Source organism: Mytilus edulis, chromosome 5, assembly GCF_963676685.1.
Source record: "Mytilus edulis chromosome 5, xbMytEdul2.2, whole genome shotgun sequence".
NCBI lineage: Eukaryota > Metazoa > Mollusca > Bivalvia > Mytilida > Mytilidae > Mytilus > Mytilus edulis.
The window spans coordinates 3,362,202-3,506,380 of NC_092348.1; the positions used below are offsets into that span (position 1 = coordinate 3,362,202).

The 144,179-nt window shown below is 32.6% G+C and overlaps 7 protein-coding genes and 1 pseudogene across 11 annotated transcripts in view; 3 read left to right on the forward strand and 5 right to left on the reverse strand.

Moving 5' to 3' along the window:
- LOC139522655 (protein eyes shut homolog) overlaps positions 1–3,275 on the forward strand; it is a 7,889-nt gene extending 4,614 nt beyond the window's left edge. The window contains exons 4-6 of the mRNA XM_071316123.1: positions 162–275; positions 1,099–1,232; positions 2,781–3,275. Of these exons, the coding sequence (XP_071172224.1) occupies positions 162–275; positions 1,099–1,232; positions 2,781–3,209 (677 nt within the window). The 3' untranslated portion in view covers positions 3,210–3,275. The remainder of the gene's footprint in view (positions 1–161; positions 276–1,098; positions 1,233–2,780) is intronic.
- A 2,459-nt stretch (positions 3,276–5,734) lies between these two features.
- Positions 5,735–40,447, forward strand: LOC139522775 (adenine DNA glycosylase-like). 3 transcript variants are annotated; one of them, XM_071316289.1, is made up of 16 exons: positions 5,735–5,826; positions 10,742–10,848; positions 11,751–11,827; positions 12,810–12,883; positions 18,422–18,463; positions 18,913–18,984; positions 21,531–21,644; positions 27,517–27,614; positions 28,363–28,507; positions 35,527–35,605; positions 35,860–35,911; positions 36,600–36,730; positions 37,265–37,404; positions 37,833–38,000; positions 39,307–39,333; positions 40,281–40,447. In XM_071316289.1, exons 3-16 carry the CDS (start codon positions 11,764–11,766, stop codon positions 40,365–40,367), a joined length of 1,293 nt encoding a protein of 430 aa, XP_071172390.1. In that variant the 5' UTR covers positions 5,735–5,826; positions 10,742–10,848; positions 11,751–11,763; the 3' UTR covers positions 40,368–40,447. The 3 variants fall into 3 exon arrangements, with proteins under 3 accessions (XP_071172390.1, XP_071172387.1, XP_071172388.1); XM_071316286.1 differs by having other exon boundaries at positions 11,791–11,827; XM_071316287.1 differs by having other exon boundaries at positions 5,749–5,817; positions 11,791–11,827.
- Positions 40,448–41,727: 1,280 nt separating this feature from the next.
- LOC139522776 (E3 ubiquitin-protein ligase TRIM33-like) lies at positions 41,728–43,573 on the reverse strand (annotated as a pseudogene).
- A 9,431-nt stretch (positions 43,574–53,004) lies between these two features.
- LOC139522778 (ciliary microtubule inner protein 1-like) lies at positions 53,005–63,769 on the reverse strand. Its single transcript, XM_071316292.1, has 3 exons — positions 63,340–63,769; positions 61,649–61,730; positions 53,005–53,850 (listed from the first exon to the last, which is right to left on the reverse strand). The coding sequence occupies exons 1-3, from the start codon at positions 63,420–63,422 to the stop codon at positions 53,599–53,601; spliced, it is 417 nt and encodes a 138-aa protein (XP_071172393.1). The 5' UTR covers positions 63,423–63,769; the 3' UTR covers positions 53,005–53,598.
- Positions 63,770–73,248: 9,479 nt separating this feature from the next.
- Positions 73,249–102,259, reverse strand: LOC139522779 (magnesium-dependent phosphatase 1-like). Of its 2 annotated transcripts, none has more exons than XM_071316294.1 (6): positions 101,845–102,259; positions 80,110–80,176; positions 78,297–78,407; positions 76,031–76,138; positions 75,192–75,283; positions 73,249–74,578 (listed from the first exon to the last, which is right to left on the reverse strand). In XM_071316294.1, the coding sequence occupies exons 1-6, from the start codon at positions 101,885–101,887 to the stop codon at positions 74,253–74,255; spliced, it is 747 nt and encodes a 248-aa protein (XP_071172395.1). In that variant the 5' UTR covers positions 101,888–102,259; the 3' UTR covers positions 73,249–74,252. The 2 variants fall into 2 exon arrangements, with proteins under 2 accessions (XP_071172395.1, XP_071172394.1); XM_071316293.1 differs by lacking the exon at positions 101,845–102,259 and adding an exon at positions 89,548–89,608.
- Positions 102,260–107,615: 5,356 nt separating this feature from the next.
- Positions 107,616–109,002, reverse strand: LOC139522782 (integrase/recombinase xerD homolog; the record flags this gene model as incomplete). Its single annotated transcript, XM_071316296.1, has 1 exon — positions 107,616–109,002. A coding segment is annotated over one exon (912 nt), but the record flags the coding sequence as incomplete, so codon positions are not given.
- Positions 109,003–130,233: 21,231 nt separating this feature from the next.
- On the forward strand, positions 130,234–133,165 carry LOC139522783 (uncharacterized). 2 transcript variants are annotated; one of them, XR_011664490.1, is made up of 3 exons: positions 130,234–130,871; positions 132,190–132,449; positions 133,011–133,165. XR_011664490.1 is itself a non-coding variant. In XM_071316297.1 (2 exons), the coding sequence occupies exons 1-2, from the start codon at positions 132,147–132,149 to the stop codon at positions 133,146–133,148; spliced, it is 441 nt and encodes a 146-aa protein (XP_071172398.1). In that variant the 5' UTR covers positions 132,086–132,146; the 3' UTR covers positions 133,149–133,165. The 2 variants fall into 2 exon arrangements, 1 of the variants encoding a protein (XP_071172398.1); XM_071316297.1 differs by lacking the exon at positions 130,234–130,871 and having other exon boundaries at positions 132,086–132,449.
- Positions 133,166–133,977: 812 nt separating this feature from the next.
- Positions 133,978–136,908, reverse strand: LOC139522780 (uncharacterized). The gene has a single exon (XM_071316295.1). It carries the CDS (start codon positions 136,860–136,862, stop codon positions 134,805–134,807), a length of 2,058 nt encoding a protein of 685 aa, XP_071172396.1. The 5' UTR covers positions 136,863–136,908; the 3' UTR covers positions 133,978–134,804.
- Between the last annotated feature and the right edge of the window lie 7,271 nt (positions 136,909–144,179).

The window sequence follows — 144,179 nt, forward strand, 5'->3', positions numbered from 1 at the left end:
CTCAACAGTGTTATAAAGCCAAAAAAATATTCATTTTATAATTTTTATATATTGGTACAATTCATTTATGTTGTATCCACATAAAGATTTTTTTTATTCACGTAGGAATAGTTAAAAGGTTGATACAATTTATTTTTAATGCTGAATGTGTATACTTTTAGCTATAAACGAATGCACCAGTAATCCATGTAGGAATAATGGAACATGTGTAGATCTTATCAATGGGTATCGTTGTCACTGTTCAAATGATTCTACAGGACAACATTGTGAACATCGTAAGTCAGAATACATTATGTATAAAGTTACTATATAAATCCATTTATCATGTGGTATCTCATAAAAAAAACTTGAAATAAATATAAGGGCATCCCTTCATTTCTAAAAATGTAAAACAAAAAAATTGTAAGTCGATGCGGATCACACAATTCCATGGCCAAAATAATTAAAATACAAAACGTACTCTACTATCATCAAAACATGTTAAGAAAGAGCTGAAAAAAGACCGGAGGTCTCAGCAGTTTCTGATTCAAGATTGACATCTGGCGTCCTTCACTTGTGTAAATTAACGAATCAGAAAATAAAACGGAAATATTAAATTGAAACCTTTTCTTAGTATCGGTATAAGATTGTTAAATATATAAAACAAAACGTTTCCATTATGAACCCTTGGTGTTATCCATGATAAAAAGAAAAAAAACTGCTATTTCTGTGGTGTCAAGTAAATGCAATAATAATTGCCTCAAATATTAACCTAAGTAGACATGGAATTCATCATAAAAAAGACATCCTTTAACAGCATAACGTGCTGTTCAATATAATGAAATGTTACTTCTTCCATATGTAATGAGAATTCCGTAAATGGAATATGCATCATACGAATAAATAGATGATAGATGGATCCAGGGATCTACATGGCCTGTTTAACGATGGCGCCCCGCCATCGTTCAAATGTCTTGCGCCATCGTCAAATGACTCGCGCCATCGTTAAATTGTCTTGCGCCATCGTTAAATTGTCTTCCGATCGATTTTGTTGTGTTCTATTTGTTTGTCTTAGTGCAATTTGTTTCTTTAAATATAAACCAGTATGACTGTTTGTAGGAATGAATCATTGCTCCTCACATCCATGCTTACATGATGGTACCTGCATGAACAATTATGATGGGTTTAAATGTGAATGTATAGATTCCTGGTTCGGTGATATATGCGAGGAAAGACATACTAATGAATCTGAGGTAAAGTTAATTTACGACAAACAGGAGACTCAGGGTATATATAAAAATTTGAAGATGCTTTATGATTGCCAATGAGACGGCTATAAACCTATAGAAATTTTGGATCCGCAGTGCTCCTCAACTTTGTACATTTGTCCCCCTTTTTCCCTTTTTGGTTCCAGCTACAGTGATGCGTCTTTTGTAGATTTTTCGCTCGTCTGGCGTACACAATTCTAATCCTGGTATATATCTATGATGAGTTTATCCATAAGATATTAAATGATATATTTAGTAGCGTGAATAACAAAAATCTCTACCACATGAAAATAGCAAACTATTCAAGACCCCAACACGACAAAATTTGAAACAATTCCAACAGGAAAACCAATGTATGTACAAAGAAATAAACGATAAACAAATATAATAACAGCAGCAAAGGACAACAACTAAATTACAGGCTCATGACTAATAGGGACAGGTGCAAACGTAATGTGGTTCGGTTTAAAATGGTTAAAGGGTGCCAAACCCTCTACTAACGAACAAAATGTAAAAATAAGTTGAAAAATTCTTGAATCATCAGTCAAAACAAACATATAAAAAAACTCTCAAAACACAATGTATTGATCTGAGAGTACTCACAGTTACTGCAAGCAAGTTCAGAGCCAATAACTACTAATAAAAAATTAACGACCATATACAAAATATCAACCAGTGCACATCCAATTGTTAAAGACATAAACAGTCTGTAAAAAACACGAATTTGTGCCATGCTTAAATATAAGTGTCAAAAGAATGTATGAATGTAATAATTGTAAAGCAATGCGTATTAGTCGTAAAGATGTATTGTATACCACAAGCAAACAAAACAAGGAGTTGGTTGTATACACATTTGTACCCTTGTATCATTGTTATTGTGTAATATAAAGCGGGTATCACGAACTCTGACCAGACATACACATACTGTCGTGATACTTTTGTGTCCTTAGTTTGCATTAACCGTCAGAGAAGGTTATAACTCACACAAAAAAACATTGCTCTAATGGGTTAATTGAAATGTATTATAAGTACTAAAATTCAGACAGAGAGACAAGAGGTAAACAGGTGTGTTTTCTGGATCAATTACAGTATACTAAATAGTAATGTCTTTACAAGTGGTTCCAGTGATAACTATGGAATGACATTACAGAGTACTAAATTGTATGAAAGATTGGCGAAAGATACCAGAGGGACATTCAACTAATAAATTTGAAATAAACTGACAACGCCATGGCTTAAAAAAAGAGGGAAAAAAACCAGACACAAAACAACATAGAAAAATAAGGACTAAACAATACGAACACAGGCACTGGTCTCATATTTTTTTCCCTATATACAAAGAACCTTTATGTACCAGGATTTTTTTCTAAGACACATGCCTGTGAATATGAACCCCTCCAAAAACTGGGTTGATATCATGTGCTCCGGAAGGGTAAGACCTGTCAAATCTAAGAACTTGCATATCGTTCTAAGTGTGTGGGTGTTGTTTTGCGTACTACTTTTGATTCTGTTTACCTCTTTTTCTTTTTTCAGGGTTGTTCGGTTTTAGAATATTCTGAGTGTTCTTGTTTTACTCAACAGTCGAAACAGAGCAGAAAATCGAATAAAATGTTGCTAGGATCTATTGGGTATGCAATCGGATTATTACTAACGATCTTATCTTACTGTGCTTGGATGATGCTTAATAAATCAAAAAGTGACAGTAAAATTCACCCACATGAAGCAACAATTTTACAACATGAAGTCTTCCAAGAGAGTGAAATCGCCAAGAAGCCAGCGCAATCCTCTCACAGAGTCAATAAACTTCATGAAGCAAGGCTAAGAAAACAAAAACAACAGAAAGAACACCACAACTGTTTCTTAGATCATAGTGGATTTGATTTTTCTAAACTATATGTTAACGAAGATGGGAGTCGGAAAATTCTAAAATGTCGGCATCAAAGAGTACAAAATGACAGTTAAGAATATCGAAATGTACTTAATAAAATTTTAGACATTTCATAAATGTTCATGTAAACATGGTAAATATAATTGAGGATATTTTTTATCTAAAAATGTATCTAGATATTTGTATAATGGTGTAATAAAATGCTGTTCGTGTTTATAAAGTCTTATGCTTGAGTTTTGCTATTAAAAAAGTACCGATACACAAGTACGAACTCGAATTCGTCATGACATATAACAGGGAAAAAAATAATCTATCCAAATCTTATCCTGTCGAAGCACGAGATCTCTCTCCTTTAAAATTTCATGTGATTACCATTTTTTTTTTTTTTTTACATTTATTAAATTGTAACACATGGAAACTGTTGTTGCATGAATTTAGCTTTAATGCCGGTTTAATAAATTTATTTAAGAAATAATTAAAATTATGTAAGAAATATTTAGCGTTTTTTGTCTTGAATTAATCAATGGTTTGGTTGAGAAAACCACACTTTTTATATTGGAGACCAATTCAATAGACCCTTAGTCTTATAGTTCATCCAATTTCGTTATATATGAAATTTGTTGTACATTGCCTACCATCTAATAATTAGTTGACTAGCATATTAAATTAAAGCTGTATTTCACTCGAAAGAGAACAAAATTCCCGTAGATTTAACATTTGACAGGTATACACCTGTTCCGCAAACTGTATTTGAGCTTGTTTGCACAAGTTGACATGAATGCCACGCTCCATTGTACATTTGCCTTAATTTAATATACCATTGAAGAAACATTGTATGCTTTTGATAAAAAAAATAATTACGTCAGTCAAGAACTTCTTTCCGAACCGAGCTTGAAACTTTGAAGAATTATGGTATAAAAGTAAAATATAAAAAAATGCTGAACTCAAAGGGAAATTCAAAACGGAAAATCAACTATCAAATGGCAAAACCAAAAGGTCAGACACATCAAACGAATGGCAAACAGCTGTTTTCCTGATTTGCCAAAACCTACAAGGTCGTTGCAACAGTAACATCCTTCCGAAGCGTATGGGTTCAACCGCAATGTTTTGTGAAGTTTGTGTTTAATATAATTTCAAATTGGGTTTTGAGCAGCTTTCTTAGTTAATTATTTTTGTACTCTTGGTCAATGTCGGTAGTTTTTTTTTTGGTCGTTTTTTTCTATCTCATTTTGTTATACTTACTTATTTAATGTTATTTTTCATTAAAACCTACATATCATTTAGCTAGGTTGAATGAAAGATAATTAGTTCTAATTCGAGTTACTAAAATTTTGGATCTCAAATGACTGATATATACATTTTTACTAAGATTAGCAAAAATGGATATAGAAATGCGATGATTTTCCATTAATTTTCACTTAAAAGGGCACTAGCTGTCAAATTCATGCTCACTGGTTTTAATCAAATTCTCATATTCGATTTATAACAATGTAAAACATTTATCCAAACTATCAAAAGTCTAAAATAAACAAGTAACAGGAGACAGGCATAAAAATATGTTGCTTCGTTTCGTGTGTATTTTAGTCCATACGCCTTCTAATTAACTATCGAGTTGACCTCTTAAGTCATCCGATGACCATATTTAAGCGATGTAAACATAAATATACTTGTAGATATAAATAGATTAAGCAAACTCGTGCTGTTGGATTTTTCTAGGTCTATTAATTTCATATTATAAATGAAAAATAAATGTTTATCAACGTTTTTATCTGTATAAGAATGATTTTTTTGTGGATCGGATCAGTCAATCAAACTATTTACCTTTGTTTCACTTTCAATGTTGACATTCTTTTCCTTAAAAATCTTTGCACATACAACTCACTTGTTATCCATCTCAAGCTTAGGGGTTAAATTGAAGTTTACATGAAAACGGATTCAATGAGGCCGAGTTATTCACTTGCAAGTGAATAATTCATAATCAATGTGTTTTAGCTTAATATTTTGACAAAATTTAACCATACTGGCTGCTAACCAGCGAATTATTATTTCACTATTTGCATTTCATTAATGATTGAGCAAAAAATATTAGATTTTTATTATATATCTCGTAGCTAGTGCCCCTTTAATAGTACATATATTTGGTCATTTATAATGGTAAAAAAATATTATACACTTTTTTATTAGACATTTATACTGATATCATGTAAAATGGGAATTAACTCTTGAATCTTTACTAAATTTGCAGTGAATTGTACATCTTTCTTAAAAATGTAATTGATACAATGTTTTGGTAACTAAACAATCATTCTCATTTTGTTTCTAAATTGTTCATAGCCCTGAAATAATTTGGCTTATCTGAGTAAACAGAACGTCAGAACTTTGATTTGTAACGATGTGCTAAATCCGTTCATATTATCCTAAATGTCATTGTGAATAATTCGTCTAGAGAAAAGACAAATTAAAAAGGAAAATGAACCTTGTACAAAACTGAATCCGGACACCTTCCAATCGTAATATCATTTTATAGTGCTCCAACAAAGGAGAAAGTAAATAACAAATTACGTTCACCGTTTCTGCAACGAATATTAACGTTTCCTTCCCTTATGTAAATGATACCCCTCCTTTCCCGCCGACTTCAAAATTTGTTTGTGATCATGGTTAAAAGGAAAATACATCAAAATGGTACATCAGGTTAGAACATATGCCTCAAGAAACTGCATAAGACAAATATTGTAATAAATTGGTTAATAATAACCGATTCAGTTGTCCTCGTTTTTATTTTCGGGGATGTTTATGTGAATTTTTGAGCTTGCTTACATAACATGATTATCTTTAAACAATTCCACTGAAAAAGCATGCATAGAGCGAATTCTTATGAAATAAAATCTGACTAAAATACATCACATAATTTCACATTGTCTTATCTCTAGGTAGACAAGTACCGACGAATTATTCACAGTCACTTTTGGATTTAGCCCATGGTTACTAATCAAAGTTCTGACGTTCTGTTTACTCAGATAAGGCCAAAAAAAAAATAGGTGTGTTTCCTGTTGCATGCCCCAAAAAATTAGGGTCGGTAGGTAGGTATTTTTTTTTTTTTTTTTTTTTTTTTTTTTCACTGGCCTGCTTCGGTTGTTTTTTGTGTATTTTTATAATCAGTTTGTTATTCTTTCAGGTTATTTTCATCAGTTCATTGTATAAAGTATACAAGATATGAATAGTCCATGTTCAAAAGTTGCAGAAGACTTGGCCAGGACTTCCAGCTTATAAAATTTTCAAACTTTTCAGAACTGATATGCCATCTGTACGGGTCAGGCTATAGTCTTACACAGAAAGCCCATCAAAGTCTGTCTCAGCAAAGACCTGTTTTATAATCAGTTTCTTTCAGACAATTTAGTTCACAGAACTGATGCCAGCTTTTTCCAGTCACAGTAAATTCATTGTTCTTTAATCCAAAGTCATGATACTGATTGAATATATCAATAAAGGTGGTAGAATTAATAGAAAATGGGGCTATTATACTTTTTTTCTCGTTCCTGTGTGGACACTCATCGATTGTTATTGATAACACACTTTGACTGATGGCCATAGCAGAAGCCATGCCGTTGTTTGACTTCAATCTGTATCACACAAATGCTTACTGTATTAAAATTTTATTTGAAATCAAACGTTTAAAAGATGCCATTCAAAGGCTATACTAAACAAAAACCGTTTCCGGAAAAAAACGAAAAAAATCCGGATTTTTTGTTTGTTTTTTTTTTCCGGGAAAAAAAAGTTAGGGTCGGCGCCAAAAAATTAGGGTCGGTCGGGCGACCGGAAACACACCTATTTTTTTTTTTGGCCTAAGCCAAATTATTTCTGGGGTATGAACGAATTAGAAAAAAGGTAGTAGTTGACAGACAGCTGACCTGCACTGTCGGACTTTCATCAAGGCTCTGTTCTTGGCCCATGTCTTTTCCTAATTTACATAAATGACATGCCAGACAACCTCAAAAGTAATGTGCGCCTCTTTGCAGATGATACCATTATGTATTTAACAATAACATCACTTATTGATTGTCACACCATTTAATCTAGTCTGAGTTAACTCTTAGATGTCCCATATCCATCAGGTCTTTTGAAAAAAGAATTTATAGGTGTGTAAAGGAGGTGCAAATTATTTTTTGAGTTTGTCACTGCAAATGCAGCACGAGGTGTCAGAATGGACTTCATGTCATCAATGAGTACCATTCAAAGGTTCAGATGGTATGTGCAAAAAAACGCGCGAATTTCATTTTAAAATTTTATTTGAAAAAAAGAACATTATACGTCAATTGATCTATCTCTATATCCACCATTTGGTGGATTATACGTCAATTGAGGTATTATACGTCAATTGGTGGTTATTCCTGACCTGTCCATGATATCAAAAAGTGGATATTTGCCTATTCAAAATGGATGAGCTGCTTTCTTGCTTCTGGGGCTGACTGACGGTCTTGGATCATATAAATCGCCTCAATTTGTTCATTTTACATTTATCTCTTTATTTTTAAGCAGTTAAGCTGCTTTTTTCGAGCACCCTAGATTTATGTTCTACCCAATAAATGATGAAATATGTGCCACTTTTATTATCTGGCTGGCTATCATGTTATTTATAATTAATTGGGCACTTTTTTCATACTTTTTATTTTGGAATATAAAAAATATTACCATAAAAATGTTAAATGGTCGTCGATTTTCCCAAAAGTTTTGAAGTTGCACATAGGAAGTAGTGCTCGATAGAAATCCTTCTATAGTTTATTACCCCCTGTGCTGTGGGCTAAGATGTCAAAGAACAATTGTATGAAATATTTGATCGCTAAAAATCTATAAAGATGAGTCGTTTACATTTCCCAGATAGCAAAAGTCGTAGGAATATTGTTTGTCATCGATACGTATTACATACGTCAGTAGTCTATTAATAAGCTGATATAAGTTGGCGGTAATTTCAAATTACATAGAAGACGAAATTTAGGTACCTTTTAAATTGGGAGAATTCTGATGATATATCGGTACTTTATTATTAATCATTTTATTCGTTTTTTTGTCTGATTGAGATTATTTCAATCATCTTTATTCAGTAATCTTTAATGTATGCTCATTTGTTTTCTTGTTAATATTATTCCGATTTCTAGCAAATCACCTTCATGCTTGTCAAATTAAGTTTCTGATTGGTCGATGTCAAGGTCATTTTAAGCTTGTTTCCCTTTGGTGTTACACAATGTAACATAATGCTACACGTGCTTTGATTAAGCTCGATGTGGTTCAATAAATATTGTGATATAAACTTTAACAACTGTTTTCTAAAGGACGGCATTATTTAACTTCAAAGTCGCATATTTTGTAAAATATTAAGTCCGAATCTGTGACACGTATCACATCGTAATTGTTTTTGATTTACAAGGACTTTTCGATTTCCGGTACAGAAAAATACGACTTTTTTATATGTTTCTTTTTATAATTTTTCACATTCAAACACTCGTTAAGTGTTATTGAATCAATTCTATGCGGTTCCTTCAGCAACTTTATGCTGGTAAACGATTTCCCCATTAAAATAATAAGAAAAGAAATCGCATGATACGATAAAAAGGTAACGAGTCGACTAGTCCGAGATTACTCTGACGTCTAACGGCTATTTTGCCAGACAAGCAGGGGCCCTGGGCCCACGGCCCCAGCTTGTCTGGCAAAACAGCCGTTTAGACGTCAGAGTAATCACGGACTAGTTACCAATGGATCTTTAAAGCAGGGAGAAACTCCTACACCCAAAGGATTGCTTTTGCTGGCCCCTTAACACAATAACCATGATAACAAAAATGTAAACTATTTCAACTAGTCACTTGTTCAGGTGGAACTTTTAAACCAGAGGAAGAACAAAGTAACTACAATGTAGTTGATAAGTTCTGGAGAACTTTACGGCTAGTTAGTTCTTTCTGCCTGGAACTTTCCAACGTCGGAACAAAAGAGCATTTACAATAACTTGGACATCATACTAAAATCAGAAGTATACACAAGAAATTAATAAAATTTTAAAAAATGTACAAAACAATTATGAAAAATAAATATGATATACAGCAACAATCACCGCATTAGTGGGTCCTCACTATGGACAGGTACATACAGAATGTGGCAGCTTAAAAATCTTAACTGGCACAAAACTCTCCCCTAACATAGGACAGTGTATGTGTATAATCTCAGACATTGAATCTTTATAAATATAAATTGGAAATAACTTTTGAAAGTGGTAGGATTGCATAACATAAACATTACTGTACAAGCATTATTTGATACTTTAGAAATAGCTGAGAACAATGCCTGAGATAAATATTTTGACTAATTCTTTACACTATTCATGAATCTGAACGTGGCCAAGTTTGCCTTTGGGTTTTTGATTAACTGCCTATAGCACCCTTTGATGCTTTGATTGTAAGTTTAATCTCACATCTGAGAAAAAAATTACACATGACCTTTTCAAAAACTGCAGGAAACAATATGATATGGGACTGGCTCTGACATCCCTCAGCACCAGCTTGTCTGGCAAAACAGCTGTTGGACGTTCAAGTAATCTCGTTGGACGTCAGAGTAATCTCAGACTACCTTCAATCAGACTTACATAAATTGGAACAATGGGAGCAATAATGGCTTATGTCTTGTAACAGTCAGAGGTCAGACATAAATAAGTCTGAATCTGCTTTTGACTCATAGAGGTATAAATTTGTAAGTTTTAGGATTTGTCTCCCTTTAATGCAAGACAAAATATGACTTTAATAAGTCAAGTATTGTTAAGCAAGAAATAATTGACCAGAATCAAAAAGTTGCAAATATTGACTCCTACATGTACAAGTCGATAAATTGGTTAACTTCAAGACCCACGCATATTTATAAAAAGGTCATGCATCTTAATCAACTAATGACAACATTGAAAGACAATACTTTGTCTTCTAAAGAAATATATGAATGAGAGTCTAAAAAATCAGAGATAATGTTAATTAACCTTACAATGCAACCACCTGGAACCACGCTTAATGAGGTAAAACATCTGTGTTTAGTAAGGATGTTCAATTAGATAATTAAATATAGATAGCTGAAGTCCTTGTGAACTCTCAGACAGGTTTTTGCTGTCATACATTTTTAGGTGGTGTACTTTGGCCACCAAGTAAAATTAAGTTTTTTCATCAACATAAATAGACCTAAACAAGTCTGTCATTTTCTGACATAGATAAGTCTAAAATTGAAAACACATTTTTATAATAAATAGATGTTTTGACTTCTTTAAGTCAAAAACAAAAATCAACTTATTTATGTCTGTTTAACCCAGACAGATGTGAAATCATCCACACAACAAGTAACCGTAAACCCATCATCTTTGAATACACACTACATGATCATATATAAAAATCAACAAAGCAAAATATATTGGGGTAACTATCACAAACAATCTGACATGGAATTCACATATAAATAACATCACAAATAACATTGAATAAAGCAAATGCATCGCTCAGATTTATAAAAAGAAATGTAAAAACCAAAAGCCTAAAAACATCCGAACTTAATTTGATAATATATTTCTTTCTTTATTATTCCACAGGAACAGAATCTATACATGATTTCTCTTCTCAAGAAGTTAAAGAATTCAGAGAATTATTGTTGAAATGGTACAGTGAAAATAAAAGAGATTTACCATGGAGAAGACAGGTAATTAGAGTAATTTTAAAATTGAGAATGGAGCTGGGGAATGTGTCAAAGAGACAACAAACAGACCAAAAAGCACACAACAGCCGAAGGCCACCAATAGAATGACTTGACTAAATCACTGTACAGCTCTCAACAAGGAGCAAAACCCAGAACACATAGCAAGCTACAAAAGGCCCTTTGGGATATATGCACATATAGAATCTGACAGGGTTAAACCTGATAGAGGCCTCAGGGTATCTAGTCCCAACCCAACACAAAAACAAACTACAAAACAATAAACAAAACACAGATCTATATAAAAAAAACAGTTTTAAATACAAACACCAAAACATATGCTCCTGACTCTTAAGCCACACACACATAGCATGTGGCATGGTTCAACATATTTGTAGGTGTCTAACCCTCCCCTAACTGGTACAGTAGTGTAACAGCACACTATAAAAAACAACTATAAAAAATAGTTGATATGGGCTTGACTCATCAGATAGATACAAAGCAAAATAAACAGCTTACAACAACACTATAGACATAAAGTACTGATCTTAGAGAACTCACAGGTACTGAAAGATTCAAGCCAATATATGGCATGTATGGAGTTACAAGGAATTTCACTGTCTAAAGGATAGTTGTATACTTTGAATGTGTATAATGGAAATAAAAATTATTGCGTCACACACAAAGTTAATCATGTTAATATCATTTAAAAGAAACTATTTCTTTGACAAAATTGCAGAATTATTGAAACAGCATCTTTTCTGAGCTTCTGAGTGAACTTTAACTTGAGTTGCATTCAAGTTTTTAAAAAGGGAAACTAGCATGGTAGATAATGCTGAATGCTGAAAAAATGTTCATGTAATATTAAGCCATGTTGATATGAAATATTTAGATGATTTATTTTTCAGATTTCCAATCCTGATGTTAACCAGATTATTTATTTTTCAGATTTCCAATCCTGATGTTAACCAGAGAGCATATGCAGGTAATATTTAGATGATGGACACAAATGATGGATAATCACACTGTTTAAGTGAAAGTAACCAAAGATGTTTTGGGGAATAAAGCAACATTGTGTAGCTATCTGAAGTTTTTAATGCAATTGTGTTATTTGGTAATCACTATTGCTCTAGATCTTGGACTACCAATGAATATACAAATGATCTGTATTATTATTATTATTATTATACAATATTTATATAGCGCATTATATAATTTGAAAAATTACCCTAAGCGCTTAACATGAATAAACAAAAAATAAGATACATAAGGTAAAAGCAAAATATACAATCACATAAATACAATTTCTGAGCAGTGTCGTGTAAAATGAAAACATTTATTGTCGGTTAAATAGAATAATATAAAAGAATGTACAACCCACACAAAAAATATCAAAAATTTAAAATTAATCAAAATGAAAGAAAAGTAAAAAGTTTCAAAAAATAAAAATGAGTTAAGAAAAATTTAAAATTTCCTCTGTATAAATTTAAAATAATGATTATCATTAAACCACAGTGACTCAAGTATTAAAAATTATTAAGTAAAAGTTCACAATACAATACAATCAACTGGTAAAACAAATTGATCATAAATTTCAAAATTTACAAAAAATCAATGAAAGCACTTCGGAAAAAATATGTCTTAAGATCCTTTTTAAAAACGTCAAGAGATTGTTCATTTCGTAAGGATGTAGGTAAGCTGTTCCAAAGAGTTGGTGCGGCAATATCGAACCGTCGTTCACCATAGCGTTTTGTCCTAACATCGTTTGGTAGTCGTAACAGCATGCTTTTCTCCGATCGCAAGGCTCTACCAGGTTTGTAATGTTCAACTAATTCCTGTATAGAATTGAAAAGCCCTTTTTGCACTTTAGTTTACTTTTTTTTTTGTACAGAATCATACCACATCTTTAATATTTGTATATTTTACAATTAATGTGATTTTGTAAGACTATTCATTATGTATTTCAGTTTGGGTATCTGAAGTGATGTTACAGCAGACACAAGTTGCCACGGTGATAAGTTATTACAACAAATGGATGCAGGTTTGTTAATGTTATTCTCATATATTTGTTTAAACAATTTTATGTCTTGGATATAATAACTTAGTCTTTGCTCCTTGATTCTATGTTAAGTTGAACTTTTATTTTAACTTTATTATACTTATATGAAAATTGCATAATTGTTGAAATGAATCTAATGACATAGCCATACATTGAAGACATATAGATTTAAAAATATAGTACTGCCTAGTGGTATGATTGCAGATGAGATAACTATATATATAATTTTGATTTGGGCAATAACAGATCTCAGTATGGCTGTCCACAAGAGGAAAAGCTATACTTTATAATATTATTAATTCGTATATTTTAATTATTTTGATTCGTTCAGGGATAGTAACATGTTAAACTATATTTTCAAAGGTAGATAGAAAACATCGGATAGCAAAAAGTATATTGCACAGCAAAAAACATATTTCACGGTTATTTTTAGAATATCTAAAACCGACATACTTAGTGACGTCATGTAATGAATTTCATGATATTGTTAAAAGTTTTATAAGAAAATATCTATGATTGATTATTTGAAGAAAAAAAATCTTCAAATACATAACACGTAGGCCTAAAAAAAAGTAAATGAAATAACAATTAATATGTTGTTAATATCTAGGACACAATATGATATTTTTAAAATTCCAACTAAATAAAAAGACAATTTTGATGCAAATATGTTTGGAAATTATTAATGTAACAATTATAGCCTATTCATGAGTTCATTATAGTACAGGAACTAATATTGCCACTATAAATGTTTTTTTTTTGGCTCAATCTTGAAGGCCTAGGATTATCAATAATTTTACAATATCTTTACAAAAGTTGCCTCATTTTTATAGTCTCACCTTGACAGAGTCAAAAAGCAAGACATCGGTATGCTGTTTCCAGCGTCAGCAGTGTCAACAATGTATTAGTTTGTGATTAGGTCTAGTTTATGGTGAACCACAAGTTATTGGTCAATGATATTATGTATGCAGTTGTATAAACATTGGCATATCTCATTCCCATGCAGATTATTTGGCTTCGCCCCTTAGTCATGGTAGTAGTGATCTATTGACTTTCAAAATTTGGCATAGTTTATATGTATTATTTTATGATTACTATAATACTCCAAATTGACAACAACACTTCAATTGGTCTGCAATTTTATTTGCTATGGTCTACATGTTTCGCCTGCAAGGCAGGCTTCATCAGGACAATTTTTATACAGAAATTGAGCCCCTGAAGTACTCAAAGTGGTGCATTGAATTTGACGTCGTCATGGTGAGAGAAACAATGAAAAGTGAAAGTCGCAATACAGAGTTATAAATAGATAAGATAAATATAGAAAATTAAAGTTTGTATACAATGTAACTTGAGTTCGTTTTACTATTATATGATACATTAAATTGTTCTAAAGGCTTGGCATCTAATAGGACGAACTTCCCATGGTTCCTACCACTTCGCAAGGCTTCTCTTCCAACCTGGCCATAGTTGGAGGTTACTACTTCCCGGCGCGTCGGCAACAATAGGAAGATTATGATCGCCGCTGTGGATAATAAAATAGTCAAAAACTGTTCCTTTGTTAATTATTTGGTGACTCTATATAATTTTTGGATTGTCTGCAGTAGTTGGTCTGTATAATGGCATAGTTGTGAATTCCTAGTTCATTTAAGACCGGCGCCCGTGGTACGTTTCTTCTGCAATCATTTATATCTGCTATCATTTATAGATGTATAGGTGGTATCGGACATCTTGGTCATCTTGATTCAGTTGTTATTTCATCGTAAGTATGGAATATTCCTTGGTCCATGTATATGCTGGTGGCCTGTAGATCGGCGCGTGTAACAAGGCGGTTCCTTTCGGATGCAGGGGTTCACGCTTAAATAATATTAAATTAAACACCTCGAGGTGAACCAACGCCTGTGTGAATCATTTCGATAGAGTCCCTGAAGTGGATACCTTGGTATGCAGGGTTGTCAAATTATGCAAATGAATGCAACATTAAAATAATACTCCAAATTGACAACAACACTTCAATTGGTCTGCAATTTTATTTGCTATGGTCTACATGTTTCGCCTGCAAGGCAGGCTTCATCAGGACAATTTTTATACAGAAATTGAGCCCCTGAAGTACTCAAAGTGGTGCATGTTTGTTTTATTTTATGATTAGGTCAGTTCAAGGGGAACCATTAGTGATAGGCCAATGACAATTGGTATTCAGTTGTATAAGCATTAGCACATCTTATTTCCATGGAGAATATCTAGCCCCTCTCCCTCAGTCATGGTCTATTTACTTTGCAAATTTTGCTTAGTTTACATGTATTAGTTAGTTATTAGATCGTTTAAAGACCAAACAGCCTATTTATTTCTACCAGTGATTTTTCCTTAAAATTTTGTGTGAAGGTATTTCATGATTTGAGGAACAAAAAATGATGAAAAAAATTGGGGGTCATCGACTTAGTTTTGTCGCTATAGCAACCTCAGTTTCGTGTTTTCCCGAATATTAACATATATTTGCTTCTTAATTAAACTCTCCAAAAAATCCTTTATATCAAACCTACCAGCATGATTCTTGTTTCACGTTAAACAGTAGATTTGTAGCTATCAAATACAGGTTCAAGAATTTAAGACTCATATTGTTTTGATCTTTAAAAATATGTTTTATTTCATTCCCGCCAAAAATGAAACGTAGAAATGAAAAACGTTTCCAGTATTAAAAAATATCTACCAGTGATTTCTACATAATAATTTCAAGAAGGAAAGTGCCATGTGCACTCTACAAAATAAAGCCAAAAAAAGTGTATGTCACCGACTTTTCAAAAAAGTTATGAGTAATTTTCATGTTTTTTCTCGTTCGTTTTGAAGAAAAGAGTTGTCTTTCTTCAGAACATTGCATCTGACGTCATAGTACAAACTTTCCTTGCTGGCGCACTATTTGAAAACAATCGCAAATTGGACGTTTGAAACCCACATTTAAATTTCCAAGACTAACAACTATATTCACCTACTTTATTATCCGGTAATACAAGAGATTAAATGCACGTGTCAGTATCAGATCTTATGATGTTGTTGCCTCACAATAATAACCTTCAGAAACCCCATCCGTCGGAATGGAAAATTGTTTGAAATAACCTTTCTCGCCGCTTTTGTTAGGAAAATCTGTTTTTGTCCTCTGCCCCTCATAAGCAAAATTATTGAAAAAAAAGAAATGAAAGATGGCACTGGCTAACTACAGAGTATTTGACTATATCAGACTATATAAGTGTGTTTTTTTTATCACGTCAATTTCAGAAGTTTGCCGTAACGAACTCATTTACTACTGTTGACAGACCGGATATACAAAAGCATGGACGGACTTCTTTATACCATTTTATTTCCCGACTAAGACGAGCGTATAGAAATTATTCCATCTAGTTTGTGAACTCATTATTTCTGAATATTTAAGATATAAGGAAATCAAAATTTATAGGTATAATATATGAGTTAAAGTTTTTGATTCTAAAACGTTATACATCTATCATGAAATACAATCCCTGTTATTGCTACCTCACGTGTTTTGAATAAACCAGAGAGTAATATAAATTACAAAAAGTTTTAATTCAAAAATTAATTTAGAAATAATTTTCTGTTGAAAACTACAAAGTAAGATTTCTCAAATGGGATAAAATATTATAAATCTAAACTGCTAATTTTGGAAATAAAAAAAAGTCAAAATTGTTGCCGGCATTGAAAATCGAAATTTGTTTTCAATCTTTCCGGTCATAGTTTTAGCTAAATGAAACGGGGGATTTTATGTTGGAAGCAATTGTTTTTGTCATATTAAGTTAAATTTACAACTGTTTTATATGTTTTGCCTTACAGCTAATTTTCTAATGCATGTAGGGTGAAACTTTGGTTGGCTTCCTTGCTTTGTATGTATCAATGTTTATTCAAGCTTTGTAATTAATATTATCTTCATATATAGGTATGTAAACCTTATATGATATTTAAATTCAGTTGGACATTATCACAAAATATACAAACAAAGCTAGCAACTAACTAAAGTGTTGATCTACTTACATTAGGAAATTAGCTGTACGATCAGTGGGATCAGGCGAAATGTTTACCATTACTTCTTAAGACAATTTAAAATGAAACAAATGACAAACGACAATGACCCTTTGTCATAATTATAAGATTTTGTCAAATAAGCAGTATAAATAAATTTTAAATTCATTGCAAGATCTGACATTATTTAACGATAATCATCCAGACATCAGTTACATGCATACGTTGCCAGTATGTCAAAACTTCTAGGAATAATTTTTTATCGGCCTGACCTTCTGAATACTCAATTTTTAAAAACTTTGAAAAATTGACATTAAAATTAAAAGGATCAAATCACAGGGAACATGTGTACTAAGTTTTAAGTTGATATGACTTCAACTTCATCTAAAACTACCTTGACCAAAAACTTTAACCTGAAGCGGGACAGACGGACGAATGGACGGGCCAGAAGAAAACATAAATTGAACATAAAAACTATCACCTATCTAATAACCGGTACCCTGTACACAATTGAAAGAATAAAAAAAAAAATGAAATGCAGATCGGCGGAAATATAAGACAAAATCTACGCATGTGAAAGAATAAAAAAAAAAAAAATGCAGATCGGTGCAAAAAAGTCGAGATCAAAATTTATATGTTATTGTTTTTATTAGAACGAATGTTAAATATAGTGTCTGTATCCATTTGTGTTAAATTTCCACAAGCTATCAGCTCGACGTTTAATTCCTCTTTTCTTGGGAGACGTACTTTTTTAAAAGCGTGCACCATGTTGGAATCCGTGAAAAACGCGAAATAGGACGTTATACTTTGACGTTTTCTCATTGCTAGAAACAACGTCATAGAGCTTTTATGTCACTACCAAGTTGCGTTAGTTGATGCGCATAAACAATAGGCTGTTTGGTCTTTAACATGAACTGCTAATGTCATGAATGTTAAGTCAATGATATTTAGTATGCAAATTATTGGCATTTACAAGTCTAATTTCCCTGAATATTATAAAGCCCCACCCCTCATTCATTGACTTAGACACTTTTACATAATTTACAAGTTTAGGTTTGTTTAGGTTTGTTTAAATGGAAGGACTTATGATAAGTCAATGATATTTGGTATGCATTTGTATTAACATTGGCACATCTTATTTCCATGGAGATTGTTCAGCCATGTTCATTTAGTCATGGTTCATCGACTTTGAATATATGCATAACTTACATTGTTAAAGTATTGCTATTTTAAATCTTTAATTTCAACATATGCATTATCAAAATTTCAAAAAGGCGAGACATATCTCCATGATCTCAGTGATAGCAGTTAATTGTACCGATGGCATACTTCATTAAAGCTTAATCATTAAAAGTCAAATGAAAATAACCTACATATGTTCATCTTTCATTGTGTACCTTCTTTTATAAAGGTCTTTCATGTTTCAAAAGTTATACTATTTGTCACCATATTCGATCTATATTACAACCGAAGATTTTATATTTGTTTTCTTTCTAGAAATGGCCAACACTTCAAGATTTATCAAAAGCAACATTAGAGGTATGTTTTATTATGAAGGTACAACTGTCATACATTTGTTATGTGAGGTATTTAACTTATAAAATACTAGTATGGTAAGTTAGATAGAGACAGAAGATATCAAAATGCCATTCAAACTCATAAGTCAATAACAAACTGACAATGTCATAGCTATAAAAAAGCTATACAAAATACAACATAGATAAATAAGAAACACAAACCCCACCAAAAGCCAGGAGGTGATCATCAATGCATTAGAAGTGTTTCATTTATTATGAAAGAGGTTAACAGTTTTAAATTGAAAAATATTTTGTTTTGTTAGAATTAAATTTTTATCTTTAAACAGCAGTGTGATACTAATAACTTTAACGGAAATGAAATCTTTGCAAGGATAGTTGGAGATTTCCTTCATACCATTTGTCATTTAATGTTTTACTTTTTTTGCATTGTTTCTTTGTTCTTTTTTTTAGGAAGTCAATGAAGCATGGTCAGGTTTGGGGTACTACTCACGAGGAAGGAGATTGCATGAAGGTGCTCAAAAGGTACATCATCAACTTAAAAACTTACTACATATATAGATATAAGAAAATGTGATTTGAGTGCCAAAGAGACAACTCTGTTCCAAGTAACAATTTGTAAAAGTATATCATGTAATAGACAAATACGTTTTTCAATTTTGTATTTGTTTGGCTTTATAAAATTTTTTGATATGAGCGTCACTGATGAGTCTTATGTAGACAAAACGTGTGTCTGGCGTACTAAATTATAATCCTGATACCTTTGATAACTACTTTGCTGACACCGAACATCAAGCTATAAAGGGCACCAAATATGTTCATTATGATGTGAATTTATGAAATGTGTGTCATAACACAGTTTGACCCTAAGGTTTCAGTTCAGAGAATCTGGAACTGTAATTATGTGAAAACCCAAACATTCTCATGTTAAAAGGGTATTAATTAGCTATGAGGTATTAAAAACGTTATCATTATTGAAAGTGAAATAATTATTCACTTTTATCAAGAGTTTTGATCAGTTTTGTCAAAATAAGCTATGAAACATCGCTGATGAATTATTAACTTGAAAAAAAAGAATAATTTGCCCTCATTGAGTCTGTATTCATTTAAAAGCCATAGCTGGAGAAGGGTCATGCATGATTTAGGCTTATTAAGTTATTAGTCCCCTACCGACGAACTACCGTAGAAGTCGAAGGGTACTTTAGGTTTGCACTCGGTCTGTCTGTCTATCCTTCATTCCGACAAATCAGTTTTCAACACTTTTTTTCTTCATGTTTGAAGATATTGATTTGATATTTGGTATATAGTTTTATCATGACAAGTTACAGTTCAAGTTAAAATTTGGTTCTGGTCTGATGATTTTTTGAAGAGTTATGGTCCTTGGACTGAGAAAATCCACATACGGTGGATCTGGACTATTTGACTGCGCATAATTTCACACATTAATTACCATGCACACGAAAAGTTTGTGTTGTAAATTCACTATTATTTTTTTAATTATTTTGATTGATTAAAAATGTTAAATTATTGTACTTATGTCACTACCATTACCAATTATTATCATTATTATGTGTATCTGTGAAAGACTCAAAATGACATTTTACCCAATTTCACCATTTTCTCATCAAAATTTTGGGTTTAATGCAAAATAATTTTTTTTTCTTATCAGTGACCTATGTTTTTTATTTGCTCAATTTTTGAAGCTATATTACAGTTTTGAACCAAGTGTCACCTCTATTTTCCTTATCATTTCATTGAAAAACATTCCCTTTTATATACCTCTTTAAAAGTAATATTTTGAGCTTAAAGGGTCCGTGACCCCCAATTTTTTTCGACCAAGTTGATTCACTCTCTATAAAGATTTAAATAACAAAATATACAGAACTTCTGACAGAAATATCAAATATGCCTGAGCCCCATTTAAATAATCAGTTTTCAACACTTTTTTTCGTCATGCTTGAAGATATTGACTTGATGTTCAATATATAGTTTGCACCATGACAACTAATAGATCAAGTAAGAATTTTATTCCAATACAATGAATTTTTAACCAGTAGGGGACTATGTATTGCCATGCAATACTCACAGAATGCTTGTTAAAAAGGAAAAAAAAATGTCAACTATGAAAGTGAACTAACGGTAAATAATAATGCAATTCTCACAGAATGCTTGTTAAAAAGGAAAAAAATGTCAACTATGAAAGTGAACCAATGGTAAATGATAATGCAATTTTCACAGAATGCTTGTTAAAAAGGAAAAAAATGTCAACTATGAAAGTGAACCAACGGTAAATGATTTGATCCACAAAACCTCATTGAAACACATTTAAAAACAATGAATAACATATATTTTTGTTCTACAATATAAAATCAAACAGACCTAGAAAAATTAAATTGCACTAGTTCACTATCTATATTTTATATATATATTTATTGTTATACATGGTTTCCTGATTGATAGCAGTCTTCAGTGGTCACCTTGATAGCAAATTAAAATGTAGTTTAGACTAAAAAAAACATGAAATACTGATACAAATTATTGCTCCTAATGCCTAATGCCTAATGCTAATGTCTCTTTAAAGATTTTGGTTAAGGTAGTTTATCATGAAGTTAATTATGATGTTACTTTTAAATGACCAAGTAAAGATGATTTTAAAGAAATTTTGCAGTGTTTGGTTATTATCTTGAATATTATTATAGATACAAATAAACTGTTAATAGCAATTGTATTATGAATCATCAGATTGACCTAGACTGTATCTTAAGTGTAGGGCGAACTCATGCCCGTTTCTTTCCAGAGGTTCCAAGAGGCTTTAAAAGGTATTTCCAGGATAGTACATGGCCTGTGTTACTCTGTTTAATTTACAACAAACATTAATTTATTAATTTAGTTAATAAGGCATTGTTTACCAGGTGAGCGATTCAGGCTCTTGAGAGCCTCTTGTTTAAAAGATGCATTGCACATTTGAAAAAATATAATGATTGAAAACAGTAATTTTAGAGGAATTATGAGTGTGTACTGTGAAGATATATTTATAAAAATTGTTAACAAATTAAAACATCCATTTGTAGGTTGTAAGTGAAATGAAAGGAGAAATGCCCAAAACAGCTGATGAATTGTTAAAACTCCTTCCAGGTGTGGGGAAGTATACAGCTGGTGCTATTGCTTCTATAGCTTATGGACAGGTCAGTTATCATCATCATCAACTGTATAAGAGCTAGTCAATGGTGTCACCATCAAAGCTAACAGCAAACAATGAAAATATCAGCAAGTAAAATCAAAAGTTAACTCTTGATGTAAATGTAGTAAAGAAAATTTTAGAGAAAAATGTTTATATTAAATTATTTGAAATTTTTCAAAAGAAAGGTAAAAGTTAGTTTTTTTACGCTGTTGAATATGTTGGTTTTTTTTCAGGCCACAGGGATAGTAGATGGTAATGTTATCAGAGTCACTATTGTATATGTTTTTATCTTAAGGCCATCGGGATAGTAGATGGTAATGTTATCAGAGTCACTATTGTATATGTTTTTATCTTCAGGCCACAGGGATAGTAGATGGTAATGTTATCAGAGTCACTATTGAATATGTTTTTATCTTAAGGCCATCGGGATAGTAGATGGTAATGTTATCACTATTGTATATGTTTTTATCTTCAGGCCACAGGGATAGTAGATGGTAATGTTATCAGAGTCACTATTGAATATGTTTTTATCTTCAGGCCACAGGGATAGTAGATGGTAATGTTATCAGAGTCACTATTGAATATGTTTTTATCTTAAGGCCATCGGGATAGTAGATGGTAATGTTATCACTATTGTATATGTTTTTATCTTCAGGCCACAGGGATAGTAGATGGTAATGTTATCAGAGTCACTATTGAATATGTTTTTATCTTCAGGCCACAGGGATAGTAGATGGTTATGTTATCAGAGTCACTATTGAATATGTTTTTATCTTCAGGCCACAGGGATAGTAGATGGTTATGTTATCAGAGTCACTATTGAATATGTTTTTATCTTAAGGCCATCGGGATAGTAGATGGTAATGTTATCACTATTGTATATGTTTTTATCTTAAGGCCATCGGGATAGTAGATGGTAATGTTATCACTATTGTATATGTTTTTATCTTAAGGCCATCGGGATAGTAGATGGTAATGTTATCAGAGTCACTATTGAATATGTTTTTATCTTAAGGCCATCGGGATAGTAGATGGTAATGTTATCACTATTGTATATGTTTTTATCTTAAGGCCATCGGGATAGTAGATGGTAATGTTATCAGAGTCACTATTGAATATGTTTTTATCTTAAGGCCATCGGGATAGTAGATGGTTATGTTATCAGAGTCACTATTGAATATGTTTTTATCTTCAGGCCATCGGATAGTAGATGGTAATGTATCAGAGTCACTATTGAATATGTTTTTATCTTCAGGCCACAGGGATAGTAGATGGTTATGTTATCAGAGTCACTATTGAATATGTTTTTATCTTCAGGCCACAGGGATAGTAGATGGTTATGTTATCAGAGTCACTATTGAATATGTTTTTATCTTAAGGCCATCGGGATAGTAGATGGTAATGTTATCACTATTGTATATGTTTTTATCTTCAGGCCACAAGGATAGTAGATGGTAATGTTATCAGAGTCACTATTGAATATGTTTTTATCTTCAGGCCACAGGGATAGTAGATGGTAATGTTATCAGAGTCACTATTGAATATGTTTTTATCTTAAGGCCATCGGGATAGTAGATGGTAATGTTATCAGAGTCACTATTGAATATGTTTTTATCTTAAGGCCATCGGGATAGTAGATGGTAATGTTATCAGAGTCACTATTGAATATGTTTTTATCTTAAGGCCATCGGGATAGTAGATGGTAATGTTATCACTATTGTATATGTTTTTATCTTAAGGCCACAGGGATAGTAGATGGTAATGTTATCACTATTGTATATGTTTTTATCTTCAGGCCACAGGGATAGTAGATGGTAATGTTATCACTATTGTATATGTTTTTATCTTCAGGCCACAGGGATAGTAGATGGTAATGTTATCACTATTGTATATGTTTTTATCTTCAGGCCACAGGGATAGTAGATGGTAATGTTATCACTATTGAATATGTTTTTATCTTCAGGCCACAAGGATAGTAGATGGTAATGTTATCAGAGTCACTATTGAATATGTTTTTATCTTCAGGCCACAGGGATAGTAGATGGTAATGTTATCAGAGTCACTATTGAATATGTTTTTATCTTAAGGCCATCGGGATAGTAGATGGTAATGTTATCACTATTGTATATGTTTTTATCTTCAGGCCACAGGGATAGTAGATGGTAATGTTATCAGAGTCACTATTGAATATGTTTTTATCTTCAGGCCACAGGTATAGTAGATGGTTATGTTATCAGAGTCACTATTGAATATGTTTTTATCTTAAGGCCATCGGGATAGTAGATGGTAATGTTATCAGAGTCACTATTGAATATGTTTTTATCTTAAGGCCATCGGGATAGTAGATGGTTATGTTATCAGAGTCACTATTGAATATGTTTTTATCTTCAGGCCATCGGATAGTAGATGGTAATGTATCAGAGTCACTATTGAATATGTTTTTATCTTCAGGCCACAGGGATAGTAGATGGTAATGTTATCAGAGTCACTATTGAATATGTTTTTATCTTCAGGCCACAGGGATAGTAGATGGTTATGTTATCAGAGTCACTATTGAATATGTTTTTATCTTCAGGCCACAGGGATAGTAGATGGTTATGTTATCAGAGTCACTATTGAATATGTTTTTATCTTAAGGCCATCGGGATAGTAGATGGTAATGTTATCACTATTGTATATGTTTTTATCTTCAGGCCACAAGGATAGTAGATGGTAATGTTATCAGAGTCACTATTGAATATGTTTTTATCTTCAGGCCACAGGGATAGTAGATGGTAATGTTATCAGAGTCACTATTGAATATGTTTTTATCTTAAGGCCATCGGGATAGTAGATGGTAATGTTATCAGAGTCACTATTGAATATGTTTTTATCTTAAGGCCATCGGGATAGTAGATGGTAATGTTATCAGAGTCACTATTGAATATGTTTTTATCTTAAGGCCATCGGGATAGTAGATGGTAATGTTATCACTATTGAATATGTTTTTATCTTCAGGCCACAAGGATAGTAGATGGTAATGTTATCAGAGTCACTATTGAATATGTTTTTATCTTAAGGCCATCGGGATAGTAGATGGTAATGTTATCAGAGTCACTATTGAATATGTTTTTATCTTAAGGCCATCGGGATAGTAGATGGTAATGTTATCACTATTGTATATGTTTTTATCTTCAGGCCACAGGGATAGTAGATGGTATAATGTTATCACTATTGTATATGTTTTTATCTTCAGGCCACAGGGATAGTAGATGGTAATGTTATCACTATTGTATATGTTTTTATCTTCAGGCCACAGGGATAGTAGATGGTAATGTTATCAGAGTCACTATTGAATATGTTTTTATCTTAAGGCCATCGGGATAGTAGATGGTAATGTTATCAGAGTCACTATTGAATATGTTTTTATCTTAAGGCCATCGGGATAGTAGATGGTAATGTTATCACTATTGTATATGTTTTTATCTTCAGGCCACAGGGATAGTAGATGGTAATGTTATCAGAGTCACTATTGAATATGTTTTTATCTTCAGGCCACAGGGATAGTAGATGGTTATGTTATCAGAGTCACTATTGAATATGTTTTTATCTTAAGGCCATCGGGATAGTAGATGGTAATGTTATCAGAGTCACTATTGAATATGTTTTTATCTTAAGGCCATCGGGATAGTAGATGGTAATGTTATCACTATTGTATATGTTTTTATCTTCAGGCCACAGGGATAGTAGATGGTAATGTTATCAGAGTCACTATTGAATATGTTTTTATCTTAAGGCCATCGGGATAGTAGATGGTAATGTTATCAGAGTCACTATTGAATATGTTTTTATCTTCAGGCCACAGGGATAGTAGATGGTTATGTTATCAGAGTCACTATTGAATATGTTTTTATCTTCAGGCCACAGGGATAGTAGATGGTTATGTTATCAGAGTCACTATTGAATATGTTTTTATCTTAAGGCCATCGGGATAGTAGATGGTAATGTTATCAGAGTCACTATTGAATATGTTTTTATCTTAAGGCCATCGGGATAGTAGATGGTAATGTTATCACTATTGTATATGTTTTTATCTTCAGGCCACAGGGATAGCATAGATGCCAACCATTACGATTTTTCCGTAGTTTTTCCGATTTTGCGATAAAAACTACGCTATTACGGTCAAAGTCGAATAGTTACTGATTCCCAATCATCGACGTTCAATTTTGTAAAACGCGGATTTTTATCATTACTTTTCCGTCCTGGTCCCGTATTTAGGAAACGCCAATGTAATGCTTCCGGTTTCGCGGGAGTTATCAACCTACTGTTGGGTAACTACTGACTTCCGAAGAGGCAAACTTGCATTTTATTTAGTAGCTTTCCCCCTTTCTCTACTTCTCATTGACAAAACAAAAATGTTTGAGTCGAGAACATCTGAACAATTAATGAATGGAATACATACTACAGACAACATGTTAAATGACAAATTTTAGTGTACATCACTTTGCAACCACTCGTCAGTAATTTTTATTGGTAAATGCACGTTTATGAATGATTACTGAAAACTTTTCAAAAATACGGAAAATTTGATAGTTTGTTACTGATTGTGTCAAAAGGGGGTTGGCATCTATGGGATAGTAGATGGTAATGTTATCAGAGTCACTATTGAATATGTTTTTATCTTAAGGCCATCGGGATAGTAGATGGTAATGTTATCACTATTGTATATGTTTTTATCTTCAGGCCACAAGGATAGTAGATGGTAATGTTATCAGAGTCACTATTGAATATGTTTTTATCTTAAGGCCATCGGGATAGTAGATGGTAATGTTATCAGAGTCACTATTGAATATGTTTTTATCTTCAGGCCATCGGATAGTAGATGGTAATGTATCAGAGTCACTATTGAATATGTTTTTATCTTTAGGCCACAGGGATAGTAGATGGTAATGTTATCAGAGTCACTATTGTATATGTTTTTATCTTCAGGCCACAGGGATAGTAGATGGTAATGTTATCAGAGTCACTATTGAATATGTTTTTATCTTCAGGCCACAGGGATAGTAGATGGTAATGTTATCAGAGTCACTATTGAATATGTTTTTATCTTCAGGCCACAGGGATAGTAGAGTGGGGTGCTCATTTTCGCCGGGGACACAATTTCGCTGTTTAGGGATTTTGAGGTGTAAAAACTTCAAAGGATGGCTGAAATGGAAGAAATGTACCCGTAAATTATATTTTTATAACAAATATAATATTTTTTTAAACTGAGACAAAATTGCGGCTCCTAACGAAAATGACCGAAAAACGGACAACGATTTTCAGACAATTTCCTGAATAAAAAACACGATTTCAAAGAAGTATTTCTAAGTAAATATTTGACTGAATGCCATAATTTTGAATTCTTCATACCTTTGAAATGTATGCTATTCATCTATAATGCAATTGATTTGATAAAAATTGTTAAAAGCTGCGGTTATTTGGTTTTAAATAGATGTGTAAAAACGGCGAATATGTGTCCCCCATTGACAAAACATCCTGAAATTTCAAACACCCTTTAATCTAATTTTTCAGATGATTTTCTTAAAACAAACCGGTTTTCAAGCTTAAGTATATTTTGCATTTAAAGTTATCTTCATATAGAAAGATCAGTATGCTTCAAAAACATTTAGACCTGAACATAAACTGTAGAAAACATGGAAAGATGTGGTGAAAATGAGCACCCCATTCTAGATGGTAATGTTATCAGAGTCACTATTGTATATGTTTTTATCTTCAGGCCATCGGGATAGTAGATGGTAATGTTATCAGAGTCACTATTGTATATGTTTTTATCTTCAGGCCACAGGGATAGTAGATGGTAATGTTATCACTATTGTATATGTTTTTATCTTCAGGCCACAGGGATAGTAGATGGTAATGTTATAAGAGTTTTATGTAGAATGAGAAAGATGGGTGGAGACAGTACAAGTCAACCTGTCCAAGAGAAACTATGGTAAACATATCCGTTAGCTAAATAATCCTGTTATAAACTATAAACCTGTACAGTCTTCTACAATCAGCAAAAATACTTATTATAAAACAACTCAAATGAGCTACGATAGGCCTCAAAATGAAAATTCAAAACAGAAAACTTCTCACCTGATTTATATGTGCAAAATCATAAACAGAAAACAAAAATGATATACAGCAAAAAACTACAACCACTGACTTGGGACAGGCACATACAAGAATGTGGCGGGGTAAAAGATTGTACCCAACCCTTCCCCACAGTGTTGGAACAGCATCACACAAGATAAAACTACACAACAGTAAACTAAACACAGATAGGATAAACCATGACTAACTACAACCACTCAATTATATGATATACACATGTATATTATTTTGATCAAGATTATTTAGTCTTGCCTTGTTGGTCATGATGATCCATTGACTTCTGCAAGGTTTTCTTATTAAAGTTCTTTATAAGTTGACTTAAAGAGGATTGGTTTATGGTTGGTCAATATTTGTTTATGCAGTTCTATAAGCATTGATTCATCATATATCCATGAAGATAATTGAGCACCACCCCATTTGTCATTGAGCATTGATATCAAAACTTTTGAACAGTTTAGATGTTTATGTAAATAGAAATACCAATAATCTCTGTGTGAACAGTTTACTTAGTGTTTTAAAGATCCACAAAACCTGTAACATGATATCTCCTGAAAATCAAAAAGGATATCCTTTTTATTCCTTAGGCAGCATGCTAATTCCCTGGTAGACCCAGACAAAGCAGGAGATTTTAATCAAGGTATGATGGAGTTAGGAGCTACTGTATGTACACCAAAGACACCAAGTTGTAACACATGTCCTGTTAGAAGCTTATGCTTGGCAAACAAAGAGGTAATAATATTGGCACATGTCCAGATTCTAAAACTAAATATTACATAATGAATCTTTTAAGGATGTCTTTATTTTCTGTCCAACAGCAGTTGTTTATCTAGCAGATACTGTAAATTCAGAAATTATTGTATGCATTTATTATTGCGAATTTGTCATTTTAGACTAAAAATGCAATTTTAATTTTTGCAATATTAAGAAAAATCCTGTTCGATTCATGTAAAAAATTTCAAAATGCGAGTTTTAATTATTGCGATGATAGCCCTGTCACATTTTTGGCATTAATAAAAACTTCCCAATAATTTCTGATTTACAGTACCTCCTTGCTGATGATAAATTCTTGGGCTTGTTTGTCCTATCATGATTTCCTGTTAACTACGAAGGTATTGAACAAACTATTTAAATTGTTATGTTAAGTGCCATCTCTTCAAATATTAACTGGTATTAATGACATCACAGAATGATACAAATAACAGGACTTTACTTTCAATGAGCAATAAAACTTGCAGCTGAATTCTGTAGAAACTCATTCCTGAGCACATGATTTTACTCTAGATTTTGTAGGTGTTGTTATTGCTCAAGAATCTTGGTTTCAGAGTGGTCTAAGTAGTTCAACTACTGTATCAATAGCCTGTAAACAGTAAGATTATGAGTTTGAAACCAGGCACATGGCAAGTGCACTTGACTCCAGTCTTAATTGACTAGAACTATCAGCTTTCCTAATAAAGGTTGAGGTTCTTGTTGGGCATTCCAGCTTCCTCCATCAATGAAAAATTACTATCCTAGAAAAAGCCTATCATGCTGAAAGTGGCAATAAGCACCAATCATATTTCTCAATCTTAAGTTTTCTGTCTTGTGTTTTGAGTTATTTTTCTTGGCCCAGGGTATTGCATTTGACTTTGATTGCTAGTATTGGCAAACAAAGTTCATATTTTTAAGCAACATTAGGCCAATTAAAATTAATTGATAGATTTTCATCCGCCCCGCCCCGATTTTTTTTTTTTTTTTTAATTTACGATTTCTGAATTTTGTTCATTTCCGTTGATAATTTTGTTTCATTCAAAACTTCTTGTTTCAAATTTCTGTTTTCGTATTTCTTTGAGTATTCTAATAAAATGATTAAGTCGACATGTTCTGATCAGTCAGGGGACTTACTGAAATAGGTGATTTTTAAAGGCAGTGCTTTAAGGCCTGACTTTCAAGTCATGAGGTTCATCTTTCCTTACGCAAATCTTTGCTGGGGGTCATTTTGCAAGAAATAGATCCGGAAATGTTTAAATTTCTCCTCTACTTTTTGTGGTATGAAATGGTTTTTGTTCCTTTCATTTACATTGGGAAATAAAGAAACGATCAGTGTGTATTGTTCGTTTTAAAAATCTGTTTATTAATGTGTCTTTTGCATTATAAGCAGTCAATTTGATTACAAACTATCATTATTCGAATTCCGTGTGGAAAGAGGTCCGTTCAATTTCGAGTACTATTTGCGATCTAAAGATATTTTAAAATCATTTCACTCGTTGATATTTATATGATATTACAATTAAAAGTCGACTGACCGTGAATTATATTGCATAATATACAATTTAAAGTATTTCTGTACGTGAAGCCGTATGACGTTATAGTTATTTCGGTCTCAGTTATGTAAAATATGAAATTATCGTTCCTGAATAGGGTTCCACTAATTAAAGACAAGAAGCGTCAAAAAGTGATAAGAAGCGACAATAAAATTAAAATAGCGATAGGAAGCGACAATATAATTAATTTAGCGAGAACAAGCGTCAAGAAGACTATATAGCGACTATACATAAATTAAAAAAAATGTCATTGCAACAACTTATTCGCAATAGATATTAAAAAAAAAACGCATTATTTTTTTATTATAGGGGCGGTTATAAAACATTTTTTTATATTACTGTACATTGATAGATAAAAATATGTTTTTATTAAGAAGAAAGGGATTGTCTAGTTTTTATTAGATATAAAAAAAATATGTTTTATGCACACGCTAAAATTTAGCCATCAAAACAATAAAAAATCCTATTTCCTTTTAAAGAATTTATTGAATCAAACCATGCAATATCATTTCCTTTCTAACAGTGAAATTCTTCTTTTTCATAGGGACATATTTGATAGGTGTAGCTTCACCCTATCACATCAAATGAGAATAGGCTAGCCTCGTGAGAGAATTACGATTCGCTTGTCCCTTGATAGTTATTGTCGCTTTGTCACTAAATTAATCTTCTTGTCGCTGTTTGTCTCTAAAATTCTTCTTGTCTCTTATTAGTGAGACCAGTCAGTTCCGTCCTTAACTTCCGTTTTTGCACTGCAAAACAATCACACAATTAACGATGCCTAGTCCTTGTTGGTGTGTACCTGAGTGTCATTTAAGAGGAGGACTTGCATTTCTAAATGACTTAATAAGAAGGAAAAGTTGGATCGACGCCATGGCTCAAACGTAGATTGTCACGTGCGATGCAATCGTAGAACCCATATCAATCAGCTGTTGTTTGCAAGGCACATTTTACTGAAAACGACTACGTTCAGGAAACTATTCATGGTAAAACTTTATTTTCTTTAAGAAATATATACTGTTATTTATATAATCACCATGCAAGTAAACCAAAGTCTGTTTGCAACCGCAATTATCGTTTTAGAATAAAAAGGGGGGTGAATTCAAGACGTCATAACTTTTGGGATTACGATTCAATATCATCTGTTTGACATTTTTTGGTTAATACTACAATTGTATGGTTTTTCTACAAGAAATATATTATACTGATAATTATTTTAGCAGTAATTATGTTAATTTAGGTTGTAATGACAAGAATTCATGAGCTATGCCTCGGGCTTTCTTGAAAAATATCAATGACAATGTAAACAGGAACAAAACATTGACATGCATGATGCTCTCCACCTATGTTATAGTTATTTAGGTATGTGTGTTGCACAAGTCTTTCATAAGTTTCAAAAAAGCTAATGTTATAAAACTTTTTTCAGGGCACAAACCCACTTTAAAGAGACTTGTCTACTGCCATTCCCATCCTATTTTCATGCACCATTTGTAAGCAAGAGACTGAATGGTTTACAAAATTAAAAATCAGGACGGTGTCCCGTTAAACCAAAAGAACTAAACTGGATGAATATTGTAGGAGAAATCTAGAGGAAAGTTTTGATTTGTGAAATTAGTTTTCCTGAACAGACATTCATCCTGCAGGAAAGATTTATAACTGTCCACCACCAACTGACGAGCTAATGTTGAGCTTCACAGATGGAATTACTCAAACACCATCAATGCCTATGTTTTCAGCACAGATTTCACAAATCATGACAGAGCTGTGCATTTTTTATACCTGTTAAGAGTCGAAAACTAAATGTTATTTTTATATAAATAAACATATATTGTGTCATTTTAGAACTTGTATTTTGCCAAAGGATGGATGAATGAAAGTAGTGAAATTCATTTTGCTTTGATATATAGATTTGAATTACAATTGTTCATGTTATTGTAATGCATATAAAAATTAAGCAGATGTGGCACAATGTAAATATATGATATTTTATGAGTTTATCAAACTAAAGGGGATAATAAATGGGTATAAGCAGTTACAGGACTGTACAATCTCCAACAATGAGAAAAACTCATACTGTAAAGAGAATTTCATATTTACAAGTAAGTTTTGTTTTTGCATTGAATAATTTTCTTCTACATTGTATTGTCTTAAAAGCAAATATGGGAAGTGGTTAAAATGCTAATGAGACAGCTTTTATGGCCACCAGATGTCTTTGTTACCTTGATTAAAAACTCCTTTTTAGCTCACCTGACCTGACTCATCACTTGGTTTCGTCGTCCATAAACTTTTACAAAAAATCTTCTCTGAAACTACTCTGCCAAATTTAACCAAACTTAGCCAAAATCATCATTGCGGTATCTAATTTAAAAAATGTGTGGTGTGACCCGGTCAACCAACCGAGATAGCCACTATGGCCAAAAATAGAACATACAGGTAAAATGTAGATTTTGGCTTATAACTCTGAAACCAAAGCATTTAGAGCAAATCTGACATGGGGTGAAATTGTCTCTTCAGTGAAGATCGATCTGCCCAGGGAATTTTCAGACAAATCTGACAACCCGTTGATGGATTGCTGCCCCCAAATTAGCAATTTGAAGGAAATTTTGCAGAGTTTGGTTATTATCTTAGATATTATTATAGATAGAGATAAACTGTAAACAGTAATAATGTTCTGCAAAGTAAGATCTACAAATAAGTCAATATGACCAAAATTTTAAGTTGACCCCTTAAAGAGTTATTGCCCTTTATAGTCAATTTTTAACAATTTTCATAAATTTTTGTATTTTTTGTTAAGTTTTAAAAAATATTTTCAACTGTAAATACTGGGCCATGTTTATTATAGATAGAGATAATTGTAGCACCAAGAATGTTCAGTAAAGAAAGATCTACAAACACATTCCCATCACCAAAAACACAATTTTGTCATTTTATATGTGTCCGTTGTTTAATATGCACATAGACCGTCCAAGGTGAGCGACACAGGCTCTTGAGAGTCTCTAGGTCATTAATACAGGTAGATAACTTTATCATGTTTATACTGAAAAATAATTTTGCTTGGAGGGAGAATTTTAAAAAAAGTTCTGTCTTCAAAAGAGTTGACATGATACTATGTACATTTACCATTATGTTACTTGATGTTCTAGCAATACACACAGTACGGAGACTAGTCAATCTTTGTGAATTATTTTTCATAGGATAGGAGTAATTGAATATGTGTATATAATCAATAATTAAAAACAGTTTTATTTACATTAAAAAGGAAAAGTTCTTATGTCTTAAAAATGCATTTCATGGCGAGGTACAGAAAATATACTGTAAACAGTAGACTATAGATATAGGTGAACTAGGTACAAGAGAACTCTTAATCTTAAATACTACAAACCACCTCTGTTCTATGGAAGATAATGATATAACTGGACTAGAAATACACACAACCTGTAATTAACTGCCTTTACAGCGCTTTCGCGCTTTGATTAAATCACTTATTTGAGTAGCAAAATCGTGGTTTTGTCACAAATTGGAATTTGTATTTTTTTCAAAATTTTAAACACATAGGTTTAAATAATATCTTTTAATTAGTAAAATTAAAAAAAAATGAACTTTTTGCTTCTTTTAAGTAGCAAGGTTCATGACTTTGATGCTATCCTTTAGCTGAAAATTCTATTTTAGTTGAAAAAATGCTATAATAATGGCTTTACATAATGAACTGATACTTTCTTAATAGATTTTTCCCAGCAGTGGGAGTATTTTTCCTGTGAAGTTCAAGGTTTCATCTTTCAGATTATGTAATAAAATTCTACTGTTCGCGATAAAAATCTCACTGTTCGGGGGTGTTGAAATTAGTAGGGATTATTAAAAGAATGATACTCAAAGAAGTGATTTTTTGGGAAGGAAATTGAGGTCTGATACTTAAACAAGTGATTTGTATGTCATTATCCTAGATTCAGTACAAGGTCATCACCTGAAATGACCTGGTCATCCTAGACAACACAGATGTTGGTTCTGATAAGTTTAGAAACATAATTAGTCCCTGGATCATTATTATTCTATATTTAAAGCTACAATAAGATTAAATCACTTCTTCTAGTGATTAATTTGTACTACTTAAATAGGTGATTATTAAAGAAAGACAACTCTAACTTCCAACCTTTATGGAAATAATGTTACTTAAATCAGTGATTTAGAAAATCACTTATTTAAGTAAGTCCCCTGACTGCTGATGTTCTATGATGACAACATCATCTACCAAGAATAGAGATTGATTACAAGAAGGGTATGAAATATTCGGGTTACAGGTACGTAATAAGCTGTGTCCAAGAACACAAAATCTTTTTTTATTTAAACAATGACTTAATGTAAGGAAATTTAGACTGAACAATATCCAAAGTGCAAGAATCGTGGAACACATTGTTACAATAAAATATGACTGGATAAAAGAAATTGACACAAACACAAGATTTATGATTGTATATTGAGTTCAAAAAGTCTACAAACATGGATATTTTATTATAGCAATCCCTTAGATTTACCCATGGCTTTCGTTTTTTTTGTTTGTTGAAAAACAGCACAGCAAACACCCTATGTCCCAATACCCTTAATAGAGTCATTCAACAACTTTTTCAAGTTATACATTTTAATTATATTTGCATCTTGTATTGGCACCAATCCTATTATCAGTGTATTTTCAACAATAATTAAGTTTTCATTTTATTCTGTACTCATAATATTTGTTTTGCATACCAAAACATTTGCTTCATTTTATGGGAACTACAAACCATTGTTAGAAAGCTAAACAGATTCAGTGTAGGCAGTCCAACTGAAAAGAGCATTTCTCCACGTTTATAAAAGGGTTTCTAAAGCAGCAATTACCTGAGACAGTTGCCAACCAGAGATATTTATTTAAGAATTTGAAAAATTATGTACAATTCCTTATACATGTATCTATATCTTATAATATAAGCTTAATACACTTGCATATATGGAGAACACAACACAAGAGGATTTCACATGAAATAATATATTTTCAAAAATATAATATTTGGAGAAGACGTAACTATTAAAGTTGTAAAACTTGTGTCTAATCCTTTTGTCATTTTGAACAATAAAATATGTTTAAACTAGAAACTACATAAAATAAGATTTAAAAAAATAAAATCGTCCCACCTGCCCCATTTAAAAAAAAATCTGGATGAAAATCGAATTAATATTAGTTGGCCTTAGAGTTAATTGAGTGATCATATATATGCTCATATACTTCAGATCTATGAAAAATGGAAATATATTTTGAAATGAGTATTCTGTATAAATTGTCATAGAAAAAGATTAATCCATGTATGTATGCTATGAATATTTTTCCAGAAGGTTTTTTGTGTAGCACTAAATTATGAAACATGATTAAATATTTCAAATTAAAACATTTTATACAGTCTATGTTCTATTATTTGATTTCAGGTAGAATTTAATAAACAGGAGAAAACAAAAGAGTTGACAAAGGATAGGAGCAAACCTACCATCTCAGATATAGAATGTTGTAAGTTTATAATACTGATAAACAATTTTCTCTTGTAATAATTCAAAATTTTATATGAATTAGTTTTGTTTTTCAATTGAAGTTTTTTATTGTACTGTTCTGTAACCATTGATCACAAATATTGTGGTTATAATCAAAACACATGCACCAACATGAATACAAGTTTTCCACAAACAATTTGATTTAATTTCAGCTTCCCTTTGAGGGAATTATTTTGAATATATTAATTGTCCTTTGTTTGTTTTATATTTCAGGTATTGACAGTTGTCTATTATGTATTCAGAGTAGTGAGGTGTGGGATAGCAGGTAAATACAATCAATATTAGAATGGTGTTTGGACATTTTTTAAGTGTCATTTTTGTGTTTATTTTCTAGTTTTAATCGACTTGTATAAAAATAATGGCAAACAACAAAACAATTATTTTTTTGGAATTGAAATGAACATACATTATATCTTATATGAACCTCATCGCTGAAAAAAATAACTGAGGATAAAACCAACCACAATAATGAAAAACTACACAGGATTGAGCAACAGAAACACCTCATGTTGTTGTTGATGTAACTGAACAATGAGTTTGTCTTTTAATTAGAAAATACCCATGAAAGAACATTTCAGAAAGTTCAGACTCTTCTAGATCTGTATAAAAATGGCTTGAAAACAAATCCTTAAATAGATAGTATTCAGTCATTACAATACCAAACATCTTGAATGAATAATGAAGATGTGAGTTTAAACAAAATACTGAAAGTTGAGAAATTATTGCATGCATTTATTATTGCGTGTATTTATTATTGCGATTATGAAGATTTGACAAAAATGGAAGATTAATAATTGAGATTTTAGGAAAATTTGCATACAAAAATATCTTGCAAGTTCTAATTATTGCAATAATCACCCAGTCGCATTATTAGCATTGTTTAAAACCTCACAATGATTTCAAAATTTATAGTAAATAAAAAATGTTCATTGATTAAACATGTGTCTATATAGTTTAGGTGTCCAGAACTATCCCAGAAAAGGAAAGAAGAAAGCAGCAAGAGAGGAACAGACTAAAGTGTGTATAGTTTGTAAGAAGAACAAGTCAGAGGCATTATATTGTATTGTACAGAGACCAGAAAAAGGTGAGATATAACAAGGATTTACAGTCAAAATAATAAGAGATCGTATTGTTTCATATGCATGTTCAATAACATGATAAACCATTACTGTAAATTCAGAAATCATTGCGAAGTTTTTATTATTGCAATAATTTGACTAGGTTATAATTGCAATAATTCAAACTCTTATTTTGAAATTTTTTATTTGAAATAAACAGGATTTTTTCTCAATATCTCAAAAATTAAAATTGCATTTAAATCCAAAGTGATGAAACCGCAATAATAAATGCAAGCAATAATTTCTGAATTTATAGTAATGTGTTTTAGTAGTAAAAAAAAAGATTCATAGTGTGTGTGCTTGGCCTTCACTACACAAGAAAGAAAGACATACAAAAAAAGGTATACCAACAATATTTGCTGTCAGTAAAGACTTGCATTTAATTTCAGTTAAGTGGGATATTTTGCATCAGATTTATTATTCATCTTTCTACAAGCAACAGCTCCAGCTTATCCTTGATTGCTTGATTAAGAAAAAGTGATGAAATGTATGTTTTGTAGGATTGTTAGCAGGTCTGTGGGAATTCCCCTCTCTAAAAATAGATGGAGATTGTTCTGAAGAGGTATCACCTCAACAGTTACTGAAAGACAGCTGTGGATTACATGTTGATACCGTTACATCCACTTGTCATGTTGGAGAGGTATGGGCAAGATTTTTTTATACACGATAATAGGAGTTCAATTGATAAATATAAGTGTCATTATAGTATGAACTTGTCACAAAAAAAAAACATTCTTGTAAATTTTTTTTGTGAAATGAGTTTCTCAATATAATGATAAAAGGTGATTTACATGACTTAAAACAGTTCTATGTTGTTCATTTAATTTCTACATCCACCACAATATCTGTGGTAAAGAATGATGACTTGACATGCACTTAAGGAGATATTGTAGAAAAAGATTATTGAATATAATTCTTTTACCACATTCACCAGATCTACATTATAGACAGTATTACAGTAGAGAAAGATGACAGAAGCACTGTAGTTTAACGACTAGTTAGCACTAACGACAAGTTGAACAACAGACCCCTGGATTCTGTCTTAAAGATTACTTTATATAATTCTAGGTGGTCCACTTGTTTTCCCATATCCACCAGACTTACATAATAGACAGTATAACAGTGGAAGAGGATGACAGGGATACAGTAGTTACTGATCTACCTAGTACTAAACCTCTACGATGGGTTACAGAGGAAGAACTACAAGAATCAGCTGTGTCTACCGCTATGAAAAAGGTTTAACAATGTTACATATTGAGAATTTTAATGAACTTTTAGAACAAAAAATGTTGATACAAAAACAATGACTCCTCCATTTCCAATTTTCCTTAAGCCTAAAACAAAAAAATTCTTGAGAACCAAGTGTTAATTGAAATTCATTGATATTGAATTTGAGTAATGTCTTAATTATTTTTTACTAACTTTCCTTGTAGGTTGCAGTTCTGTAAAAATAGACAGTACAATTTCCCATAGGAACTCCTTTTAGGGCTAAAATGTTCCACTTTTAGAATGAAGTTTTGTAAAAAAAAAAGCTATATCCTAGAATGTAAAGCTCATATGCACAACAATTTTTTTTTCAAAGATTAAAATTCAGGGCTGTGTCCAGCATATTTTCAATTTTAATATGCCCTGAAATGAGTTTAAATTTATACTTATTCTGTACTAACACTCCTTCACTTAGGGTCTCCAACAGATTTAAATTTGGCCACGACTCATACAATTTACACTGGTAAAAGTTCCTAGTTATGTCTCTACGAGATACATCATAGAGATCACATCTTGGAACCAGTAACAAAACAAAACGAAATACCTATGAATATTACATATCTCCCCAAAAGAGGGGTGATTTGTGAAACAACTGTATTTACAAAGTGCAACCAGTCTGACCTACACAAATATTTATTAACCTCTCATAGTATATACTAGGTGTAATACCACCATTGATTTCCCCCTATTAGTCTCTGTTAAATTTGCACTTTTAAAAAAAATGTTCAGAATTTATCTTTGTTTCAAATAAAGAAATACTTGGCATAAGTAAAGTTTTATCCTGTCCAGTACTATAGAAATAATTTCACATTACATTTAATATAACCATCACTGGAATTTAACCAATCAAATTTCTCCCCTTTAACCAGTGTACAAGCTTTAGTAACCATGTAATATTCTAAGGAAATCCAGAAGAAAGAAATAACGGTGCTTTGAAATACCCAAGACATATGTTTATGACACAGAAAATGTTTTACTGCAATAAAATGTAGGATTAATTACCTACAACTGTCAAATTCAAGGGAATATTTTTTTCGACCTACTTTTGTATACAACAATGTACAAGTAGATGTGACATACCATGATTTGGTGGTATTACACCTACTATGGAAAAAATTGCTCTCTTCAACATATTTAAAAACTGATTTTGACTGAATCTACATGTAACAACTCAGATATTGTGTTTCATACAATAAAGATTTCAACTTTTCAACAGAAATATCATATTCATAGAAAATCTTTTAATATCTGTATTATTTTTTTTATTCTATTGTAGGTTTTCAAGGCATTTACAGATAAGATGGTAAGTACTTGAACAATAAAGTAATGTTTATGTGGCATAAAAATTATTATTCCACTGTTTAATCAATATTTGATTGGTTGAGACTATCCCACATGTCATTGAATACATCCTCATATTCCCCTCTGAATGTCATATTTTCCTCTGAAATGTCGGGACAACATCATGCAATATTACACACGTTTAATGTACCTAACGTTTTGAACGTCTTATTTTTGGTTAAGTGATAGAAAAAATCATTATCTTGTTGAAATTTATTTCAGACATTAATAAAAAAGATTTATACATGTTATAGTTAACTTTTGATCTGTACTGTTTATCAATGTGTATGTCATGTTTAGTTATTAAATCAAGCCAATAAGAAAATATTTGATGTTAAGGTAGTAAACAAAGCATAGGCATTAAAATAAAACATTCATTTTCCTTGGCTTAGGGAGATATGAAGATTTGCTCACCCGGAAAAATCATATTTTCCTCTGACAAAGCACTTAAGAAATATGAATATTCCTTGGTGAACAAATCTTCATATCTCCTATTTTTCATCAGAAAGCACATAAGATTAGATTAAAAAAATGTAAATTGGAACAACATAAATTTAAAACATTAAGTGTCATATATGTGCTTCACAGCTATGCTCTTGAAAAGTTAGGACCTTATTTTGCTATTGGATATTCTAAATATGTTTAGATAAGACAGAATATAAAGACGTTCAAATTCTTGTTTTATTTACATGTAGAGATTGCTTAAGACTCAGTTTTTAGTATATTGAGAAAAAAAACATTGTCATTATTCATGTTATTGTACGAGACTCTTTTATGAATATATAAATAGGAAGAAACCATTACCAAGTACTTACAAACTTCAAATGGTATATTGCTTTTCACATTAATGATTTGTACAGCTAGATAGCTCATCTACTGAATTTTGCATTATGTGGATATTTTTTTCAGAATTCTAAAACTCCAGCCAAGACAAAGAAACAGAAAGTGGATAAAAAGCAACCATCTATTAACAGTTTCTTCAAATCTAATTCTTGATGTTCAATTCCATATATATTGTGCATATTTAAAAATATATTTTTATATATTTTTTTATATATAAAACCATGTTAAAACTATATTGTATCCATCTATTTTACTGATTTAATCATCTGTCCTATATATGTAAGATATGGTGATATATCCATCACCATAAACCTGCACTAGGGCCTTTTTGCATTATCACCCCGAGTGCAGAATGTCATGGGTTCAATAGTTATCAAAAGTACCAGGATTATAATTTAGTACGCCAGACGCGCGTTTCGTCTACATAAGACTCATCAGTGACGCTCATATCAAAATATTTATAAAGCCAAACAAGAACAAAGTTGAAGAGCATTGAGGATCCAAAATTCCAAAAAGTTGTGCCCAATACGGCTAAGGTAATCTATGCCTGGGATAAGAAAATCCGTAGTTTTTCGAAAAATTCAAAGTTTGTAAACAGGAAATTTATAAAAATGACCTCATAATTGATATTCATGTCAACATATACCCTTCTAAATTAAACCAAAGACTTAAAAATTGGTAAATGGAACTCCTCCACACACATCATATAGGAATAAAGATTCACTGATCAGCTCAGATTCTGTGTATTGTCTTTGTATAGGTTGGGTTCTTTGGCACCTTTACCTTGTTAATCAATACCTTAAAAATCTGGTTTGGAGTGTCACCCTGATATGTTTGATATTTTTGCCACTGAACATCATAAATAAAAATCTATCCATCTGTGTTTATATCACTCTGTGAAAATTCCTCACAACTTCAATTAGATTGCTATGTGCATTACTTGCATTCTGATGAACAAAAGTTAAAAAAATCTCTCATCTTTAGAAAGTAATAAAAATAACTAAGGTTTCAACTCTCTAAAAAATCTGACCTTAGATGGATTAAGTTTTCCTTACAGCTTTCTTTGGACTAATAATTCCTATCATTTTCAAATAGTGTGTGGCTGGTTACTTGTATATACCAACAAGAAAAAGACAGTATGTGCTGACAGCTATAGTTCAAAGCTACTAACACCTAACAAATAAAATCATGCATCTTCGACTAAATTATCAATCAGTACACATTAATGTCAGATAAAAACGTGACAGTGTGCAATGCATAGATACAGGTATCGACAGATTGTAGATCAATGAATATGCATATGTATGAAAAAGTGTCTCTTTTGTCGTAAATTGTAGTGGGGAGTTTCCTTTCTAAAAATCAAATATCTAAATCTAAGAAAGGACAGTTAAAACCGTTCAAATTTAAATTTGAGTTATTCAAAATAATTTTGTTTTTGTTGTCTCCCCTGCATCTAAAGTCACACATATGGATTACTATCTGAAGTCACATGCAGCAGCAGTACTAGTGTAAACTATTTGTATAAAGCTATATATTTCAGAATGTAGAATCCAATACATATCAGTCAATCAGGGCATCTTTGATGGCTTTTATCCTTCCAAAAAAATGTAATTTCCAAAAACATTTGTTTGTATGTATCATTCAAAATTTTCTGATGTCTAAGAATATACTAATAACAAAACATATTTTAGGACATAAAATTAGAAATTAAATTAAATCGAGATATTCATTGTAAGAACATATCATCAAACTATGAAACACTAAATAAAAGTCCTGGAATCTGTCCGCCGTTTGTATCTGTAGGATGCTTCGTAAATCGCGAATTTGCAAAATTAAACACAACTCCGTCTTGAGTTATTTTAGACTTTCCTTGAGTGCCATATCGGTACGAAGGTCCTTCCATATCTACCACAATGTGGTACTTTTTATTGTTTGAAAGTATTACTGGTTCAGGATAGACGATTTTTAGCAAACCATTTTCAGCCTCTCTACTATCCAAGTTTTTCGATATTACATTTATTTCTTTGGTATCATCTTTTAATGTTGCGATAACTTTACAATTCGACTGTCCGTCTAAACAACCATATGAGAGAAGTCCGTGTAGTTTTATGTCTTTAGACATCCAAAAGCATATTGCATAAACTCCCTTTGAACCCCACCAATTATTTAACCCTGATATCGTTCCAAATCGATTTACGGCTAAAATGCTGGCATAACAGGATCCCACAGTAATTTTTGATTGTGAGAGTTCGAAGATTACTTCAAATGCCTTCTCTAAACTTCTGCTGAAGTCTGTTTTCTTAAAAGAAAGGTTGTATTCCTTAATTTTTGCCGACTGATTTGTTACAAAAGTTTTATGTCCATTTACATTTCTGTTTACTTTTTGTACCTCTAACATAAGTTGGGTCTCTGACGCCTCTGTAACACATGTCTCAAGTATCTGCTTTTCGTTTACAACTTTTTTATCAATATTTTCGAAGCCCAATTTCAGAAAATCAATTTCATCTTTTGCTTCATTATAATGTTTTAACATTTCTGATTTTCGCTTATCTTTAAGATTACAAATCATCGTAACTAGACCATTGAAACTATCTTCAAGTTCCTTTTGATTGTCATTTAACTGTGATTTCAGTTTTCCAGCTTGCCTATCGAGATTAGAAATAATATCTTTCACATCGCATTCAACAAGTTTTATCTCGTTTCTCAAATCATCGGCTTTATTTGAAGCTAGGAACTTCGTTGCAGCATCTTCAATCGCTACGACTTTTTCACATTTACGATGATAAATACTTACGCACATAGAACAACACGGAGTTTCGTGGTCGTTACAAAAAAGCTCAAGATCTTTACTTTTATGTTCGGTACACTTGTTTTTGAATGTTTTTAAGGATTTTAAGTCCGAAACGACTTCTTCAACGGGTCTGATTTCGTGATCACATAAGAGTTTACTTGCAGTATGGTGTTTTACGCAACTCGGGCATAGCAAATCAGAACAATCAGTACAAACAAAACTAGCGTCCGATTTTACTTCCATTCGTTCACATACCATACATTGTTTTTGAGGATTTTGTATTTTTCCTTTTCTAAAAGTCCAACAATGAGAAAATTCAGCGGCAATCTTCTGACCCATTCCTCTGATGAACAGTTCTCAATCTGTGCTCGTACACTTGTCCTACATACCGGACATTCAATACTTTGTTTTTGTCCTTTCTCAATTCCCGCAGAAATATATGTATGCAGACAACTTTCACAAAATGTGTGTAAACACGGTAAATACTTTGGAGTGATAAGTTTCTCTAGACAAATAGCACATGTAGTTATATCAACGATATGGCTCTTAATGGATGACGCCATTGTCGTCCTCTATACCAGGAAGTGATATAGAACATCTATACGTATCAAGGTTCAATTTGATCGATAATCATCTTATAGTATTTATAACTTTAATATTAAGGGGACACGCGAGTATAAATCAATTTTTTTTAAAATATAGGATCCCGCTATTTTGTTTTCTATAAATTAACTTTATCGTATACTTATACAGAAAAATAAAATAAAAAAATGGGTTCACCGTTCATTTTAGCTCACAATCTGTCTTCATAAGAAGCATGTATTTTTGTTAAGGTACTCTGTTAAATAAAGGCAACAGTAGTATACCGCTGTTCAAAACTCATAAATCCATGGACAAAAAACAAAATCGGGATAACAAACTAAAACCGAGGGAAACGCATTAAATATAAGAGGAGAACAACGACATAACACTAAAATGTAACACACATAGACAAAATCCCACGAGAATAATATAAACTAAACTAAATAAGTTAAACTAATAAAAGAAATAAAGTTATCGAAATTAATAAAAAAAAAATAGATTACAGAAATCGCCTAAATTTCACAATAGTTTATTTAAGTACAGCATGTTTGAAAAAAATAATAAAAATATAGGTCACATTTCTGCATCAAAGGGAGATAAAAAGTAAAATCACAAAAATACTGAACTCCGAGGAAATTTCAAAACGAAAAGTCCGTAATCAAATGACAAAAATCAAATAATAAAACACATCAAACGAATAGACAACAACTGTCATATTACTGAATTGGTACAGGCATTTTCAAATGTAGAAAAAAGTAAAATCACAAATATACTGAACTCCGATGAAAATTCAATCGGAAAGTCCCTAATCACATGGCAAAATAAAATGACAAAACTCATCAAACGAATGGACATCAACTGTCATATTCTTGACTTGAATAGTGGAAATTTGAAGCTTTTTGATGATATAAACATTTTAAAAGTCATCTGGGGCCAAAACTAATTGACTTTTTTGTTTTTTGGTTGAATTTTGTACCAAAGCATAAAGTAACAACTAAAAGTGTAATAAATAAAATTGTAATGACATTTTTTTTTAAATTTTTGCTGATAATTTTATACACTCGAGCCTCCGTAACTTCTTGTTAATTTGGTCTTTTATCTTTAAAAGTGAACAATATTTCAACTGCAAAAATCAATTCTGCCTAAATGAGCCATATATTTAAATCAAACTTTATAAGTTATAATTATAAGTAATAGTACTCCTGTTTATATTTGCCATTTCAGAGTACTTAAATTCTTATTGTCAAAATTAAGGCAATGCTTCATTCATGTGATTTTTTTTTTATCTCAAAGTAACGGAGCAAAATAACTGAATATGTAATTCACAATCTATCTATGAAGTACATCTTCATGCATTTATAATTTGGCTACATAGTTTGAAAAGCAAAACAACCATATTGATACCTTTACATACTCGAATGAATAAATAATACTGTGAATAAACGCCTCCCAATAAAGGGCTATTGAAAAAGACATGATTTCAAATAACTAAAAAAAATAAAAAATAATGGTTTTACCACAAGCTGTCGATCAATCATATCTTGTAAATCAGATCAGTATGCTGTGTTTCTTTTTTTCCCTTGTTGACAATTGTGTTGCCTCCCTAATTTCTGTATTTAGCGAAAGATAGTGTGGCATTCATTTCGCTTAACTAGAATACGTTAATATCAAGGGGTCAGCTGACGCCCACCTCCGAGTGCGGGATTTTTCTCGCTGTGTTGTAGACTCAATAGTTGTTTTAGCTCTGAGGCCTGGTTGTTGTCTCTTTAACGCATTCCACGTTTCCATTCTCTTTCTAATCCCTTGTATTTCATTACAACAAAGATTAAGGTCGTTGCTGGTAGGTGTTTTAATATTGGCTTGATATCCCCTTTTAAATCTAATAGATTCTTTTTGTGCTTTTTTGTTTAATATTGTTTTTAGATTGTGACACAGTGATGACTGATGTACCCATATTTTGACTATTTTACCTATTATGTCTGTTTTGTTCACGCATCATAGTAAATATGATGGATTTGGATGCGACTGTCATACAAATGAGAGGTTTAGTGCTGTAAACCCAGTTTCAATCCACCATTTTCTACGTTTGATAATGCCTGTACCAAGCCAGGAATATGACGGTTGTTGTCTATTCGTTGGAAGTGTTTTATCATTTGATTTTGCCATTTGATAAGGGACTTTCCGTTTTGATTTTTGTTTATTTCAAAAATACAGGTCAAGTCCATTTATATCGTTATACAACGTTGATTTTTATGATAATACCCATGAGTTTTAAACCGGTAATTTAGCTTCCAAAAGTTACAGAAATGGCACCATTAGGGACTACATGGAATTTGTTCTCTTCCATGATTCAAATTTATATAAGTTTTAATTGTTTTAATATTACTCGGTTTTCATTTTTTTATTGCTTTTTTTTTTATATTTTCTCTATACATGGGTTAGATTAAAACAAACAAATAAACCATATTGCCCCCTTGATCTTACAGTCATAGAGTTCACATGATGGTTTACTGTTTCAGAACAAGGAAATTGTGGATCCGTCTACTTTCAAAGCATCGACAATTGATAACACTGATGCTTCTTCGTGTCAATCTTTTCTTACAAATGAAGGTCTTGCTATCAATACTAACCCGTATGAAAGGCATCGGTAACTATACTCGAGGAATAAGTCTAACAAGATTGTTTCAATCCATTTTAAGACTAAAACATCCTTTATAAAACTTAAAATGATAGTTCCTACCTGTTATAAGTCTATTTCATATATGTTTGGATCTATGTCTGTTGACGTTCCTGTGCCCTCTTAGTCAGTTAGGATGAGGCATGCGCGCCTCCTTCGTAATACTTCATATGTTTTAGTTACAGAATGGAACTTCTTGTATCATGGTTTCTAAGCAAGGAACATGTTAATTTCAAAATGACGTTAAAAAGAGGGACGAAAGATACCAGGGGGGTGGTCAAACTTGATTGAAAAAAAACTGACAATGCCATTGCTAAAAATAACCAGACACACACACACAAAAATAATAGTACAGAAGACATAACATAGAAAACTAAAGACCAAGCAATACGAACCTCTGACTTACACAAATCGTTGGTTGCCTTGTGTGCCGTTCATATGCAAATTGATAAGCGGTCAATTATCTCTTTTTGGGGATCTGAACATTTTTTATGGGGCTTTTTTTTAGAATAAAAAGTACTTCTGGTTGGTAAGATTACAAACAAATAATTTTATTGTTAGTTTCGTCAAGATTGGTAGTAAGAAAATAACACGACAGAGAACTCTGGTTCCCAGTCTTTGAAATCAACGTCCAGACAGGGAAGCTGAAATTATGGTTATTCGTGCATTTCAAGAAGATTCTAACTCTAAGCTGCTGATTCCTGTTCAAATGTTATCTTTTAAACTTGGGAAAACCTATAGCCAACGTTGAAATTCTTCACTTCTCGTCCCTTCAAGGGTCTTGTTCTATATATGTGTTATTGAACTGTTATCTCACTAACCGTTCCCAATAACTATTCATGAATGCATTAGATTCCCTTGAAATAAAATATTAAGCTCCCAAGGTAATTGCGTTGGTTCAATTATGAATTCCTATATTTACAGTTAAATACGTAACTATTATAAACAATTGTGATAGTTATATTAAAGGGCAAGCATAATAGAACCAAATATTGACCTGAAACCCATTACCCTAAATCCATCCAAGGATAATATTTTCATACTTGTTGGTCGATAACAATTAGGGAAGCCATAAATCACTTTACTGTACCCATTTAAAGTTTTGTTATACTGATCTATTTATTGACATCTCACTTAAAAAGAAATCCGAATTTCGTTAAAAGCAGTCGGTCTACCTTGTGTGATTCCGCTTTACTCCATCTGGAGGTACATAATCGACTGAGTTGTGTCAAAATTAAATAAACTATTTTTGGTTTACTTTGATTTTTGATGGTGAACAATTGACACAGGTTCTAACTTGTTAATGCTAATAATTATCAAAGGTACCAGAATTATAATTTAGTACGCCAGACGCGCGTTTCGTCTACATAAGACTCATCAGTGACGCTCATATAAAAATATTTATAAAGCCAAACAAGTACAAAGTTGAAGAGCATTGAGGCTAAGTTATCCTTACATGTATTTGGCATTATGTGAAAGTGCATTTTGATCACATGTTTCGATATTTTTACATCGTATAAATGTTTGGCTTTAGGTGTATAAAGTGTTATTTCATTTTTTTTTAAAATAAAACAATATCATACTGACATGTCAGCTTCATTTGAATTTATTTCATTTTAGATTCCACATTTGTATAAAGTTAAGACTTTAAAATATGAATACCTCGAACATCTCTAAAAGAGGGACGAAAGATAGCAGAGGGTTAGTCAAACTCATAAATCAGAAATAAACTGACAACGCCATAGCTAAAAATGAAAAAGACAAACAGATAAACAATAGTACACTTGACATAACTTAGAAAACTAAAGAATAAGCAACACGAACCACAAAAAACCTAGGGGTGATCTCAGGTCCTCCGGAAGGGTAAGCAGATCCTGCTCCACATGTGGCAGCCGTCGTGTTGCTTATGTGATAACAAAGCCGGTAAATAGTCTAATTTGGTAGGTCACATTCATGAAAGGGAAGGGGATTGTAGTTACGACGTAAGGAACATATCCGTTATCATTTGTGAAACAGGTATTCCATAACGGTCAACCAACTCGTGATGGCGTCCGTAAAATTTATGAAGGGATGATTTCAACTTCACCATTTGGAACTCTTGGTTTAATAGCTTCCTTGTGAGTAACAACCCTCTATCAAGAAAATCATGATAGGAATAAAAATTAATACAAGCATGGGAATATCGTATCAATTGAGAGATATATATCCCGTATGCAGGTGCTGCTGGAATGTTGCTACCTAGAAATTGAAAGTTCACAATTGGAAAGCTGCAATCATCTCTTTTGTCGTAAAGTTTTGTTTTCAACCGACCCTCATTGTCAATTCCTAGATGTAAGTCAAGATATGAGGCACGTATTGTGGACATCCACATCTGGCGCCCTTAATGTTGTTACCACTTAGATAGTTATCAAAAGTACCAGGATTATAATTTTATACGCCAGACGCGCGTTTCGTTTACATAAGACTCATCAGTGACTCTCAAATCAAAATAGTTAAAAAGCCAAACAAATACAAAGTTGAAGAGCATTGAGGACCCAAAATTCCCAAAAGTTGTGCCAAATACGGCTAAGGTAGTTTACTCCTGGGGTAAGAAAATCCTTAGTTTTTCGAAAAATTCAAAAGTTTTGTAAACAGAAAATTTATAAAAATGACCATATAATTAATATTCATGTCAACACCGAAGTGCTGACTACTGGGCTGGTGATACCCTCGGGGACTCGGTCTAGGAATGTTCGTATAGTGTGAATACTGATCGATATATTATTAAAGTAATATTCAACTGGTTATTAACGGTTTATCTATTTATTACACCAGATAAATAATGTCAGACTGACTATTCAGTACTGCAATATAAATATTCAAAAGAATCTATTTGGTGTTTGTTCAATTAGGATATAGTTTGATTGAGTCCTATGATCGTATTATCTGTTAAACAGAAGGATATATCAAGCAATATACACGTGGTCTTTAGCGGATTACAAGATAATGTTCTATCACAAAGAATGTTGAATTGAAGAAAAAACATGAGATAAAGACAACTAATGATTGAAAAGAAATTGTTGTTAATAAAATTACTACCGATTGCGTACATTTGATTTGTACCTGCTTAAACGGTGTAACAATTAAAATAACAAAAATACTTCACTCCGAGGAAAATTTTAAATGGAAAGTCCATAATCTAATGCTTAAATTAAACGATCAAACAAATAGATAACGACTGTCATAGTATAACCGTGAATAAAACTTGCATACACCTATATGAGTGAAAAATACTTTAAAAACTAAAAACCAAAAAAGTTTTCTCATAAATCTGTCAATTTTTATTGTTATGCAAGTTATCTATGATTTCTTTTGTCTGTTTTATGATTTTAAGTTACCCTAATATTTTAAGTCGATCATTTTCTTACCTCAGGAAGGCTATCTAATTTCGCACTTCATTTTACCTTTATTTATTATTTTTTTTTTAGCATCACTGGTGAGTCTTTTGTAGACGAAACGCGCGTCTGACGTACAAAAATATCAGCTTGATATGAAAAAAAAGAATATAACAAAAATACCAAATTCAAAAAGGGAAAATCTATAACAACTGAAACTGACAAATTGCAAACCTAATCGTCAACGAAACATATGAAAAACAACTCATATTACTGACTTGGTACACGCAGGCATTTTCATAAGAGGTGTTGGGTATAACATAGTATTATAGATAGCTGAATCTCCCATCCCTCCACAGTAACTTTTATGATTTTTTTGCAAACGCAACCTAGTCGTCCTGTATTTTCAATATTTTAAAAATAGTAAAAGACAACGTTCATTTGAATGAAATCTAACAATCACGTGCCAATACTAAATGGAAGAATTATTCTATATTTCTATATTTAAATACACAACTGTTAAAATTATTGAAGGGTAGTAGTAATGGACTTTATATTTAACGCATTAGCCAAAGTCGTTAAAGGGTAGGTATTTGATATTTGTTAATCGATAACAATTTAACCAGCGATAATCCAGCGTACAAATTTAAAGTCGTGGCACTTGATATAATTACAGATATATTCTGTTTACAGTATTTATAGTATTTCATAAGTGTTCAACTTTGTTTGCTTGTGATTTCATAAACAACTTTTTTAACGTTTAGACAAATGTGCAAAGTAAGGTGTAAGTAAGTCCGTATAAAGAGTATTGTGGAGGGGTGCAAATTTTGTAGGGCGAAAAGTGTTTGGACCACCCAGGCAAATATTTTGACAGATTTAAGATCGCCTAAGCATTATACTGTTAAGATGTACCAATTGCAAATTTATCTACAAGAATATTTATTATTCCAATCAAGGGCCCTTGATGGGCAGCATAACATGTACACATAAAACAATACATCATGATTTGTAACAGAAAAACATTTTTATAAACTAAAATGAAACATTAAATACATAATAACAGAATATCATAGAGGTAATCCTGAGCTCCACTACAATTTTGCATACATTTCGAATATCGGTATATGAAATGACGATATAATGACATAGTGAGAGGTTAACCTAGCTATAGAACTAGGTTCAATCTACCATTTTCCCTTGCCGTTCTAGATATTTGCTGTTTTACTTTCTTCTAAAGTTAACATGGGACATATATATGTATTTGTCTCAGACTTGACTTACAAAAACTAATTTGTCAATTTTGCTGACCGAATAAATTAGAAATAATTTTTAAATTTAGCTCAAAGATTGTCACAAGAATATTCAATATAAGATAATAGATTACCTACTTAACAACTCGTAAATACATAATGTTATCAGTTATGATTATTGAGATTTATTATTTAACGGACACTATTTTTGGTGTAGCTTTAATTGTGCGAATCTTTTACAAATAGTTCTAGTATATATACTATAATGTTATCTTTTGAATATAAGGGTACATTGAACAATAGTCACGTGGTCTCTGCTTGATTACAAGATTGTTTGACAAGCTATCGGTTGACTTATTTGATCATGTCTACTGATAGCACTGACATTTATTTTTTTAATAATTAAAATGAGGTGAGTTCGGTCATTGACTATAGCAAAACTTGCTTTTATTTTTCATTAAATTTTGTCGTGTTGTCCATTTTATGATGAGGCCGTGTCATCTCCTGGCTTTTTACTTTTACTAACTTTGCGAAACATCCACTTTCTACAAAAGTAAATGCGTGTACCAAGTACGGAATATGAAAAGTTGTTTTCCATTAGTTTGATGTGCTTTAGCTTTTGATTTTGCCATAAAATAATGTAATTTCTATTCAGAATTTTCCTTGAAGTTCGGTATTTTTGTATTTTAATTTTTATAGGCCCCTTAAATCGTCTTTGAAAGCGAAATAGTTTGAACCGTTTCTCTGAAATTGCGATCATAACAGAACAATAACAATTTATGATGTGAATCGCACTATCCTGCTTTATACTAAATAGAATGTGACGGCGATGAACTGGTTTCCGCAATAAAACATGCTTTCCGACGCAGACAAAATATACGTAAGAAAACAATATCGCATGGTTAAAATGTTATAAAGTAGATGAGAAATTGTTATAAGCCTAACGTAATGGTTACCGAATTTATGATTGCGATGGTAAATCTTATATAGGTGATCATTTATGTTGTTCTGTTTGATAATCTTGATGTAAGTTTTTGAGTTATAGTATACGTCTGTCAGTGATATCGACATCGATGAAATGACAACAAGACTTTTCAAGCCATATCACAGAGATCTGTATAATAAGAGTTATTGCAAGTGTTCAATTTTGGATGTCCTGTCAAATCATATATTCGCTATGGTATACTCGTGTAGTAAAGAGTAAATAATATAGACACTTGACGATATAAAAAAGGTATCATGAAGAGAAGACATGTGTACAAGTGTTCAGTGGTTGTCAAAACAAAATACACACATATTTCCCATCTGGATGTTGTAAATTAAAATCTACCATCTCAGAGTCTACCATGAATGTGATGTATATATGATGACAATATCATACTTCTTTTTTCAGCATAACAAACAACTGCCACTTGAGATTAGTCAATATTTTATTATATTTATTTAGCCACCACACAGTTTAAGTTGAGTTAAACAGGTAGTTTACGGACACGATGTCGTCTCAAAACGATTGTATATCGTTAATAATGTCAGTGCGTTGAAGAATATTTAAACACTTGTATGACCAATCACTTTTCTTGATTTTTACATTCATCCAAAATTCCTATGTTTGAAAATCAAGGAAGTGTAAAACTTGAATAAATGGTATGCCTTATGTCTATAAACGGACCTAAAATGACATCTTTTAATTTTAATTTTTTTCGACACAACTAATCCTACTCCAGCTGTTTTAAAGCGAATTTGTTTTAAATCATATTTTTGTCTTTAAAATCTAGTTTTTAATATATATTCGACGGCAATATGATGTAAATTATTCCAAACCATTAAACGTTTTCAAAAGCCCATTATTAATAATTATCGTAAACGAGACCAAATATCGGAATAATTCCACTACAGTATGAACAAATATACCATTTATTTCTTAGATAGCTGCCATTTCTACTGAAAACAGGAAGTCCGAACAGACTGACAACCATGTTATTATGTATTTTTATTCTTTCTAATTAATTACTTTCTCAATGCGAATTTTATTTCCATTAATTTTTCAATTTCGATTATAACTTTTGTTCGGGTAATTTGTTGTAGAAGAATCCGTGTCTGATAAAGAACAGCCATGTTGATCATGATACTTTATTACTAAATAATCAATAATGTGCATAACTGAAACATTACATCTAAAATGCCTTACAAAGTTAAATACTGACTATAGATCCAATACTGTTAGTTGAAATATACAAATATTGAGCAGAAATTATGTAATATTACTCCTTACATAAGTATAATAGAAAGTATTAGTATAATTATAAAAATAATTCTAAAAATGCATTTCTTACATGTTTACAAAATTATTGCACATTGTATAACAATATTCACAGCAACATGTCAGACTGTTAATTAGCAATCGCATGATGTAACAGCAGAAATTTAGATTAATGCACCCTTTTCTAACGAGCCAATAAAACACCTTCGTCTGCTTACGTGTTTTTTGTCATATTTCGAAGAAAAATATTCAACGTGGTAAAACTTAAAACGATAAATCACAAACTTCAATAAAAAAAAAATACAGCCACGTGACGTCTATTTTTTTCAGAATTCAGACTAGTTCTTTCAAAAACAGACTTGTAATACTGATATTAAATATAATTACTCTTTTAAAAGTCTCGTGAATAAAAATTAACATAAAATAATAAACAACTAGCACCGTTTATAATTAATCAATTGCCTCTGCTGGCCAGTTGAGTTGTCTAATAAGTCCACCTTTCGGTTTTGCATATTTGCCGTATTTTTCTAGCGCATGTACTTTAGATGTAGATCTCCATCCAACTGTTTGTGATGTTGTCTTGGGAAACGGATGTGGTGATGGTTCCACTTTGATGTATTCCTCTATAGGGGTAACAGGTCGGATTTGTAAAACGTCTACTGGTTCTCTTTTCTCTTTCTTTTGAATATCATCTTTAACCAGCTGTAAAAGGAAAAACAAACCAGTGAAAATACATGCATTTTCTCGTTTGAATTGTTTTACATTGTCTTATCGGGGCCTATTATAGCTGACTATGCGGTATAGGCTTTGCTCTATGTTGAAGGCCGTACGGTGACCTATAGTTGTTAATGTCTGTGTCATTTTGGTCTTTTGTGGATAGTTGTCTCATTAGCAATCATACCACATCTTCTTTTTTATATGAAATAATACCTTTATTGTTAACAAACCAAAACAACAACAATAACGAAAAAAATCCATCACCGATTATGGCCATAGAAAAGAGACACGTCAGTACGTATCGTGAATGCATTGTTAAAAAGAAAATGGGATGTATAGCGGCAAGTTATATGTTAGTCCGAGATAGCTCTGACGTCCAATGGCTGTCTTGTCAGACAAGCTTCGGTCCAAGCTTGTCTGGAAAAAAACAGCCATTGGACGTCAGTGCTATCTCGGACTAGTAAAATGTCTCCATTTAACAACAGCGGACACTGACATCATCTGCTGAAATGTTTGAGGAGCGTCTTTAAAATTATAAAAAAAAATCATTCAGTTCAGCCTAAAAAGGTTGAAAGTATTCATATCTGGAAATTCATACATATAGTTATATATAGTTTATGTACTGTTACGTATTGGCAAGGCAAACAAGTACATGTTATTCGAGGAGTGCATGTGTCTAAAATATGAATGAAAATAGCAATATAATACAAAGTATGAACCATTAAACTTATTGACTGACAATCGATATACTTTCGTTTATAGTTACACTTTACCAAACTGAGTTCCGGGTCATAGATAGTACATTATGAACGTTTGGAAAAGTTAAATTAGTGCATGTGTATACTTATAAATGTCTCCAACTTGGCGCAGTATTTTGATTAACTATCTGATTTGAATGACACTAAATTCTGAATACTATTTTTAAAAGTAAACTTTAATCTGATTAAGATAATTTGATATCAATTGGTCCATTAAAACATACATATACAAGTAAGAAGATGCGGTACGTTTGCAATTTCAGTAAGGGGTAATATATTGAGATGGGGAGGAATTAGTGCTAGTTTTGTGGACACATGATCGTCACCAATTTTCCTAATCAGTGGAATAACAAATAATACAGAAATTCAAAATCCAACAATAAAAAGCTTGAAATGGTTTAATGACAACAAAAACATTGCTACACGAAAACCATCCCAGCATCATATATATAATAAGGGTGACAATTATGATAATTTATGTATAAGGGTTGGATACTCCTAAATCTGACAAAACAGTAAACAGAATTTCAGTTTTTCATCAAGTATTTGTACATATATAGAAATCCTTGTTTTGATTAATAAGACTTAAAGTTTGCACTCAATGCAGCGAAAACATTCAATGCATCACGGAGTGTAAAAATAATTGTAAGAGACATTTATTGTCGAAATACACATCTGTTGAATCTGCAGTACTGTAAAACTGATACCATTCTCTGTTTACTTTTAAACCATACATTGAGAATCACGATATCAAGTGTATACGTTCTTATTCCTTGTATTGTTGACAAAATAATCTTAAGTGGATATGAATGTTGCCAAAGACCGCCTGAAGTTTGCCGTCTATAGTATCATAGTGTTAAAGGGAAACTTCGCAAAAAAATCAAAAATTGATATTATGTTCATTCTGTATAAAAATGCTCAAATTCATAGATATTAAAGTTTTATTCCGCTAGATAAGCGATCACCATCGATTTTAAATTTAGAGTATTAATTCTCTGAGTTCCGCCATTTTGTCCTTCTTTCCCGATTAATGAAACGATATGTCTATAAACCACAAAGAAACAAAACTACAGTAACCGATGTAGTCGTAATTGCGTGTCGATATCTTGTCAATCGTACGGTTGTTTTATCCGACTAACTAACCATGGTCTGTTGTTTTTAAACTTGATATTGGAATTAGGTGAAAAGTCAAAGTTGAAATCATAAATAAGTGTTCCGTGAAAATTGTTTTCGAAAATCTAATTTGTTCATAATTCTTTAAAGTAATAAACCGTTTTCAAATAAATTTTTATCTTCCCTCTTCTGATTACCAGCATGGCTAAAGGTATTACTTCCAAAGGTATTGGGAGGGGTGTGAGGTGACACGTCCAGGTATTCAAGCGATTTCCTGTCGGGCTTGCAAGTTCACGCATCGTTTCACTTCTGCAGGTATTGATCAGTGTACACGGCTGATAACATTTAACTTTCCATTTTGAACTATCAGATGTTTAATATACAACTCTGTCTTACTTGTCATTACCAAACTCATACGCTTGTTTATAAATAACATTTCTGGTGTAAAGAATATTATTCATAAAAATATAAATAATACCCAAAAAATAAGATTTGATGAAATTAAAATCTATTTAAATATTTTTTCCCAGGGTGAATTTGGGAAAATGTAATATATAGTCATTGTCAATAGTGAAGGACAGATTGGAACATACCAGAAATATTGATTTAAAAATATGTACGCACTTGCCGACGATTCGTTTATACGACTGGATAGAAAGTTACGGAACTATAGCGCAATTTAAAATATATACATGTATACATTGAACATAAGAAAAAAACATATATTTTGAATAAATAGGGGTAAAAGTGTTGTAAATAGACTAGTCCACGTATGCCAACAGTATGTAATCATCGAATGTCGATAGACTATTGTATACCAGAAGAACAAGAAGAGAACCAATTTGATTTAAATACAGGTCGATGTATAACTTTTGCTTTGGTACATTGATGTGGACATATTAAAATCACAGATTTATATTTCAATAAGATTGTTCTCGAACAAAGGAAGGAATTCGTCATCACAATTAATATATATGCCACTGGACGAACACTAATTATCCCGAAGGGATGTGAATATTTTGCTGGGAAACTTTTTAGTATCAAAGTTTCAAATTAATTTCGGGATTTTTTTTTCTTCTTGGTATTCAATAACAGAAAAAAGAAAAAATTACTTGTCCGCTAAATAGGGGTATTCTTGTCAGATGAAAGACTTTTAGTTATATTTAAAAAAAAAAGGGAAATATGACATTAAATTGGTTCTGTTTTTTTTTTTAAACATCGTTAAAAAGATGTGTGTCTAAGGTGAACGCCACAAGAACCCTGTAATACTAGTACGAGAGTATAGCATGTAAACATTCCTTCTCAATAATATGGTTGTATTGGAAATCTTTTCATACAGATTGACAACTCATTGTCCGATATGCATGTAATATTTGCCACATGACGCCCATAGTTCTTTCTACCATCATCATCTTATTCTTTGATAAATGCTGTCAACATCGATGGTTCACACCCAAACAAAATGGGAGTAATGGACCTTCAGAGCTTCTCCGTGTTATACACTTGTGAAATATATAGACGAAATTTCTGTATTGGAATGAATATACATCTCACAAACAGGATTTTCAAATAACGATTTTGAGTAATCACCTTACAAACCAATATAAACGTATGGCAAGATATAACCATGAAGGAATTTAGTTTTTGTCAGACACAAGAACTCATCACTATCATAAACGTATACGTATATATGCATACAATTTCAACTATCAAGAACAAGCGGTCGATGTCGATAGTCCGTTTTCTAACTGTTCGAGTTAGACATGTCACTTGTTCATTCTTGAAAGCCTTCATATTCCCCGTCTAACGATGGGAACTGTTTCTGATTGTGTTGACTATAAATGCTTGTATGGTAATTCTGTTGTTTATCTGTACAAGCGGTTGCATTTCCTCTCCTTTCCCAACAAACAAACGAACGAAACGCTACTAGTCTGCTTTCTCTGGAGCTCATCCTCAATGGCTCTTATACGTCAGGAAACTTACATGTATACTAATAATGATTGTTTTAAGAACAACGATGTATGGATGAACTATTCTAAATTAGTCAATATCAGTTATGCATGACTAAAATATAACTTTTATTTCAACTACTGTATTACTTATTTGGATTAATGACGGCTATCATGTTCAACATTGCACAACTATTATCATAGAATTAAAAAAAAAATCCTCAAAAATCCTTAAAAAAATAATGCCTTAGCTTAGATAATTGGTATTTTTTCACAAAAAGTTCGTGTAAATGATTGTCAAATGAATTTAATTATGTAAGAATAAAATGTTAAAAAGAAACTAAAAAAAAACCCATGTATGTTGTATTTTTTTTGTCAATGAAAAACTTTAAAATTGCAATAGTTAAGAAATTCCGGTAAAGTCAATGATATCAAACAGATGTAAAATGGTATATCAAATTGGGTAATATTGCATTTAGTTTTTATTAAAGATTAAAACTACTATTTTTTACTTCATATTTGAATCTTTACGCCAATTGCCGCTAAGAAAGTAATCAAAAATTGTTTCCTTTTATTTTTATACATTTTCGGATTTACGAATCTGAATTTTATTTTCAATTAATTTACACAATTTAATTATTGAATCTTTATTCTCATCGTGTATTAAATCTTAGTGTATTAACATCGTGACATCATACTCTTTCTAATCCTTTCTGTATATCCTTTCTAAATAACAACATTTATACCTGTGTACGCTTGAACTCACACCTGCGGCTAAATAGCTACAAGGTAAACGAATTGACCTCAAGCCGAGAAATATACAGTGACCTTTACAAAATAATATACACACTCTGCTCACACATTAGTTGCATTGAAATGATTATCAAAACAATAACGGTAAATAGACAAGTAAATAGTAAAAATGTTCAATAAATATTTTATGAATAAAATCTCAACAATAATTAATTAAATTTATTCAAAAACATTTACTAGAGACAGAGACATATAATTTTATAGGAGTTTAATTCAATGAATACAAAACGGTATATGCATATTCATTTTCGTTCATTATTATATTGTGGTTAATAACTACGACCATTCGTCAGCTGTGCGCTTTTAATTACGTATATTGTCGATAAGCTATAAGAGTTAAACAGATTTTATTTTTTCCCAGAATTCAATAAATCGGGCTAATACGTCACGACCCACTCGAGAATTCAACCAAAAAAGTTACAAATACTTGATTTTCTCCGTTATTAGAAGGAATATAAATTTAAAACTTTGCAAATGTGTTTTTTATGTTAAGATGAACATAATTAGATGATAAGTAAAAAATCGCGGAATTTCCCTTTAAAATCGAAGACGTAACATTCGATTTTTCCAGAATGGTTTGTAACGTTTTTTAATTCGATTTCACTGGTACTTTTATTGTTTTCTTTTTATTGTTTCATGAACATGTATACCTACTCTTATCATATTTCGAAACATACCACGCAAAACCTACGAACCTTAACATCTCAGAGATCACCAAAACATACCACCTCTAAACATTTTGACCAAATATACCAACCATACCGACCATAGCATCGTTATAGAAGTAAATACAGTGTTATTTGTTGATGACGTATTTTCTTTTTGGTTAAGTGAGGTTTCAGTAAAAGGTTAAATCGTAGCAGTTACTCTCTTCTCCCTCAGAAGGTTTTTTTTGGACTGAATTGTCAGAGTTCTTACAATATGGAGTATAAAAAAGAAGATGTGGTATAATTGCCAATGAGACAACTCTTCGTGCACGAGAGACCTAATGACACAGAAATAACAGCACTAGGTTACCGTATGACCTTCAAAAGATCATACCGGATAGTCAGCTATAAAAGGCTGTTATTAAAAGGCTATTATGGAGGTACATTATAGAGAAAATACAGGGTAAGAATGTATTAACAAAAATACAGGGTAAGAATGTATTAACAAAAATACAGGGTAAGAATGTATTAACAAAAATACAGGGTAAGAATGTATTAACAAAAATTCAGGGTAAGAATGTATTAACAAAACAACAGAACTCTAAGGTAAAGTGGAAATGGGAAGAGTTTATTATATATAAAACATGGACCAAACGCTCGACTGTATCAACCAGTGAAACAGCTGACTTGGTACAGGCGTTAAACGACGTTGGGAAGGCAACATAAATGACAAGAAAACAAACAAACACATATTGTATCAATAGATATAGGAAGATGTGGTATGAGTGCCAATGAGACAACTCTTCATCCAAATAATAATTTATTAAAGTAAACCATTATAGGTCAATGTACAGCCTTCAACACGGAGCCTTGGCTCACATCGAACAACAAGCTGTAAAGGAACTTAAATTACTAGTGTAAACCCACTTGTATCAAAAAAGATATTGAAGTTACGAAACTCAAATTAATAAAGCAATATTTATATGTATATCCTAACCGCCCACTTTAAATTTGTTTAGTACATTTTATTGACGGTCATAAATAACATACGATCGAAATTGTAGTTTAACTTCAAAATAATTCTCAATCTTTTGTTTGAATAAAAGGTGGGAGAAGTTTTAATTTGTGTACATACATTGTTAGATTGGCACTCGAAATTTTCATATTTAAATACCCATAAAATCAACACTCACGAACCTACATAATCATACATACATAGATTTAAATATACTAACAAAGAAAATGGCCAAAAAAAACTAGCTCAATTACATCTCAAAATGAAATTTTAAATTAAATTGGATGTCATTTCTCACGTTGAGAAACCAAATTATCCCACATTTCCCCCATTTTTGTAACTATATTAAATCTGAGTTTCATAATCAATAGAAAGGAATTTTCGTTTTCACTTTCATCGTGATGCACAGTTTCATTTCGATTATCGTAATTTATATTTTAAGCCGATTAAGAATATTCAATTTCGTACAACATTTTGATTTTAACTGTTCGGTGAATCTGGTTAAACTCTTATCACGCTGTGTCCTAACAATGTCAAAGCGAAATTATTTTCTTTCTCACGTAAAAAATCCCTATAAGTCTTATTAATTAATATACTGTGACATAACTATATAAATGCCGTCACTATGTCTCAAACTAGTATATTCTATCAAAAATTACTTAATACAGGTTAAAATGTTCAAAACAAACTAACTAAAATCATCATATTGTCACTAAGATCCACAGTCAAAATTCACCTCTTTATATATATATATATATCTTTATTTTTTTTCTTTCTCACAAACCAATCTTGCAGGGTAAGTCAGAACTATAAATTAAAATTCCGCGAAATTCCAGTAATGATTTTTGCGCATTAACGTCGTTTCAAAACATGACGTCATACGAATGAAAACGTCAAAGCTGAAGGTTTTTCTATTGCGTTTACCTTCTAAACTCGGATACAATTGCATTAAAATAAAGTATTGAGGTAGGTGTTGCTTGTTTTCTGTTCTATTGCAATATTCGCACATTTACTGATTTCAGCAAGTCAACATGGCGGCTCCTTGGTTACAACATGTCAACAGTGAATTTGACGGTAGCTTACGATAAAAAAATCTAAAATTGCAAATGTTGGGTTTACTGAGAAGTAAAAAAAGTAATCACATTTTTTTTCTAGCGGTTAGTTAAGAAATCATTCATGCAGGTTTATTAGATTTGTTTTACAATTATCGAACAGTGGGTAAAATAGAACAGCCACACACACGGTATACCCATCATCGCTTCAGTTTTTTAATGATCGTATTTGTCCTATTAGAATCGAAATAATTCATGGAAGCCATAGATTTGTTGTAAATTTACACATGGCCTGGGCCGTGATATTCGTTAATTTTATCCCTCGCTAACGCTCAGGATAAAATTCGAATATCACGGCCCAGGCCATGTGTAAATTTCCAACAAATCTATGGCTTCCATGAATTATTTCTTAATTAACTCTATTGTTTGCACTTACTTCTCCGTAAGGTGTTGTTAAGAAACCCCAGCTGTTTGGCCAGGTTTTAGAGGCGGTCATTTCATGGTGAACGTGGTCTTTCCTAAAATAAAATTAAAACGTTATGTTAAACACAGAAATGATTGTCATAGAGTTCTCGAATTCTGGACAACAGAACTAAAATTACAACAAAAACACATAAACAGGATTGACCCTAAAAAAATATTGGATAATACAACAGTTCAAACCAACAACCAACAACCAACTCCAACAAAAAATAGAAATACAGACTAAATTCTAAAACAACCAACAATATTTGTTAAAAACAGCATTGACTCCACGCAATGCACCCTTATATATTATGTGTATAGCAATGCTTTATAGAAGCCTTTGTTTTACTTTGATATTAAGAATTTAGATTGAAAGTAGTGTACAATCTGAAAACAAATTCAACAAAAGGATTCAGACATTTTTTTCAAAATGACTTCAATATGTTCATACAATTCTCTCTCGTTCATGTTTTGGTTGGGTTCGTGTTGCTTAGTCTTTATTTTCTATGTTGTGTTTTGGGTACTATTTTTGTCTGTTTGTCTGTTTCTATTTTAGCCATGGCGTTGTCAGTTTGTTTTCGATTTATGAGTTTGAATGTCCCTCTGGTATCTTTCGCCTCTGTATTATTCAATAGAACAATATTACTACAGCCTAGTTACAGAGAAAATATATCATTTATTAATTCCAACGTTAAGTTGGGTAGATACCACACGGAAATTGTATTGATTAGGTACGACACAATCCTTTAATGCAACAATATAGTACATTAATCTCACAATATACAACTTGTAAGTACTTTTTCAACAAAAGATCTTTATCAAATAATATTATAGATTGAATTGATAACCTGCATATGTTTGTTGAAAAATCAAAGAAAAGGGCATCATTAGCGTTACAGATCGCGTTAGGCAATACCCCAAAGTACATGTAAATATGAATATTTAATGGTTATATCTATATTAAGTTAATTTGAAGATAAAATTGAAAATTGATTTTACATGTATGCAGATCCAGATTCAACATTTGGTGAGATTTTTATAAAATATCAAGTCTAAATCTAAAAGATATAGGAAAATGTGGTATGAGTGTCAATGAGACAACTCTCCATCCAAGTCACAATTTATAAAAGTAAACCATTATATGTCAAGGTACGGTTTTCAACTCAGAGCCTTGGCTCACACCGAACAGCAAGCTATATAAAGGGCCCCAAAACTGATTACTAGTGTAACATTCAAACGGGAAAACCAACGGTCTAATATATATAAAAAATAATATATGATTACAACTTTACGTACAGCTGAAATCTTAGGATTGTCTGTCAGTTAAAAAAAAAAAGGTCAGATCGCAGTGATGCAAACAGTTTTTTTTTAACAACTCTAGTTCTTCTTAAGATACGTTTAAATAACACGATTAGTTAGTAAACTGATACATATAATCTTATCAGATTGTATAGGTTCTTAAATTCATCATTTATACAAATTATCACACGTTCTGCTTACTCAGGAAATATTATCCGTTACAAATTAAGATATTTAAAAGATACAATAACTTTATCTTAAGTCAATCAATGGAGACAGGAAAAGACTCGTGTACGGTGTATTGCTGTACTTAAACATCAAACGTTTTAATTAAAGAAATTAATCAATTAACAATTAACTCACCAAATCTGATCCTGTGCGACAAAATTACAATTAGCGACCGCACGTCCCGTGGGTGGCTGGTTTGTTTTGGCCGCTGCGGCCATAATTCCTTTTAACCACTACTACAATAAACCTTTAAATATTAAAATAAAATATTATTTGACAATACGTTTTAACGGAAGTAATGTCTCATTCCGGTTGAGCGAGAAGCGCCATGACGACTTGAATGCATATTATATGGTAATTGTGTATCGCACCTTGGAGACGTGTCACTCAGGTGTGTGATAAATAAGTAAACCCGGTTGGGTATAAAAAGTCTTTATCAGTTTAAATACTCTCGCTTTTTACACCAATAATCTATAATCTACTTTACATAAAACAACAGTACTTGGGTACATTCAATAATGTTTGATTAGGACTTTGTGTCGGCTTATCAAATTTATTGATCGACGTCAATTGTCTCTGTTAAACAAACAGTTATACAATTTCTAACAGTGTGTAATGAAGATCGGCGATTAACGATCCTAACAGATTTAATTTTAGAATATTTTACACTGTGAAAAAAACCCAGAACAATCATAATTAATTGGCGTAAAATTGATTTTTAAGAACTTGAATATGAAATAGAAATAACAGATTTGTTTCCCATGTCCAAACTTGTGGTAAACTTGGTAAAATAATTCAAGATATCAAAATGTCCATTCAATTCTAGATCATTCTATGTTAAACACTGTTATAAGAAGAAGAAACGCAATTAATTACTGATCTGCAACAAAATAACATTCCGCACGTAAAATACTTGACATTTTCTGCACCACATAGTTCTTTATTGTATCGTGTTTGTCTAGTTAGATATAAATAAGACATGATTTAATTATAACTGCAGAAAACAGTTCACTTTAAATATCTAGGCGAAAATAATTTCATTTTGTGCAAATCATCTCACAAAAATATCCTATCAATGCAATGCAGGTGAAGCTGTTATAATATTCACTAATTTTACATTGACAAAACTTGAGTTTTAGTAACGATAAGAAAAAAGAGAAACAAAGAAAGAAAAACAGAGGTTGATTTAAATGAACAAAAATATTAAAAGGAGAGAGACTATGACCGAGAATTTACATGTAGAGATAGATAAAAACGTATGAAAATAAGAATAGGTGGTATACTAGCCAATGCGACAACTTTCTACCGGACACGTGAACTACAATAGGCCACCTTTCAACGTCTTCAACACTGAAAAAAATCGACCCACAGAGTGAGATATTAAAGACCCGAACTGACAAATGATAAATGATTAAATCGAGAAATCTAACGGCCTGTTGTATGTACAAAGCAATAATAAAACTAAAAACAAATATGGTATACAGCAACAAGCGACAACCACTGAACAGTCAACTACAGGACAGGTGCATACCGAACATGGTGGGATTAAACATGCTTTCTTCTCTTAATTTGAGACAGTGTGTAACAGAAACATATAAGAACTATAAAATTCATTTGAAAAGGCTTTCTAACCAGTTGATACAAAGGTGAGAAAAATTATTAAAAACAGTCTGGGCGTAGCAAAGAATTTATACATCCCCACATCAACTAAAACACAAAGTTCAAATCTGTGGAAGAACTGAGAGTACTTTCAGTTACTGACAGCTAGTTCAAAGCCAATGACAACTAATAAAATATAATGTATCTTTAATAGAATGAAATATCATTATAAATGTTCATTATAAATGTTCATTATAAATGTTCATTATAAATGTTCATTATAAATGTTCGTTATAAATGTTCATTATAAATGTTCATAAAACATATTTTACAATGTGTTTTTCTATGTTGTGATGTTATACTATTATTTCAGAAAAGGGAGAAGGTTTGGTACCATTAAAACGTTTAATCCCGCTTTAAATGTTTGCACCTGTCCTAAGTCAGGAATCTGATGTACAGTAGTTGCCGTTTGTTTATGTAGTTCATACATGTTTCTCGTTTCTCGTTTTTATATAGATTGTATCGTTGGTTTTCCCGTTTGAATGGTTTTACATTACCAATTTTTGGGGCCCTTTATAGCTTGCTGTCCGGTGTGAGTCAAGGCTCCGTGTTGAAAGTGGTACCTTGACCTATAATGGTTTACTTTTATAAATTGTTTTTTGAATGGAGAGTTGTCTCATTGGCACTCATACCACATCTTCCTATATCTATTTTAATTGATTCCATTGATAAGTCGCTTCCAGGACTCGTTTGGTAAGACGGTTTATATATATAAACCACGGCTTCTTTTTATCACATGATGCTTACCGCCATCCATGAAAAACAAGGGTGTTACAAGTGAAGCAAGAGCTGCACACCTTTTCTCACCTGCGATCAGCTCCAGGTCTCAATGTTTGTTCATGTTACTCAAATTTTAGTGTCTGCCAAGTGTTATTTGGAAAGTTGTTCGTCTATCCGTTTCTTTTATGTTTTTTGTTAATGTCATATTAAAACTCTCAATTCAAGTATTGTCCCGAAATTTCAAGTTTTGATTATCTGTATATACCTGTCTCGTAGCCTTTCTTCATGTAAGTTCTATATGTTGTCCTTTGAATTAACATACCGTTAAAGAATTATAATAATTAATTGCATTACGAACGGATCCCAAGGGAGCGGATCTTTTTTCACCCCATTCTTTAGCCAACGATTTCTTTTTCTTGCAATTTTCTTAGTTTTAATTGGTGGCTCTCATTTATTTTCGGGTGAACCACTTCACGTGTTTTTCTAAAAGTCCTGGATTCATGAACCAATGGCCACAGTCTTATTCTGTCATCTTCCATATTTACGTTTCAGTTATAGCGTATATATATACTTTTTTTTTTGCTATTGTAATCATGACGTTATTTTAAAATTTATAAACAGAGGTAATCTTTTCAACCCAAGTTTTTTTCCAAAATACTGCAAAAGAATGTAAAAATCTATATATTGTTCTGATTTTGCTGATTTATGGATATTGAACTTTTGTACTATGCAGTACATATTTACAAATTACACCCAAAATTCTTAAATTAGCATTCAGTACTGGCAAAATGAGTTTGAAGTGATATTTTAAGCTACAAAATGTTCTAACTATTTACGCTTAATTAAAAAACATCTTACGAAAGAGTGAAATTAAGATTCCATAGTTTACCCACAATATAAATAACGTACTTGGTTAGATGTAAACTGTTTTCGTTTGAAATGTGAGTGCTGTAATTAACCAAACATTCTTTAATTGTCTGTTCATTCACAATGGTTAAACAATAATTGGGGAAACTACACCAGCACTCATAACCAGTGTCATTTAATGTAGGATTCTAGGCTATGTGTTTGCAATTTATTGTGTAGCTGCTGAATTATACAAAGGTTTAAAAATGTTCTGCTTTTACCTTTCACAATTGGCAAAAGCTAGGTTTTGACTTAAACCGGTAAAAGTTAAATCGATTCCCTCTCTTTAGCTGCCACTTAACCAATTTAGGGATCCTGAATCAGTCCTTAAAAGTTCATTGGAGAATGTTTATGCCTGCTAATTATCCAGATGAGATAAACTCTAAGTTGAACATTCAATTCGATACCTACCTAGTAATAAAGAAATTTTTCAGCTGTAGTTATCGCTCGTTGTATATCTGTAATCTAATTATTCTTCTTTTTGTGGAGAGGGGACATGCAGACATATTTTCAAACTCAATCAACAACAAAAACACATCCATTAAATAGAGGTACTAATTATTTTTGAACTCCCCAAGTTTATTTTTGTTCCCGAATTTGTGATGAAAACAATTTTCGACCTATTTGTGTCATTTCCCTGCTTAAAATTAATTTTCCGGTTTCAAGAAATTGTAAAATCGAAGAATAAATACTAACAACCATGGCTACATGTTTTAACCAATGAATAGCCAATGCTAATCCAGATATAATTACAACGACGGAACCTTTGTTAGTATTACATAACACACAACACACCGTCTTACTATTAACACAAACTCTAAATAGTACATTCCCTAAAAGCATTCACTCTTTACTGATAACTATCTGGTCAACTTTACGAAGAATATGTAAAAGCGTAACGTGAACAGTTAACAACGTCAACCGCGTGGAAGATGTCCAATCCGCAATGAGAACAGTTGACGAACACCAACCGCGTGGAAAATATCCAATGCGGAAGTTAATTACAGTCCAGATCCAGTAATTCAAACACAAATGTTGGACGGGATCAATTTTCAGACAGCACGAAATCTTCCGACGGAACGACGGTACATTTTTAATCCCAATTGATACTTACAAGTTATCCATAATGAGGCTTGACTATGTATGTCTGTACAACGAAACGAACATACTGAAAGTCGATCTTCACCTAGAGTGCACGACATACTTTAACGTATACTTTATTGCTACTAACCGATCAGATATTGCGACGCATTTATATATACGTCTCAATACGACAAAAGGCCTTCACTTTAAGAACAACTACAAGGGAAAAATAACCATACGATGCTGGAATATGTGAAATTGAGGGTGCAATACATGTTAATATTTCTGTACTCTTAAGCCGATATATTTCTAATATTTTGTTACTTTATTTGATGCGGAATCTGATCTCAATTAAATTTCTCTGTTAAAAAATTAGTAAATTAGAAAGTTTTAAACTAAGGTTCTACTTCCCTCTTGTAAAACTTAACCTTCTCGGGTTTTGACTTTTCTTTTAATGTCTATTTATAGCAATATCGCATCTATTATTCATATATCCCTGGCTTTCGAATGCATAGATTCGAAGCGTACTAAATGATGGTTAATTAATAAAGTGAATAGAATGCAGCAACATTTTATTAACGGCTATTTTCTCTAAAGTTTTGCGCACAATCAAGTTGTCCATTGGTTGTCTTTAACTTTCTGAAGCAATACACTGGTATAGGATGTTGTCTCATATATATAAATTTGAACCCTATTTTTATCCTTTTCTAGAAGCCATAAGATGGCATGTAAATGTACTGAAATTGACCATCTTGTGACCGACCGACCGACCGACCAGACAGACCAGACAGACAGACACGTAAATAAGTGTACTTTTAAAAGAAGCAATATTGAATATTTAATTCTATTTCTACATCCAATATTTATGATTAGACATACAGTTATTCCAATTAAGTGCACGAGTTACACATATTTAACATTGATGATACCACTTTTCTTTTATCTTTGGCATTTTTTCATATAATATCTTTCAACATGTAAAAGACATTGTGATTAAGATATGCACTTTATGTAATTATAATGGTGTATGTAAATAAATTTAGATCTTAATTGAATGCATTAGTATAAATAAACGTTGACTTCAATCGTCTTACTTTGAAAGAACGGACATGTTAAACCGATTTAGATTTGCTATGTATCAAAGATATTTTTATAAACCAAAGATAAGTATGAACAAAAGGAGATTTGGGGTATACGCCAATGAGAAGCCAATCCATAATCAAAGTACTGAAGTACTGAACATCGGATGATCGCAAGTTCTTGTAAATGGTCCGACAAGCACTTGTCTCAGAAAAAAATCACATCTCTATACCTGAAAGTGAGGTTAATGTTCAGATATATTTTTTTTCTGTCACAAGTTCGTGCGTGTAGGACAAATTAATGACAGGGAATTCATCCTCACAATAATGACTATTATATTGTAGTGATACAAATCATTATACTCTGGTTTATTGATATATATTATATTAATACTTGTACATGTATATTACAGTTACATGTATCTATAATTTCCATGCATTTGTAAATCATTCTATTCTAGTATATTAGTAATAGTGCAGTGCAGTGCATGGTGAACACGTCACTCTATTGTAATAATTCGAGTTTTCTAATAGAATAAAATTTGAGTAGGAATTCGTATTTTTCCGAAAAATATGTTTAATCATCCATTTAAGAGTTATCGTTCCTTTAGATTGCAAACGTTCTTGAGATATTCCTCAGCATGCGTGTGCATAGATAATAATGAGTTTTCACTTATAGGTATTAACATATAACAAAACATTTTAATATCATTAATTTATTTTCTTTAAAAAGTATTTGATGAGTATTCATTGAAGAAATGAATTTATAACAAGCGATAAGGAATGTTTGTTTGCACTTTATGATGTCTACGTATTCATTGTGTTTAGAGATCGGTTAAAAACCCAAAACGAATATTACGTTACGTAAATCTAGGCGATAGCAATACAAAGGAATGCCCTCACGGTCATCCGCTGTAAAAACACATTTTAAAATAAAATTGAAAATGGAAATGGGGATTGTGTCAAAGAGACAACAACGTGACCACAGAGCAAACAACAGCAGAAGGCCACCAATAGGTCAATTTAAAAGACTTTTAGTGGTTAAACATACTGTTTTAAAAATAAACTTTAACAATATTAAGCAGAAATAGGATCTATATCATGGAATCAGAGTAAATCTTTAAACATCTATATAATACATGGCACTAAGCTATATAATACAGATGAAGACTACTCTGGAGACTAAAGTATTGAAAGTGAGGCTGATAACCTAAACAAAATTGAAAATGCATTTCTTGATAGTAATTTAAGTATTGATGTAATCTTTGCCTCGAAACCACTTATCAGGGAATTTGAAAGCACTTTTAGAAGTAGAAGCGTTTATGAACTCTGAGATTGTTAATTATTGTTGCAAGCATTGTCAATATAGATATGACTTGCACAATATTCTATTGCATTTAAATTTAAAGGGGTTAGTTAATTGTGCAAAAAATCGACAATTTTTTGGAAAATCAATTTATCGACGAAATCATAGTGTAACTGAACGTAACAACACCAAACACAGACAATTACAACTTACAAGCGGACGCAATAAACTAGAAATATGGGGGGGGGGGGGGGGGGGAATGCTTAATGACTTTTCCTCCGATAAATGAAATGTACTAACAATACAGGAGATGGTAAAAAAAGTACACACTACATGATCATATCCTTCAGTCTGTAAAGTCTTCACAGATAGGTTGTACCATAAGTTCAGTTCAGATCATAACCAAAACAGATGCAACAAGACTTACAACGGCATCAGATTTTTGAAACTGAACCTCAATAAAACAACACCACCATAAAGGAAACGTTCTTACGTTAGACCAACCTTTGAGTATAAATAAAAAGTCAAGCAGAACAATACAAACACCGTTCTATCACATGCCGCCATGAGTGCATGCAGGTACAAACACCGTTCTATCACATGCCGCCATGAGTGCAGGTACAAACACCGTTCTATCAAATGTTGCCATGAGTGCAGGTACAAACACCGTTCTATCACATGCCGCCATGAGTGCAGGTACAAACACCGTTCTATCACATGCCGCCACGAGTGCAGGTTCAAACACCGTTCTGTCACATGCCGCCACGAGTGCAGGTACAAACACCGTTTTGTCACATGCCGCCACGGGTGCAGGTACAAACACCGTTCTGTCACATGCCGCCACGAGTGCAGGTACAAACACCGTTCTGTCACATGCCGCCACGAGTGCAGGTACAAACACCGTTCTGTCACATGCCGCCATGAGTACAGGGTGTCTTGACTGTTACAAGGCTCACCCCCACGAAACAATCTACACCACCGTCTACACCACTGTATATAGAATGTAAGGTATAATGCTTTCTTTTCCTCTTAGATCATTTACATGCGCACCCAAAAGTGACAGAATAAATAGCTTATTGGTGATGGTTATGTAATGATGCATGTAGAAGTATCGTTCATGACATGTTTAGACGAGTAAAAGATAACTTGACAATACTGCAATAAATTTTGTTTCAAAAAACAGCATAATCAAGTTTTAAACTATATAAGAATAATACGCGCGTTATTAAGTGTGCACAACATTTTTTATGTTATTTCTTCTTAGACAGAAAAAATATTACAGTCATTCATTAAATAAAATAGCTCTTCATTGAAAGTGCTACGTTAACTTTCATTAAAATAGTCCTTGTGAAAGTATTATTACGATAAAAATAAAAAAAATAAAAATTCGTGTGACAGAACAACGTTAAATTGCCGATGATTAAAAAAAGTAATTCATGTGAAAATGAATCGTCATAATTATAATAGTGATACATTAAACTATATCAATATACACTTTCACTATATCCAACTGCATAATAATCGTTGCATGTTGATCATAAATATCTACGGTTATCTTTTACGTTGGGTTGATGTATAACCCCCACATCTTTTGTCTCTAACATTTTGTAACATCAGTATTGAGACTGTGTATTGAGAACGATATTCGTGACAAGATAGTAACTGTGAGTTACTAATTCGTTATTACTGTGTGACATCTCAGACTTATTTAGGGGTTTTCCCTTGTATTGAAAAGAGATAGAATACAATAGAAGGACACATAAAACTGTAGCTTTTATTTATAAGTCGAAGATAAATTGAACTGAAAAAGACGAAAAAATTATAAAAATAAAAAGATGTGCTATCATTGCCGATGAGACAACTCTCCAACAGAGACTAAAGGACATAAAAGCGTACACTTATACGGCATAGTTTGACATGTTCTCTGGCGCCAAACTATGGGGCTCACTATCACACGAGACAGTTATCTAATAGTAAAATATCAGAACAGACTATAACAAGAATGTGTCCATAGTACACGGATGCCCCACTCGCACTACGATTTTATATGTTATGTGGACCGTGAAAACTCTAATTTGGCATTAAACATAAAAATATTATATACTAGAGAACATGTGTACTAGGTATCAAATTGATCGGACTTGAACTTCATCAAAAACTACCTTGACTAAAATATTTACCCTGAAGCCTGACAGATCGAGGGATGAACGAACCCGTGGACGCACACCGAACAAAACATAATACCCCTAGATGGGTCATAACAATCTGTTTAAAAGGACTGTCTATAACTGCAAGATCTCACAGATATGTACTTAGTGTCTTTTTGTTGTCGGGATGTACAAGTACCTGGCCACGTCCACTCTGTATTTTTGTTATATGTATTTCTAATTGTATTCATTTGATGAGTTCAGCCTTTCTTAAATGGATTTTACAGCGGATGACCGTAAGGGCATTCCGGTTTATTGCAATTGCCTAGAATTCCATTACGTAATATTCGTTTTTGGTTTTTAACCGATCTATAAAAAGAACTACGCGGATATTAACGAATGCAAAATGGCATTCCTTATCGTTTGTTATAAATACATCTCTTCAATTAATATTGATAAAAACATTTTTGTTTAGAACAAAAATTAATAATATGAAAAATGTTTTGTCGTTAGATATATGTGTACACTTACCGAAAAATTGTTTAATCATTGTGATTTCGGGGCCTTTTATACTGTAGCTGACTATGCGATATTGGCTTTGCATATAATTGTTCAAGGCTGAATGGTGACCTATAGCTTTATATTTATACATTTATTTCGGTTTTCATTTCCGTGTAACGATCAAGACTTGTATATACGTATGGGACAGAATGACTCAATTGATAACCACCAATTAAATCAACTTCGTGTAACCAAAGAAAGGCAACAGTTATATATCGCTGTTCAAAACTCATAAATCGATAGAGAAAAAACAAATCCGGGTTACAAACTAAATCTGAGGGAAACGTATCAAATATAAGAGAACTACGACACAACAGAAACACAACATTAAAATGTAACACACACAGCAACGAACTATTATAATGTAACAATGGCCATTTTCCTGACTTGGTACAGGGCATTTAATGAAAAAATGGTGGGTTGAACCTGGTTTGGTGGCATTCCAAACCTCCCGCTTAAATGGCAGTGTTAATTATATTGACATTAGAATGACACAAAGTGAGTTGCTAATGTTTGTGTATCTTACATATAATGTTGTGTGTACAAGTTAACTGGTGTTTTGACATGATTAACTAGAACTATAAACAATTAATATATTATTTATTCTATATGAATACCTATTAACAAGAAAAAATGTTCACCTGGTCGTAATATTCATGCTAATATATACACTGATAACGTCTTCATCAATTTGTATATCTATAGGTGGGACTTTTTGGCGCAAATTGTGTTTGGTTTCCATATAGGCCTACATGTATATTCTTTTTTTCTATTTATGGTTTACTTAAATCTCCAATTCTCTTACAATAAAGGTATTTGTTCCCTGTGATTCAGACAGCTTCTTCCAGTATGGATGCGAACAATTAAAAAAAACTATAAAAAATACGTAAAATGGCGAACATGTGTGTAGTTTGAAAAAAAAAGAAGTAACTATTAAAGTATGAATAAAAACTTTCTGATAGCAGTTTATGCTTCTTAATTGCATGTATACACAAAAAATTTATCTCGTATGAAACATGTTTCTAGACGGTTAAAAATTAAATTATTCATTTTATAAATTAAGTAAACATATATCTTTTGCGTTTTGTACATGCTTTCGTAGTAAACTTAAAGCAGAAAAAGAATGTGTTGGCAATATGACCAGATACCTAACATATCATGAACGAAGGATGGGATAGAAGATGAATGATTGAATATTTGGATGTCCTTTTCTTATTTGGACAATCTCCCAAGCGATTATCTAATGGCGTCTTGATAGTAAACAGATGGTCATTTCAATTAGGTGTTGTATGAATGTTCTCTAGTTTCCTTGATCATTAAGTGTAGTGATGAGTGAATGATATACTATCCATCAAGTTTAACATCAATATCGACAAACAAGTCAAACAATTAATGCACCAATATTTATCAACACATTCCTGAATTCTTCAAGAAGTCAAGGTTATCTCAGATTTCTATGAATATATAGTCGTCAAATATTACGTCAAACCCTTGAAAGAGTCAGATTTTCAAAAGTGTCGACTACGTCATCAGCGTTTGGTTTCTTTTCTACTCTATTTTCATACGTTTTGTTCTTGTTTAATAACTTTAGTTTTCAATAATTTCGGGACAGGCAAACATCTTTTTGTTGTCTTTCAAGTTTATACTTAAAGCAGGCGCTGACATTCTTCGTCCGCGTAGTCGTATTGCCCGATCGATGACAGGAGGGACGTCATATTGTATGGACGCACGTGACCCCCTACGTCTGTGACAGTAAATCACAGTTGTTTCACTTTGAGATTCGTCAGAATCTACACTGTTTATAGATAGAGTACTGGTATTAATGTTGTCTGAATGGTTGTTTACAAAAGCTTGAAAAGCCTCATCAAGAATTTCTTCTGACACTCCACGATTGGCCCAGATACAGGTCACTCCTGAAAAACATTTAAACTTTATAAAGAGTTCTTCCAAAAAAAAACCTTCATTTTTTTACAAACCAGAAATCGGGAAGTTTTGCACCATTAATCAGATTTGTTTAAAAAAAAATAGCCGGATGACTCAAAACTTCAATTTCGTTTCCTTTAAGTGTTTACATGTCCTTTTTTTCTTGGTAACAATTTGGACCATGATTTGTTCGTTGTTATTTGTCTGTTTTTGCATCTGTTGTTTGTTTTCGGAAGAGGCAGTTGTTTTCTGTTGTTCTGTCCAGTAAGTTGTTTTACTGTTGGCGTTTGTTTTGTTTTATTGGTTTTACACAAATGATGCAATACATTGAAGCAGAACTACGGCTAAATGTATCCGTTGGTTTTACTGAGGTTTGCTTTATTACATGAAGGTAATTTTTTCTGTTTTTTTTTTTAAACCTGTTTCAGATGACAGTTGTGGACAGATTTCGTTCAACTTACGATGCAGCCTGTGTTAACAACACTTATAACAAATTCTATAAAACGAATGAGGGCAAGATGAATTTGAATGTTTTTATTTTGTGTCTTGAGTCTGGGAACTTAAATGATTTTGATTTAGTATAAATGGATAGAAATGCGTTACCTAAACACGTATGTGCTACTTCAGAGAGGTGATCTCTCTCATCGTCAAAGAACATCATATCTGGAAACTCAATACCACTCTCTTTTTTAATTCTGCAAAATACATTAAATATATTCGTTAAAAGAGAATAAGTAATAACTATCAAATCAGTAAGATCTTCTGATATCAGTTATTATCTTAATGTACAAGTTGTTTGGATTTAAGGTCAGTATTCGTATCTTGTGTACCTTTATTAACTTTAAATTCTTTCGAGTTTTTTTTTTTTTTTTCATTACAAAAATAAGCAAACGATCTTATCTAAATGTCTGTGTTCAGTTAGAAATTGGCAATACGACATGTTCTTTTCTTTAATTGTCAAATCAGACATCTTTTACAAATTGTGACTTTGATGGAGAGCTGCCTCATTGGCACTCATACCACATCTTCTTATATATCTATTGGCTGTATTCAGAACAGTTCTACGATTAAGCATCATAATAAACCTCTCCAATTAAATCATGTCCGGTAAAGTTTAAGGAATGAAAAAGTCTGCACTAATCCAATATACTCTCATATTCCATTGCTTTTTACACTCTCCAAACATGCGATCAACCCACTTTACATAACACACCTTTTATATAATTAGTTTATTTGTTCTCATCCTGAACATGCATGAAATATCTGCTACTGGACGTTAAGCCACTAACAATCAATCAATGTTCTCGCCATGAGTATGCATTGAATATGTGTCATGCAGCGCTAATCAATCAATCAATTCAAAACGAATTAAAGCGGGAAACATAGCTTTGTAAAAATTAAAAAAATCACTGTTAAAACAATCATTCAATTTGTTGACTTACTGTAAGAAATGAGTAATTTTTGATCCCGGGTAGATTTCTATGTAGTCAAAATATTCATCCCATCCAAAGTAAGATACAAGTCTTCTAGTTTCGTCTTTATAGAACGCCCTATTAAAGCAAGATTCAGAGAAATTACTTAAAAATCATATCGAATTGAGAAAAAAAATGAATTCCCAAATTCTTCTCATACACTGGAATATAACAAACAACTGCAGTTTTGTTCCCATTATTTATTACTACGAAATCAACAAATCGTCTTGAAAAATGTTATTTGTCTCGCAGTTAAGAGACATGTAATGTTGGCGTTTGCTTTTGTGTCAGCTCAGTGTTTCTGTTGTGCCGGCATAGTTTCATCGGGTTTTGGTTTCCCCGGTTTTAGTTTGTAACCCGGATTTGTTTTCGCTTAATTGCTTAATGACTATTTCACAAAGGTATAGTAATGTTGGCTTTATTTAGATTTCAAAACAAAACCGAAACAGTTGAAGAAGCGCTTTGTTATTGTTTGTTTAGTATCATCACAGATCTACGTGTTGAAAACTACACCTGATCATTCTTCAGAGAGGCCATTAAACATGATCTAAAGTATTTTTATATAAAAGAAACTGTCAAAACGGTAGAGTTATAAGAAAGAAGTTAAGAGAGCATCTTTTCCTATCATAATAAAATCTAAATCATCCGCAATCAAGATTTATCAGCTGTAATAAATAGATAGCACGTGATCATTTTCATAGATATCATAGTATTTAATCAAAATAAACTTCATCTTTAAACACTAATGTGTTGTTTTAGTATTTTATCAAAGGAATGTTATGAAAAACATGAATAAGCTTTCCAAAATAATGAAAGTCGGTTTTATGAAAATAGGTGGTCTTTTCTAAATCCATCTGTATGTTAAATATAAGATCATATAATGCTAGTAATCCCCCAAGGCATCAAAGATATCACCAAAGGCGCCAAGTTTATATATATTTGTAAGTGTCAGGTGGTGGCATGTAATTTAAGTAAAAAATTAAATTTATCTGAAAAATTGTTACCCTATTTTTTTTTTGAATTACCATGAAGTAAAGGACAAAACTTGTTTTAGTTTAAAATAAGACACAGTTCGTTTCCCTTTTCGGGGAATAAAATGGTTAGTTATTACAGTTACATGAAATATTTAACGTATGCTTTAAAGTCAGTATCGCAGTTAGTTTTCAGATTTGTTTTCACATCAATGCAACTTGACAGAAAACCAGTAAATTAACAGAAATTATTCTTTCGTACCCACAGCGGTGTCAGTTTAATATTTTAGACTTGTGAGTTTGAATGACCCTGTGGTATCTTTCGCCTCGTCTTTTTTTTTTTTGAACATTTGTACTACAATGTCTTTTGTTCCGTGTTGGTTAACGATATATTACATAAGTTTCTTTGACGTAATAGACCACTTTCGAGTTCATCCGTCACCGGAAAAAACTCGTCAATTATACGCGCCTTTATGACGTCATTTACCAGATAGAGGGGGTCGCCTGTATCCCTGCACTATTTACGTTCATCAAGCGTCTAAGTGATCGTCATTGTGCAGGACAAACTAGAAATAATGGTTGTTCTGTAGGTACTTAATGGCAATTCCCTAATGACAGCAATGCTGATTGTCAATTTTGAGAATTCAATTTGCCGAATAATTCGTACAATATAGATTTGTAGTTTTCCAACCACTCGCTCAACATTGGAATGGAAGTGACGACGCCCCTAAACGCACAAATGACGTTCACTAAAACCAGAGTTTTTGACGGAAATGCATCGAACTCGAAAGTTGTCTATTAATGTAAGGTGCATGCAGTCATTCTTATGCCTTTGTAAATAAGTATATACTCCAATGTATTAATCTGGAATTCTTTATCCAATCATTTTTTCACCTCAAATCTGTTTTTAAATTAAAAATCCATTTCAGCGTAATGTTTGTGGTATGTTAGACATACGGGTTACATAATACAATAATGCACAGGACAATAAAACAATGCTGATGTTCCGTGCCCTGCCAAATTCAGTGTTGTGCAATGAAACAGGATAAGTTATGTGATTGTACTGGTATCTAGCTCTAAAATGACTTAAAACAATATTCTTTAGCATTGGAATATTAAAAACAAGAAATTAATCTAGGTTCGACATCATTTTTAAATTACCTTTGTCAAGTTATTATTGAAATAACATTAGTTATGTAATATTTTGCAACTTTTGATTATTTTATAATCTATTTTCTCGCTTTCGATTTTTTTGATAAACTTACTCTGATGCGATTGCTAATTTGTATCCTTCATCGTGTAGTTTATATAAGATATGATCAATATCTGGAAATGATTTGATCTCCCTACTGTTGGCGTCAAACACTTTACCGTCTCTGAAATATACAGAAAACACACTTCCATAGAGTAAACAATGTAAAAAATAAACAGTTTACCGTCACTGAAATATAGATAACATTATATCTTGGTGAAAAAACCTTACCGTAACTGAAATATAGAGAACACACACTTTCATAGAGTACATACTGAAATGAAATAAATACGTTATTGAAATAGAGAAAACATTTTAGCGGAGAGAAAAAAATCTTCGCAGAGAAAACATTTCAAGGTACAGAAAACACTTCATCGAAGCGAAAACACTTTATCGTAGGAAAAAATATCGTAAAGAAAACACTTTATCGTAGGAAAAAATATCGTAAAGAAAACACTTTATCGTAGGAAAAAATATCTTAGAGAAAACACTTTCTCACAGTCATCAATGCTCTTCAAACTTGTACTTGTTTGGCTTTCTTTACTGTTTTAATCTGAGCGTAGCTGGTGGGTCTTGTGTAGACTAAACGCACGTATGCTGTATTGAATTATGGGCCTGGTGCCTTTGATGACTATAAGCATGTCGATATGTCTTATTGTAATGTTTATTTGTGTATTTCTCTGACCCGAATGTTCTTGCATTTATTTGTACTGTAGTCCTGTCATGAAATATTGTTATTTTAGTGTTATATTCATTATTGACATTAAAGCGCGAGGTTTGGCTAAACCAGGATTAACCTACCATGTTTTCTTAAAATGTCCTTTACCAAGTCAGGAAAATGGCAGTTGCTATCTAATAGTTCGTTTCTGTGTGTGTTGAATTTTAGTGTTTCTGTTGTGTCGTTGTTCTCCTTTTATATTTGATGTGTTTCCCTCAGTTTTAGTTTGTAACCCGGATTAGTTTTTTCTCTATCGATTTATGAATTTCGAACAACGGTATAGTACTGTTGTCTTTATTTATTCTATACTGAATCAAAACAAAGTTTATATTCTGTTCTATAGAAATTGTGAACTCCAGACGCACATTTCGTCTACAAAAGAGGCTCGAATCATAAAGACCAAAAAGGTTAGAACTTAAAGAGGAATGAGGACCGCCAGGTTCGAAAGATTTTTAAGTACAATTAAGATTATCTATTCCTGGAGTAGAATATCCTGAGTATTTCGAAAAATTCAAAAATACAAAGTTTAAAGCAAACAGTGAGACAATGAAATACTTCATTTTTATCACTTTAAATAAATCAAAGACTCTTTTGGAGAAAGTAACAGAACAGCCATCAACAGTTCATCATTGTCAAAACCTCTAACAAACAGAAACAAAACAGAATACAGAACAGTTGTGCATAGGTATACATCAATTTAATGCATCTCAAAAGTAATGTTGTCATTAAGGATATAAACAACAAAATTATTTCTTTCATTGTGAATTATTGTAAAATGTCTTTATGAACTTTTGTACGTTATTTGTGTTATATATTGAAATATGCATACTATCTCTTTTTATTTAAAATTTGTTATTTGGTTTGTGAAAATAAAGGCATATACATTAACTTTTGATTCTTTGTTATTTTAGAGGTCATAATTTGATAGTTTGAGATTTTAGATGTCAGTATTTGATATTTTCTTATTTTAGAGTTTAGTTTTTTTTACTTTCTTATTTTAGAGTCAGTATTTGATAATAGCTGTGATTTTACTGCTCAGTATTTCATTATAGCTGTGATTTTCCTGGTCAGAGTTTTATAACAGCTGGAAAGGATTGTAAATACTTACGGCGTTCGGTTAAATGGAGGCTCTACATTATTTTTTCGGTCTACCCTAAATGGCCACAATGTGTAATCTGAAATGGAAAGGAAATTGTCAAGTAAATATTGTACATCAGTTTACAAAAATGTAGTAGTGTCATAAATCGCATGCAGTGAATTGTTAATATTATCTACCTAGCTCTAAACAAACTTTTTTTTCTGAGATAATCTTTGTTATAGGTGACACTTTTTTAATATCCTGTTTACAAAAGTATGAATTTACCTTAGTCGTATATGGCACAACATTTTGGAATTTTGGGTCCTTAATGCTCTTCAACTTTGTACTTGTTTTGTTTACTAACTATCTTGATCTTAGTGTCAATGATGAGTCTTATGTAAGCGAAACGTGCGTCTGCCGTAATAAACTGTGAGCCTGGTACCTATAACTATTTGGGGTTTAGTATCATACAAATTCAAAATATATGAGAAGATCATAACCCTTATTATGCCAACAACTGGTTTTAGAACTAGCTCTAGACACACCTTTTTTTCTGAGATAATCTTTGTTATAGGTGACACTTTTTTAATATCCTGTTTACAAAAGTATGAATTTACCTTAGTCGTATTTGGCACAACTTTTTGGAATTTTGGGTCCTTAATGCTCTTCAACTTTGTACTTGTTTGGCTTTATAACTTTTTTGATCTGATCGTCAATGACGAGTCTAATGAAGACGAAACGCACGTCTGGTGTATTAAATTGTAAGCCAGGGGCCTGGTTTTCGAAAGTATCTTATGACTAAGACATGTCTTATGATGGTCTTACGACATGTCATAGTCGTAAGATATGTTTTCGAAAGTGTCCCAAGTTACGATATATCATAACTTCTGTCGTAAACCTAAGACCACTCGCGACATGACTTATGATGGTCTTATGATTATCGACTAAATTTCAATTATTTTTCATGTATAATTTCATATAAAAAAGATGTGGTATTATTGCCAATGAGACAACTATTCACAAAAGACCAAAATGACACAGATATTAAAACAACTATAGGTCACCGCACAGCCTTCAACAATGAGCAAAGCCCATACCGCATAGTCAGCTATAAAAGGCCCCGATAAGACAATGTAAAACAATTCAAACGAGAAAACTAACGGACTTATTTATGTAAAAAAAGAACGAAAAACAAATATGTAACACATAAACAAACGACAACCACTGAATTACAGGCTCCAGACTTGGGATAGGCACATACATAAATACTGTGGCGGGGTTAAACATGTTAGCGGGATCCCAACCCTCCACCTTACCTGGGTTGATGAGTGACACAATTATTGTATTGGAAGTTGACTTTAATAAAATGTTTTTTTTTTAATTGTTATTTGTTCTTTGGTGGTATTTTTCCTTACATAATGAAAACAATTAGGGTAATTCATAGTTTTTGTTTTTATTTCAGTGATTGAACTATCATTTACATGTAAGAATCAGTTATGTTACCTTTAACTGTCCAATATTATTAAGAAAGAAGAGGCCTGGCTATTCTTAGAAATATTGGACAGCTAAAGGTAACATAATAGTTTCTTACAGGTAAATGATAGTTCAATCACTGAAATAAAGAACAGGCAAAACAATAGAATTACGTCACAACAGTGTTTTAAATTAGTGGTAATTTTGCTTGTGTCGCACTTTATGCTTTTGTCGTTGTATTGCTAAGAAGTTTGGATGATTAAATTGAAACAAGGTTTATTAAAACACAAACTAATGATACGAACAACGTTCGCAAATTAAGATTAAAACAAATTTACATATGTGACCTACAGAAATGTATGATTTTTTTGGCATTTTGAAAAAAGCTATAAATTGTAGATCGATTATTTTCTGGTGAAAAGGAATCTGTGGCAGATCTGTAGTACAAATAATCTGTTAATAAAATCAGCTAATTACCGCCATAACTTAATATAATGAGACACAGGATATCCAGCCCTCTTTAAAAATCAAACCATCAAAAGCTTTAAACTTCCTCAACACATTTGCTTTACATAAACAATACGTAAACCAGAGTTCATCCCTAGTTATGCAAGTGTAATCATCGTTTATAGACCAAATGGCTTTCTCCTTCATGCTTACATTTTTTTATTTACAGAAGCGATAATTTGAATTACATGGCAAAAGAAATTTCTTTTCATTCATAAAATCACTCTACAGACAAACAAATACATCATGCCTTTCGTTAATCATTAAGATAATTAAAGCTGATGTCACATGACCAAACAGCTGTGAAGCATGTTTGACGCTGATTGAAATTTCATCTGTTCTTTTAATTATTATTTTTGTGTGGAACTTTAATTAGTTTTTGTTATGTAATCTGCATGGTTTACCTGTGCATATAGATCAACAGAGGAATGTTTGTGGCAAGTCATGGTATCTGGGAAAAACAATTAGTTCTGATCTCTGTCTCTCCTTCTTAGTTAATGAAATACCCAAAATATCGGATAATTAACGAAGTAGCCTCGACCTTTCTTGTAAGTGTCTTACGTGTTACAGTTCTTGGAAAAGTTTACACTTTTAACGAACATTCAACGTTTTTCTCAATTTATTATCATTTCAATTTAAACATGCGAACACCACACCATAATATAAGCTATAGTCACGGAAGATACAATAGAACCATTTTTTATATATGTTATATTTAACATTGCCATTAAAGCGGGAGGTTTGGCATGCCACAAAACCAGGTTCAACCCACCATTTTTTCTTTTTAAAAAATGTCCTGTACCAAGTCAAGAATATGGCCATTGTTATATTGTAGTTCTTTCTGTGTGTGTTACATTTTAACGTTGTGTTTCTTTTGTGTCGTTTGTTTCCTCTTATATTTGAGTGTGAATTCACATTATTATAAGACGTGTCACGGTACTTTTCTATCCCAAATTCATGTATTTAGTTTTGATGTTATATTTGTTATTCTCATCGGATTTTGTCTAATGCTAAGTTCGTTTCTGTGTGTGTGTCGCTGTTCTCGTATATTTAATGCGTTTCCTTCAGTCTTAGTTTTTGTTTTTTTCTATCGATTTATGAGTTTTGAACAGCGGCATACTTCTGTTGCCTTTATTTTTCAATAGCGATTAAAACATATTTTGACTACGAGGTCATGGATTGGGTTTAAAGAATAGATAATGATGAATTGGCAAATAAAAATAGAGAAATAAAAGCAACAGTAGTAAACAAAACAAATCCGTGTTACAAACTAAAAATGAGGGAAAGACATCAAAATTAAATATAAGAGGAAAACAACGAAACAACAGAAACACAAAATTGCAACAAAAAAACAAACAACAATGCAACACACACAGAAACCAACTATAAGATATCAATTGTCATTTTCCTGACATGGAACGGGAGAATTAAAAAATGTAGACACAAATAAAGAAAATGGGGCGATAGAATAAAAAGAATAACTGCAACAATGAAATAATAGGGTAAAAATAGACTGATAACAGAAAATAAATGTCAAGAATATATCTATAAAATAGATACAGAATATAGCTATAAAATGGATACAGATTAACCATTATTTTAAAGATACATAATAATGGGGAGGGGGAGGGAGAATACATAAGTTAAGGACCTTATCCATACCCTCGGCTATCCTGTATAGTTGAATTGTATTCTCTATTCTATTTGCAGTTGTACAAGTTTGCAATAGCGTACATCAGAATTTGAACTATATTACAAATTGCATCTGCAGTAACGATAGTCGTTAATAGGATGTCAACAGTCATTGACATACCGTATTAGTTGTTTCCTCGTCATCAATAGGATAACATTTCCTGGTACATTGAATACAATAATCTGAGATTTCAAGAACAAATTATCAATAGTTTCTCTCATTCCTAAACTATATAGATATCAGAAGATGTGGTATGAGTGCCAATGAGACAACTCTCCATCTATGAGTTTTTAAAGTTATTTACAAACCACACTCATAATTATTTCTTCTAAACTGTATTTTCAAATATGCATACACAAAAAAACGTTCAACATTCGCCTAATTGTATCACTTATCGTGAAAAATCAATTTGAGGCTTTTTACTTTGATTATTTTCAGCATATTATTATATAAAAAGAATTGCAAAACATGTATACTAAGAATAAATAATTTGACACTAATTTGCGTAAATTGATTTTCAAAATGTTTTGACGGATTCTTGATTATCTTACATGTACACAGTAATAGACAATTTGGGGTAATTTATTTGAAACACAAACCAGAATGGATGCTTCTGGCTTACTATGTTGCATTCCATTTGACTTTAGTAAGAATAATTTCAAAATATACTTACGGGTTATTTAAATATGAATATAGATATAACATAGTATGATTGAGATAAGTCTGTTTAAACACCGTATGGAATATCATTTTACATGACACAATCTAACTAAAAAAATAGATAAACTGGTTTACGTTTATATTTTAGGAAGCTTGTATGTTATTTTTGGAATTTTGACTGATAATTATTAACATTCAATCGCCCTTCGTGAACTAGTAACACTCATTTCGATAAAAATATGAATTTTAATGATATGATAAATCTAAATACCAGCTTTCCATTTTACAACGTAAAGTACAAAGTAATTTATCATATTTAAGTATGTATGTCATATTTTATCTTTTTCATAGTTCTTTGAGTATTGTTTTATTATATTATTTACTGAGCTTAAAACTGATGTTTTGATTTATTTGGTATATTGATGTGTTATTATATTGTTTAAAGATAGACCTTTCTTAGATTTAAATGAAATATAATTTGCATTTTACTTCAACGAGACAGACAAACATCTACATGTTTAGGGGAAACATTCAGTCGTCAACGATAGACAAGAGTCTATTCAATATGGCAAGCTCAGAATAGTCCCTAGTCCAAATACATGGAATATTGACCAAACGATCAAACTAATGGTATCATATAAACTGCGTATCCTTTATATAGCTGTTGTTGTGGTGCGTTTTGCTAAATACTTTATATTCTGTTAAAGGGTTCGTTGTCCGTTGTTTCTTTATAGCTCACCAAATCAAAAGAACCATATACATTATGTCGTTCGTCATCGTCGTCTTCTATCTCCTCTTCTCACCTAAATCCTTAAAGCTAAATGTTTTGAACTGAATTGTAACAGATGGTGCAAATTGGAGAAAACTACTGTTTTTGTTTTCTATCGGAAAACAGATAAATTCACCAAAATTGCACCGATTGCTCAAATGCATGAATTTCCTATCACAGAGTTGATAACCTGTCAAATATTCTGTACTCTAGAGTCAAAAGTCAGTCGGTAATATGAAAAAAGTCTATTGGGTCACCCATTAACTTGAAGTAATATAAGTTTGGTCAAAAGAGTAAGCATTAACTTTATAATAACATCTAATAGCGAGGGCAACTACCTCAAGTCGTTTGTTAAGATAATGCCACTCAAATCAAACTATACATGTAACACTCACTAAGCACCTTAAGTGACAGCCGTTGTTCTCATTAAACAAATTAACGTAGTCAACACAAATTGCAACAAGTTTGTAGTTGTGTTTGATACTCATTTTACACTACTACCAAATAAACACAATTTTCACATTTTATTTTTAAATCGACTCTCGACTCCAATGTTAATTGACTAGGATTATAAGTATTCCTACCACAGGTCGGTGGTTCTCTTCGGACCATCAGACTTCCTCCATAAATAAAAACTGACCAACACGAAAGAGCACAATAGCGCTGAAAGTGGATTTAAAGACTAATCAATCAATCAAATCTACTCATTTCTATGACTTGGTCTCCCATGAGCACCACTTGTCTGATAGTTTTAAGGGAATCTTCTCTTTTATCGTAAAATGTTACCATCATTAAACAAAGAGTTTAGCTCACAGCGATGTTATATGCTGATGAAAGCCGTAAATAACTTACGACCCTTAATATTTCTTCTCACAAAAGTACAAAGTTTGCTTAGACGCATTGATCAATATAACTGACATCATGTAATTCAAATTTCAGATAGAACATTATTCATATCTTTACATAATGAGTAATCCCAAAATTTTGTGTGATGTAAGTGAACATTAAATAACTGTTGCATAACACCTATTTATTTTCTTTCTGCTTCCACATTTCTGTTGATATTAATGATCATACTTGTCAGGAAAAGAAACAGATGTGGGCACATTATGCTTTTGTATTGTCATTCAAAAAATGTATTACTTTACATTCAATACCATTTATTTGGTTTGGTTTTTTGAAAGCTTATGACACACGCGCGCTCTATTATTGCATTCAAATGTTACATTTTTTTCTTTCTTATTTTGTAGCATAAGACAACTCATATGTTATTCAATTCTATATCCTTTATTTTGTGGGGAACAAATACTAAAATATTTGGTCTAGTCGAAAACGATATTCCAGAATATTTATATTAACTAGAACGTGTATTATCATGCTTACAAAGGAACTTCTATTTCATGGGGTTGCCTGTTTTACTCAGACTGAAAGATTTGATTTGTCAAAGGGAACAATAATATCCTTCATGAACAAGCTTGGTTCTACCTCTGGTGTATTGATGTATTTCTTGTTACTCAACCTTGAGTTTTCTATATTGCGTTTACCCAATCCCTACCAGTAAGGTTCAAAGATTGGATCTTTTATACATTAGCATGTAAATGCGTAATACAAAATCACTATTGAAGTTTAAAGCAAGATTTTAAAGGAACAGCACTGTAATTGCTGTTCGTCGTCTTGAGTTAAAAGGAGGTATTTAGTCAATTTTCCTTAATATATTGTTGTATCCACTTCATTTATTTTATTCTTTAGTGTTTATTGGCACATCTTTATTTCAGCCTTTCTGCAATCTCTTGAAAATCGAAAATTTAAGTAAGATTATAGTCTTGGCGACATTGTTCTTATTTTGTGTATGTTGCTCTTCACATTTTAATACTCTCTTCGTACGAATGCCAAGGTTGTGACTCAAAATATTCAGAAAGTTTTCAAATGGCTTCTGATAAGTTTCTAAGGTATCACAAGTTTTGTTTTATTCCTTAAACTAGAACATAAATTTCAGAGTCCTATTAAATAAACTTCCTTTTTCAACAACGTTAACCGATTACGCATCTTTGAAAATTTGGATTGATCATGTTTTGAAAAATTTACCCGTTATTTAAGAGAATAACTATCAAGGTTTATACAATATTTTTTTCATTAATATCCAACTTTTAATTTTATACGACTCAAAATTACAAATGTTCAAGCATTCAGAAGGTATTATTGAAGTGTTGTTTTATTAGCATCTTTTCATTTAACGGTAGCATTTATCAAGATAAAGCATTTCAATGTAATACAATGGTGCCTTAGATTCTGTTGATCTCTGAGATAAAGAATCTACTTTATAGCAATCATTTGTTCTTACCGTGTTTTCAACGGGAAAATCATGTCATTAATATTATTCAATACCTCATGTCTCATCCACTTATTCTCTTTCTCAAAAACAAAAAAAACTACGTTCTGTTTGTTAACGGTTATTGACATCACATCAATGCCGGCTTTTTTTCTTCTTTTGGGAATTGTGGATAATCATCCACCTTTACTACACACATTTTTGTGTATGAGTCTTTGGCCAATTTACTATAAACTACAACATCTTTTTTGAAGTTGCTTGTGTTGTGTGATCGATTTGTGTTTAACGCCACACTATTGTGCTTTTTCGTGGCGGTCAGTTTTCATCGGAGGGAATCGGAGTGCCCTGTGGGAACAACGACCTGCGGTAGGGAAATTAATTCAAAAAGTCGCGCGCACGTGCAGGATTCGAACTCAAAACCTCTTGACAACATGGCAAGTGATATAGTAGTTCGACTATTAATTCCTCTTTGTGTTGTATGTCTGTGCTGTTTACACAGTTTCGGCTACTGGATCCCAATTAATTTCATATTAACCTATTATGTTGGTTTGTGTTCTACACCAGTTTTGGTAAAATAAAATTACAATAGTAGACTGTTGTCATACATTTTACAAGTGGAAGGTTAAACTAGCTATAAAACCAGGTTTAACCCTTCGTTTTCTTTGTCTGATATGACAGTTCCGTTGGTTGATGACGTTTGATTCTTTAAGTTTTAATGGATTTCCCCTTTCTATATTTACCTTGTGGTTCGGTGTTTTATATATACTTTTATTCCTAAACCGAGTTTAGTTTCTACTTTGAATGTATAAAGCTATTAGATATAAGAAGATGGGTATGAGTGTCAATGAGACAACTCTCAATCTAAGTTATATCTTGTAAAAGTTAACCGTTATAGGTCAAAGTACGGTCTTCAACACGGAGCCTTGTTTCACACTGAACATCAAGCTGTGAAGGACCCAACAAAATGAGTAGGGTAAAACCATTCACACGGGAAAACCAACGGTCAATCTATATAAAAAACGAGAAACGAGATACATTTATGAACAACTATTGTTTGATTTGAGTTTTTAATTGGTTTTGATTGGGTCGTATAAATTTGTATTAAAAAAATGATAACTTTAAATAGTATTTTACAATAAGTACATGTACGTACTTGTGTGGCATTGTATCAAAGATACCAGCTGTGTTCAAGTGTTCACGTGACATGATAAAACACTGTATCTTGACAACTCAATTGTATTCCACAAAGACATACTTACCTTATTGAAGTAAAGTGAGTGTACTCATACGACAATAATTTAAATTGGTACTTCTAGAATTAGTTGCTCCATTGTGATCAGAAAATACATCGTACTTTATCCCTTACATTATGTAAATACACGTATGCAGTAATTAATTCTCATATATCAATAGTAGATACAGGAGTTTTCGCCACAAAAACTAAATTATCATTTTCTAATAGTCATTTTTTGTAACAGAAGGAATTGGTATTTTCAAAGCACTTGAGCAAAACGTTTTCTAGATGTGAGCTTATGTCTCTGCAAATATTGTCTGCTCTCCAGTTTGCAATTTGAAGTTCTGTCATTTTGTCAAATTAATTTGTGAATTTATATTTCAAAACTGTCGATATAACAAAAGGCAGGTAAGGTATAATGCCTGTTTACGCCAATATGATTCCAATTCGCAGATTAAAAAGCAGAATGCACATAACAACAACTATTGTATTAAAAATATTGATGATGTTTTGGTTTGGATAGTTCTTTATGCCAAAACATGTGCTTTTTGTGAAGTTTTAACAAACACTGTGTTTTATATCAAACCTAATCCTACTCCAAGGTTATGAATTGACACGTAGAAACGAATGAAAAGGGACAGAACGACTAAAATAGCATTTTAAACGGTTTAAACCAGACGCACAAGCAAAATTGAGGTTTATAGGTTGTGCAATATTGAAATGCATTTTAAACGTGTAAAAGTGATGCGAATGAAACAATTTTGTTCTTTTAAGGTTTTTTTATCACGACGTAAACCTCTTACATTGATGTGGACAACTTGTATCACTCCTGTAAATAATGCATGACATCTTCATGACCTTATGTACAGTGTAAAGGTCAACCCAATTAACCTGACTGGTATTTCGTCTGATGTCGATAAAACTGTTAAAGTAATTGTTGAAACATTGTTTACACGTGTTTTATCTTCAATCATGTCTGTAATAATAAGTAATTAGCGCTGTTCCATCAGAAGGCAGACATCTTTGCTTCGATCCGGAGGCCGCTTATGTCAAAAACAATCAGTTACGATGCTGAGAAGCCACAAGGCTTTCATACAGTTAGAAAAATGTAGTATACATGAGTACTAGAAAAGAATGTCTATATTGAAATTCTCTGAAGTTTAAACATAACTGTTGTCCTAGCAAATTGTACAGATGATCAACAAAACGTTTGAATGTCAAATATTATTGATGTAGTCAGATGACATACATACTGTAATTTTTGTTATCAAGGAATTCGGTAAACATTCACAAAATGGTTTTTTTCTATCAAATTCCAAACAGTTTGATCATGTAAACGTTATGGAATGATGTACAATAAAAAAACTTATGTTTTCGTCATTATTTGTATCTATTCTGATGGAGTAAAACAATCATACATTACGAGTAGTTTATTGTTATTTTCAATGGTAGTTTTGTTTGACATTTCCCTAGAAATTACATGTGTAAAACGAAAATAATGACTTTAATAGTTGCTAGAATTTAAATCAGAAGCTTGCTCAAACTTCTCTCTACTTACGGTATAGTAGTACTCTATAATACGAGATTTCTGTGCACAAGACCATAGCTGTTTTCATAAGATATAAGTTGCAGATAAAACATCTATACTATCGTAATATAATTATATTGCTGTAGAACCAAAGCCCTAGAAACTGGAAAGGGAAATTTTACATTTTGATGTGAATTAGTTTACACTGATTTGTTTTATATTCATATACCGCCGGTATTGGTAATACTAGTACACAATATATGCAATTGTATGTTTAATGTTTTATTTCTATATAATATAAGAAAAATACTTAATATGTCAAAAATCTTTTATTTACAGAAAGTGTTTTCAGATTATATAAGTAGAATTGGTTATTAGAGAACAAACATAAAAAAAAATTAAAAAGAGAACAACAAATATTGATTAATTTATCATTTCCTGTATCATGGCGACCAGTGTGTAATCGTGGAGGAATGTAGAGTGTCCGGAGTAAACATCTGACCCTCGGCAGGACAACTAGCAAAAATATACTCATATGATGTCAGACTGAATCGACCACACCTTGCGCGAGGGAACTCGGACTATATCTTATACATAAATATGTATACACAGCAGGTGTAGGTTTGATAATCAGTGAATTTAAAGTTGAGGAACCGTCCCATCATACTCCGTACAACGCCTTATGCAGAGCAAGAATAGTTTTTTAGTATTGGAAGCAGACTTGCCTCCAAATGCCTTTTCTTAATCAAAAAGAACTTATCTACAACATTATCAAAGCTACAGTTCTACAATAATTAAAATTTCAGAGATAAAACACATACAACATCGAGAAGACGGAAAACAGACTAAACAACAGCAATTTATTTCACGCTTACAACGGGGTTCTGCTTAAATATTTGATGAATTTGAGCTCTGCCTTTCATTGACAACTGTAAAAACACACGCTAATCGACGCTTTTCTTAATCTGTAAAAAGGTTTCGTTAAATATCGACAGGATGTTTACAGTTGTCAAGATGTCTGAACGATTAACCAATGTATATCAATAAACTAGTAGTTAAAAAAATCTCTAAGTTCAGAAACGATGGACGAATTTAAAATTTGGTGGAAATAATGTAAATATTTCATTCGATTATTTGCATTAAATGTATATTAATAGAAATAAATCGTTGTAGTATTTCATGTGGATATCAAGAAATTGCAGGATGCAGACATTATAATGTTCAATTAGCCTTCTTACATATAAAGAAGGAGATTTGGTATAATTGCCAATGAGAAAACTCTTCACCAGAAACCAAATGACACAGAAATTAACAACTATAGGTCACCGTACGGCCCTTAACAATGAGAAAAGCCCATACCGCATAGTCGGCTATAAAAGTCCCCGATATCACAAATGTAAATTATATAGTTGGCTCCGCTGACTAAGAAAGAATAGGTTAAAGGAAAGAAAGAGTATTATTTTCAATGTATCAGCAGGGTTTAACATGCCAAAAAGTACTTGTGCATCTTGAAATGCTATATATATAAATGAGGAAGTGTGATATTATTATTACCAATGAGACAAATATCCACCAGTTTACACACTTGAAAGTACACAGATACTTGGTTTGTACCGTGTTGGTCAGTTTTTAGGTGCATAATAGAAACTTCGTTTATCATTTCGTTGATTTTCAATTTCGAATTCCCCCCCCCCCCCCTTTTCCCTTGCTAACTTTTTAAAACTGTAGTATGACGTAGTGGAAACCGACGATAATAAGAAGATGTGGTATGATTGCCAATGACAAAACTCTCCATCAGAGACCAAAATAACACAGAAGTTATCACCCATAGGTCACCGTACGACCGTCAACCATGAATAATGGGTATGCCTTTGCATTAGGAAGTAATTAGTTTCTAGTATTTGCCTCCTACTTGTTCCTCCTTTAGTGAGTTGGCACCATAGTGTTTTTTTGCTCGGTAAAGCTTTTTTTCAAATAACATAATTTACAGATAAACAAACAGTTTCTAAGTTTTACAATTCTTTTCTTTAACATGATATATATCATTCAAACTTTGATAAATAGTTATCAGAGGACTTAAGAACACGTTAAAATCAAATTATTGCCTTGGTTCACCTCCAACAGAATAGTACATTTTATTAGTGTTGGCCATTCATCAAATATTATCCATTTTTATATCATTCAAGGTTGATTGAAATATTAAATTTTTTGACTGGTAACCAATAATGATTTTAGCATGTTCACATGGCAGGGTTCCACCTTAATCGTGTTAAGTCAAAAGTTCATGAACATCTTCAGCGGATAGGCATTATACAGACCACAACAACTCCAGGTGAGAATGCAGAGTTAATTTCATATTACATCAGTCCGTTATTGTCATTGTAGAATATAATGGTGCTTTTAATCTATCTAAAAGCCGAAACACAGAAACATTAGTTCTATGGAGCACAAGGTTGTCTATCACATTGTCAAAGTGTATACTCATGTTATTTCAATATGCACAGTTTTGTTCTTTGTTATAGTTTTGGTATCCGGTATTCACTCACTACATTTTTCAATCAATCGTCATTTAACACATATATCTTCGTTGAAAATATATTTACAGTGACTGATATGTCGCCATTGTACCTCAAACATAAAGTTATAATTTTTTTAAATGTGATCATAGTATGTTATTCAGAAGTTTTAAAAGGGATATAGGCTCATATTCCGTGGCAGTGCTTTATATTTCCCGAGCCTTAAGGAGAGGAGGAAACAGGCCACTGAGTTGGAAAATGACCCCGCATTCCTTTACGAATATTGTCATGTTAAACGTTATGTTCCCATTTCAAGACAAACAATCATCGAATGTACTTAGAGTGAAAATATGTCATCGACAGATGTGCAAATAATTCAAATATATGATCCAACAAATATCATCAAATATTTAATCGAAATATCAAGACGCTGAATTTAACCTTGACTTATTTTTCTATAAATAGATCAAAGTCTTCCTGATTTAGACGTTCTAATCACGCAACAAAGAAGTCAAACACAAGTCTATTAATTCCGGATATTTTTTTAATATAATGAATATTTAATGGTGGCAGTAATTAACTTTTTTCTGACAAATTTGAAAGATAGCGATTATGGGTGATTATTTTCTCACCTGTTTTCAATGAAGATGTCGAGATTCTGTTGTCTGATTCTATCCGAATTGTTTAAGGAGGATCTGCTGACAGAATTCTCGGCTTTAACGAGGTTTTTGTTCTCAACACTTGTTTGTGGTGATCAAATAATCACGGTAACCCAATTATCATCACATATTATCTTAAGGTGTGTTTTTTTTTTGGGTTAAGACATAACTATTGACTAACCAGTCTTTCCACTTAGCGCAACTCTATTATGTTTTGACATAACTATTGACATAGCAGTTTATTTCACTTATCGTACTGACCTTGTATTTGATATAGTATTGACTTAAATGTCATTTCACTTATCGGACTGACCTTGTCCTTTAACATTACTTTTGACTTATCAGTCTTTTTCATTTATCGTACTGACCTTGTCCTTTGATATAACTATTGAATAAGCAGTCTTTATCATTTATCGTACTGACCTTGTCCTTTGATATAACTATTGACTAAGCAGTCTTTTTCTTTTATTGCACTGACCTTGTACTTAAACATTACTTTTGACTTATCAGTCTTTTTCATTTATCGTAATGACCTTGTCCTTTGATATAACTATTGAATAAGCAGTCTTTATCATTTATCGTCCTGACCTTGTCCTTTGAGATAACTATTGACTAAGCAGTCTTTTTCATTTATTGTACTGACCTTGTCCTTTAACATTACTGTTGACTTATCAGTCTTTTTCATTTATCGTACTGACCTTGTCCTTTGATATAACTATTGAATAAGCAGTCTTTTTCATTTATTGTAATGACCTTGTCCTTTATTATAACTATTGAGTAAGCAGTCTTTTTTCTCGTACTGACCATGTCCTTTAACATTACTTTAGACTTATCAGTCTTTTTCATTACCGCACTGACCTTGCCCTTTGACAAATTATTGACTAGCCATCGTACTGACCTTGTCCTTTGGTATGTCATTATTGACTTACCAGTCTCCTTACTAAACGCACTGACCTTGTACTTTGACATTTCTATAGATTTACCAGTCTTTTCTACTTAGTGTAGCCTCCTTGTATTTGATATAGTATTGACTTATCATTTTTTTCACTAATCGTACTGACCTTGTCCTTTGACATGACTATTGGCTAAACAGTCTTCTCACTTATCGTACTGACCTTGTCCTTTGACATGATTATTGGCTAAACAGTCTTCTTACTTATCGTACTGACCTTGTCCTTTGACATGACTATTGGCTAAACAGTCTTCTCACTTATCGTACTGACCTTGTCCTTTGACATGACTGTTGGCTAAACCGTCTTTTCACTTATCGTACTGACCTTGTCCTTTGACATGACAATTGGCTAAACAGTCTTCTCACTTATCGTACTGACCTTGTCCTTTGACATGACTATTGGCTAAACAGTCCTCTCACTGATCGTACTGACCTTGCCCTTTGACATGACTATTGGCTAAATAGTCTTTTCACTTATCGTACTGACCTTGTCTTTTGACATTATATTGACTAACTAGTCTTTTTCCCTTATCGTACTGACCTTGTCCTTTGACATGACAATTGGCTAAACAGTCTTCTCACTTATCGTACTGACCTTGTCCTTTGACATGACTATTGGCTAAACAGTCCTCTCACTGATCGTACTGACCTTGCCCTTTGACATGACTATTGGCTAAATAGTCTTTTCACTTATCGTACTGACCTTGTCTTTTGACATTATATTGACTAACTAGTCTTTTTCCCTTATCGTACAGACCTTGGTCTTTTGACATTACTATTGCATTATCAGTCTTTAATACTAAGCGTACCTCATATCTTTTGACTAACTAGTCTTTCAAACACGAATACTCTAAAATTTAGTAGGGTCAAACAGGAACCACTTGACGTATGAATAACTTTCACTTGATTCAATCGTAGATCACAGTCATAATGTATCGAGTGTTTATTTGATCCAATCGAATAGCTTAGTTTATTGACCATAGTCTGTTAAGAACATGTATGCAATCGTACATGATTAATGTAAGATGATGACAAACTCTCGTGGCATGCAATCTTGCAATGCAATGAATGAAATTTCTGTTGAAGGATTTACGATTCAGAACTTTTTCATAATCTGACAAAATGATTGTTCAACCTATATCAACTTACAAGGATATGTTATCGGTGATGTTCGGTTAAATATACAAATCGAAATACAACATTGTGAAATTAGCAAGTTGTGTTATTTGCTGTCTTCTCGGTGCTTTTAACTCTCTATCAATTATTTACATAACGCATCTTTCAAAGGATGCCACGCGTCTGTAAATTTCACATAGAACTTTCTGTAATATGAAATTACCGTGTAATTTTTACATAATCAAAGTTACGAAACACAAAAATGCCAATGATGCAATTATAAAATTAGTATCTAGGAGCTACGTATTTTTGCAGAACCAACTTAAAATCATAAACAGCATTTGTTTTTATGAGCTATAATTCGAGCGAAAACTTTTGATGTACAAATGTCATACAAACATTTAAATAAAACAAGGTAAACTAAGTTTTTAAAAGATGAAACGAGATATTTATGGTTTCAAAACGAACCTCTTGATACAATTAATATACAGTTACACATTAATCAAACCTAATATTCATAAACTCTTTAATTGAAGTTCCATCCATAAATTAGGTGACCAAAGGATCTTTTCGAAATTAAATAAATTAATAAAATATCCTTCATGATTAAATCAATCATAAGAGAAAATTTAAGAACATGTAAACTGGAATCGAGGTGGTTTAAACAGTCCATTTCGACTCCATAACAGCCCCTAACTTTTAACGTGTCTGGCCACCTCACGTTTAACTAGACGGCGCAACTTAAGGAGGCTCGAGGGTATAAAAATTTCAGAAAAAAATTAAACATTTGTTTTTCATTACAAATTTTATTTATTACCTTTTGTAGTTGTTACTTTATCATATGATACAAAAAACATTCAAAACAATAAAATTCGTGTTGGCCAAAGATGACTTTTAAAATGTAAACATTATTGAAAAAGTTCCAAATTATCTCCCTTTGGTGGAAAAATGCCATTTGTTTGGCTTTAACATTGAAATATCTCTTTTAACTCATCGGTGACCTATATTTTTTAATACAATTTTTATATATGCTGTACTTAAACTAAATAATTGTAAAATTTGAGCGATTTCTTTAAAAAATTTCTTTTTTTATTTCGATATTACCTTTATTTCTCCTATTAATTCAACAGAAAAACACCACTTTTATGCTTCTTTCGAAGGCAGATTGTGAGCGCAAATGAACGGTGACCCCATTTTTTTATTTTATTTTTCTAATAACGATAAGATAAAGTTCATTTATAGAAAAATATAGAGAAATCCTATATAAATGATTTAGACCCGCGAACCCCCTTAATTCGAATTAGTTTACAATTATACTATTATTCAGTTCTAATTGTGTTGTTAGCTATTTTCTTTCAGATTTTTTTTTATTGGTTTAGCCTTTTCTATTTTTTTTTTATATTATCAAACTATTATAGTAAAACCTTTATGGTCTGTAACTTTTTTCCGGTGAACTATATCTTAACATAATACATGTAATAGGTACAAAGCAGCCCTCTTTATTGTCAACTGCTTTAAATTATATGATATCATTTTTTTTAAAAGAAAAGATATTTTAATGAAACTAATATTCATTTGTGTTACACGATACCACTCCTGTCCTGGTATCGCGGTCAAAAATATTCGAGCACGACTATTGTACTCAGACTCAGAAATCAACCAATCAAAATACTGGATTTGGTGAGTTGAGCACATATTTCGTACTCCGAACACTAGGTAAAATTGAATGACCGCAAACCCTCGTTTTAGAAGAGCTTCAGGTGGCTCAGCCTTTATTATTTTTTATGTAATGTTTTGTGACTGATTTGGAATTTTAATCGTTTTTGTTTTTATCACGATATTGCAAGTCTATCTTCGACTAATGAGTTTCGATTTTTACCTTCCGCCTCTTTTAAAGCAAATCGTGACAGCATGTCTCTATATCTAAAACAACGGAAACCACAAAAAAAAAAGCATAATCTTGGCATGCACAAAAAATTACCACAGAATTTGTTAGATAGTTAGCAGTGTCACTCCTTTCTACGTGCCATCAATAACTAGTTGATTATTTTCCAATACACAAACAAAAACTGAGTTTTTTAAGTTTCATAAGTGACGCATCCGTTATTCCGTAATCGCGAAGACTGTATGCTATGAATTCTTAAGAACATTGTCATTAAGATTGGCCCCATTTTTGATATCACCGCAACTGTCATATCAAACGAAGCCAAATACATTTACTCGTAGATAATTAGGCAATATGAGCGTACTTGAAAACAATGTGTTTTTTGTTTGTTTTGATTATAGCACGTAATGCTTTGTAATACTAGTACATTAAAAGATATGTTTTACAGACAGATCTGGTATTTTCTCTGAAAGATTGAACAGCATTATTAATACAAAACTCCAAGTTATATAATAAAGTAAAAAAATAAATATTACAAACACGAACCAACAACAAACACTGAATGGCAGGTCCTGACTTTGGACAGACACAGATATTGGTGGAATCAAACATGCTTATGAGCACTCAAACCTCCCCATACCTGGAAATTCCCTTGTGCAATGCCAAAATATAAGTAAACAGATGTACGATCTTGAGTATTCATAAATACTTACATATATAGCAATATATAATATCTAATTATTATTTCTAATTTTTAAACCATAACCAATTTCAATATCGATAAAAACAAATATCTAAAGAGTCTGCTATACTGTGTAAAAAAAGCATTATGAAAATTACCTAGCTGAAAGGAAATTCCAAAAAGGAAGGCCCCTTATCAAATGTCAAAATTAAAGGCGCAAATACATCAAACAAATGGAAAACAACTGTCATATTTCTAACTTGGTACAGTCATTTTCTGATGTAGAAATTTAGTACTTTAAGAATAGTTCACTCACAGGATTAATTGCAATGAGTTAACAAGGGTCGTATCTAAATTTACGATCTTTATAAACAAAATCACCGTAAAAATTTGGACAGGATATCTAGTTTTTTAATCAGAATTCTGGTACAACTAAAATCCCCAAACAAATATTTCTATCAATGGAAGAATTTAGAAAAGCTGTAGTCAATCAACGGTAAGGTGTTAAAATCTTAAATAATAAAAAAAAAACGTATAGAACTTCCAATTCCAACTCACAAAATGTTTCTAGAAGGACGTAGTTACACAATGTATCGCAAAAAACTGGCCAGTGACGCATTCGTTTAGATCTGCAAACGTACAGCTGGTTTGTCACTACTACATTGTGATACAAAGCTTGACAATGTGCTGGTGTTTTTTTTCATTTTCAATCTATAGGAACTAGTTGGTGGTGCCTTTTGTGTTTGATATTTTTGGAAATATCTATTGACCTTCCACGCATTTTTTTTTTTATAAAAATGTACTTAGCTAAGAATATATAGTAACTATTCATTTTTTCACATAGAAATCAGATAAAAATGATGGTAATGACACACACAGAAAGTTAACTTATTACAGAACTATAAAATATTAACAGCTGTCATATATAACTGTGTAATGTTCTAATAGGTATGTTTTGCAATAATTAAGGTAAGCGATTCTATGACTGAGAGACAATATTAACAAACTGAGTCTTGCAATAATTAAGGGAAGCCATTCTATGACTGAGAGACAATATTAACAGATTTAGTAATGCACGTGTTATGTCAACTGATTTACCAGCGTAAACATAAAATAAAATCGTTTTTCAACGTACTTTGCATTATCGAAAACATGAGTTTTAGCGGTAATGGTTTCTATTAAACGGCGACTTAGACTTTAAAACATTACGTCTACTTTGAACTTTTTGAGACGTGAATCGATAAATATCGGTATTTCTTGATGGTATCTCACACTTATCATGTACATTCCAGATCACGTTAATTGAAATATGTTTACCATATATTTATTTTTTTAATTTGCGATAAATTGATATTTGATCGCACGTGCTGTTTAGAAGTTTAGTTTTTCAGTTGAATCCTAGGTGAAAAAACTTAATGGACACAAGTTTTATCTTAAAAAAAAAAGGATTCCAAGATAAAAGATCCGTCTGCTGTATTAATACGAGGGTGTGATAACAAATAAAAATACATGTATTACCATTGTGATTTCCAACCATGATAAAAAGGTCCTTTTTAAGTTGTTTTTTTCTCAGAGCGTGATGTACGAGTCTCATGTAGACGAAACGCGCGTCTGTCGTACAAAATTCTAACCCCGGTAACTATGATGGGTTTATGATAGACTAAAGTTATCATTTTAATCAGATTTACAGTAAAACGTTAGTGAGACAGTAGTAAATGAGTCATTGAAAAAGGAAAAGAAGTATGTGTTGATACCTTGCCTGTATATGACAGTTGTTATCCATTCGATTGATGTGTTTGAGCTTTTGATTTTGACATTTGATCAGGGAATTTCCGTTTTGAATTTTCCTCAGAGTTCACTATTTTTAATATTTTACTTTTTTTCGTTACTATGAGAGGCATCGATTTAGAACTATATAGTAGAGAATGCAGAATTCACTTCTAGAAAAGATTATTTATTTTTTTATAGAAGAAAAAAACAAGAACAAACACACTACGGGATTGTAATAAATTATGTATACCCAAAATATTGTAAGATTGTTAGGAAAAATAATTGTACTTGAAAAAGTAACGATATTAGCTATCATTCATAAACGTCTAGTATTGCGCGCATCGCATCAACGGCTACGTACCATGATTCTTATCTTTTTTTCAAAACCGACAGGAGGCCACAGACCACAATTAATTCCTCTATCAGTTCTTTATAACCTTTTGCATCATTAAAAAAATTGCACCATGCACTTTTGTCCAATTGTTTGTGTGTGTAATGTATAGTCCTAGTCCAAATATATATCCAAAATTCAGAAAGATTGTAACAATCACTTTTACAAATTTAGCCAATACACATCCATACCCCTATTGACAAGTCAAGAGATGTTCCGAAAATTGTAAATATTACCTTTTTGCACTTGGCCTAATCACTCATTCAAAATCAAAATAAGTTAAAATACAACATCCAAAAATTTATTTCACCTCTCTTCTTTCAATTCCACCAAAAAAAATCTAAGAAATGAGTGAGGAAGGGAAAGAAAAAAAATTAAGGAAAAATACACTCTAATTAAAAGGAACTATAACGAAAAGCGGGGTCATTAATTGTGGTCTTGGGCCAGGAGCTTTCCTTGTAAATTTGCTCTTTATCAGTTTTACTGATGAGTCTTGTGTAGACGAAACGCGCGTCTGGCGTACTAAATTATAATCCTGGTACCTTTGATTATTAATTTCTACTACGCTTGCATGTCGCACACCAAAGTAACGTAAATTGAGTATAAAGGTCGTTGGAACCAGGCTGTTATGGAATTTACCTGCAAATTTATATTATGTTTTATTTGGTTGTATTTAAATTCTTATTAGCTTTATGGGCGACTGTAAAAAGTATGTTTTAACATTCTGTTTAACTAGAGGGTTACCTCTTCTGTAAAATAAGAGTGCCACCGTTTTGTTAAATACATGTGCCTGTTTCTTGTAAAATAAGAGTGCCACCATTTCTGTTAGATAAGAGTTACACCTCCTTTTGTGAAAACAAAAATCTCAGCTACAAAGACATTTAAGAAGGTAGCTGAACGCGATAAATATTTTCCCTTTTCTATTAGACTAGAGAATGAAATGGGGAATGAGTCAAATAGACAACAACACGACCAAAGACCAGAAAACAACACAAGGCAACAAATGACCTACAAGTTATGAAATATTGCATGTAATACTAATACATATATGTAACTATTACCCGGTATCACTTTGGAATAATCAGACTCCTTTTAACATATGATTATTACCCGGAATCCCTTGAGAAAAATCATACTTCTTTAAACACATGATTCATGTTAGTCCATCAAGAAGATAGTTAATGTGTTTTTGTCATCAGTCATGTGTCGTGGTAGATTCTTTGGCAGATTTCTGTTTGATGAGGTAACAGTCAATAGTCTATCATCACAGGGCGTAGCATCTTATAATACTAATGAGAACGATGACTTTCATTTAGAAAAACCAACTCTGGCAGAGTTATATTATAATCTATTTTTTTACAATCTGTGTCTCTCTTCCTTTTTTTTCGGTGCAAGAAAACACTCCTAGTTTCGTACCTTTATTTTCAGTTTCTTTTACCTTTTGTTCCTTAAATTAAGTTATTATTATCTTTCGTTACTTATAACAGAAACAAAAATGAAATATACAATTAAAACGAAGTGTCCAAGAACTACCCTTAATAATGAAATAAAACATGTGTAACTAATATTGGATTGCTATATATTTAAATTTGATAACTTACCTAAGTCGAAAACTATAAGTTTTGGTTTCGGTTTACTGTCCATTTTAGATTGAAAAAGTTGTGTCCCAATTTAAGAATAAATGAATAATTCTTTGTATTTTTTTTGTCACACGCTCATCCCTGGATATTGATGGATTGACAGCCCGCCAATTCAATTTGTAAGATTGGCAATACTATACACAATCAAGTATACACAGAGGGCAGATGCTTGTTAAGCGCTCTATCTTCCACATTTAAGTCTTATTAACCAAAGTGTTGAACTGTCGAAAATGAATATTGAGTGGTAGTCGATCTGGTATATGTAGAAAATTTGGCGCGAAAACGTTTGTTACGTTGCAGCCGATATTATTATCACGTGGTGAAAAATAACGCTGGTTCGTTGATTCAATGTGCATATATTTTGATCACCCTGGAGACATTGAATCGATAATTTGCTTTTCGCCGTTGAAAACCTGCGGTTCATATTACTAAATAAATCTTAAACATCGCTAAGAATAAATTCTTCTTATCAACACTAATTGAACTGTGGAGATACGATTAACGGATTTAACTGAATGGTGTTTACATAGAATCTGACAGATAAGCAAATAACCACAGAAAAGGTATCAGGACATGAAAACATTCATAAATTTGACAAGAAACAAATAGAGAGATATTTTTAAAAAGCATAAATTCTCACAAAAACAATGCTGATGGTACGGACGATAAAAGCTGTTTCTGGTAATAAAAGATCAATAATTATACTTTGTTGAAATTCAACACAAAAAAATGTTTTTTTTTTCTCAACAAGTTCACGGTAAACCGAACTGTCAAACTCAGTTTAATTTATGAGTTAAATATCGCGTGTGTTGTTAAGGATGTACACCTTTGAGGAGCCAAATATTTCTAGAATTAAACTTTTTTTCTAACCTGATTTTTTGGGTTTATAAGACTAACAAAATAATTGGTGAAGAAAAAATCATTTGGTGGTGCAATTCTTTTTTAGCTACGGCCCGTTGAAAATGCCCAATTTTGATGATTTTCCCATTTTTCATTGATTTTTACCTATTTTGGGGCTATTATCGTGAAAAAAATAACAGTTCCACAATTAAACTTTTTTTCATACTTTCTATAAAGATGGAGTCGACCAATCTGAATAAATTTTACTTACAAAAACTATAGGTAGGTGTTAATATAAGAAAGTTTTATCATATTTCGACGCTTTTTTGTGTAAAATTTACCATGCTGTCAATTTTGTATTTTTGTGATTTTTCTCAGTTTTAAAAACAAAATGCATATTATTTCCATTTTTTTGTTATAAATGATTGAAAAAATACATATCTAAGAAATTTAAAAAGACCAAAATGATATGGGATGTATATAATTCTTGTAAAATCATTTTTTGTATCCCTCATCCATTTTCTCAAAATTTTGGCTAAAAATACTGACTTGAAGGGTCGTAAAATTTGATAACTGGATTACTCAAAAACCATTCATTGTAAATGCACAATTTTTTCACAGATTTATGTTTGTTTATAATATTTTTAAAATTCATTGATATTTTCCACTTCTATCACATATTTTTTGGAAATAATTCAAGAACGAGATTTCAACGAGACTGAACGAGACTGAAAAGTCAGAAGAATACACCCTTAGGGTGCTATAAACAGTTTCGTACTAAAAACTAGGGGTATTTCCCCAGTGAGATTTACATACTGATGGAATTCCCTGCTATTTATATACCACTAAATGAAAAAGTTGATTGTTTTTTATGTTCAATGTGAAAAACATATATTGAAGTTCAATTAAAATGCCACTTTTGTCAAGATTTAAAAAAAAAAAAATGTTTTTGTGACTTCCTACTATATGGGAGGCAACTCCATAAACAGCTGATTTTCACCTGTTGCAAAAAGCACTTTGATTTGTCAGGTAAGATAGCTCCTTTCGGAGCAGGCGAACGTAGGCTGAAACTACATTTTCTTAAATCAGCCGGATAAGCTCTTCGAAATGCATATTATAAGAAATCTCAAATATATGCACAGGTTACTGATCCGTGTGTCCAAAGGTGGTCTGTTTTTAAGGTTTTTTAGGGGGAAAATGCCTATTTTCCAGCTGATAACTTGTACCAATTTGCATGTTGAAACAAGAGATGTTGGATTTTTTTTTATTTATTCAGAAAGTTCATAGAATTATCTTTCCATTGATGTATAGATATCTATATAACTATGAATATCTGACTTCTGCATGATGGGTCCACTATTACATGCCCTGTTACATAATGACGTCACGTAAAAAACTGTTGATTGCACCCTTAATTGTGATTTGTAGATTGCATATAATCGGAATGCATATTGCGTGTCCACTAAAGAATACCTCCTTATAAGGTTGGCTTTTGATAATATTATAACGAATTAAAGATGCTGTGTGGAAAATGCGTTTATCATTGTCAACATTATTCTAACAATTTATTATTCTTATATTGGCAATGTAATTTGATTTTTTTCATATCATTTCATCAATTTTTGTAAAAAGGGGCGGGGGGGGGGGGGGCATTAGCTATCGAAATAAGTTGTTCGCAAAACTAAATTTACTTTGAATGAACAGGATATTGTTTTGCATGGTGAATTCTTGCAATTCAGTGGAAGTTGTGTAAGAAATGACTGTAATATTTTTTTTCTGTATATGAAAAAATAACATAAAAAATGTGGTGCACACTGAATAACCCGCGTAGCTGATAGACAAAGCACTGTCAGCCAATCAGAAGACGCGAAACATCCAAAATCAGATTGTTTAGTTAAAATGAGTACACTTAGAACCTACTGATTAGCAAATTCTAAACACTCTGATTGTATTTGAGATAGTTCCTCGTTCGTACATAATTCAGTTGGACAAGTTATTAATGGTGACCTTAACATTGTAAACGACATTTCCCTGCAAAAAATTGATCCAAAAGCCCTATATTTTGTGAGTCAATCAAAATGGAAAACCAAAAAAATACTGTTGGATTCAGTAGAACTACTCTTTCTAAATGGTTGTTAGGTCGTTGATGCAAATCAAAATTACAAACTGAATGGGTCTATGAATACGCATGCTGCATCAATATTAAAAGACCGATATTGTTGCAAGCACCTACTTTATCCATAACAATTATGTAGTTGTCCTGGCAGATAAATTCACAAACAATTCGTGTTTGTATGTAAATCACATCACATAAATTGCTTGATAAATGAATCAGGTATTGGCAATTTATTTGGAAATTCAACATATACCTCCGCGAATCATACCAAGGAGGAAATCCAGAATAATCATACGTTAAATGTTCCTTTGTAAATTCAAACAAAGAGGAACAACTGAATCTTCCGTCTCAGTAGTGGATACATAACTCACATTAGGGTCCTTACAAACAACGTTATATTGCCGGGTCTTTCAAATGCCCAACAAGACCGCTTTCTAAATTATAAACATCATAAATTTATCAGATGCGTATACCAAACAATTATTGAAAGATATGTTAGATTACATACAATCTAAGACTCTTTCATCTTGCGGTATTATATGATCAGTCCTGGTTGTTAGTGGGTTCGTCATGATCAGTCCTGGTTGTTAGTGCGTTCGTCATGATCAGTCCTGGTTGTTAGTAGGTTCGTCATGATCAGTCGTTAGGGCTGTTGTATGTTGTGTTCTGAAAACGTACATGAGATCAGTCCTGGTTGTTAGTGGGTTCGTGTTGATCAGTCGTTAGGGCTGTTGTATGTTGTGTTCTGAAAACTGTTGTTTGTCTTTTTTTCTTTTTCAATTTTTAACATGGCGTTGTTAGTTTATTTTTGATTTATGAGTTTGAAAGTCCATTTGGTAGATTGTGCTCCCTCTTCTTTGATTTATCCTGAAGTCACGGACGTCTACCACTTTTTATTTTAAGTTTTCTTTGTGCAATAGAGTTTTTCTCTCTCAAATAATACAAGAAGACAACATAATACATAACTAGCACGATTTTCCTTCAATTAATATAAAACAAAAAAACATGCAGATAATACCAAACTTTCTTAGTTTTGCGGGAAATTTAAAGAACCGAACACAACTGGCCGTCACATGAACATAAAGTGACGTATATGGTATCACAGGTAATCTTGATATTCATACAATTATATGGAACGAAATCCAAAATTCACAATTATTGACTATATGTCTATTGTCATTGGTAGAAATACCTACAAAGTAGTATGGCTTTAAGTGAAAAGACTTTATGTATATTGTTATTGGTAGCCGTACTGACATTGTCAATGGACTTTAAGGGGAGATGCCATATGTCATACGTCAATTGACATTGTTAGCCATATTGATATAGCCATTGGATTTCAAAGAAGATAGAATCAATCGAAGATCCTTTACTTCATTAAAATACTTTGGTATGAAGAGCTGTCTTATAGCAATCTAATCAAGATAACAATTATTGGAATTACGTGTAATATAAGTACAATATTTTATGAAGTGTTATTTAGACATGAAATGGCCAATATCTTTCATGTCTTATTAACATGCAATTTACAAACTAATAAAGATCAACGAATGTTAAGTTACATTAACATTTTGTAACGTAACATATATCAGTGATACTTAAAAACTGTTTGTAATTTAAATCATCAAAGACACAACGCATAATCAGATTTCAAGTTGCGAAACACAAACAGTTGCTATGCTGAATATTGAGAGGTATGTAATGATTTCGAAAATGATGTGCGAAAAAAAAAATCGACCGTGAATTTAAAATTATTTGTTGTTTACCATATCATCATATGTATCGTTTTGATGGATTGATTGATTATCGTTGGATTTACATGTCAATGGAAAACAGTTAATCATTCTACTGTTCTAAACAGAATAGTGTTTAATCAATCCACCATTTTCTACATTTGAAAATGCCTGTACCAATTCAGGAATATGACAGTTGTTGTTCATTAGTTTGATGTGTTTTATCATTCGATTTTGCCATTTCATTAGGGACTTTCCGTTTAAAATTTTTGTTTGAGTTCATTTTTTTTTTATTTTACTTTTTAATATTTTACTTTTTAATATACCATAAGTACATAAGTAGATTGATGATGATCTTGTTGTTTTATAACTTTTTTTTTGCATTATTCCATTTTAATGTATTCTGGATTTGATAACTGATAGACAACTGCTTTAGTTGTTGGAAGTCTAAAGCTGTCGTGGTAACATTTAAAAAACACTTGCTTATTTCAAATGAATGCTATGTTTGTTAACAACGAATACTGGAGATCTATATTCATAAGATTATCACAAAAAATATTAATATTAAAGAAAATAACAAGCAATAAAATACGTATACGGTTATTAAAAGTAGGATCGTGGACGTAACAAATCCTGAATTAATTGACCCTTTTTAAAACTGATCAAAGGTATTAAGCTTTGTAGTTGGTACACCGCACATGATCCATTGGTCTACATGTCTTATTCTGAGGCACTTGTATCAAAACGGTGGGGAGACCAAATCAATAACAGTAATAAAGGTATCGTACTTCTGTAAATAATAATAATACTGTATTACCTCTACTCCATGACTAAATATAACTAAAACACAAATATAAATTTGCCGACAGCCCGTCGAACGTGATAGACGCCGTATTTAATTTGTATCTCAAATAATTTCCAGCAGTACACATTTTAACAAATATTAAAACATATATACAATATTTCAAATATCAATGTATCCACAGTGTATTCGCTTAAATTTCTGAATGTTACCCTTCATAGATAGTCAAGCTTTAAGGCCGTCCAGGAAAAACCAACAATCGTTCACATGATATATGAATATGAATGGAAACCTGTATCCGTGCCAATGCTCGAGCCTATCTCCGGATAAAAGTGGCGGACCACACCTTTAATTAGCAAATACATATACAAATAGAAAATCAGAAAAAACAACTTTAATTGCAATCAGCAATTAAAAAATAAAGGAGCTTACTATGTTGAACGACGGCTAGAAAGTGAAGCGCTTGAAAAACACCAATATATCGAAAGACAAAATTCAACTTCTGATTGGTAAATTTTGTCATGCCTTATGAATATTTATGAAAACGTAACGACAATACAATATTTTCCCGCTTTACTATACGAACCGCGGGAAAATACAAGTATTACCTCTACTCCATGACTAAATATAACTAAAACACAAATATAAATTTGCCGACAGCCCGTCGAACGTGATAGAAATATACAAAGAAAGGGTACACGATCCCAAATATGAAACTATAAACCTAAAACTTGAGAAATTTTCAAACGTTTTTCTATGGAGTCTACGATATAACCATCTTTACTCGAGGCAGATTTCCATCTGCCGTGTTTTTTCAAACACCTGTCGCTAACGTCTGCGTTAGCAGCCACTGTGGCACCACCTGATCTGAACGAGTGCAGACCTATGTTACAACCAGGACGAATAATTCTAATTCTCTTAAGAAGACACTCCCTAGCCGCCGTGTAACTGAGTTTCTTATCCTTATTTATCAATTTACACAACTCTCCTGACCTGTAGATAGGACGAAATAAAAATTTATTCTCATGACTACTAAAACCAGCCAAACGTGTGTATTTAACTAACATATTATAGGGACATGCGATTGTAGAACCTTTTGCTATTATAACCTCATTGCTTTGCCTGTATTGGTCAGTTTTGCTCTTAGTTATATGTAAAATCAGAAAAGAATCTTGTATATCAATGTCAAGGAAACGCAAAGAACTAAGTTCATCGTATCTAAGGAAACCTGCAAAACAAAGTAGCATCATAGTCAAATCTCTTAACACAAGTAGATCAGAACAATCTTTAAAATTATCACAAAGTTCTATCAAAACGTCTGTAGTAACTGGATCTTTCTTGTTAGTCTTCTTTGGCGCAACTCTTTTAGACGCTTCTAGTATTGAAGTTACAAAAGTGTTTGTGGTAGGATCTTTTAAACTGTTGATTTCGTGTGCCCATTTTATACCATATATTACATTATACACCGGATGATAAGTGGAACCGTTGTTAACTAAGTCTGTAAGGTAAAGTGCGACGTGCACTGGTTGAGCTGGTAAAGCAACATGTCCATGGAGAGATATGAAACGTTCCCATCTTTTAAAAGCATTAAAATAAGATTTGACTGTGTTGTCACTTCTGCTGTTTATTAAAAGTTAGCACATTTTTGGATAAAGCCCATAAAGATAACTGTCACCATCGATGCCGCTATTTCTAATGGCCTCCTTTACTGTACGATCTAATTTTGTCCCTGTTAAAAAAAGAATAATCATAAATATTTTGATCTAAAATTGTAGTCTTAAACCAATCAATCTAAATTTCAGAAATTGTTGTCCAAATATTCCGCTTTGACCGCGGCCTTCCTTGGTCAAGTTTTCTCCCTGAAAGAAAATGTGTGCAACTATGAAAACTTTCATGTTCCCTTTCTCATTTATTAACATAGGCCAGTACGGTGCAGAGGTCCACTCTGGTATAACTAAAGTAGCATTGCATTTTTCTTGTTTTAATTAGTTTAACACTTAGGAATCAAATTTGGTGGTGGTACAAGCCAATTATTTTTACCTTTCCAATCAACTGTGAAAGCGTCAATACCTGATGTTCCTGGACACCAATATTTTGAATTGAAATGCTTACACTTGGTGTTGTAGTCATGTGCAAACCTATTGGCGTTGTGCGGACCCCACAAGTGATCTAGATATGTAAATATTTCGTCCTGTACCTCCCAATCATCACAATCTGACCGTCTACTTAACATGTCAGCGTGTGTGTTTTGTTCACGTGGAATCCAAACAGAACTTAATTTAATTGATTGATTCTTACAAATTTCATGTATTTGCATCACATTTTCATGTAGTGATGCTTTTCGACTTCCGACTCTGAGTATGTGCGTTACGTTTTTGTTATCTGTGTATACCCTAATGATTTTATCCTTTATTAAATTTGTAAAATTGTGTAATACTCTCTTTACTGCTACTAGCTCTCGCCAAGTTGAGCTTTTGTTTTGTTCATTTACTGACCAACTTCCAAACATTTCCAACGGTTCGTCCTTTGAACCTGCGGTCAAATGACCGCCAAAACCCTTGCCAGATGCATCACAGAACAAGTGATAATCTTGATCTTCATTAAATGTCAACTGACACAATTGAGATCCTGTCTCGTTTAAACTACATATATTTTGTAGCCTAAATGTGCACTCTTTAAGTGCTTCTGTACTAACTAGTACTTTAGCATTCCAACTTGCTCTATACAATATAGATTCATATAAATATCTAGTTCTTAATCGTGCCTGATCACCTAATACTGCCTGCATAGATATGATTTGGCCTACAATACTGGCCACAAATTTTACTTTGAATAGCCTAATACCACTTCTAAACTGGTAAATGAAAATAACCAAAGTGCCTTTCAATTTAGTTATGCGTTTCTCTGTGAGTCTTAAAACCCCTTCCGACATGTCCCATAAAAAACCTAACCATTCTAACGTTTGAACTGGCAACCAGTTGCATTTCTCATGTGCCAAAACAAATCCAAACCTTTCTAAATCGGATTTGATTGTTTTACTTGATTCTAAAGCACTATCAAAACTGTTACCTCCACCTAGGCCATCGTCCAAATACATAACGATTTTTATGCCTCTACCTCTCCAATGTTTAACGATCTCTCTCATAACTTTGCTAAATATATACCCACTAGAGGATAACCCGAATCGCAAAACATTATACTCATAGTATTCATTTGCCCATTTGAAACCTAAAAAAGTTGTATCTGCTTGACATATTTTTATGTGGTGATATGCACTTTTTAAATCGTAGGAAAATACATAGTTTCCCTTCTCAAACAACTGTCTGGCAGTTGTTGCGTCTTCATACTTGTGTTTGAATTTTACAATATGTGGGTTTAAATGCCTCGCATCTAAAACCAATCTTAATTTTGAGCCTTTATTATTTGCTACAGTTAATGGATTGACAACGTGAGGTTTACTTTTTACTCGACGTATGCAACCTTTTTCTAAAAGTTTCTCTATCTCATCGGCGACAAAATAAGAGTTGTCGCGTGCAGTTTTATTGTTTTCTAATTCTGTTTCTCGAGGTACTGTGCTAAATGGTATTTTATACCCGTTTTCTATTATATCAACAACGAAAATTGTAGCACCTATCTCTTTCCACGAGTCTACCTTTTCTTTTAAATACCCTACACCGGTACCGTTACCTTGACATACATTAGTGTGTGTACTTTTCATTGATTTAAAATCAGCTGATATTTGTTTACATAACAGAGGTGCGCTCGATTCTATGCGACTAAAATTGTAAGTACTATTTATACTTATCTTATTCTTTTGTTCTGTTGTGGCTTTTGGACACTGCCTTATCCAATGCCCACTCTCGTGACAATAAAAGCATCTCCCAGGTCTTCCAAATCCACTGCTGACATTAACAGGTATCGACTGACTTCCCGTAGAATTTGATGTCGTTGTTTTGTTGTATGGAGTTGTCCTTTGGTCTGTACGTTTTTTCAGTTTTTCTTTTTTCATCTTGGTATCTGCCCGTGACTGTGCTTTGTACATTTTTCTTTCGTCCTCGGAATTCTCAGCCAAAAGATTAGCAATAAACTCAGCTTCTACCCGCCACCCTGCGTCTGACGAATCAGCTAATTTTATTAGCTTTTGTCTGTTCTTGATTATGTCCATACCTTCAGTTATCTTCCGTTTCGCGTTGTTAACATTTGTCTGACTGATGTTGTCTGCTTCCATCTCGGTTGTGGCCTCCCTCATCTTCACGAATACTTTGTGGTTGTGTTTGTACTGCTCTTCATTACCTCTTTTGCGGAACTTATATGTGTCGGACATATTTTCATCTATCTTGGCTATTTGTGTGTCTGACAAGGATTTCTGCTTTTCCTGAATTCTTCTTTGGAAACCGTCTAAACGAGACTCTAGTAAAGTTGTCATATTGTCCAATAACTTTTCTTGGGTGTTTTGTACAGCATTATGCACTTCGGCACGTATAGTTTGTTGAATATCGGCGTCCATGCAGCTTACTATGTTGAACGACGGCTAGAATGTGAAGCGCTTGAAAAACACCAATATATCGAAAGACAAAATTCAACTTCTGATTGGTCAATTTTGTCATGCCTTATGAATATTTATGAAAACGTAACGACAATACAATATTTTCCCTCTTTACTATACGAACCGCGGGAAAATACAATTATTCCGAAAGCAATACAATTTATGGGATACATATACACATTTTTACACTAATATAAGAATATAACAAGAGATATATAATATATACAGGTGTAATACCACCTTTGATTTTTCCCTTTTAGTCTTTGTTAAATTGGCACTTTAAAAAAAATTGTACAGTATTTACCTTTATTTCAACCAAAGAAATACTTTGCATGTATAAAGTTCAATTCTTTCCAGTGATACAGTGAAAATTTCACACTACATTTCATTGCATATAAGAAAGTAACCACCGCCGGAAGTAAACAACCCAATTTTTACACTGTTATTTACTGGTTACCTGTTTTGGTAACTATGTAACCTTAACGTTCCAAAATATTTTATAAGACCATCAAATAAAAAAAGAATGATACTTTCAGACATCCAACATACATATTTACGACTCAGAAAAATTTAAGTGCATTGAAATGCAGGGTTAATTTTCTACAACTGTCAAATTCAGGGGAAATTTTTTTTAGGCCTACTTTCGTATGCAACCGGATGTGACGTACCATACTTTGGTGGTATTACACCTACAAATATAGAGGTGTGCATGAAAGAAAATATAATACGTAATTAACTCATCATAGATTCCAGGACTAAATTATATATATACGCCAGACGCGCGTTTCGTCTACAAAAGACTCATCAGTGACGCTCGAATCCAAAAAAGTTGAAAAAAAGCCAAATAAAATACGAAGTTGAAGAGCACTGAGATCCAAAATTCCTAAAAGTGTTGCCAAATACAGCTAAGGTAATCTAAGCCTGAGGTAGAAAAGCCTTAGTATTTCTAAAAATTCAATATTTTGTAAACAGTTAATTTATAAATATAACAATATCAAAAAGTGCTGACTACTGGGCTTGTGATATCCTCGGGGAAATAAATCTCCACCAGCAGTGGCATCGACCCAGTGGTTGTAAATAAACTCATCATAGATTCCAGGACTAAATTTCATATATACGCCAGACTTAATACATAATACACAATACGAGCGGAGAATGATATAATACTTAATTAAAGTGAGAACAAATATACTATTTACTGCAATTAAATTCTAAGTTTTTCTGCTGATTTTAAAAATATACCTAAGTTATTCAACTCTTTAATATTAGATGTAATATTAAATAAAGATAATGCAATTTCCCATAGGAACTCCTTTTACGGCTTATACATGTACTATTTACATTTACTATGAAGTTTTGTACTTATAGGCACCAGAAGTATAACGCTGTTCAAAGAGATTATATCCATAAATGGAAAACTCCTCTGTCCTGTGCACTACTGTTTTTTGTAAGGTCAAAATATAGGGCTCTCCGGTATATTTTCAAAATGTGTATGCCCCAAATATCTGGGAGTTTAACCTTATAATACATTTCTGTATTACAACCTCCCCCCCCCTTTTTTTCACCTAAGTTTTATTGAGAATTAATTTTAATCGCTATCCATTTGTACTGGTACTGGTATAACATTCAAAGTTAGGTCTCTTCGAAACATATAGATTATATCTTGGAATTAGTAGATAAACAAAACAAAATGTCAATGAATATGATATATCTCCCCAAAAGATGTGATGTTTGCGAAACAGCTGTATTTATAAAGTGCAACCTAAATTTGGTTTGAGTTACGCATGTGAAAAACACCCAAAGAGTATACTTTTATTAACTAAGTGGAATACAAAAATATCAATAATACCAGGCTAATAATTGTATAGGCCATACCTACGTTTTGTCTCTTCAGCTGAACTCGTTACAGACATTATGTATCCAACGTTTGGGGTAGAAAAACCATGGTATTTTGAAAGATTTCAACGTTTTCAATAATTTAAGGAAACAAACGTATAAATTATATTTCAAATCAGCGCTAAACCACTTACTACTGCGCTGGTTATACCCATGAATAAAAGCGTTCACAAGCTGCACATCGACGCAGATCTTATAACGAGTGTTGTGTGTATATTAGACTCATCAGTTGCGTACAATGACTAATCAGTGACGGTCGAATAGAAAAAGTTAATAATGCCCAATTACGACCGAAGATAAAGAGTATTAACGATCCTAAATTCCGAAAGGTTTTGATAATTACAACTAAAGTGATCTACTCCTGAGGAAGAATATCCTTAGAGGAAAACTTCAATGATTTGTAAACAATTCATTTATAGTTATGACCATATCAATGATAATGCAAGTCATCACAGATACAAGATTGAATAACAAAGATACGTATAAACAAACAAACTGTTATCTCGAATCATGCAAGTACCGTAAATTAATACAAAAATGACCTTACTGTTAACTTAGAAAAATCTAAAATAGTACATTTTAGAACACAGTCTGCATCCAGATCAAATTTTTCATTTTTGTTTAATGGTCACAATATTGATATTGTTTCCCAATACACATATTTAGGTTTATTGTTTACTGAGCATTTAAGCTATGATAATATGGCAAAAGCAGTTGCTAAAGCCGCCAGTAGATCGTTGGGTCTGTTAATATCTAAATGTAAAGCTAATGGTGGATTTCAATATTGTACATTTACAAAATTATTTGATACACTTGTATGGTCTGTAATAGATTATGGTGCCTCTATATGGGGAACACGTGATTTTTCATGTATAAATAGTATCAAAAATAGAGCCATGCGTTTTTTCATGGGTGTAGGAAAATACACGCCTAATATGTCTTTGTATGGTGACATTGGCTGGATGCCTTGTAAAATCAAGCAGTGGACTAGTGCTTTTAAAAACTGGACACGTTTTAATAAAATGAATTATGATAGAGTAAATAAAAAAGTGTTTATATGGGGTAACACATGTAATGAGATGAGAATTTTTTACATATCTCTGATAATGAGAAATTTATATTTCTTTTTACAAATGAAAATATGGTATTTTATCATGTTTATACTGCCAAAATCTGCTATGAAATTTTAATAAAGCGAAAATGTATTTTATATTCATGATAGTTGACTTAAGTTGTATTTGTATTATAATTTAAGAAAAATTGTTTTATAGTCTCTCATAACTCTTTATAGAGTGGCTCTTGTTGTTAATTTGTGTTTTAAAAAGCTGATAATTTTATATGTAACAAGTGGTGAGACTTTAATAAAGTATTTGTCTTGTCTTGTCGTGTCCTTCAAGAACGATACACTAGTAGAACCAGTGAGCAAACTTATGCTATAAATATCAGTGTGCAAGGTAATATTTTGTCATATCAGGTTCGATAAAAGAAATAATTTGGAGCAATTAGCATAAACATATCTTTATGTGTTGGTTATGTTGCGTCATTAGCAACACTATTCCTAGTACATCCATTTAAAAACTATCGTGTGCACGTACTTATGCAATAACTGTTACTTTTACAGGCCTTTGATTTTCGTTCCCTTCGCAATTTTAGTGGGTTTTTCCCTGATTGAAGTCAAACAACGGACGCGACAATTATGTTGTTAATACTAAACATAATGGAAAGTCATGTAAATTTTATACGAATACCATTACCAATTAAAAATCATAACACGCACAAGATGTAAATGTTTTTTTTCATTCTATCCTAAAAACAAATGGATTCTATAATTTGACATCTTGTTATGAGAGGCAATACAATTAAATTGAAATCTCCTCGAAAAATATTCTATATATATGACTTCTGTTCACTTAACAAAAGTACATTTGTATTTTCATTCTTAGCTCAGATAGATAGGAAGTACAAGTCTGCATTTGTTAAATATTTGTTTGTTTTAAGATTGTTACACAGTAATGACTGTTATACCCATATTTTGACTATTTTACCTATCATGTCTGTTTTGTTCACACATTGTTGTAAATATAATAGAATTTGATGCGACTGCCATACCAGTGAGAGGTTTAGCGCTATAAAACCAGGTTCAATCCACCATTTTCTACATTTGAAGGCCTGTATCAAGTCAGGAATATGAAAGTTATTGTCCATTCGTTTGATGTGCTTTATCATTTGATTTTGCAATTTGATAAGGGACGTTCTGTTTTGAATTTTCCTCGAAGTTCAGTATTTTTGTGATTCACATTTTGTTTCATATCAAATTAAATTGCCATTGTAGATACAAATATCCGTCTTTTCTTAGAAAATGTCACATCACTCTCTGGTTCAAACAAAAAAGTTAACCGATACTGATATCATCAAGATGTTTGGTACTTTGTTTGACAATTTATATTGTTTGGAGGGCGAATTTCTCAACATATAATTGAAATTTCTATGTGAAAAGATTTAAAAAAAAACAAAAAAAACGTACTCAAATGTTAATTATGAAAAGTCCATAATACTGACAAAATCAAATATTAACAAGTGTAAAACATGCAATCGTTATATTCCTGTCATTAACATTAAATAAAGGCAACAGTAGTATACCGATGTTCGAACATTTATTCACGTTTCGCTATATATATATGATGTGCTTTCACTGAATAGTTCAGATATTGGTGACTGTATCAATCCCCGTAAACTTGAAATGAGTTACCCGTTAAATGTGACTTACTACTACAAATTTTCATTGTAGGTAGGTTCTTGCAATGAGTAACACGACGAGTGTAGGAACTGGATACATTTTCAGGTAAATTTTGTTCGAATTCATCCTCGGTTGTTAGGATTCCTGATGTATGATCTATAATTTCTGTTAAGTATTTTGTCGTAGTTTCTTTTATTTCGCCATGATGTTGTCGGTTTGAATGAACTTGTGATTTCTGGTTGTCTCCTTTCTATCTTTTATTGTGCGCTTTGCTGTATCTTGAAACATCGAAATTATTCTATCTTAAAGACATTTGAAATGCAAATCAAAACTGTGAAGAAAGGTTCTGGTTTATCATAATAACAAAATACCAACAAACATAAATAATTTAAAAGCATAGGATAAGAACTTTGAAATGATGTTCTTGATCTTACAGTCATATAGTCAAAACTTCATTTCAGCATGACACATAATTAATCTTCTCTTTTTAAGTACACGATGGTCCCTATCTTTTATGAAAAGACGTAAATAAATAATCCCTGAAATAGTTTTTAAATACGTAATTTTTTGTATATGTATTGTTGTTACAAATATTTTGTTTACCCTGCCTGGAAAGTTAGAAACAATCCTGGTAAAAAAAGGTAACAGTAGTATACCGCTGTTCGAAATTCATAAATCGATTGAGAACAAAACAAATCCGGGTTACAAACTAATACTGAGGGAAACACATCAAATATAAGAGGAGGGTTGAACCTGGTTTTGTGGCTAGCCAAACCTCCCGCTTTTATGGCAGTGTTAAATATAACATTAAAATGACAACATTACATGACAGGACTATAATGCAAATAAATGGGAGCACATATATAGGACAGAGAAACACACAAACAGTAGCTATCAAAAGGTACCAGGTTTATAATCTAATACGCCAGACGCGCGTTTCGCCTACACTAAACTTATCAATCCTTTAAATAAACTTTTTCTAAAAAGGTAACCAATTACACTGTAGTTATATCTTTGGATATTGGTAGCAAAATATAAAGTAACAAAAATACCGAACTCCAAGGAAAATTCAAAACGGAAAGTCAAACGGCAAAATCACTCAATCACATCAAATTTATTGACAACAACTGTCATTTTCCTGACTTGGTACAGGAATTTCTGATATAGAATTATATGATGTAGATTAAACCTAGTTTTAAAGTTAGCTAAACCTCTCACTTGTACGACTGTGCATACAATTTCATTAAATTGCCAACAATGTGTGAACAAAACAAACATAGTAGTTAACAAGGTAAAAAATAGGGGTTTTACAGTCAACATTATGTTATAAACTAAATGATATGTGTCTTTTCAGATTGATGGCACCATCAACTTTTTATTCATCCTAGTAAACTCACGGTGGGTATGGTTGTCCTGCGAGAGAACGTACTGTGCTGGTGATTTGGTCCTGACGGGTGCTGGTGGGTCCTGATTCTGTGCTGGTGGGTTTGTTTACATTGTATCAGAACGGCAATAAAACGACTGTTTTGTTGCTTAATTTTTCTCTGATGTGTCATAAGTACCATGCAAAGTATATTACATCAATATTATATTGCAAAAGTCGTGCAAGTTCGTTAAACGGAATTGTCCTGACGCTGTGCTGGTGATAAGAAAAACGGTCCTGGTTCTGTGCTCCTATGTCCTGGTTCTGTGCTTTTATATTTAAGTTAAAAGTGGCATATATTCAAGATCATTGATGCTGTACTGTTATTGACTAATTAGCTGTTGTCTGCTTTCTTGAAATTGACATTGTTGTGAATCTGTTTATGAGAGAAAAAATACCCCTATTTTTTTAATTTTTTTTTTAAATTAACTGTAATCTTATTTATTGGCCTGTTAATGGAACCCTTCTTGACCCCTTTTAAGATAAGAACATATGTTTACGATTTTCGGGATCACGATCATTTTGCAATATCACCAAAATACGTTGTAATTTATACAATACTTATATAAAGTAGATGATGTGGTATGTTTGTTGTCAATGGACAAATGTCCATAAGAAACCAAAGGAAGTATGTGTTAACAACCATACGTCATCGTACGACCTTCAATAATAACCCATAAGTTAGAGCGAAGTTACAGTGAAAGCTTGGAATAGTCTCCCGTAAGATTTAAAAGTTGTATTGTAAAAGAAAAATGTATCTTATAGCTATTAAGAATCACTTGCTGTAAGATTTTTCCAACATATTTTTTTTTGTCTAAACGGTTATCAGGTTTTTTTTCTTTCGAAAGTTCGATAGAACACTAAAAAAAATCACTATTCTATGAAAGGGCAGGCTAGAATATGTCAGAGAATGAAGACGAGATAACCTAGAGAACTCTAACAAAATTAAGATTTCTTAGCTTTTTCATTTCAAATTAAATATTTTTATAAAGAATTATGGAGGAGGAAGTGAACAATGTGTCCTTCTTTTCTATATTTAAATATTTTTCATGAATAATGAATAAAAATAAAATGTGCCTTGCTTATAATTGAAAATGAGTAAATAGAAAAAATACCCAACTAAATAAAATTGAGAAAGGAAATGGTGAATATGTCAAAGCGACAACCACCCGACCATAGAGCAAACAACAGCCGAAGGCAACCAATGGGTCTTCAATGTAGCGAGAATTCCCGCACCCGTAGGTGTCCTTCAGCTGGCCCCTAAAATATGCATAATAGTACAGTGATAATGGACGTCATACTAAACTCCGAATTATACACAAGAAACTAAAATTTAAAATCATACAAGACTAACAAAGGCCAGAGGCTCCTGACTTGGGACAGGCGCAAAATTGCGGCGGGGTTAAACATGTTTATGAGATCTCAACCCTCCCCCTATACCTCTAGCCAATGTAGAAAGATAAAATACACTTTTATTTTAATATTGGTAATATCACTAAGCTTTTAAGTTTTGTGTGTCAAACACACCATCTCCGTAGTAATGACTCCTTACTAAGATATTTCACTTCATTCATTTTTTTTCTGCATTTTTTATATTGTGAATTCATAGAATTATTATATTAAAATGTAGCCTTAATTTATATTTAAAAAAAAAACTGAATCTAAAGTCAGATATATCAAACATTTTTGTTTCCATCTATCCGTTTTCAGGACTTTAACAATCAACAATAACACGCCTGGAAAGTAAAATGCGTACTCGGCTGTCTGTAATCGACCATTTTAGACATCCCAGGCTCCTAAAAAAACAAGCCGGGGTGGGGGTTCAAAGATGCAAATTAAGTACTTATATCAATATTTTATCTTTTCGTGTACGGTTTATGACCCCTCCTGTGGCCTGTCAATTCCGAAATGTGCAAACTGCAATAGTATCAAAACAGCACAGAAAATGAATAATAGAGATATAATTTTGTACATATAACAAGGGGAAACTTCTTGCAAAGCATTATTATTTATAGTTCATTATTGTATTTAGTAGAAATAGAGAATTTAGCGAAAATAAAATCTACTTTTTTTGTAGAAAATTCACAGACCTCTGTACAGAGATTTTTGTTATGTTTAGCATGGGATCAACACAATGGTTCATTACCGAGTAAACAAAATCAAAATGTCTATCTATCTTGCACATTTCAGAAAATTCAGATCAGATAACGAAACTGGGTCCAGCAACATTTATAAGCAATTTAAGATTTTGACCCTCACAGTTTCCATTCACCGCAAATATTCTCGTTACAACGAATCATTTTAAATACAAAAATACCAGTTACAGCCTTTTGTTTATCTATTAATATATGTATACCGACAAATTTATGAAAGGCAGCAGGGTCATCAGGGTGAGGAGTCCATGTCATCTGAAATAAATGCTAAGCATAGATCTAGAAAGCGACAGATAATTATGACATTAAAAATAATCTTTTCTTTTCGACTTTTTTCGAACAAATTGACACATAAAATGAATTATATAGTATTGTGGAATTTTTAACTTATTTTAGATACTATATATTGTTATCTGATATTGGACGAAAGATGTTGACCTTTTATGTTATTATGTAATACAAGTTTAGAACTTTTGAAAACACATATTAAACAGCCAAATGGATGCACAAGAGCTAAAATAGGAGTCATAGATCCTGTTGGCAACAATTATATGGCTAACTTTATTGATTTTGTAACATTTGTTTCAAATATGACCAACTTCTTATCCAAAATCACCAGCACTGTATCAGGACCCACCAGCACAATGACAGGACCCACCAGCACAGTATCAGGACATGAATAAATTGAGAAAATGCTAAATTTTAATAAATTGCAATGTTTTTTCACAAAATTGTTTTGTGGTGTGGATTGCGGTATAGAAAGCGGACTCTATGAGCATTTTTGTTTTATTTTTTCAGTTCGAGATTTTCTGAAAATGAGCATTTTTGTGTTACGCTTACTAAAACAGTTTAGAGGGTCAATTTTTCAATGGCTTATATATGAACCCATAAGAAACGAAATTGAAAAATCTCAACTGTTTTCTTCCATTTTTTATGAGTGAAAACGTCAAAAATCATCATTTTCGTCTTTGTTTACATTTTTTCATTGATCACCAGCACCCGTCAGGACCGAATCACCAGCACAGTACGTTCTCTCGCAGGACAACCATACCCACCGTGAAACTAAGTACATACTCCAATTCGTTTGTTGTTTATTGTGTAATAACCAACTTTATGGTTCTTATCGAAATCGTGAGCCATTATTAAAATAAAGTAGAATGAAGTTATCACACATTTAAAAACATTTATTTTATTATTAGATTGACACGATAAAACTAAAAAAAGACATTTTAGGTTAGATATAATTAAGTTATCTACTTGCGCTAATGTATTTTCAAAGACAAACTAACTCTATAATTTGTAATGGGTGTTCATCTACCGATATTCTATAACCTTGAATTCATGTCATGTATTAAAATTTAGCGAGTTCTGTTCATATCACAGTTTGTGATCAAGCTTATATAAAGAGACATTTTAAATATCGATATATTAATGTAAGTTCCTATGAGAAGAGCCTTGGTATTATTGTCAACGAAATACTGTATTGGTCTGATGTCATTAAAAAGTGTGTTTATCTTTAGAATTTAAGAAATTAAACAAAAACAACGTCTATCATAGTGAAGAATTTTATTTCACAATGAAAATATCCATCCACATTTACATTGTTTTAGTTCAGTTTAGGAAAACTAGCAATTTTTTTTTAATTATCATTTGCTACAATTTGAAAATGGGCACCTAGAACTATACGAACGGTTTTATTTGTTTTTGTTTACTATTACACAGCAATAACTATTTGCTAAAATATCAGGTAAATAAGCATAAAATTCTCTATACATTTATACTCCATTATTAAATTCGAAATATAATACATTGGATGCACGAGAACATTGATTATCTCTTTGTGTGGGCAGTTGGACCTGACCACCAATGGATTGATGTGCAATATGCACTCATGCGAGAAACAAATGTAAATGTTTTTTAATTGATATCTATATAATTCATATCAAAGTAACAAACCACCTGTTTCTACTTCCTATTTATCACAGAATTAATGTATGTTTGTTGTTGTTATGATAGAGTGCAACAGAAACGCAAAACAGCAATTTTTGATAAGTAAACATTTATCAATTGTTTTCCAAAAGAAATTTTAACCCTTTGATTAACAAAAAAAGCAACAATAGCAAAAAATAAAATAAAAGGACTTTTTTCCGCATATACAATTGTAATGCCACCAAAAATCGTTAATCAATGTTTTTTGGGTGTTAAACGTCATTTTAGTTACCTTAGCTATATCTTGGCGGCCGTTTTGTATTGGCAGAGGAAGAAAGAAAAACGAAGAACTGGAAATCCTTGTCCATTAGAATCGAGTTGTTAGGCTTTTAATTAATGAAGATCCTCTTTTCAACTCGGTATGCATACATCTCTTGTGACAATTTAACTTTCTTGTGACATATTTAAAAATACTAGTAAGGCATATGTAATCGATTTGTAACCGGTAAACAACTGTTGCTCTTATATATTCTACAAATGTTTTCATTCTAAAATTATTACTTGCTCTACCCTTTAAAAAAATTGTTGGAAAAAACTTTTTGATAAATCTGTATGGCAAGCTAAGTTTCTGTTGTAACCCTATAAACCTTCTTTTCTTTTTCTTTTGCAGTCTTTTAAAGAAAATCCCAAACAAGCTCGATAATCATATTTCCTCTTTGTATCTGAAATATCTGAACCAGAAATTGTTGAAAACCTAGACAAATGAGAAGAATCAGCCTTATAGTTTAGTTAAGATGTAATTGAAACACACTTGGCACATTTGTAATCGGAATAGAGAGTTGAAGTTTGCTAAACCCTATAAACCGGTTATATGTTGTTTCTGTTGCTCCTTTGATTTCCTCATATAGTTGATGAGTTTCCCTCGGTTTAAGTTAGTAACCCGGAATTGTTTTCTCTCAATCGATTTATGACTTTTGAACAGCATTATACTACTGTTCCTTTATTTACAATAAGTTAAAGCTAGTTTAAAGAATACAATCAGTTGATGCATCACAAAGCTAGATGAATATGCCTTTATATCTAGTATATAGTCTTTTGTCGTGATCTATTGTGATTTATTTTAGTTGTTTCACAATTTAGCATCTCTTTTGATGATGAGGTGAAAAAAAAAGATATATGGCCGATAACAATAGAAGATTAAATAATAAAAAGCTAATTAACCAATGTTTGTGACAGCCGCATAAAAAGTTTGGTTGTGGTGGTAAACATACATGGGGGTCTCATTTCCCCTTTTTTGGAGAGTGCTGCATACGGAGTATATATCTCCCAATTGATACGATATCCCCGTGCTTGTATTTCCTACTATGATTTGCTTGATAGATGGTTGCTGCTCAGAAGGAAGCTATTAAACTAAGAGTTCCAAATAGTTAAGTTGAAATAATTCCTTCGTAAATTTTACGGACGCCATCAGGAGTTGGTTGATCGTTATGGAATAACCGTTTCACAGATGATATCAGATATGTTCCTTACGTTGTAAGTACAATCCCCTTCCCTTTTATGTGACCTACCGAATTAGACTATTTACCTATTTAACATGAGCAACACGACGAATGCCTTGTGTGGAGCAGGATCTGCTTACCCTTTTTGGATCACCTGAGATCACCCCCAGTTTTTGGTGTGGTTTGTGTTTCTCGGACTTTGGTTTTCTATGTTGTGTCATGTGTACTATTATTTGTCTGTTTGCCTTTTCATTTTTAGCCATGGCGTTATCAGTTTTTTTTTTATCTATGAATAAAGGCAACAGTAGTATACCGCTGTTCGAAATTCATAAATCGATAGAGAAAAAACAAATCGGGGTTACAAACTAAAACTGAGGGAAACGTATCACCTATAAGAAAACTACGACACAACAGAAGCACAACACCAACATAAGTTTGACTGTCCCTTTGGTATCTTTCGTCCCTCTTTTGTAACAGCTTTGGCTTAGTTTTATTTTGTTTTAATATTTACATTGGAACATGCCAATGATGAAATATTTGATATCGGCTAAACATTTTACAAGGGTGTTTTTTTTCATATTGAAGATTATAATCCATTCAGGCGTTGTTTAAAAAAGTAAAACAAAGACTAAAGAAAATAAATTTACATGAATGAGGTCCAGGTGGCCTGTGATAAAAAAAAATGCTCTTTTTAAATGCCAACCCTAAATAAATGTTGTTTAAGCATACTTCATTACACAGTCGTATTAAATTAACAAATACTAAACTTGTACAAATAAACAAGATTCACCAACAGTAGGTCATTTAAGAAATTACATGGTTTTATATAATACAATATAAAACATACGTCATTTTAAATGTTACTAGTGTTAATCAAATCTTTTGCACATTTTACTTTGTAATCCTACATTTGCGCACAATTTATCCAAAACCTTTTTACAGAATTAAGGAATATGATCTGCTTACAACCTTATACAAAACAAGATGATAAAGTATACCACCAGAATACATGTCAAACTATACCACCAAAATGAATGTCAAACTACCAATTAATGCCTAGATTTCTCAGTCAAGCCGACTATAATTAACCTTTTCAAAAAACTTCAACAGATATGCAGAAATCACATATTTTAGGGGGAAACCATTTAACTTCAAAAAAGGGGGGCGGAAAAAAAAGGGGGGGGGTCCGAGTCACATCTTTAATTTCTCAGGCAAATTTTTTTTTTAGTTTTTCGACGCTTTTAATCAAATTATGTTTTCAAATTTTAACACTTTAAGGTATGGGTAAAATCCGGATTCAGACCTTTTTTTTGTCATCTGCTTGACAAGAATATTTTATCAAAATGGTGATCAGAATATTTTTTTACGAAGTAACGATACCCTCCCGTATTTGAAAGTTAAGGGCATACGATACAGTTTTGGTCCCATATTGAAATTTTGCTGACAATTTGCATATAGGCTTTTTTTGTCTGATCAAATCAAATATGCAAGAAAAATATACCTGCATGTGCTACATTTTGAGAAAATCGAGGTCGACTTGAATTTTATTTATTTGCACAAAACTCGGATTTGGGGACGTATTTTTCCTTTCGACAGAGATACATAACTTTTTTGTTTTAAAAGATAAACACAATCTGTTTTTTGATAAATTATTTGTTAATTCTAATTAATAAAGATGTCTTTTAAATTTGTGTATTTTTTTTTTAATAACTCATATTTATCAAAACATCATTAATGTAGAAAAAAACATCATTTTTTGCTGTATATTTATCAAGTTAACAAAATTTGCACTATTTACGTTTTCATGACAATTTGCACATATAATCTTCTTACGTAATAAAATCGAGTCGTGCTAGCAACTACAAGTTCTTCAATCTTTTACTTCATTTTGGTATCCTTTTAGAAGTCGGTGTCTAGTGATGATATATTATGTTTTAAAGATGCACGCTATGTAAGACTAAAAAAAATATAACTAAAATACAGAATTCCCTATCAAACGACTTGAACAAAGTTGCTTCGTAAAAAAAAACCAATTACCAAGAAAAAAGTATCAATTTATTGTCAGTCAGTGCCCTTTTTCATGATAAATGGTTTTCTGTGTCAACTAGTTCATCCTACACCAGACATATGTATCTAGGTTAATCAAATAGAATTTCGCGCCAATTAACGAAGAGAGAAAGTTTAAATTTACCTGAACTTACATTTTTACAACCTTTAATCACAACTTATCTTATCGAATTAGTTATTTTGAATAACTAAGTTATATCTTGGAATGCCAGTTTCATATAAATAACATTCAATAAGAATATTACAATTTTTTCCAGAATGCTTTTCAACAACAGTCATGCAGGATATAAAAATATTTTGAGAACGAAATAAAAGTATATAAGAATTTTTCATTAAAGCTCAAGTAACAGTAAATGGGCTATGTCACAGATTTTGCATACTACCTCGGCTCGTTTTACTTTAACTGACAATCGAAAAATAATGCATTTATCTTGAGAGATCTGTGAGCGTTAGATCTTGCATCTTTTTTGTTGTGACTTTATCCCGTCATTGTGTTATTGTTCTATGGTATATTTTTGTATTGTTGTCTTTCATGTTTGCTAATGTGCTTTGTCGTTATGACTTTTTATACTCTTTGTTACATATGACCTCGCTCTGTACTTATAGATACCGTCATTGTGTTATTGTGCTATAGTAAATTTTTGTATTCTTGTCCTTCTTTTTTGCCTATGTGGTTCTTTGTTACATATTTTTTTATTTTCATAGTGATTAAGACTAAACCACACTGTTGACTGTTTTGAAATTTTTGCCTATTACATGACCTTTTTTTATTGTATGTCTGTTTGTTTTGTCCACACAGCACTGTCATATAATGGAATTGTATGCAACTGTCATACAAGTGAGAGGTTTAGCTAGCTTTAAATCTACCATTTTGAAAATGCCTGTACAAAGCCCAGAATATAACAGTTGTTATGCATTCGTTTCATGAGTTTGAGCTTTAGTTTTTGCCATTTGATTAATTAATCGTCAGAGAGAAAAAATGAGTTTTTGTATTGCCGTCATATTGTAGACCCTGAATGTGCATATTTGTATAACAATGATATTTAGTTTTTACATTACTCTAACGTCATTTAGTACCTGGTAGAGCATTGTCTAATTGACAATCTTAACCCCATCTCCTTATTTTCATATTAATATATATGTACAATTTCAAACATAAAAATAGTAAAATGTAAAACGATCTTTTAAAAGTTACTATGAGTGGTTAGATTGATTGGTTGGTTAAAAACTAATGTAAATGTTGTAATTATGCAGAAACAATATTCGAGTTCAGAGTCAGAAAAAAATTAATTATAAATATATTTAAACCTTATTACACGTAGTATAGTATGCTTTATAGTTTTTTTGCAGTGGTATTGTTTTTGTTTTCCAGTACACGATGGTGCTTAAACATAAGGGGGTAATATTTTGACATGCTAATCATTGGAAGTGTAACTGACACTAATCATGAATTATAATGCAAATATGCATTCATGGAGGTTTTTTCTTGGTGATCGTCAATAAAAATATGATTTTACTAATCTCTGTTATCAACAAATAAATACAAGTATGACATGTTATACATATCGTTATTTCAGTCGGCTTTCTAATCAAAGGATTTTGTTATTACTTTAAGTCGAAACTTCTGTGTGTTCCGGTTCTTCGGCTTGAATAGTGAATGAGAATATGATAACTGTTACGAGTACGACGTGTATAGAAAATAGTATCCACCAAGGATCCTTTGACATTATGCATGTGTCTAGATACAGATTACACTATCCTCTGTCAACGCTCTATGATGCTCCTTTTAGAGTTCATGCGGTTCTCCGCATTTTTTTAAATTTGTTACCATGAAAATTTATGACATTTGAACATCTCGAAATTACTGTTTCCTATTTTAGTAAAGAGTGCTTGATTCATTGTAGTACTTTCATAGTGCTGTCATGAAATATAAGCTACTCCATAATATGTTCAGAGTAGAGGAAATACTCTGTAATATTGTCTCCATCAAAACACATATGATCGTATTATTACGGAATAAAGGGTATAAATATGTGGTATTACATGATCGTATTTGATCCTTACGGAATAAAGGGTATAAATATGTGGTATAACATGATCGTATTTGATCCTTACGGAATAGAGGGTATAAATATGTGGTATAACAGGAAGTTATTATGACATTGTTTACAGTTGAAAGTTTCCAGGTTGACATCTGTTATGCAGAGCAAATGTGCATGGACAGTGCTATGAATTGATCGACGCCTTTAGTTTATAATAGTTTCCATTCAGGCATGGTCTTCGCTTTCATTACTGTGAATAAAATTGAGAATGGAAATGCAGAAGATCACCAACAGGTCTTCAATGCAACGAGAAATACATGTATGTACCAATAAATGGAAAATACCAAGGGGACAAACAATCGTTTACGTCCAATAAAAACAGACATCACTTTAGCAAAACAAAATCGGCAATTAGCACTTAAGGATGTAGTTAGGTGAGGTTTTGGAATTTGTGTCAGATGTTCGGACTCCTTGGTGTTTTCCGACGATACCAATGTAAGATATTTTGCCCCATAACACCCAGGTATCTTTTCATATAAGACTTTTAAAATAGCTCATAACAGGTAATTTTAGACCTTTCAATATTTTTAGCTTATGTTGATCCTAATTATATAATGCTCTTCTGGGTTAAAGTATCAATTTTGAATTCTTGATTTATTTTATTCTTTAATGTCATGACAATATACGACTGCTGACACTTATCACACATAATTCGATTTTCCGTCTGGAGAACTTGAATAAACTCAGTTTTATGGCGGTTTGTTTTAATGATATAATTTTTTCCAATTTCCAAGAATTTTAACATGTTTTTCTAATCAAACAAATTTTGTATCTGGCTCTTTCCGTGTGGTTCCTTGAATGCTTTCCTCTTTACATTTATATTATTTCGAAAGTTCTGTTGTCACTGTCAGCGATTTCAGTGACCAAACAAACTTGAGTTTGCAGGAAATTAGGAAGTGACATCGGTTAAAGAAAATTTTAAAATAAAACTGTAACGTTGACGAATCCTTGTTGCTACTTTTCTATTTTATTTTCATTTATTTTTATTATTTTTGACCACTGGAGCTACACGTATGTACATTCGTATAATTAATTAAAACGGGTATTCATTAGTGCAAGATGAAAGATGCATTTTGTGTTTGATGCATAGACTGTTTTGTTTTATATGTAATTGGCATTTCAAAACAAATTAATAATTTTATAATAAAATACACAAAAATACGGAAGTGGTATTATATTGGCTTTAGAACTTCAAGTGCAGATGCAAAATAGGGAAAAGGTTACTTAGTACCTTGTAACTGTCAGAGACTAGCGTAATCAAGAAAACAAATATTCTTTCTGTTTTACATAATTAGTATATGAATGTGAATAAGAACATAATTAAAACAGTGTCTATGTCACATGTACATATTGGATACTTTCAGTATCGGATGTTTTTCTACAAAATATTTCCAGATACGCAGAATACAAAATGTTTTCCATGTCAGAAATGTTAAAAAAAAACAAGTCCAATATTCTATAACTTTAAACAAAAGTAATCTGAGTAGAATATGCATCTATAGATTCAAAGTTTGACAGGAAATGAACAAGCATATATTATGATACAATTTGAGTAAAAATTATATTTCGTCATTTTTTAGGGTCCAACGAAGATGGAAGTGTTTAACGACCTTGACTGGCCATACAGATCTGCCATAACACCTAATTAAGAAAGAAAAAAGAATATGACAAAGACGATCGTGAACCATACATATTTTTGACAGACACATTTACGTTAATTTTGGATTTGGGAGTACTGAATTGTGAAACAAGTAGATGTGTATGTACGACGTGCATGTTAGATAATAATAAAAAAAAAAGCGCCTTCCTTTGTATCAAAGTATAACCATGTTACTCTCTCCAAATTGTGCAATATTTCATGATCAATTCAAATATTAATTTGATGTATAAATGTATCATGTCAAAATAAATAAAGACTAAACGCACCTGTTAGTAACACTCAAAATCAAGACAAAAAATAAATAATACTGTAAAATACAAAAGCCAAAATCAACATAAACTATATAGTTTATGATACTTAGAATCAATACCACTTAACATGATGTCGTCTTCATTGAATAAGAGTGAAACCATAAGTAACTGATGGACATGTTATCTCAAATCTTAATTCTTGATTTAAGTGATAACAAAATGTTTTCCTTAGAAGTCAAAACAATAATATGTTTCACTTAACCGAATTGTATATATATATATATATATATAATAGTTTAACTAACACAAAAAGTGCACACTTGTATGTCTTAAATCGATAAAGCCCTATATGTTACTGTTCGGTACATCATTATTGATGTCTTATATCGATAAAGTCCTATATGTTACTGTTCGGTACATAATTATTGATGTCTTATATCGATAAAGTCCTATATGATCATTATTGATGTCTTATATCGATAAAGTCCTATATGTTACTGTTCGGCACATCATTATTGATGTCTTATATCGATAAAGTCCTATAAGTTACTGTTCGGTACATCATTATTGATGTCTTATATCGATAACGTCCTGGGCCCGGTTGTTCAACTTGTCGTTAACTTAACGTAAGCGTTAAATTTAACGTGTCGTTAAATACTCTAACGTATCGTTACTTAACCCATGGTTAAAATGGTGTTGTTCAACTTGGTTTAACGCCGTCGTTAGTTAACGATGACGTTAAATAATTTAACCACTCGTTAAATATTTAACTAAAGTTTAGAGATTATTCTCTTTACCCACAATGCATTGGTTTGTTAATATTTACTTCAACATGGCTGACAAGTCTTCTGCTAAAACACAAAGGGACAGAAAACCTAACTTCACCCAAGAAGAAGTAAATGTAATTCAAGATCAAGTGCAAAAGAATTACAAAGTGATTAATGAAAAGTTTGGGGATGGTATAACCAATTCCAGAAAGATTGCTGTCTGGAGCAGGATTTCCATCTTGGTCAGTGCTCTGGGTGTTGCCAACAGGTCTCCCAAAGACTGTAAAGACAAGTGGGCTAACACCAAGAAGGTGGCTAAGAAGGTTTTTAACAACCGTAACAAGGAGCAGAGGGCTACTGGTGGTGGTCCACAGCCAAAAAACTGAGTCTGGCCATTGAAAGAACAATAGACCTTTGTAAAGACTCAGCTTCTTTCAAAGGTCTTGAAGGAGTTGAAAGTGTACTTGGTATGTATCAGTAACTAATTTATACTCTTTTGTGAATATGTAAAAATAATAAATCTTTAAATGCTATTAATTATTCTCTCCGATTTCATGCAACTTTGTGTTAAAAAAAATCGCCGATTATTTATACCATGTCATCAAAATTTGACAGGTATTTAGCTGATTTATTAATCTTTAATAATGTGTAAGCTTAGTATTTAAATGGCATTCGGCTATATTCAGTTTTACTCAGTGAATAATAAGTATTTCAATTCATTTGGTCAATTATTTATGTCGTCTGCATTCTAGTATTTACGTCCTAAATATTAACCTTGAAAGACGCTCAGCATGCTAATGAACATATTTGTTTTTGAGCCTTATTACCTCATGACACACATTTTTCTAGCGATGGATGATTTCAAATATTGTAATGATAGTTTGGAACAATACATGTTCAGTTCAAATTTTTTGTTTATCCACGAAAGAACCTCCTTGCTGTTATTTTCCTTTGATTTGTAGCCGACAGGACGATGTTTCTCGGACCCTGGCTAACCCGTACCTTAAATTCGATCGTGGCATACGCTCGTAAAGGCCAAGATTTTAACAATTTTAATAATCATCTTTTGTTGATCGTTCAAGATTTGGAAAATAAATATATATAGATGGTGTTAAACTTTGTGGGATATGAGTGAAAAAAATGTGGATAAAAAGGGGGAGGGCTATACAGTGAGAAATGTATGCACAGAAGTGCCACTGGAATAGGTCCTTTTTATTTTGTCAAATATACCGAAGGGGACGCAATATCAACACTGTAAAATGTAGATGGGCCAGCAATTTTCATTTAACAATAAGCAATGTAAAGATTATTTTTTTGACAGCGAGTGAGATTGCGAGTTTAAATCCAGCATGGGCAGGTGCCCTCTAATCCTTGATGATAATTGACTAAGGATTGGATACCCTACCTAATGTCGGGTGTTTACTCCAGCTTCATCCATCAATAAAAACTGACTTCAATGAAATAGCACGATTGTGCTGAAAGCAGCGTTAAACACCAATATTCATTATTCATCAAAACCAATAGATTTGCTAGAAAATTATTTAAAATTGTGCAATACTGCCTTACAATTGAACAGAAGTTGTCTTATGATATATAGTTTTGTTACTGACCGTCTCGTTTTGGTTGTCATTGATGCATATGGTTTGTCAGGCTAGGTCAATGAAAGCAAAGAAAGAATGTCTGACAAAAAAATTCTCTTTAAGTAAGAAAATTTAACAATAGACACACGTCTATTCATCATCATGATAATTATAAAAATAACAATCTCCTTATTATATTTTCTAGATGACAACTCAGCAGCATTGCCAGAGGAGAGTGCAAGTAATTCCCAGGACCTGTTTGATACCCCTCCAAGCCAACCACTTTCCCAATCTGGATCTGAATCCATTCTTCAGCCATTACCACTAATATCGCTTCTACCGGCTGTAAATATCCAGGTGCCACGCCCAGTGGCTGCAGTAGTTGAGCTGAGGACTCTAACAGCACAGAAAGCAGAAAATCCAAAGAAAAGGAAAGCAACTGCTGATGATGTTTATGGGCTTCAGGTAAAATTTCACATTTGCATTTATTTTAGAAATAATCCAAAATAATAAAAATCAATTAACATATTATTGTCTTATAATGAATGGCTCGGTGTTAGTTTGAAGACTGTCATTATACTCGGGAAAATAAAAAGGTAAAATTCAATTATCAACACTAAGAAAAGTTGACTTTTTGGGTCCCCATCGATTAGTTTGTATCATACAGATACAGATCCAGGGGACTAGGGGCCCGGTCAATGCCCTCCCCTTTGTGGTCAGTCAGTACCCGCTTACAAAAAGTTCTGGATCTACCACTGGTTTAGGCAATGATGTGAGACCGTGTATCGATCTTAAATTACACAAAATCAACATCTTTATGAAAATCTTCTAATATAAATATTTAAAATTTATGGTCTTCCAGCTGCTGGCCAAAGCATAGGTCCAACAGGTCATACACTTTATCTGGAAATCTCAATTTCATTCAATACTTCTGTAAATTCCACAAGAGTTGTAAGGTATACAGACACATATAAAGATATATGTTAAAATAATCATATGGATCTACATGTATCATTTTTATTTCAGGTACTGTATTTGAAGGGTGAAATGGAAAAGCAGACAAAAGAGATGAAGAAATTAGACCTTCAGATAGAGTTGCTAGAATTAATGAAACAAGACAAAGAGAATACTCCACTAACATTTTCTCAACTTTTAATGAATTAAAATATTTATTTTTCTTATCAATTAACAATTCTTTGCCAGACAGTTTTCACTTGACCTCGACCTCATTTAATGGATCAGTGAACAAGGTTAAGTTTTGGTGGTCAAGTCCATATCTCAGATACTATCAGCAATAGGTCTAGTATATTGGGTGTATGGAAGGACTGTAAGGTGTACATGTACAACTGGCAGGTGTCATTTGACTTTGTCCTCATTTTCATGGTTCATTGGTCGATGTTTAGTCTTCTTGGTTAATGTTAAGTTTATGTGACAGTTGTAATATAGCTTTATTATGTAAATCAATCGTATCTGATTTTATGCCCTTTATGGGCCCTGTAATTTTGGAAATAAAAATATTCTATTCTATTCTATTCTATATTAAGGACTATCCACATAACATCAATGATTAATAAAGAAGGCTAGATATTTTAGCGTGTGTACTCTTGTTTTAATTCTGGCTATGCATTTATTTGGTATGTTTATATTCGTTCATATCGTTTGCTTTACATCCAGTGGCAAATATTTCATGCATGTTCATGATGAGAACAAATTAACAAAGAGTACAATATGTATAATCAGACCCCTCACACGATTTTGTTATATGCATGGCGTTACACTTATCCATACAACGCAATCAGATTATACATCCCCTTTCCAACCAGATGTGCCGGCATTTTTACACACCCAACAGTCTATGGAAGACCCACTTTGCGACAAAGGTTTCACTGATTGGACGAACAAATTCCAAAGGATGACCTTAAATGTATACCTTAATCAAGCCTTGGGGTAAAATGTCATTCAGTGTACTGATGTATATTTAAGCTAACTTACCAATTATGCTGTGATCGGCAAGGCTTAGATTGTAGGTTTAAGTATTGTCACTCTTAAATGCTCTCAAATAGTCTCTGCAATATATCTGTGACACTCGTCTGCAACTGTCTTTCACACGAGGAAGATTACTCCGCACACACACTTCCGGTTGGACTCTCTGGTTCTCTCGTCCCAGTCCGTACTCGTCATGTCTAGCTTACGTAACCTTACCACACCCTCCCCCCTTTTAAAAGACGGAGGGATGCTCCTGCATCTTCTTTTATTTTTTTAACAGACTTTCTATATGAACACTATGAGCACTAGAGCTTTCTCCTAGAAATAAACTTAATCATCTTCTACTTATCACATTTAACTTAAACGGATAAAAAAAAATTCCAACGCAAAGAAATTTATTTTCCCCGTGCCAAATACCTAGCATTTCTGCATTTCAACGTTATACTTCAAAAAACATATATACATTTCCTCCTTTGCTCCTTTCGCACTGAGCATGGAATAATTAGCGTTAACTTTGTCAGCTGTGAAAATGGGGGGCCCGTGTAAACGGGTACATTTCACAAACTTACATCACCTAACGAATACGATTCACTTTAAATCACTGTACACATTATCCAATAAAAAAAATAATCCAACAATCACATTGTATTGTCCTATACATGTGAACTATTTACACATAAACACTATTGGAGCTAGGCCTGTTCACTTGTACTATATCTGTTAATCCAAAATAGTTCAATAAACATATTTACATATATGTATACCACTATTTGTTCCGTGCATACATCTTATCCACTAACATTTTATATACACAACGAAATAAGTATATGACACTTAAACAAAAATTCTCTGGGCATTCTCCAAGGTTGCCAATGCCATTGTCTGGAGGTCAACATACCTCAGTGTTGCTAGTTTTTCAACCACTTCTCCAACATATATTGGGGTGTTTATTCGTATCCCCCTCGGTGGCATGTATGGTGCATCAGTTTCTGCCAGTAGTCTGTCGACAGGGATGTAGCGAAGAGCCTGAATCTGTTGTTGGTTGAATTTTGTTATGAGGTGTGTAAATCCAAAATATGTGTTTCTAAAATTTGAAAGCCATGAAGTTATTGTCTCTTTATCGCTCGTAAAACAGTGTAATATAAAAATTTGATCTGGATGACAACGGTGTTTAAAAATTTGTAAAGCTCTGTAATACAGGTTTTTGGAATACGTATCTTGTCTATTGCTTCTAATGTGTAAAATAAGTGGCATTGTTGGTTTAATCCATTCGGTTATTTCTTTTAAAAATTGTTCTTGTCTATCTAAATTTGCCCTGCCAGGATTCATGCTGCTGTCCAGCCCCACCTCACCTACTGCTGAAACACGCGAGTTGGTCACATATTCAAAAAATCTGCCTACTGACTGTGGTGATGCTTCATATATTTTCTTGGGGTGAAGTCCAATAGCCACTTTCCATTTTGAATCAAACGGAACTGTCTCCGGATACGTTTCTGGGTCGCAAAATATTAACAGGCCACCTTTTATATTTACTGGCACTACTGGAGGTCTTTCCATTTGCTCTCCGAGCCAACGCTCTATGGTAATAGCGGTCGGATTACCAGATATTCTGGTACTGGCACGATCCAGATGAAAATGAGAGTCAAACACATCCAGCACACTCCTCTTCTGTACACGTAGTTCACTGGAGTGCTCCTGTTTGGATCTTTTTACAGGGATAACTGGTTCATCTGATGTCCCTCTTTTAAGTTTCACTATTCTTCTGTCGGACTCTACCAGTGGTGTATCCTTTATTGTCGGTGTTTCTATCTCATTTGTCTCTTCATCTATGTCGACATTCAATTCTTCTCTCATGGCAAGCACTCTAGCAATGAGAGAGTATGTCTTGGCATATTCAAGTGGCGATTTTTCCAAGTTTTCAATATTGTTCATGAATTCCAGCCCAAAACACATATATGCTGATAGCTGTTCATTCAGCAAATACTGGCTAAACAAAACCTGGTATCTCCAGTGAACTAACACACAAGGTGACACTATTGGCCTAAGAGCATACCTGTCTGGTTTGCGCCATTTCAGCTCCTCACAAAGCCCTTCCATCTGGATCCTTGCATTAGAGAGGATCTCACTTCTCTTGGGTATCATTTTGGCAATGTTGTTATTTGCCCATCTTATAAGCTCGGTCATAGAACTGTGTCCAGTCAGACACTCACTTAGATACTGTAGCACATTACCCCTCAGTTGATGGACCTCTGCTAATCTTTCTTGCCTCACTGGTGGTTGTGGATTGTCCCACATGATGCGCGGCATGTGGATGTGCTGCACATGAAACTTGAGTTTTCTTCCCACAAAATCGCATCCCTCAAATGGACATGGTGAGTTCCGAGGATCATCCTTCTTTTCTTCAACTTGTAAATGCAAGCTACCTTCTGATATTTCTTCATATACCGAGTTGTTATTATCATCCCTCGAGCTGTCATCCCAGTCGCTATCACTCTCAATCGCATCCAGCTTGAACGTTCTTCTTACTTCAATATTCTCTGTCATCTTTGGATACCAACGAGGTTCTGTTGTTTCAGATTCCGATGACTCAATATTCTCACACTGAGACAGTAAATTTCTAATATTGGTCAAGTCTTCCTTAACAATGCATGTGCGCTCCTTTTGAATAATTTGTTCATACGTCCATGTTGGTAATTTAGATGGTAAATCTGACTTTGGAATCTGTTCATTCACTACAATGTCCCCAGTGGTTTCATCATAGCCAATATGAGGATTATCCTCAAACTCATCCATATCCGCCACAGAATCTGTCCCTATACTCTCTGCATCTAACAACGTGTCTTCAGAACTTGAAATGTCCTCAAAAACAATTTCCGCCTTATCACTGTCCATACTTAAAATGACCACTTCCCTCGAGTGCAGTATGTGACCGTCTACACGGTAAAGCACTTAATACTAACTCAAACTATCCGTATATATATATATATTTACACTACGCAAAAAAATAAAAAACGCAAACGTACACAAATATATGAAAAAATGTCAATAAAAATGTCAATGTCAACACAGTCAAAACTGGATAAATCCTGAAATATAAAGAATACAATAATTATAACTCCTATATACACTATCACTTTGCACGGCCCACTATATATCATTCGGTGTTTGACATTTCGGACAGTGATACGTCGCGAAAGTCTCGGCCACTTCTGGAGTGACATTTACGCAAGTCCCATGATACCAGTCGTCGCAAAGGTCGCACTGTATCATGAACGCACCTTGATCCCCTTTTCTACAAATGCAATAAATGTCTCCATTATCTACTAAAATATTTTCACCATCCCTTAACTGATTTTGCGCTCTTTTCAGCCAAGCCGGAATATTGCGATCATTGCACTTTTTCATTCGGTCATGATTTATCACGAACACTGACTTCTCTAGTTTTACTCTATAAACATATGACGTAATTTTCTCAACTATTATACCTGGTCCTTTCCATGGAGGGTCAAGTTTCTTACACCGTCCTTTGACACTTGCAGTATCTATGATATATACTAAGTCACCTGGAACATATTCATTTTTTCTCATCTTTATATCATAGTCCCTTTTCATATATTCCTGCGAAGTTTTAAGTTTTTGACGCGCGATTTCATGCGCTTGTCTGATCTCTTCAATCAATCGACTGACATATGCCTCCTCGCATTCATCACTCTCTTCTGTTGGTGGTCGAAAAACTAAATCTATTGGCATGTTTACCTCTCTTCCAAGCATCATTTTATTAGGTGTCATTCCTGTCATTCTGTTATCTGATGATCTAATAGCACTAGCAAGTTGTGGGAGATATTCGTCCCAATCCTTTTGTGATTTGTTCACGAAACATCTTACAATGTCCATCAGAGTCCGGTTATACCTTTCTACCTGACCATTTGCAGATGGTCTATAAGCGGTGGTCCTTGTTTTATGTATCTGTAGAGTTTTACACACCGATTTAAACAGATTGCTCTCAAAATTTCTCCCTTGATCGCTATGTATAGAGAATGGACACCCGAAACGTGTGAAAAACTCATTCACAGCTGCTTTTGCTGTTTCTTCAGCTGTTTGTGATGGTAGAGGTATAATTTCTACCCATTTAGTAAACTGGTCTACCATAACCAATATATTTGTATTTCCCCTTGTTGTTTCGGGTAACGGTCCTAAGAAGTCTATATGAACTCGCTCCATGGGTGCTCCTGCATGATACGGGGTCAATGGACATCTTGCTTTTCTCGTTGGCTTTTTGTTCTTATTACAGACATTACAGGTCCTAACATACTCTTTTATCATGTCTCCCATTTTGTACCAATAAAATTTCTTTTTAACTCTACCTGTTGTTCGGTCTATACCTTGATGTCCAGTTATTGGAAGGTCATGATTTAGAATCAATACCTCCTGAATATATGCCTTTGGAACAACTAATCTAACCTGATCACTCTTTGATCTATTAAAAAGTACTGCCTTATCTAAAAAGAATTGTTCTTTATTGACTAAATATTTCTTGGCTGCTGGTCCTGCCATGTACACTATATTATCTGGTGGTTCTTCCTCTTTTTGTAGCCAGTGTAGTATCAACTGCAAGTCTGGATCCATTGCTTGTTCAGATGACAACTGGTCAGTTGTATACTGAATTCCAAATGCACTTTCTTCAGTTAAAGATGCGGTGTTCGCTAAAACTCCGTCTAAAACCATAGTTGTTGTATTACACTCCCTTGATCCTTCCTTAGCTCCCTGAATTACACCAGATGTACTACCGGGGTACTCTTTTTCTCCTGATCTATTGACATTATGTTGGACCGCAGCTAACGGTATCACATTGTCAATTGTTCGGAAATCCTGCCATTGTTCATGAACTTTAACACAATACTTACATCCTCCACACGGAAGAGATTCTGGATTCACAGAAATTGACATTTCCGGGCAAGGTTTTCCAGCAATCTGTCGAGACAAACCATCCGCGTTAACGTGTTGTCTTCCTGGGCGATGTTTGATTTTCATATGGTATTGACTTAAAACCTCTAGCCATCGTGCTAGCTGCCCCTGTGGTTCTTTAAAACTTATCAGCCACTGTAAACTACTATGATCAGATCTCACTATGAATTCTCGACCTAATAAATAGTGTCTGAAATGCTGTGTGAATCGAACTACTGCCAGCAATTCTTTGCGTGTGGTGCAATATCTACGTTGAGCTGGTGACAATGTGAAGCTTCCATAGGCCACAACGCGTTCCTTACCATCTTGCACTTGCAATAACTCAGCGCCTATGGCCATATCAGAGGCATCCGTATCCAAAATGAACTGGTCAGTTGAATTTGGTAACGTTAACACTGGTGTGGTCTGTAACGCACTCTTCAGTACGTCAAAAGCCTCCTGTTGACTTTGGTCCCATCTAAATGGTTTCTTTCCTGTTATCTCTGTTAATGGTTTAGCTATTTTAGAGTAGCTCTTAATAAAATTGCGATGGTAATTAACAAAGCCGAGAAACTGCTCTACTTCTTTCGTGTTACTCGGTATTCTCCAATTTTTTATCACTTCTACATACTCTTCCCCGATTGCCATACCCTGTTTGTTGACTGTTCGGCCTAAAAAACTTACTTCCCTTTTGCACAAATCACATTTCTTCGGTTTCAACGTTATTCCGTACTCACGGAAGCGTTCAAACACAGCCCTTAGATTTTGGATATGATCACTGAAATTTCTCCCCATGACAAGAATATCGTCCAAAAAACACAGTACAATTTGCCAAGTAAGACCCCGCAATACTAAATCCATAGCACGTGCATACGTGGATGGTGCATTGCAAAGTCCAAAACTCATGCGCGTAAACTGAAAAAGTCCGTACTTTGTTATGAAGGCGGTCTTTGCTTGGTCTTCCTTTGCCATTTTTACCTGCCAATACGCGGTATTAGCGTCTAACTTCGAAAACCACTCATTTCCGGCGAGTGTATCCAGACATTCCTCGATTAATGGTAACGGATAAACATCTTTTTTCGTTACAGAGTTGAGTTTCCTGTAATCAATCGCGTAGCGCACTTTCCCGTCTGATTTTCTGATCAAAACTGGCGCTGACGCCCATTCAGACATACTTGGTTCAATTACCCCAGACTTTAACATTTTCGCTAATTGTTGTTTTTCTTCTTCCACAAATTGTAACGGTGTTCTTCGCATTCTTTGTTTGATTGGTTGTGCTTGTCCCGTGTCAATACTATGTTCTACTCCTCTGAATGTACCAATGTCAAATTCATCTTTTGAAAATATGTCGGTGTATTCTGACAATAGCGCTTCTAACTGTTGTTTTTCATTTTCTGATAAATTCACACTAGAGCTATCTAATAACTGTCTAATTTCAGGAGATAACTCTACCTGCCCTTCTTCACTAACTTCTGTGATTTGATTCGTTGACACACTGGGTTCAATTTCATTAACCACTTCTGCTTTTGCAATAACAGAATTTTTCTTGAGTGTATAATATCTGTCACTAGCGTTAACCAAACAGATACTAGGTTTATCCTGATTGTTATAAAGACATCTTGGAATTAAAATTGGCAAATGTTCATCACATGGTTCAATTATATACCTTTCAAGTTGGTTTTCTAACTTCGCCTGCACGTGTACAACTGAATGCGGCGGAACTACAGTCCTTTTTCCAATTACTACTTTGGATACAACAGGTATACTTCTTCTCGGTCCAGGGGACATTTCTAACATTTCTCCTCCTATATTGAATGTGAGCTTTTCTAGGTCAACCGTTACCCTATACGCCACCATGAAGTTCAAACCTAACAACATGTCATCATCTATTGGCGCCACATACACATCTGTTTCATAAAGTTTTGTACCAATCCTTAATTTCACTGGACCTACTACTAAGGTCTTCATTTTCATGCCCCGGCCGGCAGCATGCATAACCGTCTCTCTCAACATTGGCGGTTTCTTCTTGAGTGATTCAAAAACTTTATCTGAAATAATGGTCACTTCCGCAGCGGTGTCTACAGCCGCCACCAACGGTGTATCTCCTAACTCTAAGCTCAATCTCAAAAGAGATGAATTACCTAACTGCATGGTTGTAAATATCCTCTCGGAGCCATCAGTCACTGTACTTGTTTCACTGATATCCACCTGGTTACCTACGTCTATTCCTGTTGGGGGATGGACCGTAGTTAACGGTATTTCCACAGTTGTTTTTTGTCCCTTTTCTTCCACTGATTTAATATCAAAAACATTGTCAACTTTATTTCCAACACTTTCCTCCTCACAAACTTCTGGTTTTCCACACACTGTTGTATCGGTGTCAACATCGTTAAATGTTGTTTTATCTGTGTGAACATCGTTAAATGTTTTATCACTTTGTACATCGTTAAATGTATTTACACTCTTAACATCGTTAAATGTTTTTTCGGTGTCAACATCGTTAAATGTTGTTTTGTCTAAATTGATCTTTTCATTTTGGCGATTTTCAACAGTGTGGGACGGACCAACGCCTTTTAGCCCGACCCTTTTAAGTTTAAAGCCTCTTTTGGTGTTTCATTAGACTTTGGACAAAACTTTGCAATGTGTCCCAACTCGTGACAATTATAGCACTCCCATGTCGATCTATCTCTTCCTTGATTTTGGCGCGGTCTGTACTGCGACCTGCCTTGACTGCTTGTTCCGGTTTTCTTGATTTGATTGATGGTATCCTTCATGTATTCCATTTCATTTTCCCATTTTCTCTCCATCCCTTTCATTTCTGCTTGTACAGCCTGGATGTTTTTATCAACACTGCTCTGAACATCACCAATATTTGACTGAATGTGCTTCAAATTACGGTCAACATTCTCAGTCAATTTATCTATGCTCTGGACTAATTGCTGTTGAGAATCCATCTTCACATTATTCACTTGGAATGCATTTTCCTCAAAATTTTCACTATTTGGCTCTTGGATCTCCCGTGTATTACGGGTACGCACATCCTGACCAAACAAGGCTTTGTCATTGTATTGTTGCCACTTGATTCGTTCCAATGCCTCATCTACTGTTTTAGGTCGAAAAGATGCTGCTACACTTCCTGCATGCTTATCCACAGTACCATGGCACAATTTCGTGATAACCTCACTTGTAACAAATTCTTCTGGCAACTCTCCAAACGCTTTGTCCGCCAAACTCAAAAGACGCTCTGCCCAATCGTCTAGGTCTTCTCCAGGGGATTGTCGTGCACTTTGGAACTGGATTCTTACAGTCTCTGTTAATTTTCTCAAATTAAATCTCTTCTCCATACATTTCACCAGTTCAGCATATGATATGTCCTTATTACGGCGCACACGCCCCAAGCAAAATCTTGCTGCATTCCCTGTTACTGCCCAACATAGATGTGCCCGTTTATCTTGTTCACTTAATCCTGCTACATCTGCATACATTTCAAACTTGCCCAAAAAGGATACCCAATCATCTCCCTTGTCTGTGCCATCATACTTGAGAGATTTCAACGGGGTAGTAGAAGCCTTATTAGTCATTGATCTTGAAATATTGGCTGCTGTACTTGGCGCAAATGTTTGGCTAGGATATTGACTGCCTATCCCATAGCCAGATGGTTGTTGAAAAGTTGTCATTGTTGGAGCTGCTGTATTGATTGGTTGTGCATTGTAACAGTAAGTACCTGTTGGTGCTGGTCTCAAAGTACTCCATACTGTGCTTGGCATTCCAGGCATATTTGGTGCTGAAAACACATTACTACCTGCTGAAACTGAACCTGGCAACATAGTTTGTAGTTGTGGTGTAAACTGTGGGGGTGCGACAGGGCGCATTACTGACTGTCCCACTTTACGCTTTCTCTGAGCAATGCCTGTGCTTACTGCTTTTGGTCGGAATGATAATGTTGGTTTTTCATGCCTGTCTACCGGACTTGAATAGCTTCTCGGAGCCACTTGTTCAAATTTTGGTACACTATCCAGAACTTTGCCCGTTTTCACGGGTTCTTGCACAAGATCAAATTTAATCTTCTTCTCTTGAGATTCCTGACCCAGCTGCATTTGTGGATATTGAAAACTAAATGCCTTTGGTGGTATCAAGGACTCACTTTTTTCAATAATTGTCTGCAAATTAGGAACTTTTGTCTCCTCCTCTTCACCATATTCATTTTGCTCCTCCCCCGAAAAGATGGAACACTTGTCAGCAAAATCCTCCAAATCATCCTCGACATGGTCCACAAATTTAACATCACAAAGAGTGGTGTAGTCAATGAATTGGTGGACAACATCCATTCTTATATGCGGGATAGTCACTAACATTTCTGGTGTTATATCCCCTTGTTTACGCAATTCCCAAATACGGTCTGCAGTAATCTGACCAACGGACGGAATTAACAACAATTCATCATAACCACAAAAATTAACACACACTTTGTCCATATTGATGTCACGTTCTAAATAAGACATCTTGTTTAATGAATTTTATTTTCACTTAACGCACTCAAATTTCACTCAGGATTTATTATGCGAACTGTATACACGAATATAATATTTCACTTTTACTCTTGAAAAAAAATATACCTTTACAATTCAAATTTCAGAAGAAGAAAAATCAAAGTCCCATTTAATAAATTGTTCTCTGAACACTTGTTTTTGTTTTTATCCAAAAAAAATTAATTTTGCCCATTTGACCGTTCTCACGGTGATATGGTTAACAAAAATCTAATTTTCCGACTAACGGCTAAAAAAAAAGACAAAAGACTAAATTTCCAAAAACGTCTAATACTAGGATACTGTGGTTAATTTGCCCGCTTTTTGGTGAAAACTATTTTTTCCTTGACAAAATTTTTCAAAATTTCAAAAATAACAAAAAAACTACTCACTGTTGTTGCAAAATGATATACTGAATCACATTTATCCTTTATTCATGAATTCCACACAGTTATATCCTGTTTAACTGTCGATAGATCATACAACGTGTTCGCGCTCACGAACTATTTTTTTCTGCACTTTCCCTTTGAAAAGCTTTTCACAACACTTAAACCCAGCTCGCAGTCGCCATTTGATGTATATTTAAGCTAACTTACCAATTATGCTGTGATCGGCAAGGCTTAGATTGTAGGTTTAAGTATTGTCACTCTTAAATGCTCTCAAATAGTCTCTGCAATATATCTGTGACACTCGTCTGCAACTGTCTTTCACACGAGGAAGATTACTCCGCACACACACT

Bases quoted from the DNA above. Each gene is read 5' to 3' on its own strand.
- LOC139522775 (XM_071316286.1), top strand. From the start codon at position 5,745: ATGATACCCCTCCTTTCCCGCCGACTTCAAAATTTGTTTGTGATCATG. The intron at 27,615-28,362 runs GTAAACATATCC...TTTATTCCTTAG, and splicing joins CCTGTCCAAGAGAAACTATG to GCAGCATGCTAATTCCCTGG. The intron at 39,334-40,280 runs GTAAGTACTTGA...TATTTTTTTCAG, and splicing joins AGGCATTTACAGATAAGATG to AATTCTAAAACTCCAGCCAA.
- LOC139522780 (XM_071316295.1), bottom strand. From the start codon at position 136,862: ATGGACAGTGATAAGGCGGAAATTGTTTTTGAGGACATTTCAAGTTCT.
- LOC139522778 (XM_071316292.1), bottom strand. From the start codon at position 63,422: ATGGCCGCAGCGGCCAAAACAAACCAGCCACCCACGGGACGTGCGGTC. The intron at 61,731-63,339 runs GTGAGTTAATTG...ATTTTATTTTAG, and splicing joins GTCGCACAGGATCAGATTTG to GAAAGACCACGTTCACCATG. The intron at 53,851-61,648 runs GTAAGTGCAAAC...TTCCTTTTACAG, and splicing joins TAACAACACCTTACGGAGAA to CTGGTTAAAGATGATATTCA.
- LOC139522779 (XM_071316293.1), bottom strand. From the start codon at position 89,599: ATGAAGATGTCATGCATTATTTACAGGAGTGATACAAGTTGTCCACAT. The intron at 75,284-76,030 runs GTAAGTCAACAA...TGTATTTTGCAG, and splicing joins AAAATTACTCATTTCTTACA to AATTAAAAAAGAGAGTGGTA. The intron at 74,579-75,191 runs GTAACGCATTTC...AATGTTTTTCAG, and splicing joins AGTAGCACATACGTGTTTAG to GAGTGACCTGTATCTGGGCC.
- LOC139522783 (XM_071316297.1), top strand. From the start codon at position 132,147: ATGATAATTATAAAAATAACAATCTCCTTATTATATTTTCTAGATGAC. The intron at 132,450-133,010 runs GTAAAATTTCAC...TTTTTATTTCAG, and splicing joins ATGATGTTTATGGGCTTCAG to GTACTGTATTTGAAGGGTGA.